The sequence below is a fragment of the Conger conger genome, chromosome 7 (genome assembly GCF_963514075.1).
Source record: "Conger conger chromosome 7, fConCon1.1, whole genome shotgun sequence".
Lineage (NCBI taxonomy): Eukaryota > Metazoa > Chordata > Actinopteri > Anguilliformes > Congridae > Conger > Conger conger.
The window spans coordinates 15423346-15536937 of NC_083766.1; the positions used below are offsets into that span (position 1 = coordinate 15423346).

The 113592-nt window shown below is 40.6% G+C and overlaps 6 protein-coding genes and 1 non-coding gene across 13 annotated transcripts; 3 read left to right on the forward strand and 4 right to left on the reverse strand.

Annotated features, from left to right (window-relative positions):
- Nucleotides 1–11100: 11100 nt before the first annotated feature.
- LOC133133992 (BCL-6 corepressor-like protein 1) lies at nt 11101–32725 on the reverse strand. Of its 5 annotated transcripts, none has more exons than XM_061250338.1 (14): nt 32650–32725; nt 31197–31341; nt 29798–29999; nt 26586–26670; nt 23732–26275; nt 22020–22140; nt 21336–21785; nt 18149–18357; nt 17671–17940; nt 16576–16742; nt 15251–15396; nt 14766–14843; nt 13270–13444; nt 11101–12952 (listed from the first exon to the last, which is right to left on the reverse strand). In XM_061250338.1, exons 3-14 carry the CDS (start codon nt 29881–29883, stop codon nt 12676–12678), a joined length of 4608 nt encoding a protein of 1535 aa, XP_061106322.1. In that variant the 5' UTR covers nt 29884–29999; nt 31197–31341; nt 32650–32725; the 3' UTR covers nt 11101–12675. The 5 variants fall into 5 exon arrangements, with proteins under 5 accessions (XP_061106322.1, XP_061106323.1, XP_061106320.1 ...); XM_061250339.1 differs by lacking the exon at nt 32650–32725 and adding an exon at nt 32202–32352 and having other exon boundaries at nt 22020–22137; XM_061250336.1 differs by lacking the exon at nt 32650–32725 and adding an exon at nt 32202–32352.
- A 14488-nt stretch (nt 32726–47213) lies between these two features.
- Nucleotides 47214–47286, forward strand: trnav-uac (transfer RNA valine (anticodon UAC)). The gene has a single exon. It is a non-coding gene; the product is annotated as a tRNA-Val (tRNA).
- A 3880-nt stretch (nt 47287–51166) lies between these two features.
- si:dkey-251i10.3 (uncharacterized protein LOC553498 homolog) lies at nt 51167–59455 on the reverse strand. The gene is made up of 15 exons (XM_061248499.1): nt 59316–59455; nt 58727–58820; nt 58498–58568; nt 58093–58157; nt 57656–57801; nt 57269–57424; nt 56184–56303; nt 55984–56078; nt 55513–55636; nt 55345–55422; nt 54557–54947; nt 53689–54125; nt 53395–53579; nt 51888–51987; nt 51167–51763 (listed from the first exon to the last, which is right to left on the reverse strand). Exons 1-15 carry the CDS (start codon nt 59366–59368, stop codon nt 51437–51439), a joined length of 2442 nt encoding a protein of 813 aa, XP_061104483.1. The 5' UTR covers nt 59369–59455; the 3' UTR covers nt 51167–51436.
- A 3421-nt stretch (nt 59456–62876) lies between these two features.
- On the reverse strand, nt 62877–69699 carry LOC133132911 (cytochrome b-245 heavy chain-like). 2 transcript variants are annotated; one of them, XM_061248723.1, is made up of 14 exons: nt 69478–69699; nt 68943–69186; nt 68475–68570; nt 68242–68352; nt 67624–67708; nt 66088–66215; nt 65765–65946; nt 65546–65669; nt 65296–65388; nt 64922–65163; nt 64522–64684; nt 64204–64350; nt 63971–64095; nt 62877–63780 (listed from the first exon to the last, which is right to left on the reverse strand). In XM_061248723.1, exons 2-14 carry the CDS (start codon nt 68985–68987, stop codon nt 63654–63656), a joined length of 1668 nt encoding a protein of 555 aa, XP_061104707.1. In that variant the 5' UTR covers nt 68988–69186; nt 69478–69699; the 3' UTR covers nt 62877–63653. The 2 variants fall into 2 exon arrangements, with proteins under 2 accessions (XP_061104707.1, XP_061104708.1); XM_061248724.1 differs by lacking the exons at nt 68943–69186; nt 69478–69699 and having other exon boundaries at nt 67624–67933; nt 68475–68488.
- Nucleotides 69700–71467: 1768 nt separating this feature from the next.
- Nucleotides 71468–84868, reverse strand: LOC133132801 (endoplasmic reticulum membrane adapter protein XK-like). Its single transcript, XM_061248537.1, has 3 exons — nt 83569–84868; nt 76698–76957; nt 71468–76394 (listed from the first exon to the last, which is right to left on the reverse strand). Exons 1-3 carry the CDS (start codon nt 83910–83912, stop codon nt 75601–75603), a joined length of 1398 nt encoding a protein of 465 aa, XP_061104521.1. The 5' UTR covers nt 83913–84868; the 3' UTR covers nt 71468–75600.
- LOC133132802 (ADP-ribosylation factor-like protein 13B) lies at nt 84309–97972 on the forward strand. Of its 2 annotated transcripts, XR_009709175.1 has the most exons (10): nt 84309–84442; nt 92742–92846; nt 93472–93542; nt 93657–93906; nt 94619–94724; nt 96065–96279; nt 96457–96574; nt 96735–96981; nt 97145–97374; nt 97857–97972. XR_009709175.1 is itself a non-coding variant. In XM_061248538.1 (9 exons), the coding sequence occupies exons 2-9, from the start codon at nt 92791–92793 to the stop codon at nt 97961–97963; spliced, it is 1170 nt and encodes a 389-aa protein (XP_061104522.1). In that variant the 5' UTR covers nt 84309–84442; nt 92742–92790; the 3' UTR covers nt 97964–97972. The 2 variants fall into 2 exon arrangements, 1 of the variants encoding a protein (XP_061104522.1); XM_061248538.1 differs by lacking the exon at nt 97145–97374.
- Nucleotides 97973–98935: 963 nt separating this feature from the next.
- LOC133133797 (novel acetylcholine receptor chaperone-like) lies at nt 98936–102193 on the forward strand. The gene is made up of 2 exons (XM_061250017.1): nt 98936–99154; nt 100483–102193. Exons 1-2 carry the CDS (start codon nt 99035–99037, stop codon nt 100843–100845), a joined length of 483 nt encoding a protein of 160 aa, XP_061106001.1. The 5' UTR covers nt 98936–99034; the 3' UTR covers nt 100846–102193.
- Nucleotides 102194–113592: the final 11399 nt, after the last annotated feature.

The window sequence follows — 113592 nt, forward strand, 5'->3', positions numbered from 1 at the left end:
GAGAGTGTGCATGTAGTGAATGTCGTGTTATATTTTGTTTTCTCTTTATATTTTTCCTCTATAAGCTGAAAAGAGCTAGCTCTATACATTTGCCACTATCAATTTCCTGACTCTGCTGAAAGTTCCTGGAGCTGGAACACTATGTTCTTCCCAGCCCGTCCCACTGGAATGTTCATGCTTAAAGGGGCCCCCTTTCATGCCCCCCAGTCTTGTCTGTCATGTACAGAAATGTATGCAAAGGAACAGGGCCTCTGAGTTCATTCTGCTCTTGTGCTGCTGAGGAGAAAAGCATGGTTCTTAGGATTACTGTTAAAAGGCGTCTCATATAGATAAATGGACTTCTGAGAAGGAACTGAATGTTTATCAAAAAGTTTAAAGTACTGTCATGCAAATCCCTGTACCCCATATGCAGAAGGTTTGTAAAAAAACTGATAAAATTTGTGAATTCCTGTAAAAAAAAAATGCCAGTATAACACATCTGTATTAATTATTTTCTGTATAATCCATATGTGTTCCTTTTTCTTTTTTTTACAAACACACAGATGCACACGGATGGTCACCAGCTATGCAAAACCCCTTTGCCATCCTTTTGGCAACAGCGCACATTTTCTACAACATGGCCCCTCATGCCCGCAGCCTGGCCTCTCTCTCTACTCTTACTATGTCTGCAGTGCATACACGATCAGAGGGGCTCCGACATGCTGATCGTATGGACAAGGAATGTTCTCTCCAGCAGTGGTTACATAACAGCCAAGTGGGTGGAGATCCCCGCTAGAGCTGCTGACCGTCCTACCAGACAGAGAGCGCAGTTCACCGGGTTTCCATTTCCCAGCTCAACCCACACAGCATTCACCCATCCCCCTCTCAAAGCCCTGCCTTTCACGAGCACGGTCATCTGCACCCCACGCCCCCGGCCCCTCCCCTTCCCATCCCTCCGCTCTCCCCGCTCAATGATTTAGGTCAGTGTGCAATTTATATTCTGGGATCATTGTTGTTTGTTTATTCTCTCCAAAGCCTAACATTTACATTTTACCGAGCACTGCCTGCACCAGCTAAGGGTTTTTGAATGATAGAAAGTGCTTGTTCCAGGCCATTCTCTTGGTTTTTATTTTCTAAAGAAATCAACAAACAGCAATTTGAGTCGAGTAGAGAATAGCCCCCTACATTGTTGCACTTTCCAACCAAAATACAAGGGCAGCACAGATCTCTGCGTAATGCAGCAGATAAAGGCGAGGTCTCCATGTGTCCTATAATCATTCCCTTTGGGACAATTCTCTTTTATCTTATCTTTCTGACAAAGGTGCCTCAATCCAGTAGCATTCATGTGCATCAGTATGCAACTGAACAATGATGCTCTATGAGAATTAGGTTGCATGCACGTAGTTTGAGAAGGCAGGAGAATGGCAGCCACCTGGGGCATGCAGAACAACACACAGTTTCATCAGATCTATGACTACGCTAAGAAAAGAAATGAACACACAAGAGATTGAAACTATGTAAGGGAGATGAACCCTATGAATTAGCCCCAATGAATTGAGATGAGAGGTGGCACAAATTTCCAAATATAATAATAACAATTATATTATATATTCATATAATGGGGGGGAAACAATGGGGGTATACTTTGCCTCACCACAATGACCAGAGAAGACTTTAAAATACTCTTTAGAAAGTTAATTGAACAACCATAATGTGCTATACAAATGCAATACTTTCATATGCAGTCAGGTCCAGAATTATTGGCACCCTTGATACATATCTACAAACACCACTGTAATGCATTAACATAAACTTAATTTTCCAACATATGTAGTGTGCTTTATTAATGATTCAATGGAATCAACTAAAGTATTACATTTTTCAAATAAAACATGTATTTCTCCAAAAAACAGGCTTCACAGTTTAATACTTTGTGCAACAACTCCTGGCAAAGACGACAGCCGTGAATCCTTTTTCTTTTTTCTAAGCCTAATCTTCCTATTTGTGATAAGGTCAGAGAACACATTTGGAGGGATTTTTGAACATTCCTCTATGCAGAACTTAAGATCATAGACATCCTTGTGTTTGCACTTATGGACTGCCCCCTTCAGTTCAGACCACAGGTTTTTGGTAGAATTTTGTTTATGTTTGCAACCATTCCATATGTTTTACTATGCTTGTGAAAGAATGACACAATATAACTATTTTACACTGATATTAACAAATATTAAGTACAATTTTATTGCCAATGTAACTTTTTTTTTTTTTACTTGATTTTATTTACAGTAATTGTTAGGGGTGCCAATAATTTTGACAGTTATACTTTTCAGAAAAAAATAGATTACTTAATAATAATAAAAAAGAATGCAACGTGAGAGTAAATGTATTTCATGTTTGAACATAACATACAAATGATTATCTGGGTTGTTTATATGCAGCCAGTTTTCTTTTTATTGGCTGCCAATAATTCTGCAGCAGACAGTAATATTTCAGGGGCATGGCTGAATCAACAGTGAGTACTTACTTCCCCATTTTCATCAAGATTACATATGCTGTAAAATGGGTCAAATACCTCAAATGTTTTGGATTAAAATAATATTCTACACTTTGCTGTTGTATTGGAAGCTATTAAATACTCTCTAGAAGTGCAAACCCTGTCTTCTGTTTCCCTTGGTTAGCTCAATTGCACCAGAAAATATCAATAGCAAAGAAATGTATATGAATCCAAAACAATTCCGTATTTGACCCAGGTCAGATATCTTGACACATTATATCTGGCTTTATCTGGACATGAACGTGAAAGCCAGGTTAACACTTATTACATGTTATATTGTTTGCCTTGGCAAACCATATCACAGCTTTCTCATTGTAGAACTAGAGACTCCACCATCTTATTATCAGTCTCATATCAAGCCCTTGGTTTGGTCTTTTGTTTCAGATGCTTCTTGAGTCCAACTGCAAAAGTGGAAAGCATGACAGAATACAGTCGTATGGAAAGATTTGGTCACCCCTGGTCAAAAAGCCTTTTTATATCTTGGTGAACAGAAGCGAACCTGACCTCTAGATGGTACAAAGTCAAACAAATGTCTTCTAATTTTAAAGCAAGATAACTTTTTATTTCAATTAAATAAATAATTTTTAAAAGGAAAAAGGCCCTGTGCAAAGGTTTGGGAACCCTGTCAGCTCTCCTCCTCGGGCAACTATAACAGCTTGTAAACGCTTCCTGGAGCCAGCTAAGAGTCTTCATTTCTCGCTTTTGTCATTTTCTCCCATTTTTCCTAGCACAACACCTCTAGCCCAGAAATATTCTTTGAGATCTCGCCACAGATTTTCAATAATATTCAAGTCTGGGAACTGTGGTGAATTTTGGTTTTGTCAGACCAAAGCACATTGTTCCAAAAGGCTTCAGGCTTCTCAATGTTTTCTTTTGCATACTTCAGATGCATAATTTTGTGTTGAGGTCGTAGGAAAGACTTATTTCTGGCAACTCTGCCATGTTGTTTAAAGTAAGTTGTATTGTTGTCATGTGAACAGCTAGACCTGTGCCTGCTACTCTTTTTTGCAGCTCTTTTGCAGTGATGTGTGGGTTTTTCTGAACATTACTCACCAGGCCTAGGGCCATTCTATCTGAACATTTTCTTAGTCTTCCAGACCTTAACTTGACTTCAACTGTTCCATTTATCTTCCATTACCTAATAATGGAAATAGGCAGTTTAAAACATTGAGTTTTTTGTGGCATTGTGACATCCTTGGACAACTGTTTAGAGGAACCCATGATTGTTAACACCAGACAGAACAGCCACTGCAGTTTGATACTTTAGAAGGAGTTACTTCAGAATAAAAAGTTCAGCCTTGGAATTATATTCACCTGACTCATTGAAGCCCTAACGAGTAAATCAACTGGGTCTGGGCCTTATTAATCATCTTTTTAAAAAGTAACAAAGAATAATCCAAAACTTTTGCACAGAGCCCTTTTCCTTTTTTTCCATTCCAAAATGAAAATAATGTTTAACTGTTTATGTTTAATGTTTAACATTTACATTTCAGGTTTGCTTCTGTTCACCAAGATATTAATTGTAAAAGGCTTGTTGACTTGTGCTCACATTTTTGCACATGATTGTACATTCAGCTGGCCAAGTCAACTGGATTTCAGATCTGGCATATGCGCAACTACTAGTGACTCTCACATTTGTTCAATTTCACCTTCAGATGCCTGGGGTAAACGAACAGTAGGTTTGCTAGCAATTAGGTAGATCATACTGTATGGCACAAAAAGCAACTGAATGTACCCCACCTATAAATACTGGAGAAGTACTTCATTTAGTAAGAATGGCAAGGTGATAATTCCATTCTCCATGCTGTGCAAGTCAGTTCAATGTGATTCCTGAGATGGCTTGATACCCAATGCACCATCTGAAATCTCAGACACCTAAAAAATATAATTTATATTGACTGATGTTTTTAGCATAGATGCAAGGAATATATCAATCTATCTGAAGAGTCTAGGAAGAGAATAACATGTTCATATTATTGTTTCTGTATTTACACAATTAAGTAGTTATGTAGCCAACATTGAGATGAATCGCTGTTTACAGCTAATAACGGAATATCACTCCTATATATATATATACTTCCGAAATATACTTCTCTGTGTGTTCATGTTAAATGCCCCAGTCACAGTCTGTAATCCAATAACCAGATCAAACCCTCATCACTTAAACAAATCTGTCAATCATTGTTATTGCAAGTTTCCAAACAAATCAAAAACAACCATCTGTAGTATGCCAACTGCTTTCCCACTGAATTTTTACTGATGAACCAAAACAATTTAAAAAAGTAAAAAGCAAGCATTTCAAAAAGTTTCAAAGCACCTTCTGTGAACAAATAACTCAAATTTCAGTGTTGCTTCCTTGAATATTTTCATATTTGTGATCTAAGGTGTTACTGAGAGAAAGTGTTCATTTTAGGCCTGTGTGAGTCTGCAGGATGAGTAGTTGTTATGCAATGACACGTTTCTGGACAGAACAGTATGGGGCCAAAAAACCAATAGAGCTTCCCTTTCCTTGCATTTGAAGCAAGGGTGTTGTGTAACTGTGATTCAAGAACAGATCGCCAGGAGCAATTGGCTGCAGGCAAACAAAAGCTGTTAATGTGAAAAGGGGGCTGGACAAACTTTTCTTTTCACTTTTCAACTCTTTTTTTCTGAATCTCTCACGTCTTTGGTCTGGCTTCGAAGCCTTGCTGAAAGTTACTAATTATGAAATGAGGTGAACAAATCTCCAACAAGGATTTGTCCAAGTATTAAGAAGGTATTTGTAGCATTAGGATTAAAATACAATGTCTGACAAGAAACAGCAGGGATTATGATGCTCAGACAGTGAGGGAGTGTTTCAAGTGAACCATGAGTGAAGGAGAAAGATGTTTCTCGAATGTACTGGGGTGACATGGCTCAGGCAGTAAGAGCAGTCATCTGGCAGTCGGAGCGTTGCCGGTTTGATCCCCCGCCCGGGCAGTGTCGAGGTGTCCCTGAGCAAGACACCTAACCCCCAAATGCTCCTGACGAGCTGGTTGGCGCCTTGCAGCCAATTGGATAAAGGCGCTGTGTAAATGCCAACCATTTACTGTACATTGGGCTCCAGAATTATTGGCACCCTTAATACAAAGAGAAAAGGCTGCATATAATAAAAAACATAGATAATGGTATATATTTTATGTTCAACCATACAGGAAAACTATATACTTTTATTTCAATACATTTACTCTCATGTTTCAATGTTTTTTATTTAGTAATCTCAGTATGAAGCAATTATATTGTGTCATTCCACCATTTCCTGTTTCACTAGAGTATAAAAATGAGGTAACAAGCATGCAAAATCCCCTTGTCAACCATGACCATGAGAAAAATAACTGTCAATTCTGAAGACACAGATGGTAATTAACCATCACAAGTTGGATAATGGGTACAAAACAATACATGAATGGTTAAACATACCATTCAGCACTATAATAATTAATAAAAAGGCATAAAGCATATGGAACACCTTGTTTAGCAACGTGCAGACTGAAGACAAGGGGTGCACAACTCTGGGCTTTGAGGGCCGGTCTGCTTACTGGTTTTTATTCAAACCAATTGCCTTGTTTTTAAATTGCTGACAGCTCTATAAATTAGCCTGGTTGAGCACAGTGGAATCATTAGGATTAAACTTGCAGTCTGCAGCTGTAGCCAGTACTCATACACATGTCAGATAAGATATGATTGAGTCAATTAAATGATTAAGACCAGAAGTTGGCACAACATCCTGAATCGGCCATTCCAATGTATTTGAACAAAGTATTAAACCAGGGGTGCCAATAATTCTGGAACCTGTTTTTTGGGGAATACTTTTTTATTTTAAAAATGTAAGACTTTTACGCATGTTGGAAAATAAAGCTTGTCAATAACTGTAAGACAGTCTGCAAACTAAATAAATAAATACATCAATAATAATATAATTACATTACATTATTGGCATTTGGCAGACGCTCTTATCCAGAGCGACATACAGTTGATTAGACTAAGCAGGAGACAATCCTCCCCTGGAGCAATGCAGGGTTAAGGGCCTTGCTCAAGGGCCCAACGGCTGTGCGGATCTTATTGTGGCTACACCGGGATTAGAACCACTGACCTTGCGTGTCCCAGTCATTTACCTTAACCACTACGCTACAGGCTGCCCCATAATTGTATTTATATAGCACCTTTCAAGCACAGGAAGAAATAAAAGAAAAGGATAAAGATGACAACACAGGGGATACAGTAAAAGCAGCACAAAAGAAGTACAAACAGGAAATACAATAACAATATACAATGGCAATAATACAAGGGGAAGAAGGAATACAAAATAAATAAATAAATAAATAAAAGGAAATTATAGAAAGGTAGAGTTAAAAACACAGCATGAAAAAGGGAAAAGGCACATCACAGAAAGCAGTTTTATAAAAATAGGTTTTAAGACTGGGTTAATAGCAGAGATATACATAAATGCCACCAAATAAAAGAGTATGATCACAATGATACAATTTAATATTGAACTGTCATTCAATACCTCAGGTTGAGAATTTACCCTTGTAGCCAGTACATTGAACAATCTCCTATCTTGAACAGACAGTTTATAGCTGATGGTGCAATTCCACAGATAAAGCCTTCTGTTGGCACTTTAGCACCTGCCAGGTTTACCTGTTGGACCTTCCCATTATTACTTTAGAAATTAATCACAAACATACACTCAGTGAGCAATTTATTAGGAACCTTATTATCTAATCAGCCAATATGTGGCAGCAGTGCAATGCATAAAATCACGCAGATATGGTCAGGAGCTTCAGTTAATATTCACATCAACCATCAGAATGGGGAAAAATATGATCTCAGAGATTTTGACCATGGCATGGTTGTTGGTGCCAGACAGGTTGGTTTGAGTATTTCTGTAACAGCTGATCTCCTGGGATGTTCACACACAACAGTCTCTAGAGTTTACTCAGAATGTTATGAATAACAAAAAACATGCAGTGAGTGGCAGTTCTGCGGACAGAAAAGCCTTGATGAGGTCAACGGAGAATGGCCAGACTGGCCAGATAATCACTGTGTATAATTGTTGTGAACAGAAAAGCATCTCAGAATGCACATCGAACCTTGAGGCAGATGGGCTACAATAGCAGAAGACCACGTTGGGTTCCACTTCTGTCAGTCAAAACAGAAAGCTGAGGCTGCATTGGGCACAGGCTCACCAAAACTGGACAGTTGAAGACTGTACATAGCCTGGTATGATGAATCTTGATTTCTGCTGAGACATACAAATGGTAAGGTCAGAATATGGCATGCAAACAGCATGAATCCATGGACCCAACCTGGCTTGTGTCAATAGTCCAGGCTGGTGGCAGTGGTGTAATGGTGCGGGGAATGTTCTCTTGGCACACTTTGGGCCCGCTAATACCATTCAATCATTGCTTGAATGCAACAGTCTATTTGAGTATTGCTGACCATGTGCACCCCTTCATGGCCACAATGTACCCATTCTAATGGCTACTTCCAGCATGAAAATGCACCATGTCACAAAGGAAAAGTCATCTCAAACTAGTTTCATGAACATGGCAATGAGTTCAATGTTCTTCAGTGGCCTTCCCAGTCACCATATCTGAACACCTTTGGGATGTGGTAGAATGGGAGAGTTGCAGCATGAATGTGCAGCTGACAAATCTTCAGAAATTGCTTAATGCAATCATGTCGACATGGAACAGAATCTCAAAGGAATGTTTTCAACATCTTGTTGAGTCCATGCCACGAAAACGGAGGCTGTTTTGAGAGCAAAGGGAGGCCCTAAGTAGCATGTGATCCTAGTAATATAGTGATCCTAATAATGGGCTCAGTGAGTGTTACCAATAGGCCTACATTATCACAGAAAAATGTTTAAATGTAGACGATTTCAGTCAGTACTAAACTGAAACCACGAACCTTCCCGCAAGAATCAGACACCACGAATGCGCCCTGCCCTCGTTTTAATCCAATAAAAGTGGACTGACTTGGAGCCAGGAGCCAATGAGGACGGTAGAACGCTGGGGGCTTGGTGCTAGGGCTGTTCTGAAACCTGAAGCCGGCCGGGAATGATGTCAGTGGACGGGCATAGTGGCAAATACAATGGAAAAACGTATTCTGAATTGTTGAATGCAGAAATATTGTCCTTAAAAGGACATGTACAAGTCGGGGACTATGCACACTATATTGACACTGTACTTGCGATAATACTGAAAAAAAAACATCAAAGTTATAGCCACAATGTAGCTACGTATTCAAGAACCCCCCGCCCCCCAACCGCCTCGTTACGACAGTAGCTTTTTACAGAGTAGACGAAATTACATTGTGTGTGTGTGACAAACGGGTACGTTGATTTGCTATGTTTCAGATGCATCGCACATGGGTTTTTTTGTTGTTTACCTCGTATGCTATTTGACGGCGGCTGGTATTTTTTCTTCCCTTCTTTTACTTTGTAAAGCGTATTTCTGACAAGCGCTATACAAATAGAATTGAATTTAATCGAATCATATTCATTGCCGTGTAACTTCTAGTCGACATAGTGTGATTGCGGATGATTTTAAGTAATTATTAGGTCAATTTACCTTTAACACGACAGCAGCGGCTGTAGTGACTAAGCGGCACTCCTGAAACAAAGTCAGGCTCGGCCCAGGTATTCACAGACCCGTAATTCTGGAAACGCTCAGTACAGTCAAAGGGAAGCACAGACTTTGCGAGATTCGACAGGCCCTGGTGAACTGCAGTAACCCTTCGGGGCTGCCAGGAACCGGTCGTACAGAGTATGACATCCAATCACAGGAGTTGCGCGCCCACATGGACTTCACTGAAAACCAATGAGGGTCACCTTGTCTTGTGTCTTGCACCAATCACGGAGCACATTTTCGGTGAATTTGGGAATTGCGCACATTGACTCAGTCAGTGAAGGACATCATTGTTATAATTATCATTGTCTAGAATAAAATCAGTTTATGCATAGGCTATTGTTAATAAACCCAAATCTATAGGCTAATCATTCAATAATTTAAATCATACAGCAAGACCATAAGATAGCAAAGGTTATCAGGCGAAGTAGATTACACATTCAGTTTGTTCCATGTTGGAATTACGGAATCCGCGTATCAGATAATAATAGTCAATTTATAAACTATAACGACATAAACAAAGCGATACGGTTGCTTTTTCGCCATGGTAAAACTGACCCCTAGCGTAGGAATTCGGTATTACAGGCAATCCCGAGAGTGCGCGCGCATTGTGTCTGTGACCCAGTTAGGCCTTTTCGGCAAGTGCATTTGAGTGCACCGCGGATCAGTTTCTTGGACAGTGATGGGAAATTCGTTTTCCGAAGGGTCAGTGCCTATATGCAGGTTTTTCTTTCTACCCTGACTGAATTAGCCATTGTTTGACTTAACATACATAGAAATGACAGCTACTCTACCACTGTGATATAATCTGTCAGACACGTGCACGGATATACCGACATAAACTGAAGTACCGGTAATACCTCCTGCTCCGAGATAGCAACCGCTATCGGGCTTAACCGGTAGGCCTATTCTAAAGGTGGTTACCAACTTTTTAAGTGAAGACTGGCTTTGTTAACCAAGAACTGTGCACGTTCCGTAAGTGTGTATGAGCCTATAGCAGTGCTTGGGCCATAGGATACTGGAGCGGCATATTCTCACTTGAGGAAAAAACTGATACGAATGAATATCATGGACGATATTGGACGAAGTTAGAACATTAAACAGTCAAAGGTGAATAGCAAAATACCGCCAATGCCAGGGACAAGGGTTGGCAAAAATTGCCCGTAGTGTAGGCTAAATTAGTTAAATAAATAAAGTTAGGTGCCTTGTATGTTTCAAGCCGATAGCCTGAGCATAACCTGCCCTGGACCACGTTAGCTGTGCAGCATACGTTGCCCCGGCGATATGACCAAATTTAAAGTAGCCTAACTCAGTTTAGTAGTGCGGGAAACCCAGGGTTAGATCTTAAATAATCTCGCTTCGTAGTATACCCCCTGATATCACCCCCCATGCTTTCTCTTTTGCATCAATTTGGCTAAATTGTAAGTAAATATTTGGCCTATATATTTTTTTTTTGCTTAGAAATATATTTAGTGAAAAGACATTGAAAATGATAGAATTTTACACGATTTAGAAGCATTTGTAATGTTAACAAAATGCAAAATTTGGGCTTCAATGGTCGTGATTTAAATAAATTAATATCAAATGATTTGTAGCCTAGGTTGTCTGCCACTACATAATTTCAAACATCTAAGTAAAATGAATTCTGCATCCTTTGGTGGGATGCCCGTTATGATTAGGGGCAGCGATCTGTGTCCACTTTTAGTTGTGCCACTTGTAGCTAGGTGAGAATAAGTCCAAACTCTTTTTGTCATATGATATGCTGCGAAAATATCACGGCAACACAAATATTTGTTTTTGATGGAACGTACTCTTATCATTGGTTCAATCAACACAAGTGAATATTAATACCCTTAAAAGTAATCAGTGAGACCTTAAATAAAGAATCTGTATTAGCAAGACATTGTGATGAACACATGGAGGACAATCATGCTTTATTCGGTTTGCTTTTCTTATAAAATAAATAAATAAAAGGTGTCCTTCCCTATACGTCCTCTACATACCTTGTACTCATCAACATAATTACGCGCTGGCCAGAAAAACTTGACTTTGCATTCTTTACATTTCTTTCTCTTCTATTTAAATATAATTTATTGGTTTAAACTTCAAATGAAACTTCAGTGATTGTCAAACACAAAATCTAGTGTAGCACCAGTACAATAAAACTGTACTTTGGCGTATTAAAATATGCAAGGAAGGAAATACAAAAAAAAGGAATAAAGAATAGAGAATAAAGGAATATGCAATACTTCAAACAAAGCACCAACCATACAAAGAAATATTAAATCATTTGCCAAATACAAATATATTAATCATAACATCTATTAAATTAAGCAAGGACACAAATCAAACACTGTAAATAAAACACAGAATGGGGCAATTAATTAGTTCATGAGGAGAGTGGGAAAGGTGAATTAATTGATGAAGGACAGTGTGACCTGAATTAATTCTCATGAGCCCATGGGTCCACACGATCTTGATCTCAAGCAACCTTTCATTGCCAGTTAACTGAAAGGTAATCATTTAGAAGGGCAATCAGGGCCAATCAGGTCACCAGGTGACAGAAACAGCAAACCAAAAAACAAAAAAAACAAAAAAAAACATAACTTGGCTAGGGTCAACCTAGAATTGGTGAGACCAGTGAAAAACTAGCAAATGTGACATTTTAGTGAAAATCACTGCTGTATTCTGAAACCCACAGCAGAAAGAAACCCTAAACCCACATGAAGGGGTGAAACAATACTGACCACTGTTCACTTCATACAGTGGAGGTTTTTGTAGACAAACACTGAGTCTTTGAAGGGGTGTGGGCTTGGGTGGGGTGGTGTGGGAGTGTAGTGCAAAGCCACTATTCTCTATGAGGCCACTGGGGGGTGGGGTGGAATTTCTATGATCTGTAGAAGAGGTCTGCTCGTTTGCAGAACCATCTGAACATGTGGCCCAGTTAAGCGACAAAAGTCAGGAATTTTCTCTGCCTGATAAACTTTGTTTCTCACAAATAAGCAGGTGCACAACAGAATAGGCTGAACCCAAATTAAATTCCATCACCTCGTGTATAAATAACCCTATTGTGTTAACCCTGTTGCTATGATGCATACAGTATGTGCGTTCCTTGAATGCTGAAAATTATTAACTGACATTGAGTTCTGAAAACTTCGCCCCACTGTGTTCAACGCTCGTTCGTCCTGGGGTTCATGGCAGTTGAATACGCTTACGCTGTGGATGCCATAGCCCGTTTAAGTGGCGTGTGCCTTATAAAAATTGATAACACTAGAAGTGGAGATATAGAAATCAGAAAAGATCACCAAGTCCATCCTCAGCATCTGGATTCAAATGGCTGGTTCTGTTGGTTGTGTTGCGTGGGACTCATGGGTACTTCTCTTTGTCCTGATTTGATTGGCCACTGAGGGAGACTGAAGTTGAGACTGGAGAGGGGTGTTGGGAGGTTGGGAAAGTGTTTGAGTTTTGAGGAGGGGTGCGGGGTGCTGGCAACTACCGGCTATGCGCCTCCTCAAGGATGTGCACGGTAGAGCCCAGCAGCCCCTGCAAGTCTGGGACGCAGCGCACCAGCTCTACTGGACCCTCCCCTTCCCCGTCAGCCAGCCAAAGCTCTCTTGGGACTGGCGTAACCTGGCTGACGGACACTTGCTGGCACAGCTCCGTCTGTGAGATCCCCACCACCTCGAAGTGCGGGTACCGCGCTCGGAATATCCGCGCAGACATCTTCAGGCGCCTCAAGACGTCTGAAAGGAGGAACCAATTGCAGAAGCTGCGAAAGGAAACGGCATGGATTAAGAAAAACGTCCTGCAATCCATTAATTCACCATTTCATTTGCACACACAGCAGAAGACTGGTAGGCCACTAAGCTTTGGTTTCTTTCTCCAAGGTAATGCGCTGTAGCTACATGGACAGCACTAAGTGCTCAGGTCCTGACTCAACAACAGAAATAAACTTTTCAGAGAAAGTGCAAGAAAAAACGCTGGACTGTATATACCAGGATCTATTGGATGACTTCCATAGACAGAAATGACTAGAGCTAACAAAGATCATCAAAAACTTGTAAAAGCTGCCATGACAACATTTACCCCTGGGTTAGTGACACTTGAATATGGTAGCAGGGTAAAAGGGGCTCAGCTGAGAATTCAAACAGGAAGCAGTCCCCTTCTGTTCTCTCTTCCCTCTCCTTCCTCCCCTCATCCTTTGCCTCCTCCTCATTGGGCAGTGAGAGCAAGAAATCCCAGCATGCCTTCTCTTCAGTCTCTGAAAATGAAAGGGGAGAATTAAGCATCTGCTCTGCTCTGAGCTCCATTGTTATCTTCACTATCTTTGCTGTGGGTTTAGTGCTCCCTCTAGTGGAACATTTTTCAGTGCAACGTGCCTGGAAGTGCGGGTTAAGCAGGGAATACGCCAAGCCAATGGTCAGCATCGGCCGAGTGTCGGAATAAAGTCTGCCCGGTATGTCGCCAGCTGTGGTCGGCCCTTGCAGAAAGCATCATGTCCTGATTAAAAATAATTATCTGGAGCTTGTCGGTCAAGTAGGCGGCACGGATGGTGCAGTGGGTAGCACTGGCGTCTCACAGCAAGGAGGTCCTGGGTTCGAATCCCGGTCGGCCGGGCCTCTCTGTGTGGAGTTTGCATGTTCTCCCTGTGTTTGTGTGGGTTTCCTCCGGGTACTCCGGTTTCCTCCCACAGTCCAAAGACATTCAGGTAAGGCTGATTGGAGAGTCTAAATTGCCTGTGCGTATGAGTGTGTCTAGGGTGTATTCCTGCCTTTCACTCAATGTATGCTGGGATAGACTCCAGCCCTCTGCGACCCTGTTCAGGATAAGCAGGTTGCCGGTTGACCCTTCATGCCAATCAGCATGCAATAGAGTTTTCACGTGAGGGAAAGGCCATGGTGCGAAAGTGGAAGAAACCAACAAAAGTCTAGTTCTAGGCACACATGTTGTATGTAATTACTTACCACACAATTCTATATGGACTATGTCAACAGCCCTTATACTAAAATATATATTTTCTATTTCCAGATGGTTCAAAAGACATGGGGCTCCCCCTGAACCCAATACACACGCTATAGGCTAAATTACAATTTGCAACTTTAGTTTTAATAAAAAGTTTTAATAGATCACTCAGTTGTGAGACTAAAGGTGCAATACAAACGCAAAACCATCATCCCGAAGTACGTGACAATGCAGATTCGACTGCACAGGGTGCCTTAAGCTCTGGACTTCATCTGTACCTTTCCCTATACTAACACAGATAGCACCGCACTCTCATGCAGTCTAATGCATATCATTCATGAGGAAAAAAGATAGAAATGACAATAAAAACCGCAGTTACCCAAACTAATGTTTCTGTTTCTTTTCATCAATTAGAAAAATGAGCTGAAAGGGACTAGTCCTGGCCAGGGTCAAGCTATCAGTACAATTCATGTAAAGGTGCCAGAAATCCTTGCCAGACTGAAGTACAGCAGAAACTCCCAGGCTTGTAGTAATTCCATAAGCATGGTCTACATAAGAATCACAGAAGAATGTCCTGTGCGATTTCTCTCATTATCGAAATACAAGCATTGTAATCTTACCGAACACATTGCTGCTGTAGAAATCCCAGCTCAGTCCGGGATCCCGCTCATCTCGTCCATCCAGATCAGCAAAGTATTCTGAAATGGAGCGGAAATAATCAAACAGAGCTACTGCACCCCAGCAGAGTAATTCTAAAAAGGTTTCAGACCTTACATTTACACTAAAGGCATTTAACAGACGCGTATCCAAAGTGACTTACACATCTTCTTGAGATACAACCCACTTATACAACTGGGTAACTACAGAAGCAGTTCTGCTGAAGGGTATAATGGAAGCTGTTGCAACGTATTTACCTGTTAGCGGTTTTGAGGTTTATTTAAAAACAGCATAATTATAGGCCAAAATGTTTTTTCGTATTCTAGTGGAACAATGATTGCCATGGTACACGTAGAGGCCTTAATGTATGCAAAGCACACTGGTTTACTGGCTACTTCATCAGCGTGAGTATCAGTGAGTGCCTCCCTGCAGTGTAAAGGTCAGTTACCCATGAGGAACTTCTTCATGCTGCCACTCTGGGCCAGTTTGAGTGCCGTCTGCCCAGAGTAGGTAGCCAGGGTGGGGTCTGCTCCATGGTTCAGCAGCATCCACACCACATACAAATTGTCATTAACCACTGCATCATGAATTGGCCTGGGAAAAAGAAAACAATAACATTACATATCTTTATACAAGATGCAAGTAATAATAAAAATAAAGAACACATATAATAATGGGAAGTCATTGTGTATTTGTAGTAAATATGTTTAAAGTAATGATGATTACACTATTAATCATTAAACAAATAATGAAACAAATAATGAAAATGAGCCAAGAATGCATGGTGGTAAGCTCATTATTTCTACACATTGTATATATAGGCAATAATATAAAGCACATCTCAAAGCACAAATCAAGTTCTGATTTGAATAAAAAAAGTTCATAGTAATTAAATCTTTCTTTCATGCACTACAGACGCTTTCAAGTCAAAGGAAGTAGATAAATCCAAGTCAATTATACACAGCCCTCCATAATATTTGGGACAAAGACCTATTATATCGTGAGTTGCCTCTGATTTGCATATTTTTTTGGATATCCTTTGCATGCAATGACTGCTTGAAGTCTGTGATTCATGGACATCACCAGTTGCTAGGTGTCTTCCCTGCTCTGCCAGGCCTGTATTGCAGCTATCTTTAGCTAATGCTTGTTTTGGGGGTTAGTCCCCTTAAGTTGAGTTTTTTTGTAGCCTTCTCATTCTTGGTCGAAACAAACCATCTTCATTCTGAAATCATTGGACAACTGTTAAGAAGAACCCATGGTCGTTAACACCAGACAGAACAGCCACTGAGGTTGGATACCTTAGAAGGCATGGAGTTACTTCAGAATAAGAACTTTAGCCCTGGAAGTATACTTACTTCACTCATTGAAGCTCTAATGAGTAAAAACGTTGCCTGCTCTGACAAATCTTGATTTCTGCTGCAACATGCAGATGGTAGGGACAGAATTTGGCATAAACAACATGTGTCCATGAATCCATCCTGTCCTGTGCAAACAGTTAAGGCGGTTGTGTAATGGTGTGGGGAATGGTTTTTTGGCACACATTAGCCCCCTTAATATAAACTGAGCATTCTTTAAATACCACATCCTACCAAAATACCCTTCATGGCCACAGTCTACGCATCTTCTGCTACTTCCAGCAGGATAACACGCCATGTCCCAAAGCACACTAAACTGATGACCATAAAAATCATCATACTGCCCAACCCCTCGGCCTGTCTATTCAGTTTTTTGGGGGCTGCCCAGTACCAGTGAACCCACAGGCCCCCTGCCCACCGTGTGCCATCCTGGGCGCTGCAGTTGACATCGGCTCCATGGTCCAGCAGCACCCGGACAATACGGGCCCAGCCCCGGGAGCATGCCTCGTGAAGTGCAGTGTAGCCAGCATTGTCACGCCGATTCACCTCCCGCATGTCTTTCTCCAAGCAGTACAGGACAACCTCCTTCGGGAAAGAGTGGCGTGCAGCAGGAAAGAGAGAGAAGGAGGGAAAGGTCACAGAAGGATTTCCGTGATGGCGTGTCAACCATCACCGTTTTCAGTTTTCGGTGACAGTTCTTAGTCATTAATCATGTGCAACATTTATTCTAAACACAATACAAAAACTGTACATTGTGCAACCCACATTTTCAGAAAATACTTAAATGTTTCCATTTTTAAAAAAGAAAAGAAAGAAACAAACTTGTTTCCCCTATTCTCCCCAGGTCTTTAGACATGCAGTGGCACTTACACGATTTCTAACTTCATTTCAGGCTCATTTGATGTTTACTTTAAGTTGCCTTGGCTAAAAGGATCTATAGAATGACTAAATCGCAAGCTCTAACTTACAGTGGACTCCAGAATTGAAAGAGAAGCATAATCTTGCCAAAGGTATTGACAAAAGCATTATTTGTGTGAAGTAGTGCGCTTAATTAATAATTCAATGGAATCAACCACATTTTTTTAAATCTAAAAAATATTTCCCAAATGTTTCACAATTATTGGTACCCCTGATTAAATAGTTTGTTCAAACACTGGCAAAGATAACAGCCACGGGTCTTTTACTATGATTTATGATAAGGTTAGAGAACTAATTTGGAGGGATTTTTCACCACCCACCAAGATAAAATGGCTGGCATCTTTGCCAGGAGTAGTAATAAGTATAGACCACGAGTGCCAATAATGAAATAAAAAACTTGTGTTTCGCCGATCTTATCGTGACTACACCGGGGGTTGAATTACCAACCTTCCGGGTCGCAGTAATGTACCTTAGCCACATCATTTTTTTGTTTTCTGTATTTCAGGGCATATTTATCAGGGGTGCGATTAATAAATGAAGTAGGCGGTCTCCATCGATGCTATGTTGTAGTGCGAGTCAATGAGTGAGGGTATACCTGGTAGCCTAAGCGAGCAGCTCGCTGAAGCAGGGTCTCCCCAGCATTCTTGTTCACGATTAGTCTGCGCACCTCTGGAGGGATGGGCCGGATTGGGGAGGATTCGGGAACGCACCCCCTGCTAGCGCCCCCTTTCCTATTAGTAAGGGGTGAGGACAGACCCTTTGGGGAGGAAACAGAGCCAGGGGACTGCTGCCTCTTTGCTGGAGGGCTGTCCGCGTTGGCCACGGGAGTAGAGCGTTTTCCAAGGTGGCTGCGCTTGTTCTTCAGCTGAAATGCAGGTCTCGCAGTGTAAGGAGGCTTCGCACAACTGTCATCAACAACAATATCAATCTGCACAGCCCTCACACAACCTGCAGTAACTTCTAAAGCCATAGGAGGGCACTGTAACCCTACTGCAACCATTGTTGGCATGGCAAAACTGCACGGTCGCTCTCCTGAAGCTTTCAGCATGTTCCGTAGACAGAAATCTCCCTACCTTCTCCTCATCTGTGTCATACAAGTGTTTGCTTTTGAACTTCCGTTTGCCTGAGGGCTTGTCACTGGACTCCGGAGTGGCATGACACTCAGGCCTCCGCGCTGACCCCGAGCGGGTGAGGAGAGCTCTCCTGGTGCCACTCTCTGGGCCGGTGCCTGGGCACGGAAGGGTGGCGCTGTGGCGTGGGTACACCCCTGTGGTCCTCAGGTCTATTCAGACACAAATGGCAAGCGAATGGCAAACCAGCACCAGTTATATTTTTTTGCTTTGTAAATGTTGTGGTTAATAAAAGGGATGTGGGATGTATGCAGATACATGGATAAGGCATGAGAAATGTGGACAGGCATATGGCAAGCCGAAAGAGGATTTATTCCATATCCTGCATATCCAGTTTGTGTTTCCCCACTAGTTGCCCGTTTTTCAGAACGTGTTCGACATTTTGTCTTACTAGTTGAACAATGATATCAAAGATTTGTACCATACTAGCCATTCATTTTGTGCCACTTGTTGAACTAGTTACGTCAGAAAGCTTACTAGTGGCACTACAGTCAGAACTAGTGAGCCTTTCAACCCACTAGTTGTTCCACTGAAAACACACCTTTGGTCTTCCAGATAATTTCAGAGGTACATACTTGAATTATCACAAGGTATGGACTTGAAAAGATACATTTTGTCAAAATATGTAAATTAGCTTATTTGCATACTTTATTAAAGATGGTGGAAATTACAAATACAAACATTTTTGTAGCAGTCTAAAAACTGAACGTACAATATCGTTATAATTCTTTCAGATTCTAAAGAAGACATGTATGAAGATTGTTTTGAGCCTTTTTTTAAATCACCAGTAGTAATAATAATAATTTTTCTAAAAACTTGGGATTTTCATGAAGAAAAATTATGAAATTTCCAGATCTAACAATGAGATTTCTGATGCTGTACCTGCCCCTAAATCCTATAACAAGAAAATACTCAAAATACTCTCCTGGATATGGACTAAAGGTTTGCAAAGTTTCATGATGATAGGATGACTATGCACTCATAGTGGTTCAGAGACCTGTAATATCATCCAAACTCAGGTTTCGAGAAAATCGACTCCAAAGATAGAAATGGTAAAGAATTATACTAATTTCACTATACACATGGCGTAATCATTCAAAAGGTGGTATTATCCTGAAAGTTGAATAGTTGATGGATGATTTGTAGCAGTAAACAGAAAAAGGTAAATTTGCGTGGATTTTGTTTTTGTGGAACTTGGGAGAATTGTATGTAATATTGGCTGTCTAGCCCAGTTTTAAATGTCAACCTATCAGAATTTGAGACAAATTCTTGTCCTGCATGCTGCATTTGCATGAAGTCCACTAGTTAACACGTTGTGCTATGCATTGGCAACAAGTTTACTAGTGGGCTGCACGCTGCACCCCACTTGTTAACTAGTTATTAAGCCCCCTAGTTCACAAGTTGAAGTAGTATAACAACCAAAATAAGATATGTTTTTACAAGTTCACAAGTTCAAGGTAGTTTGTCCAACTAGTTCCATTCCATTCTGAACATGTTGACAAATTTAAGCCGCAAGTTACTTATTTTTTGCCACTAGTTCCACTTTCCCAAAACGTGTTGTGCCTTCTTCAGTTGTACACTTCGCGTAACTAGTCACATTTACATTTTTGTCATTTGGCAGAGGCTTTTAATCCAAAGCGATTTACAAGTGCATAGGTTCTTCCACAAGTCAAAGCATCACATCCATAACTAGGAAAAAACATATGAAGTGCTGTTCTAAACATATAGTCATCATAAGTGCAAATTGTACTTGGGGGGGGGGGGGGGGGGGTTAGTCAAGAGGGATAGGGATATCAGAAAGGGGGGCGGGGGACAATTATGAAACTAGTTCCATTATTTAGCATTTAGCATTAGTATCAAAGATTTAATGTCCACTAGTTGCCATTTATTGCTTAGTAGTTGGACAAAAATGCTCATAAGTGAACAAATAACTAGTTGCGAAGACAATTCCACGAGTACACTTGCATAACATTCTCAACTTGAGAAAAGTCTTATTACAGAAAAACAGCACACGATTGGACTGCCACAAACAATAGCGGGTTTGTGGGTGCAAACATTGCAAATCTCTGATCTTTCATCATAACCAATATTACATAGCCGAGCTAAATACAGAATAAATTATTCAATGATTCCAATAAAACGATCAAGTGAATTGTTACATTGCATGACAGCCTATTCCTGTCAAAAATAACAATTCTCTTGAGTTGCACTCCCTATTATTGCTTTATCACAGGATATTAAACACGGTTTTCTAGAGATCATGGCATGACGTGGACTTCATAATACGAAGTAGTGACAACAATGTGATTTCTGCCTAGGTTCAATATTGATTAGGCTAGTTAAAGCTTTAATAGTCTAGAGAGGCACAATCCAATTTTGCCTGTATTAGATCATCAGACCCATACAATAGCATACTCTCACTGATCTTAATGACGGACAGTTCTCGAACGAAAAATCTTTTTGAACAAATCTTTCAAATGAATGCACTGACCCGAGTCTTCTCCGTTAAAGATCTGTTCATTTGCCTCTTTCCTCAAATGCGGTCTGCCTGATCCCCCTTTATCTCCTAAGCAAAAGACTTATACTGTGTTCAATGGCTACTTATCAGGACAGCATTTGTGTGAAGGTGAACAACCGCAAATGAACGACCGCACATAGGCTACTTACGTCAGGCAAGCCGTAGAGCCAGTGCTAGTGATTCTACGCAACATAGCTAGTTAACATGTCACACTTTTGCTGCTTCACTAGTTAATGAGTGCTGCTTTTAATGCAACATGTTCGGTTTAAAAGGCCACTAGTGGGTTGAAAGGCTCATTAGTTCTGACTGTGGTGCCAGTAGTTGGTATCGTGTGCAACTAGTAAGCTTTGTGACCTAACTAGTAGAATCAAAGTGCAACTAGCGGCTCAAAATGAATGACTAGTAAGGTGCAAATCTTTGATATCGATAAGGCTTCGTTCAACTAGTAAGACAAAATGCTGAACACATTATGAAGAACAGGTAACTAGTAACACAAACTGGATATCAAGGATATGCAATAAATCCTCATTCGGCTTGCCATACAGGCAAGCCCTGCCGCTCTCCTCCAGGTGAGCTCTAGCTTTGAAACCAGCTGAGCCAGCTGATCTGTACCTGCTTCAGCTCGAGCAGCTTGCCGTGTGGTCACACACTTGTCCTCCATTTCTGTTCTGGCTTGCTCACGCTCCACGATGTACTCCCCATTCTGATACTTCCTATTCCTGCAACGCCGCCTTTTCTTTCCCGCGGACAAGTCCGTGGTCCCACTGTGCACGGCTGTGGCCGTGGCCCCCTGGGTCTGGTTTGGCAGCGGGTTTGAGCGAGGCCGGCCTCTGGGTCGGCGGAACGGGGCAGGGGGTGGTGGTGGTGGTGGAGGTGGAGATGCTGGAGGGAGAGAGGGAGGGGGGCTCCGGTTGCCTTGAAGCGCCTCCTCCATCGACTGGCGACCTCTCCTCAGCCTGGGGGTGGCACACTCCCCCTCCTTTCTTGGCCTGCCAGGAGTGCCCTGCTGCGAACCTTGGGCTGCTGTACTTCGAAGGGCCGTGAACTCACTACTCATATCAGCTGCGGGACACAGTTCAGGTTTCAAAAAACAGAAGCAAAGCCCAGACCTCTGTATCAACCTAACAGGCATACAAGTTTCATAATAGATAAGACTGAGGGTACATTCCTTTTTTTGTTAACATGTGTACAGAAATAACTGGTGCATTAAAATAACTGAAAATTAGTAATGAAGAATATTGTCCAGAATGAGCATGTGTGTCCTGTACATGTGTTTAGTACATGAATGTGTGATACCTGCTTGGCTATGAGAAAGCGGCTCTGTAGAAACGATGTTGCACCTCCCACCATGTTTCCTCTTGCCCTCCTCTACCTCTGGCTGGCTTAGCGCCAGTCCATGTACCGGCTGCTTCTTCTGCTGCAACATATGGGGCACTTTTAGAATCAGCTTTTTTGCTGCTAATAGCAAGAATACCTCACTATGACTGAAGCACTAATAAGGGAATCTGCTGTGCCATGAAAATCAAGTAAGGCTCATGTATAGTCAACATATACGCAACCACCAGCACTTGGTGATGCCATCACCCAGTGAAGCAAGCTTAAGCAAACTCAACACGCATATTGAAATGGTGTATTCAGATTTTGGGTGAGAGCTGTAGGGGAACTTCTTGTAAAAGAAACAACAACTAAATTCTTATTTGTAGCTATGGCTGGCTGGAGATGAGTGGTAACCTCAATTATACAACGGATAGGTCAATTGTTTCGATTGGTCAGTTTGCGTTCCAGCCACGCCAATATCCACAATATACACACGGCTAAATGGAATGTTCACACATCTTTAAATATTAGTTTGCGTTTGTAGATCACCGTTCTACTTTTTGAACATGACTTAACGTTATCATCATCTCACCACTAGTAGCCTGCCAAAGTAATTCAAACTCTCCAAAGCTAGTAGCGATAATGACGCTATGAGTCATTTCTATAACTGCAAGTTATCTGACAGTGTCCAGTCTGCAACAAATAGACTGGATAAATGTCTACAACAAATTACTTGCGTGTCAATGTCGTCAGGTGTAACGTAAACCAGCAAGATAGCTAGCTAATGTCAGTGCAGAGGGGATACATTACTGCTAGTAGCTAATGTTACATTACATTACATGGCATTTAGCAGACGCTCTTATCCAGAGCGACGTACAACGAAGTGCAGATCAAACACAAGTACAAGTGAGAAGAGTCCTAGTGTAAACATCCAGATAATCAGAACCCTTGAAGAATACAATCAACTTCCAAACTAGCATACCACAGTTGGCAGCTGAGTACAACAATACAATATCTATACAAGTAACAATATCTATACAATCTATACATAAATGCCATTACAGTCTATATTATATATTATATTACAGCAATGTTAATTGCCATTGCTTAGCTAGTGGAGTGTGGATACATTACTGCTAGCTAACGTTAGCGGGGATACATTATTGCTAGCTAAAATCCATTCATTTTAAGTTCGTCTTTGTTGTGGCTTTCTTTTGAGAATTTTTGGAACGATAAATGTGGTAAGCATTGTATAAAAGCTTTATGGAACTCAAACCTACGTGGATATTGGCACAGCTATTATGGTAGTTAGGTACGACACGAAGCAGAGTAACCAATCTGATGCCATCTTATGACAGCTACTTTGTTATACTTAGGGTGGTCCATCAGTTTAATTTTTTGGAGAGTTTGAATTGCTTAAATTATAACTTAAACAAAGGAATACATTTAAATAAACATTTAAATAAACATGAAACAACTGTTGTGGGTAGGTTTACATTTAACTTTAACTTGAAAATATTACTATACATTAAATCGATCAAACAAATTTAATGTATATTGAGGCTTCATAAAAAGAAAACTAGTGTTATGTTTTGAAGAACTGAGGTATTTTCTACACTAGCTAAAATATACAACAAATCTCTAGAAGCAATGTGGTATAATTATTTTATAAAATAAAAGTAAATTCTTACTTTCTTTGTCACAGGACTGTCCTTCTGTGACTTCTTGGGACATTCTACTGTCTTTCTCAAGGTTTCTGTTGACAGTTTGTCATTCTTGCTGGAACTGAGCTTTTTGCATTTGTGGACTGATGCTCTAGCTTTAGAAGGAGAATCTTTCATATTTTTGCTTCCACTTGTTTTCTCCTTCAGCTCAGTGACATCCGTGCATTGACCCTTGAGGATGGAGAAAGCAATGCCTTCCAACTTCACACAAGGGGAGAGGCTCTCAGTGACAGATGTCTCCTCAATATTATTGTCATTGGAGTCATGGATCAACTCGGTTCTTCTTTTATTCTTATCATGAGGTCTTGAAGTGTTTGAGCAGTCATCGCTACCTGAATTTTCTTCCTGCTTCAGTTGTTTCACTGTGGTCTTTTCACTGAGTTCAGTAGCAATCCTTTTCTCCTGCTTGCAGGAAACCCGGGTGTGATCCCCTCCTTGGAGATCTTTCTTAAGTTTCCCTTCTCGCTTCTTAGAAGTCTTGAACGGTTGGAACTCTCTGCACGTGATCTGTCGTGATTTGGTGTCTTGATACCTGACATGTGCAGCCACAGCTTCAGAACTCTTTGTGTCTAAATTTGCCAGATTATGGCATCCATCACTGGGGAGTTCAGGTGCCTCCAGAGGTTTCTGTTTCACTGTGGACTCCAGGTTGCAGAGAGGAGACCTGGATTTGTCCCACTTTTCTTCCTTTGCATGGGATGCGTTTGAGATGGGATCCTGAAAAGGGATGCCCTCACTGCCACTGCATAACTGTAATTGGGGGGCCCTGTGAGACTTTTTCCGCTGCAGTGTAGAAGCTCCCTGGTGGGGGAGAAGACTGAGCTGGCGCCATGCTGGCTTGCTGCCATTAGGAGACTGTGGGATGACTGCTTTCCCACTGCTGGGCATACAATGATGCGACTTAGCAGGGCCAGATAAAACTAAGGGAAAAACATCCTTGGGTTGACCAGCTAGACGAATATCACTTGACTGTTTGGAGGTGGGGCACTTCTGTGCATCCTTAATCACAGCAGGTCCTTTCCTTCCCCTACAGACCAGGTGCTCACCCTGATCAATGATGGAGATAGTCTCCTGTTTAGCTATGCTTTGCAGGTCCTCCACAAAAGCAGACCCCTTTCCATCCTTGCTGCACAGGGTGGAGGCAAGTACGGGACTAGCCACCCCCACGTAGGTCCCTGGGAGGTTTATGGAGGCCTGTGAGGATATGTTGGCCCAGGATGCAGATGCATCAGAGCCCTTGTGATTCAAAAAGTTGGTGGAACTCTTTGCAAGTGCACCATTTCTCAGGGTCTCTGGAAAGATGGTATAAGGTGCAGAAGGCCCAAGGCTGGAGGTCTGCGAACAAGAAACCCTCTTTAGAGAGGTGGTGTCATTCTTCCCAGCTTCTGTACAGCAGAGCTGTATTTGGGATGTTTTTGGAGGGGCTGCAGGAGACTTCTGTCGTTTCGACTTTGCGGACAAGTCCAGTGGCATGTCCCTTAAATCAGCTGAGCATGTTAGTGCATTCTCCTCTGTGACACCTGTAGACTTGAGTCTTGCATGCATCACTGACACATTTTCAAGGCTGTGACGGGACGGATGCTTCTCCATGTGGTTCAGCAGTCCTCTGCTTTCAGTGAAGCTGGCTACAGCTGGGCTGCACCCACCTTGAGAAGAAGGAGGCAGGGATAGAGGGGGTATAGGAGACCCTGTTGGCTGCTTTGATGGGACTGCAATGGTAGGTGAGGCTCCAGAGTCTATGGGTGAATCATGGTCTTTGCCCGCTTTGGAGCTCTTGCTGCAAGCCACGTGTTTTGCCGCAGTGGAAGAGGGTTTATTTTCGGGTGCTATAACTCTACCAATGGAGAAGTGATAAGGGTGTGGCCGGAGCTGAGGGGTACCACCAGAGTTTGAGCTTTGCAGCTGACACACCTTGCTGAACTGGTTGGCTGTAGCTTCTCTTAAAGCTGCAATCTGACCCAAAGCAGGGGGAAGAGTGATCTTGCACATTGGAGGGCTGAGGTTAGCAGTAGGAAAAAAGGCCACTGGCTGGCCTGGTTTAAAGTGTGTAGAGCACTGGAAACCTGGTGACAGACTAATCACAGACTGAATCTGAGCTGGTGCCATCTTTTCAGGGTTTGCAGTACTGGGACTGGGGTTGGGGGGGATGTTGTCCCTTTTCCCACTTGGCCGCTGCTGCCTGGGTTGGGTTGCAGAGCCATCTATGCTGTGCTTGGGAACCTCTGCTTTCTCATGCAGTACTGTGTTCACTGGTACAGTGCACAATAAGGGGGTGTCTTCATAGTGTAGAGAGGGAGAGGCTTCCAGGCAGTGCTGCAGTTGACTGCTTTTTGAGGAGACATGGGATGGTTTGTAGTCTGGAGCTGGCTTAGACTGCTGATTCACATCTGTAGCCAGCTCTGGAGGTAAAGGCGGAGGGTTTCCCACCATGCTCTCTAGCACCTTGTTTGGAGTCCTGCCCCCTGTGCTCACAGCACCTCCATCTCTTACTTTCATCTGTGTGGGATCCACCTGTACAAAAAAAAATGTAACATCTATTTGCAGCTTACAAAACTGGCCTGTGAAATATAAATTCTGATTCACCTCTACAGTGAAGAGACTTGAAAGTGTTTGAGGAGATTTTGCCCTGGCCTGAACAGTACAAGTTTCCAAGGATACAATTCGTGGAGGTCTTTCACTCCACAAATCTCACTGTTTGCAGGTAGGCCTGTCTAAACTAAAATATTCCACTCTCACTGTAAATCAGTGAAAAAGGCAATTAATTGCAATGTAAGTTAATTAATATGTAAGTTAATTACAAAAGTTATGGTGCAAACGTTACCTGCATGTGTTCGCTGTTAACACCACATTCCTTACACAGTGGTGATTGCAGTTTTACACAGGAAGAATCTTCAGTATAGGATACTCTAATGAAAAAAGATCATAAGTATATATGTAGATACCAAGTATGTGCATCTGTCAGCATATACACTCACCGAGCACTTTATTAGGAACATTTTTACTTTATTACACCTACTTATTCATGCAATTATCTAATCAGCCAATTGTGTGGCAGCAGTGCCATGCATATATTCATGTAGATACAGGTGAAGAGCTTCAGTTAATGTTCACATCAACCACCAGAATGGGGAAAAAATTGATCTAAGACTTTGACCCTGGAATGATTGTTTGTGGCAGACAAGGTGGGTTGATTATCTCAGAAACTGCTGATCTCCTGGGATTTTCACACATACTAGTATCTGGAGTTTGCAAAGAAGGGTGCAAAAAAAACAAGGGAGCAGCATTTTGCAGACAGAAATGCCTCGTTAATGAGAGATGTCAGAGGAGAATGGCCAGACTGGTCAAAGCTGACAGGAAGGTGACAGTAACACAAATAACCAAACATTACAACAGTGGTATGCAGAAGACACAATACATCATAACTATAAGTGGATAGGCTACAGCAGTAGAAGTCTAAATAAGTCTAATAATTTACCTAATAAAGTGCTCACTGAGTATATACCCAGTATTATATATTAAGTACACCTGTACACTAGCTCATTAATTCAAATATCTAATCAGACAATCATGTGGCAGCAACTGCAGGCATTGTCAAGAGGTTGAATTGTTGTTCACACCAAATATCAGAATGGGGAAGAAATGTAATCTAAGTGACTTTGACCGTGGAATGACTGTCAGTGCTAGACAGGGAGGTCTGCTGATCTCCTGGGATTTATACACACAACAGCCTCTAAAGTTTACAGAGAATGGTGTGAAAAACTAAAAGACATCCAGTGAGCAGCAGTTATGTGGGCAAAAACTCCTTGTTTATGAGAGTGTATGCACATTCTTTTCTATGTTGTTTCTATGTTTACCATTTATCCTCCAACATCCTATCCTGACCTAAAAATATAAATAATTTATTATCTCATTAGCTGGTTCCATTAGCAATATTAAAGGTACAATAGGTAATTTTGCACTTCTAACAGTCAAGAGAGGAATAGCAGCAATAAACATCTTCAAACCACAACACTATTTATCCCTCCACCTACTCTGTAAACGTGCTGACGTTGAAACGCCATTGGCTGTGACAATTAGAACCAATTTTCAACCAATGAGCTTGAATTATTGCACAGTTATGCAATGTTTTGGTACAGAGTGTCAGGCCGCCAACTGTATATTTTGAAACCCAAATTTAAGGACTATAAATACAGGCAGAGGGTGAGTCAACATGTCAGACAGCCTTTTTCAATGATACAGGAAGGGATTTACAATGGTCTTGTAACAATGTTTTAACACAAAAATATAACCTATTGTGCCTTTAACATTCGAGGGGCATACAGTGCAGTCTGTAGGTAATTGGGACAGTGACACATTATTTTGTTGTTTTGGCTCTGTACTCACATATTGGAATTTTAAAACAATGAATACGAGGTTAGACTGCACACTGTACATTTCAGGATCTTTACATCCATATTGGGTAATCTGTGTTGGAATTATGGCTTTTTTATGTGCAGTCCCCAGATCTTAGGGGACCATAGTAATAACTGTTTGTGAAGCTTTCTGCAGACAGTAGTCACTGACACATCCACATCTCACTCCTGAAGAGCGTTTCTGATTTATCGGACAGGTCCTCATCGTGGTAAGAATTATTTGGTCATCAACTGTAGAGGTCTTCCTTGGCCTACCAGCCCCTTTGCAATTACTGAGCTCACCAGTGGTCTCTTTCCTCGTAATGATGTTCCAAACAGTTTATTTTGGTAGGCCTATTGTTTGGCCTATGTCTCTGACTGTTTTTTTTTTTGGCACAACTCTGGTCCTCATGTTGACAAACACCAATAACAATCAAAATCCTATGTATAAATGGATGAAATTCCAACAAGGATCACCTGATATCTGGATAAGAGCGCCTGCCAAATGCCATTAATGTAATGTAAAATGATATTAATGTAAATACCCTCAGATTATAGGTCAGTACTTTAACCTAATATTTTCATTTTACAGTATAGAGCCAAAACTGTACAAAATAGTACTGTTGTGCAACTAGTTACTGACTGCACTGTACGAACTAGGTTACTGCAAAGAATTTTTTTTTTTTTTTTTTTTTTTACATTTCGGTGATAATACAGTCAGCTCCAGAATTATTGGCATGCTCGATAAAAAAAAGAGTGCAGAAGGCTGAATTTCACTTGGGATCAACAGTCAAAGTCAAATTTGATGATGGCGAAGCAGATAGGTGGCACGATTTTCATCTCTACCCCTTGTTCTCTCCTTTTCTCCACTCGTTAACCCCCCTCTTTTGTTCCAGATACGTCCGGGGTAGTAGAGGCGTGGTAACGGGGGCGTGTAGTAAAGGAGTGGGGTGTGAAAAATAATGAGAAGGACCCTTAATGCAGTTAATCAAGGTGGAAGACATCAAATACCTTGAACTGTCAGGGAGTACCCGAGGAGAGGAGAGGGAAACACTGCCCTATACTAAACAACAAGGGCATTTATGGTTTTTCCCCCAAAGTGCTTCTTGTGTGCACACAAGGGGTCCTAGAGAGATACCAATATTTAAAGAGTTGGGCCTTTAACAGAAGTAACAGTATTACTTGGGGCAAAAAATTGGAATTGAGTGCAATTGAGCTGACTGATGTCACCGTCCTTCAAAATTATAGTGCGCTTACATGATCTGTAAATGTCACAGCCATACAATTTACTGTATACCAGGGCCTGTTTGATAAGAGCAATCCATTCATCTTTTCATACTGCACTCAGCTTGCATATTACACAATATGCCTCACACAGCCTTATGAATATATAACTGAACAAACCACATTGCTCCAGGGGGATTGGTCCCTGCTAAGTCTAATCAACTGTAAGTTGCTCTGGATAAAAGTGTCAGCTAAATAACACATTATTATTATCATTATTGATACGATTTGATACTCTTATCACTAGTTATGCAAACAGACAGCAGATGACCTTTAGCCTGCCACTCTGGTACACACAGATGTCCACTTTATCCAATCAGGACCTCAATGTCCATCACCCCTCTGTGACCCCACTCACCGGTCTACGTTGATGCTGCACAAAGGGATGTGGTCAGTGCTGACCCAGGCACGCACACTACTGCAGAGCGGGGAAGCCGAGACCATGGCAGGCGGGAGAAGTGGTGGGGGTAGAGGGTGGGGTTTTGGGGAGGGGAAGGGGGGGATTTGGGGTGTGGTGGTTAGGGAGCCGTGCCTTCTTCTTTTCTACAGTGCCCCACAGACTGTAACAGGAAGAACAGTGAATCAATTAGATTCAGTGAGAAATAAGATCAATACTCCCTATTGCCATACACCTCTTTAATACAGTGTTCAATCTTCCACTTTTTTTATTTGACCTTGTATTACATTTCTTCTTCAATTTCAAGTTAGCCTAAATGCTGCAAAAGAAATATGAGAGCAGACGAATGACTAGGTTTGTTAAATTACTGAACCCTTTTATTTTTCCCATATTCCTACATGTGCGTGTGATAACAGTGCCAATTCGCTATTTTAGCAGGGATGTGATGGATAGTAGCCTACAATACTATAATAAACCATAGAGGAGCATTCTTCGTTCAGACACTCCCGAGATAAAAAATCATAGTAATTACATGAATAGCCAGCACTATCGTAAACCGCATGCAACTGCACTCAATGATATAGACTATATACAACAGACTAAGTGCTATTTAACTAATGGAGATGAGTTACTATATCCAATATAATGCACTAAAATAACGTAGCCTAATTAGGTGCAGACCTCCCAACCCATAGTAACTTGCCTAAGTAGAGAATTGTCTAATTAATGACCAAGGGCGAAAGCGTAGATATTTTCTCGCCGATAAGCTACTAAACGTAAAACCAATCCGTTGACAGTTATCTCAAATTACGGTGTAGTTTCAGTAGCCTACGTATTACTACATTTTCACTGAAAATAACACAATTAGTTTGTCTTCAAGGAGCGTTTACCCAGCGCTTGTCACTTCCAAACACTCGCGCACCATAGTCTAAAAGCCGGAAAGATTTGCTCTGTTCCTGTAAAGGACTACGGCAACATCGCTTCATATCTGATATGTCTCTCTCGTTTTACTTAGCCTGGTGCTCTACTAACACCAGTTCCTCTTCTTGAAATATCAGTGTGTGTGTAACAACAGCGATTAGGTAAACTTCGGCCGCGGACCGTTGGAGTTGGCGTCACGTTTTACCCCCGGCCCAAGTCGATGATGTTATACTTTCATCATGATGCAATACAGCAAAAATAAAACATTCTCGCTCACGAAGCGCTGATCCTTTACTCACTCCCGCCGGTCAATCGCCTGTACAGCCTACATTCACTCACGAGACGCGTGCGAATGATATCACGAGTCTTTTAAAGCGTATGCTGTAGCCAAACACAGTTATATCGTCACCAATTTTCGGTTATTTATATTTCTACGAACCATATCTGTTATCATTTGCCTAAATGTTTGATAACACTGTTCACTGTTTTTGTTTAGAAGTGTCCACAATCCGCTCGCTTTTAGTACAACACGAAGGGACGCTTGCTTCCCGACTCCGTCTCAGGTGATCCGGAATGTTGAGGCTCTGTAAGACAATACAAACGAAATTCTCGCTTGTATTATTTGACACGACTAAATACTCCTTCCATTTTAAAAGCATTGGAGATATTATATCTTGAATACAAAAAAATCCACAGGAGCAAATAATATTTTCTGCTGGATAACTGTCAAAACTGTATTTCCCTAAATCAACACCGACGTACACACACGGCCACAATGTAACCAGATTACTGGAATCGCATCCCTATATCGTAACATCAACCGACGTTAACACATGCTACCATTAACCAAATAAGTGTAGGCTACTCTAGTCACAATATTTCGCCAATGCACGGAAGGAGGCTTAAAATAGCAACCGTAGCCTACGACAATCATGTTTTAGAAAAATATTTGTGGTGGCCAGAGACACTCGCTGTGAGAGGACAACTAGGCTAACACTTTTTGCCACTCTAATTTACATTGTGACAACATCGGATATCTTTGAAACAAAAAATAATAAGAACAACAACCACAAACTCAACTTATTGTTCTAACAGTTAGGCTAGCTAACGTAGGTGCTGTACTAGTACATCTGAACTACGTTACTCTCAATGTGTCCGAAATAACAGGCGATGTAAGATCCCTTCGCAGCAAAGTCAATCCTAGGTTGACAATATAAGTCAGCATTACACATTGCTGGACAATTTTTAGATATCTGTATGCGAGAGCATGGACCTCAAATAATCATTAGACAATCCTCCCTCGGCCCTTTCTAAGCAACGTCTGGGTTAAAATGTGATCACATCGGACCCGAACCGATTAGGCTAGACTACATTCGACTCTGGCGCTGAATAATTCGTAAAATTAGCTAGCTCGCTAGCAAAGACAAATTGTGTTAATAATTACCAGTCCGTTTGTTTAGTGAATAAATGAAACAATGACATCAAATCATGAGTATATTCCGTGTCTTTCGTTATGGTCCGTTGCAGTTCACTAATTTCGCCCGTTTTCGGTTCTGAAAGTCCAGGGGGGTTTCGTCAAGACAACCCGTACCGTATCTCCCAGTCTCCGATGGGAGAGAGGGGCAGATGGAGAGCTGCCAGGGTGGGACTTGTAGTGTTTCGGTACCAACGCCCTTTCGGTATCATTCGAAACAAGAGAGGAGTAGGGACTACAGGACCCAGCATACAACGCTGGCGCAAGCCGCTCAAGGGGAAAGGGGATCGCAACGGTGCGCTAAACTGAAAAAAGCTTTACTGGCAAAGTGAAAATAAAGATTAGGAAAATAGACATCTTCTGTCATATTGTTTGGACCCAAGAAGCCGCAATGTATAGACTTATTATAATACCGTACAATGTGAGTGATGCTGATGCAGAAAAAAGTCACACTGAAGTGGTCAAAGGAGGAGCACGAAAGGTAGCTAGCTCTCCAATTGCAGCGGAATTCACACGAGGAGCAGAGACCCTGGCGGGTGTGGAAAGAATTAATAACTATTGTTGGTGATTCAAAGTGTTGAGGAATGACAAGCAAACATAATGTGGGCGTATCCACAAGAATAAAAAGTAAGACGAAAATAACTGTAACTGCGCCGCGAACGCAAAAGGGGTGTTACAAAAACGTGGCTGCTTAGACGGAAAGACCATCAGCAAGTTGCTTAAGTTCAGAATCTACGTGTGATTCTTTAAAATACATATTTAACCTGCAGAACAAATAAATAGGGAAGTCCGATATAATTACCTGAATTGCTACGTAGGCTACAAATAGCCTAATAAGTAAAATTAGTTAAAAATAATGACTGACGTAGGCCTATTACATTGGTTACAGGTAAACTAATCGGCGGTCTCGGGTAGGCCAACAAGGAGATTTGGCCCGCGGTGCTTAAGTTATTTAAGTCAAACAGGTAGCTCCGTATGACTACACTTCAGTCAAAATGTAACTTTTTACAATATTTTGACGTGTACAGAAGTCCACATCTTTTCGAATACACTTGTCTCTGAGTTAATTATTCTGTCGTCTGCTAGACTATGCAATATAATGAGGACTTAAATATGTGTAATTTGAGGTACTTAAAATCTGTCAGTTTTTGCTTTAATTTTTAGTGGCTTGTCACATTGAAATTGAGAGTTTGTTTACTCATCTACCTGAAAGCGATAGATATGGTAGTCAATGTTAAAAGATTCTGTTAAAAAAGTTACCTGACTTAAGAAGTGTCAAATGGGAAATTGTGCACTAAACCAATGTCGAACCAAATCTGTGGGTGGTGTAGTGGTTAAGGTACATGACTGGGACCCGCAAGGTTGGTATAGCCACAATAAGATACAGCACAGCCATTCGGTCCTTGAGCAAGGCCCTTAACCCTGCATTGCTCCAGGGGAGGATTGTCTCCCGCTTAGTCTAATCAACTGTACGTCGCTCTGGGTGAGAGTGTCTGCCAAATGCCATTAATGTAATGTAAAAATCTAATACAATATCTCAAATTAACTTCAAAGTCAGAAAGTTATACACTCAGTGAGCACTTTATTAGGTAGACCTGTACACCAGCTTGTTAATGCAAATATTCAATCAGCCAATCATGTGGTAACAACTAAATGCATAAAAGCATATAGACATAGCCAAGAGATTCAGCTGTTTTTCAGGTCAAGAATGGTCTAAGTGACTTTGACCGTGGAATGATTGTTGGTGCCAGACAGGGTGGTTTGAGTATATTATAAACTGCTGATAACCTGGGATAGTCATGCACAGCAGTCTAGAGTTTGCAGAGAATGCTGCGGAAAAAAACCATCTAATGAGCAGCAGTTCTGCAGGCAAAAACACGTTGCTAATGAGAAAGGTTAGACTGGTCGAAGCTGTACAGAACTGCATCTCTGAACACACAACATGGATGGGCTACAGCAGCATAAGTCTAATAAAGTGCTCACTGAGTGTACATTGATTGCTGTGTAACCAACACTGTGTCATTGAGAAGCTGTAGGTTGCTATAGCTGAATCCAGGGTTGTTTCTGGGTTGTATTTCCTGTAGGCCTATACATGCACAAAGCATACAGGGCAAGCAAGAGAGAGGGCACTACTGATAACTGCTATTTATTTACAGTGCTTACATAGTATTAACTTTGCACTGGCTGTATGTGTACATTTCTGAATTGCAATGCATGACATCTGCAAAGTTGTCAATGGATTGCGTGTGGCCTAGCCATCTTTTTTGCCGTCAGTATATGGCTAATTCCTCCAACAGATAAATGTATATTGATGAACAAACTCATAGAAGTCATTAGCCAACATTATACTGTGTCACCTATTACATGTGTTATCAGTGTTGTATTAGGCAGTGGCTGCCTTCATTTCTGAGGCTTTTCATAATTGGCTGCTTTTATGTACCATACAACATTTCTAAAGGAAATCTTGCCAATAATGTTTCTGTCCTATCAATGTTGTATGAATGGTAAACCCTCAGGTAATATTGTATTATCTGTCTAGTATACCTATCCTGTTTAGGGAGCCATTTTAAAAGAAGGAAAAAATAATCACACGGAAGGTCATTATAAGATGAGAATTTGCACAACTGGTTCAGTTGGCCCTTTGTGGTGATTTAGCCAACTGTCATTCTAATGTCATTGTAATGTTTTCACCAACCTAGAAATGTTACAAGTCATGATGTACTTTACCTAAATTATATGTAAATCTTTAAAAAAGCAAGCTACCAGTTATCGGGGTTCTAAACCAGGCCACGTAGATCTGTATTTCTGGGTGAACTCGAACTTTTGACTATAAGGCAATCAAACATGTCGCATCTTTTTGCAGTTTCATATCGCTAGTTTTGAAAGTTTCGTAATTTTCTTTGACGAAATGTAACGCCTCCTCGTTTCTTTTCTTCAGTTACCCCTCCCTAGTTATGGCGACAGCGCAACAAAATACCATTTTTAATAGGAATGATTTATTTTAACAGTGTCTGGCCTTTGTCTTTACAGGCTGGATACGATGCGTTATTCTTCCAGGAGAGTAACCCATCAACAAACATTTTACTGCCAAGAAGTTAATTGACACAATTAAGCAAAATAGTAAACCAGAATATTTCTACACAAAATCATGACGGTAACCTGACGCCATAATATTTCCACCTTTCACTGTGAAAGTTAGGGCATCAAAGGAAATATGCTGTAGGCTACCACTATGTTTCCTTTGCTGGTAGGCTATTCATTAAAATTATAATTACCAGGCACTCCACTGCGATTTTACGCATAAAGTAAATAAACAAACAATGGTGATACACGATGCTGAAATGTAAGTCCCGGACGCTGGAAGGAGGCAATGCAGACAGCGAGGTGTTCAGAATTCCGCACGGTCACGCCAGGTAGCTACATCGGTCTGCAGACACACTAGACAGTCAGGTAGACTGTAGCCTAGGCATAGCTTGCCTGGAATGTAGCCCATACATTAATTTATGTCGCCGTTTCAGATGTTACACTTGCCTGAAATGTGTCAGAAGCCTATATCCAACCTATTTATCTGTTCTGATTTAAATTAATCTGTTTAGTCTAGGCTAATTAAAGCAGGTTTAAATATAAACTTAGCATTGCTAGACAATATAATTGCACTTAAAATGCATATCACAGCATTTAAGAGAAATAGCCTACACCAGGTAAGTAATAGCCTAAATAAAACTGTCAAAAGATTACCCATTTAAGGTATATTAAGGACCTCGGATGCAGCAATGGTAGATTATGACAAACAAGTTTTGCAGACATAATTTCGCACATTAGCGATCATGGAAAGGCTTTAAAATCATTGAAAATAATTTGAACTGCAGTGGTTGCGATTGCATAGTAAATATGCATGCATGGTCTAAATATTATCATTCTATAAATATAACCTACATAACACTCATACGTTTTAAAGATGTCGAACGCAAAGCATATTTACAAATGTGAGCATCTTTACAATAAAATGAATGTAACTTAAGAACATGTGGACAGCTGTCGACAGGGTGCGATCTCCACGTAGCAAGGCGCTGATTGTGCGGTCTAAATAAAGACAGGAAGGCAAAGGCTTATCCCAGAGATCGCTGGACAACAGATAGCTCGAAACACAGCTTGCTACCCTATCCAGGCAGTACCAGTCTGATCAACAATGATGAAACCCATCCTTTATTCAGACTAAACGTTACGCTAACCTGAGCACAGTGACAAATAATTTTTTTAAACGGCAGCGCAGTTGTTCATTGTCACTGCATCCCCAGAAAAGTCCATCCGGAAATTAGCTGGGGTTATGTGTGTTTTCATGACCTTGTACATTCAGTGCATCTAGTGTTCTTGAAATCTAGAATTATATATATACACCATTTATTAGCCTACCTAAAATGTAAAAAATTCCGGGTTATAAGGCTATATTCAAAACAAAAAGCTGTGCCTCTGCTATTTTACAGCACATTTACATTTTACAGCACAGTGCTGTAACATCTGCTCTCCTGTAAGTTCCATCACTATCGATGAGGTAAAGAAAACTATATTGTCAAAATAGACTAACAGGAGAACCAGTGGCTGTATTGTTTACAGATGCGAGGTAAACTTGTTGTGTAAGCAGATGACAACATGCGATTGTAAAAATAACTTAGACAATGGGTAGTGTGTTAAGAAATACACATTCAAAGAATGTAGCCTACTACAACGCAAGGAAAGCAGATTGATTGGTATTCTGCTTTTGATGCATCTTCAAAGAAAACAGGCAACTGAGGCTACAGTATGGGACAGTCGATATTGCTATGTGACACAGTGGTTTGTTAGCTTTTTTATTTGTTAGCTTGGCTAGCACGATTTATTTTTTGCTGGAAATTGGACAACATTCTGAAGTGAGTGACGTTTATCTGAAATAGTAACTATAGGTTGGACATTGGAATTTTAAACATAACCAACAAGCTCACAATGGACGATTATGCTCCGTTCATGTGGCAAAGCGCAAACATGCATATTGACCGTCAATAGGCCTATGTAAGCTATTTTACTAAAATATATGCAAAAAGTTTAAAGAGTTTTACTGTAGCCCCCTAAACGTTGTACAATACCCCCGTCATGCACTCTCACTCGGCAGCAGTGCCTTTGTTATTAGTGGAATGGTCTCTCACCGCCTTACCTTTGGAACCAAACTGATTGAGCGGCTTCAGAGGTGAGGTTCCGCCCCAGACACAGTAGATCACGATAGTGACTTCCGTCCTGGAGCTCACTGTTGATTATAACGAGGGGCAAGAAAACGTGGGGTGAAATCTGGGCTTCTCCCCGCGATCTTCTCTTATTGCCAGTTTCAGATCGCAGGAGTTGGAAAGAAAACTCGCGCCCTCTGGGTCCTAATGCCTGCAATTTCTTTCCTACAGGTGAATAATACAGGTTGTCGCGGCAAGCTTGCACGAGAGGTCCGTGCACACGGAATACAATATCGTTATGCTGATCACGCTTGTCATAATAAAACATGACCTTGATTGCCTTTTTATTAATGATCTTAACGTGATAGACACTACGTTTGAATTCCGTTTTCTCGTTTCTTTTGCATAATCTTTGCGCCTATCACCATTTTGCAAAGTGAGGCAACATGTCAGCATCGAATAATTATTCACAAGTTAAAATGAAATAATATATAAATAAATGATATATACAGCTAGAACAATTTCTTGGGTGACCACTATAATTTTGCTCATACTTTGTGTAAATGTTCTTTATATATTCCATAGAAAACATGCAAAACCTTAGCCTCATTGGACTTGTGTGGCACCCAAAAAGTCAGTGGCCAGGTCAAATTGGAATTTGCGTCGAATGCCATATTTGAGTGTCATATCTTTGGCTTTGAAGCAGGAAAAAAACATACATTTTCTGTGGACTTTCAGATGATTTTACTACTTTATGAACTCTAATTTTCATTTCATTCCCAGAAATAAAGTTATGGTAATGCTAAATCGTGCTGCTTGGCAATTTTATTTCATTACTTTACATTACATTACATTGCAGGCATTTTGCAGACTGTCTTATCCAGAGCGACGTACAACAAAGTGCAAATCAAACACAGGGACAAGTGGGATGAGGACCCTAGGACCCAATATTACTACACGAGCGCCACTTGGTGTATGACTTCCAAAGTTCTAGGACAAGTTGATATTTTGGTTTAGAACAGCCACAAGGAAAATTAATGAAATGCATATCCAAATCCAATGAAGCTAATGTTTTGCATGTTCGTTATTGAATATTTAAAGAACGTTTGCACAAAGTCTGAGCAAAATTGAAGTGGTCACCCCCGACACATCCGGATGATTTTTCATGGAATGACCCTATTAGCTGAACTACTTCTGATTGAAAATAGTGTTTAGAAATGATTTCGACTATTTTCCCAGGTTGATAATTTATTTATATTAATACACATTTTCATTTTCTGCAGCTGATTATATGAGGGGCAGACATCCTAGATGATAAAAATGATCAGGGTAATTAGGATAATTAATGTTATTTTTACTGCACAAATACAGTGGTGTGAAAAAGTGTTTGCCCCCTTCCTGATTTCTTATTTTTTTGCATGTTTGTCACACATAAATGTGTCAGATCATCAAACAAATTAAAATATTAGTCAAAGACAACAGAAGTAAACACAAAATGCAGTTTTTAAATGAAGGTTTTTATTATTAAGGGAGAAAAAAAATCCAAACCTACACGGCCCTGTGTGAAAAAGTGATTGCCCCCCCTGTTAAAACATAACTTAACTGTGGTTTATCAAACCTGAGTTCAATTTCTCTAGCCACACCCAGGCCTGATTACTGCCACACCTGTTCTCAATCAAGAAATCACTTAAATAGGACCTGCCTGACAAAGTGAAGTAGACCAAATGATCCTCAAAAGCTCAGGAACAAATGAGAAAGAGCTCAATTACTTTCTATCAGTCTGGAAAAGGTTATAAAGCCATTTCTAAAGCTTTGGGACTCCAGTGAACCACAGTGAGAGCCATTATCCACAAATGGCGAAAACATGGAACAGTGGTGAACCTTCCCAGGAGTGGCCAGCCGACCAAAATTACCCCAAGAGCGCAGCGACGACTCATCCAAGAGGTCACAAAAGACCCCACAACAACATCCAAAGAACTGCAGGCCTCACTTGCCTCAGTTAAGGTCAGTGTTCATGACTCTACCATAAGAAAGAGACTGGGCAAAAATGGCCTGCATGGCAGAGTTCCAAGACAAAAACCACTGCTGAGCAAAAAGAACATTAAGGCTCATCTCAATTTTGCCAGAAAACATCTTGATGATCCCCAAGACTTTTGGAAAAATACTCTGTGGTCTGACGAGACAAAAGTTGAACTTTTTGGAAGGTGTGTGTCCCATTACATCTGGCGTAAAAGTAACACCGCATTTCAGAAAAAGAACATCATACCAACAGTAAAATATGGTGGTGGTAGTGTGATGGTCTGGGGCTGTTTTGCTGCTTCAGGACCTGGAAGACTTGTTGTGATAAATGGAACCATGAATTCTGCTGTCTACCAAAAAATCCTGAAGGTGAATATCCGGCCATCTGTTCGTGACCTCAAGCTGAAACGAACTTGGGTTCTGCAGCAGGACAATGATCCAAAACACACCAGCAAGTCCACCTCTGAATGGCTGAAGAAAAACAAAATGAAGACTTTGGAGTGGCCTAGTCAAAGTCCTGACCTGAATCCTATTGAGATGCTGTGGCATGACCTTAAAAAGGCGGTTCATGCTCGAAAACCCTCCAATGTGGCTGAATTACAACAATTCTGCAAAGATGAGTGGGCCGAAATTCCTCCACAGTGCTGTAAGAGACTCATTGCAAGTTATCACAAATGCTTGATTGCAGTTGTTGCTGCTAAGGGTGGCCCAACCAGTTATTAGGTTTAGGGGGCAATAACTTTTTCACACAGGGCCATGTAGGTTTGGATTTTTTTCTCCCTTAATAATAAAAACCTTCATTTAAAAACTGCCTTTTGTGTTTACTTGTGTTGTCTTTGACTAATATTTAAATTTGTTTGATGATCTGAAACATTTAAGTGTGACATTCAAAAAAATAAGAAATCCGGAAGGGGGCCAACACTTTTTCACACCACTGTACATGTATTACTCTTGAGCTGATGAAGTTGAATTCTCCTGTTATATAATCCCATTTTGTACCTACACATGTAGTTTTCATGAGCCCTGGCCCACTTATAAATAATTAACCAAGTGGTTTGGGTCACTTTAAGTCTGTTGTTGAATGTTCAATACAAAACCTTTCTTTCAGATTCCAGTGTTTCTCTCTGTTATCAATGACAGTTTTATGACCAAGGATGCGACATAAAAACAAGAAATTTTCAACCTTTCTTTCTTTTGTTGTCCCTGTTGGAAACTTGTGCACATGTCAAATTACAGGGAAAGCAAGGATTGACCAACTTAATTTGAATTGATGACTGAATGCCCAAGGATATCGATATAACTTTCACAATATAATATTTTTAATATTTTATAGCCAATCATTATACAACAGGTAAAACATACATTACATTACATTACAGTCATTTAGCAGACACTCTTATTCAGAGTGACATACAATGAAGCACAAGCCAAAACCAGGGACAAGTGTGTTGAAGACCCTAGAGGAAAGTACTTCATTTCTTAACTTCCAGTGTAGAAATTAGAAATTCACATTATCCCATCACAAATTAAGGAACATTGGCAAATTGTGGAACTGCAAAGAGTAAGGGAATCCCCCCAGTAATAACAGGGACCCCCCCCCCCCCCCCCCCTAAGCAATTTTCAGGGGAAAGCCCCCATAACCCTTGTCTGTCTTCTGGATATTTTTTATTCAAAGGTGGGATGTCTGCATATGCCCATGACACTTCCCTGCTTCTCGTACATTTAGAGAGTTAAAGTGGAATAGGAGATCGATGATAGTTGAGATCACCATCTTTCTTCTTTTATAGAAGACAAGCCATTTTAGGCCAGATTGGCCTGTTCTCATTTTTCAGATTTCTTATGTTTTTACTTCCTGCTTTCCTAATGGCTGGTTATAATTGTAGGCCCATTTCATTACTGAAATGCCTTTTGTCATTCAGTAGAGCACTCATTAAAAAGTTTGTCCTCTAAGACTCACAATCCAGCAGCTTTTTTCACTGTCCAGTCCACCAAGTGTGTAGTCCCTTGGTGTAGTCACTGCACAACTGGGGCAGATGGAATAGGCAGATTGCAGGTGCCTGATTTTAGCATTTTCTGCAAAGAAGGGTGAAGCACATTTTAGGGTCATTGTTGTCTGTAAAGTTGATTAAAGAACTGAAACTGGACTGAAACTCTAATTTGCTGGTTCAAGTCCTTCAGAGGATGTCAGGGAAGTGATGTTTAAGTAAATAATGTTTATTTTCTGAATCCAACAGTTCCAACAATCAATGCCCTTGTTAAAATTTTGAGCACTCTGAATACTGAATGCAAGAACCCCTCACTTATCCTACATATAAAATATATTTTACATGATTTAATTGAATAAGTATTATTTAGAATGACAATTATCAATTAAATCACTGAATTCTTTGATAGGTCAGTACAGTAACCTGGTCGACCAACAAGTTAAATTAAACTATATATCAGGTTATATAATTAAATGAATTCATTAAGAGACAAACAATTAGAATAATGAATAGAGATTGTACATTATTTATTGAATGTAGGCTCACTACATCTAATTTACAAGATAGAAAACATTAGACAAGACATTAGCTGAAGTAAATTGAGATTACCAGAAAGACTGATAAGCCAGACCTTGCCAGTATAGGGGGAGTATTACCCCCTTCCTCTTTCAGTGCTACAGGAACAAAGAAAACTAGCTCGAAAAGATGTTCTAAATGCACAACCACAACCAACTTCTAACAGAACACTCTTTCTCTTGGGGCCATCTTAAATACCTTACCCAGTAAGGGCAGGCAGATGCTTGCCCTGATTGAGTGATGCCAAGTTAAGGTGTAGAGGGAAAGGGGGGTGTCATACTCCTTTATGGCATGAACTAGCCTATGTAAGAGGATAATGTACTTATTAATTCAAGTGACCATATATTTTTGAAAGCAGGACTTAGCACCATTATATTATTATCAAAAGATTCATGGTGTTAGCCTCTTTTAAACTAAACATGATTTAAAAAATGTTTATTTTATTTCTGCAACAGAGGTATTTGTAGACAAATAATTGTTCAATCTGGGAAGTCGCAATCTCCACCTACTGTATATATGTCATGTAATAAAACCAAATCGCACGTCATTGATTTCCACCTGAAACTCCCAAATGTCAGAATGGGGGTGACTTTGACTGTGGAATGATTGTTGGTGCCAGACAGGGTGGTTTGAGTATCTCAGAAACTGCTGATCTCCTGGGATTTTCATGCAAACAGTCTCTACAGTTTGGAGAGAATGGTATGAAAAACAAAAAACATCCAGTGAGCAGCAGTTCTGCAGGCAGAAGCACTTTGTTAATTAGAGAGGTCAGAGGGTAAGGGCCAGACTTGTCGAAGCTGACAGGAAGGTGAGAGTAATGCAAATGACCACGCATTACAACAGTGGTATGCAGAAGAACACCTCTCAACACACAACACATCAAACCTCTAAGTGGATAGGCTACAGCAGCAGAAGACTTAGCAAGCCTAAGAAATAAGTATAATAAATACCTAATAATACCTAATAACGTGCTCACTGAGTGTATATAGACACTCAATTAATGATTTCAATTGAAAGTTACAAAAATCCTGATGAAATCCTGGCAGGGCCCTGACACCCCATAAATAGCATATTCTGGTGTCTCTTCGGTGAAAAACTCTGCAGGAGGTCGGACCCATAGATTGCAGGCCTAGATTAGTTGTATCTGTGTGACTTTGAGGTTAGAGGACAGTGTGAATAAGACTCTTCCTGTGAATATAAATATTTCCATATAACAGGGGAATCATAGATGTGGTGTTTGTTTTTCAAATGTTGATCGTGGCTTTACAGTACAAAAACCTATCCTGTTTTATGAAACACCTGGGGGATTATGACATATTATTCTTTGTATTTCTACCATCTTTAGTGGAAATTATGGTCCAAATGTCAACAAAACCAAAAATCCTTTAACATTTTTGAAATGTTAAAAATTGTAAAAAATTTACATTTCCAAAGTGGAAGCCTTGATTAACAAATGGAAGCCATTATATATCATCTATATGACAGACCTTTCAGCTTCATTGTTACTTTAGTCTACTACTAACTGTAGTCTAGCCTCAGAACATGTCAAACATGTGTAGAGAATATAGCCTATTGCTAACACTGTTCATTAAATTATTTGTGGTAAACTACTTTCTTTGAAAATAGGGGCCTTTTCCATCTGAAAACGTTTTGCTATGTTTTCTGTGTTCAGTGTTTTCTCCCAACTGTGCAACATTTTAGAACACGCTCTAAGTTTGCTCCCGTTTGGTGGGTGTGTCGGGGATGCAGCCCAAATCAATAATGATGTAGGCTTATGCTTTAAAGCCCAGAGAACGCCTTCTCAGACGCCATTGGAGCAAACCATAATATATAAGTCAGTCCGCCCACAGTTTACAACACGATGTTCTGCGAGCCACCGTTTCTGTTAGAATACACGTTTTGCTGAGTTTCGTCAGGGCTGAACTTGGCCCAGTATTGTCAGCTTTTCTGATATGCAAAGATTGCTGGGAAATATGCCTGTGATTGAATGTTTTTGTCCAATGTTAACTGTCTATTTTTAATAAAGTGATGATGCAGAATGATGCAATTACCTTTGGCAGTCGAATTTGAATGTCAGCTTCTTAGGAAGGAAGCTGTCTACAGTAGAGGAGTGAGCTACTGCAAAGCGAGTTTGAAACACAAAAATGGAACTCGCAGAAAATTGACCAGCAGGTGATATATTTTTTATGTTGAACCCGACCCAACCATGACAAAACTGACTGTGACCACTAACTAACATGCATTGCCCTCTGTCGTTTTTGAGTGATGTCAAGGGCTGTGCCTCTACTACTATTACTACTACTACTAATAATAATTATAATAATAATAATAATAATAATAATAATATATTATTATTATTATTATTATTATTATTATGTTGGAAAGATGTTGGAATTATTATTATTATTATTATTATTATTATTATTATTATTAGTAGTAGTAGTAGTAGTAGTAGTAGTAGTATTAATATTATTGTTGTTGTTGTTGTTGTTGTTGTTGTTGTTATAATTATTGTTATTATTATATTAGCTAGCTAAGTTACTTGTTTTGGTGAGCTTAATCCGTTTTTGGCTGCAGCAATAGGCTACTTGCTAGGTCCATAGCTGGCTAGTGAACTTGCAGCCCAGTGATCGAGTTGGGAACTTGTACGTGAAATTATATGCACTGTAGGCTACATAAACCTAATAAAAATGTAAATAAGATTAAGTTCTTTAAAGTTATTTCTAAGAAATAAATACGGTGCAATTGCATGTAGAAACATACACTTAACAAGCAATTTATTATGAATTTATCAGACTTATTTTTTAGACTTCTACTGCTGTAGCCTATCCACTTAGAGTTATGATTCATTGTGTGTTCAGAGATGCTCTTCTGCATACCACTGTTGTAATATGTGGTTATTTGCGTATTTGCGTCAACTTTGACCAGTCCGGCCATTCTCCTCTGAATTCTGAATAGAACGAGCCGCTTCTACTCAACTTTCTTCTTTCTTTTCTAACAACAACCTGCTAGACCCCCATCAGTCTGGCTTCAGATCGGGCCACTCGACAGAGACCGCGCTCCTCTCCGTCAGTGAGTCGCTCCATGCCGCACGAGCAGCCTCCCTCTCCTCTGTCCTCATTCTTCTAGATCTCCCTGCTGCATTTGACACTGTGGATCACTCCATCCTCCTGTCCGCCCTGTCAGCAACGGGCATCTGAGGCACAGCCCTGGACTGGATTGAGTCCTACCTCTCTGGTTGCTCCTTCCAGGTTGCCTGGGCTGGTACGGTATCGACACCTCGGCCCCTTGCCACAGGAGTTCCCCAGGGCTCAGTCCTAGGCCCGCTTCTTTTTTCTCTTTACACTCGTTCCCTTGGCCCTGTGATCACTGCACATGGGCTATTCTACCACTGCTATGCGGACGATACCCAACTCTTCATCTCATTCCCACCATCTGTGAACCTTAATTTTTGTCTTTGTGATTTACTTTGTGTTTCGGTATTTTTAGTTGGCTAGGTAAGCAGTATTTGGATAGTTAAGTTTGGTCACTTTTGCTTTGTTCTTTGTTTATTTGTTTGTTTAAAATTGTTTAAAATTGATAGGCCTTATCCTTGTTGTACGGGTAGCAATTGAAATTGTACTTCCCTCTAGGGTCCTTCAGCGCACTTATCCCTGGTTATGGGTATGCACTTTGTTGTACGTCGCTCTGGATAAGAGCGTCTGCCAAATGCCAATAATATAATATAATGTAATTCTCTCATTAACAAGGTGTTTCTGTCAGCAGAACTGCTGCTCACTGGATTTAAAAAAAAACATTTTTTTGCATGATTCTTTGCAAACTCTAGAGACTAGTGTGTATGAAAATCTCAGGAGATCAGCAGTTTCTGAGATACTTTTTAAGCAAATGTAGCTAAAGTCAATTCAAGTCTACTTCATAATATTGCATGCAACCACTATTCAAATATTGTTTTTGTGTGTTGTAGTGTTCTATAACATATTAATTACCTAGGGTTGGGCAGAGCTCCCAGCCCCCAGCCCTAACTATTTAGTAGAGGTCAAGTAGAATTGCACCTGTATTGGCATAAAATGAAATTAGTGAAGTTAGACCAGTAGGCCTATTATTTCTGGACAAAGGCATGGGGCCATTATGTATAAAATAAAGCGCGTTGGTTTGCACTGTTGCCTCAAATTAATTGTTTCATTTCAAATCCAATGTGCTGGAGTACAGAGCCAAAGCACACTGTCCTGAATAAAAAGTGTCCCCCAAATAAGAGCAGTCTAGAACCAGGGCTGATTCAAACTTGAGTGCAGAAGGTAATACAGGAAAACTTCAGGTAGCCCATTTTGAGGAAGGCATGAAAGATGAAAGTCAATGGCCCAAGAAAATGGCCAATGAAATTAATTACAACTTGCTTTCCTTTTCTGAAAGAACATCTTTGGGGTTTTTTGGTGTTAGCATTTAACTCCTGGATCTCATTGCCAATTCCATGTGGAATGTGTGTGTAATGTTTGTTAAAACTAAGGATGTGAAATGCATAATTCTAAAGCTGTACCCTCCGACTGATAATTCAACTGAAAAGGCATGTGTAGCCAATAAATATGATATATTTTCAGTTACTTGGAGTGCTATCTCTACATAGTTCAGCGGAGATTTTTTAGATATTGGCTGTAGCTCATCCTGATGCAAAAAAATAATAATTTGAAAACCTCAACAGTACATCTCTTTCCAAGTATAATGACATTGGCCTATTCACGAACATCCACGGACCTTTTTGTATGCCGTTTCAGCAAAGGTACGTTCTACCCAAGTGTAGCCTATATTCACCCAAAGCCCACCAATATTCTGAGGCACAGTGTCAACCATAGACTCTATAAAAATTGTGTTAAATATTCATTAAAATAATTAAACAATGTTTTACAACGATATAGTGTTCTACTTTTTTTGTTTGTGCAGGCCATTATTATTATTTTTTTTGCAGTAAGCCACCGCCTCTGCCCATTCACCTTACATGTGTTTGTAGGTCATTGTTGGCTATAACGCGCCAGAAAAGAAGAATACATGATGCACAATGTATTTATTTGATAGCACTAGGCAGTAGGCTTATTGTTATATTGTAATCTTATTTTGGCTATGCTATTTCATATCCAAGATAGATTACCGACAAAACGCATTTTAACAGCGGGACACACACATAGACCTACGTTTACGGCGCATCAACAGGAAGTGGTTCCATAGTGTAGTGGTTATCACGTCTGCTTTACACGCAGAAGGTCCTGGGTTCGAGCCCCAGTGGAACCATTAATTTACATTTTCTCGCAATTTCGGTTTTAATTTCGGAAAGGTTTCGCTTTCTTCAGTGTGCAAACACATCAGCATGAACTTCATGTATTATCGCATTTATGATAGCTACTAATATAACTGCCAGTGTAAATGTAATTTGTGAAACGGGCAGGGCAAATATCTAGATCTGATCGGTCCATAGCAGTGATAACATTTCTATATACTACTGCTGTGAGTTCTAACGCTTGTTTACAGTTGTATTTCAAGTATCACTCCACGGCGAAGCAGCCATTCGAATGAATGATGTATGTTAATCATCTTGCAACAGTGTTGCCCAGAGCAGGCTTTGATGTATGTTTGCATAATCAGACATCAGAAACAAACAAACAAACAAAAACTTCTCAGACGCCATAGGAGCAAACCATAGGCTACTACGTCAATCAGTCCGTCCACGGTTTGCAACAGGATGTTCAAGGCACCACCGCTTGTGTTTACATAAACGTTTTGTCGGGGCTGAATAGTTTAAAGAGAAGAAAGAATAATTTGTGTGTGTGTGTGTGTGTGTGTGTGTGTGTGTGTGTGTGTATATATATATATGTATATATAGGAATCAAACCACATTCTCACACTCTCATATAGGTAAAAAAAATATTTTTGAAATTTTAAAAGGGTGAGGTCAGAAAGTGATTTTTGACAGAATGCCCCCAAAGCAGAGACACCTAATCAGTCATCCAATCACCATGGCAAATAAGGAATAAACATGTAAGAACTTACACTCACACCATAGTTAATTTTTTGTACAGGCTCTACAACAGCCAATTACATTACATTACATTAATGGCATTTGGCAGACACTCTTAGCCAGAGTGACGTACAGTTGATAAGACTAAGGAGACAATCCTCCCTTGGAGCAGGGTTAAGGGCCTTGCTCAATTAAAAAGAAAAGGTTGGGCAAGTATGCCCAACAAAGGTTGGAAAAGGTCCCGTCTCCCCAGTGATATGGCTTCCTTCCATGCCCTCTTATCATCTTTCCATTCCTCTGTCTCTCTAGCTAAATCTTCCTTCTTTCACTCAAAAATTAACGCAGCCGCCTCTAATCCCCGCAAACTGTTTTCAACCTTCTCCTCTCTTCTGCCCCCCCACCTCCCTCATCACTCACACCTGATGACTTTGTCTCCTTCTTTGAAAAGAAGGTTGACGCCATTCGCAATTCCTTCTCCCAACCCTCTCCCCCTGCTGACCCTCCTACCTTCCCCAACTCCCTAGCCTCCTTTTCTCCCCTCTCTGACTCCGACACATTGAAACTCCTTACATCCCACGGCCCGACCACCTGTCCTCTGGACCCCATCCCCTCTCCCCTTCTACAATCTATATCTAATGACATTCTCCCTTTTCTCTCCTCTCTAATCAACACCTCCCTCTCTTCCGGTACCATGCCCTCTTCTCTGAAGAGGGCCAGAGTCACTCCCCTGCTCAAAAAACCTACTCTTGACCCCTCTGCTCTGAGCAACTACCGGCCTGTCTCTCTTCTTCCCTTTCTCGCCAAGACTCTGGAACGGGCGGTCTGCTCCCAACTGTCCACTTATCTTCTTCACAACAATCTCCATGACCCCAACCAGTCTGGCTTTAAGAGTGGCCACTCAACTGAGACCGACCTGCTCGCGGTCACTGAGGCACTCCACTCTACTAAAGCCAAATCCCTCTACTCTGTCCTCATCTTCCTCGACCTGTCGGCCGCCTTCGATACGGTCAACCATGAGATTCTGCTCTCATCGCTGTCTGGGATGGGTGTCACAGGATCTGCACTCGCTTGGTTCTTCTCCTACCTCTCTGGTCGTTCCTACCAGGTGACTTGGAGGGGCTCAGTCTCTGACCCTCACCCCCTACAAACTGGAGTCCCGCAGGGCTCAGTTCTTGGTCCTCTCCTCTTCTCGCTATACACCATGTCTCTTCCATGGTTCTGTTATCTCTTCCCATGGCTTTTCTTATCACTCTCATGCCGATGACACCCAACTCTTTATTTCCTTTCCCCCCCCCCCCCAATACCCAGGTCACCACACAGATCTCTGCCTGCTTGGCTGATATCTCTGTGTGGATGTCTTCCCACCACCTGAAGCTTAACCTTGCCAAAACTGAGCATCTCTACATCCCTGCTAAGTCCTCTCCGTCAATCGACCTCTCACTGACTGTTGAGGACTTTGTTTCCTCCTCCCGTACGGCAAAGAATCTTGGGGTGACTCTTGATAACTGCCGCACCCTGGCTCCACAAGTATCCTCCACTGCCAGAACCTGCAGGTTCTTTCTGTACAATATACGCCGTATCCGTCATCTCCTGACGGAGAAAGCCACCCAGTTCCTAGTCCAGGCGCTCGTCATTTCCCGCCTGGATTACTGCAACTCCCTCCTAGCCGGTCTCCCAGCGTGTGCCATCAAGCCCCTCCAGCTGGTCCAGAATGCTGCAGCCCGCCTGATCACCAGTCAGCCCAGGTCGGCTCATGTCACCCCGCTTCTCATTGGCCTCCACTGGCTTCCTATTGCCGCACGCATCCGAGTGCCCTAGTGTTGGCATTTCAGGCTGCTAAGGGGACTGCCCCACCTTACATACAATCCTTGATCACTCCCTACTCCCCAGCTAGACCACTCCGGTCTGCCAGCTCTGGTCGCCCTATGGTTCCCTCTCTACGAGCACCTGGCGGTCGAGCTGCATGTTCACGCCTGTTTTCGACGCAGTCTAAAAACACACCTTTTCAAACTCTACCTTAGTCCTCCCTCCTGATTTCCCCCACCCCCTTTCTGATATCCCTATCCCTCTTGTCTAACCACCCAAAAAAACAAAAAAAACACTTATGATGACTATATGTTTAGAACAGCACTTCATGTGTATTTTCCTAGTTATGGATGTGATGCTTTGACTTGTGGAAGAACCTATGCACTTGTAAGTCGCTTTGGATTAAAAGCATCTGCCAAATGACTAAAATGTAAATGTAAATGGAAAATGCTAATAAAAACAAAAAGGAGAGATTTGTACATTCTATTCACCCTGTAATATATTGAAAACACTACAACACAGATGTTTTACTTGTGAATATATATTTTTTTTTCTTCAATATACACTAATTTAAAATCTGATGACACCAACACTGTCCAAGAAAGATTTGGGGCAGTTGAGTGTCTACCATTGTCTAACTTCATTTCAAAATGCAGGGATGTCACTGGTGAAGACGGCATCTGGATGACAGCAAATCTTTCTGTACTAATTGTGCCCTCACATATGTGCAAGTTACCCATGCCATTGGCACTGACACACCCCCATACCACGACAAATGCTACTTTTGGACCTGCCACTGATAACAGCTTGGATGGTCCTTTTCCTTTGGCCCAGAGAACATTACAGCTGTTTAGCCGAAAAAACATTTTGTGTTGACTCGTCGGACCACAAAACACTACTGTCCATCTCAGATGAGACCAAGTCCAGAGAAGTTAGTGGTGCACCTGGACAGTGTTGATATATGGCTTCTGCTTTGCATAGTAAAGCCTTAATTTGCATCTGTAGATGCAGGGGCAAATGGTGTTGACCTAAAATCACCTGTTTCACAACATCTTGCCATTTCAACTTGTCACAACATTTTTAGTCGCAAATTGCCCGTCCCAACTTTTTTGGAACGTGTTCCAGGCATTTCAGAATAAACAAATATCTTAAAGAAAACAATGAAGTTCCTTGCAATCTACAAGAACAGTATAAAGACAAGTCAAAGTACAATTACAAATTACAGCTCTCCGTTTTCTTTTGCATTTCATTTACTGTCCCAACTTTTTTGGAACTGGGGTTGTAATATTAACAATTCATTACGTAATATTCATCAATAACCAAAGATACAGAAAACATTTTCTGGCCAAATTGTCCAATTGTCAAAAACTTTATTTGATGTTAAACCACTAAGTAGCGTGTTTATTTTAGAATAAATCAGCACTGAGGTCTCCAAAGAAAGCATTCTCCCAGTAAACATAAAACACAATTTAGGATTTATCATCTCAGAGGTTTAAAAAGCTGGTTACTTGTTCATCTCCATTTCAGGCTTGAACCATCGAGGAAGGAAGTCTACTGACAGACAGAAGAGGGGGTATGTCTTTGTGATGAATAACCAAGAGATGCGTTAACCTGCTGGTACTATTTTGGTTTGTTTTTTGTCTTCTTCAGCTGGGAGCATTTTTGAGCCTTTAGTCTTTTTTTCTGAGGGCCTTTGTTGCCTCTCTTTGGTGCCTCTTTGCGTGCTGATAGACTAATATCTGGCTGTTTCCGCGTGGTTGCCAGTGTCTTGCCCTTCATAAAGTCCTCCTTGGTGATGGGTTCAATGATGGCACCCATCTGTGTGATGACCTTTGGGGCAGTCAGCTTCTGGACAGTGCGCTGGGTGTTCCAGGTATTGCCGATGGGTGTTCGTATGCAGCTCTCAAATTGCTCAGGGCTCTCGAAGGGGAATGGCAACTGACTGACCTAAAGGATTTAGCAAATGAGAAAACAGCAAGTGTGAAACCTATGTTCATGTACTGTGCCAATGGAAATAGGAGTCAAAGGTTAAAAAGTGTCAATGTGTGTGTGTCTGTGTGCATGCGTTCACCTGGTGCATAGCAATGGAGGAATTCCTCTTCTCAGAGATGATAACACTGGGGAGGTTTTGGTCTCGTCTTGGAGGGGGAGGATCAGCTTTTACACAAAACCTGCAGTTCAGACAAAAGAAAAGAAAATAGTTCAATGAAGGAAAAGGAAAACGCATAGGACCTTCATGTATTTCCACTTACTGAGTAATTCTTCCTATACAGGCTGCTCTCACTATTCGCCAAGTCATAAAAATGAACTAATGTGTGTCACACAGACCATTAGGCTAACACATATCTACAAATTAGTGCTGCTAATTTGCACTTTAGATTTTTACAAATATGAAGTTATTTTTTACTTCAAAATGCCAAATAGATCTTAAAGGATAAAATCGGCGTAACATTAAAAGATTCTTATCAACATATCCTACAGTAAGAAAAGAACAAAACCTACAATGAATGTACCCTACCAACCAATATTGCCCATCCTGCCAATATACCAGTCATAGAACTCCATCGTTGTCCGAAAAACAATTAAAGCAAGTTGGACATATACTTTCTTTGGCCAGCATAATTCATGCAATGGGTTTCGTATATTTTACTGAAACATGAAGTGACATTGATTGTTCAGTTTCGGCACCGACATACCTACTGAAAATATTTCCATTGAAACAAACAATTTGTTCCGTTTTGAAGTACATTTGTAAAAACTACACTGGCAATGTTATTAGTGATTTTAGGTTACCTTTTGTGAAAATGAAAAATGAAAAAGGAGGGTATCAGATAGCCTACTACCTGGACAGAAGCATTGTAGGTTTTGGTCTTTTCATAAGATATGTGGACAATAAGAAACGTATAAAGCCTAATCCTTTAAAAAACATTAAGGCAAACTGTATTTAATTACAAAATATTGCATTTGGTTCACCCTTGTGTGGAGTAGTCTAAATAATGCCATACATAGTGAAAGACAGTGAAATTACCTGAGCAGTAGAAATCTCCCTTTACACCATGTGTGCAACAGGTGTAACTTAAACCTCAGTTAAAGAGACCTCTACTGGCAGTTGGGTGATTTCAATAAAACACAGTAACTGGGTTTAGGCTACAATGTAGGGTGCGCATTAAACTACAGGTTCTGAGGACAGAGCAGTTGGTTTACGATACCATGTGGCCAGTTTAAACAATGCAGGGTTAAATTTGAAATTTGTTCGAAACGCTAAAGGAAGCTAAGCTAAAGAGCAACAGCCTCTTTTAGTTTCCACTGGAGCTGGCTGCTTTATATTGTTTATGAAGACCGACCGACCTTCAGTGAGTTAAACCCTCTGTAAGCCGGAAATGTGCAGACGGTACATGTATTCAATGCCTCACAATGTAATGGCCACCATTTACCAAAATCTTCCAGACATAGAGGAGAAGTTTACCCTTACTTTCTTGTCACTGTACTGTCACTTGTGTTGGACCAAAAGAAACAACGAAATAAATAGGGGGGGGGGGGGATATGCCAAGCCCTGCACACTTCAATTTTGCCCTTACCTTCTGCGTTTTTTGCGGGAGGGCTTGAGACCAAGGCCACCCCACTCCCCCCAGCCAGGTAGCGTCAGGTCTACCACCTTCGGCTTTCCTGCCGCTTCCAGTTTCTTCTTGTCTTTAAGGAAGTCAGAGATCACATCATCCCCAGCAAAGGCTTCCTTAATGATCATTTTCTGCTCCTCTTCATTCTAGAAGAAAGGGACATTTTTTTAAAAATTATAAAATACCTTATTTCTATGCTAGGTTTGTCACGGGCTGGGCAGTAAACAGAAATGAGAACAGTGGTGTTTTCCTCACCTCTTCTTCCTCCTCAATGGCTGTGGGTGCAATGTGTATCTTTATGACTTTAGCCTCCTTTGTCAAAACCTCATTGCAGTCGATCATATTTTTCTTCTTCTTCTTGAGCTGTGGAATGGCCGTTTCCTCCGAGGCAGCGGTCACAGAGCTCTGCACTGCTGGTTCACCCGTCTCTATGGAGACGTCCTGGCTGAGGAGGTCCATGTCCTCCAAGGACCTGAGGCGCGTGAGCCCTTCCTCCAGCAGGGCAGGCTCTTCACAGCTCTCTGCTCCAGCATTGTTTGTTGTCGCCTCTTCTATTACAGCTACCTGCTCCTTTTCAGCCAGCTTCTGAAAGAGGCTGTTGAACTCAGAGACCTCGTCCTCCACTTCTTCATCGTCATCATCATTATCAGAAATCTCCACCACCCCAACTGCATCTCCTTCATTCACAATTTCTGTTATTTGAAGGAGAAAAAAACAAGAAACATAATGAGCATAAGACTGGTCAGGAAACCCAAATGCGATTGCTCATAGCAGCTTCCAGAACTATATCTATAATAAACATTTCATTGTTTCCATCATTGCGATTTGAATGCAAAGTACCTGCTTTTATCTTTTTATCCATTTATTAATTTCATGGATCGTCTATTTGTGTGTAAAGAAGTGTGCTACATATTGTGGATAAACGTGTATCTTTAATATTTTAAACAGAAAACTTATGAGAAACAAAGGAAAAAAGAAAATAGTCTTACCAAGAATCCAGATGAAATGCATATACTTTACAAATAACTCCATGCTTTTTAAAAACAACAGTTGTGGCGCCGAAAAGCAAAAAGAAATACCAGGCAAGAGAAGCAGCACTGCCTCTGCAGACTTCAGAACCCACCTGCTACCTCCCCTTCTTTTTCCCCTGGCACAACATCCTGGCCGCCGTTTTGCGTTTGCCGCAATTTCCGCCGCTCCTCAAACTGCCTTAGAAGTGCCTCCTCTTCCGTTACCTCCTCCTCCTCGGCTCCATCCTCTGGATTTTCCTGTTCCTGGAAGCCCCCTGCTGGCGGTTCGGTGTCGCTGCCTTCACCGGGCTCCGGGGCCTCCACCGTCAGCTTGCCCATCATCCAGGGGTTGGTGGCGTCTGCCGGCTCAGCCTCGTTAACGAAATCCGGCAGGGCCGGCGCCTCTTCCTCAGGCCCCTCCTCGTCTTCGCTGTCTGAAGGAACAGCCAGCTTCTGAGTGAGCTCCTTGTTCACCTCCAGCTGCTGCTGCATGGCCTTGCGAGCCTGAGGACAATATCGGCACAACGTCGCGTACAACAAGCCAAACAATTACCAAGCAGACACCGGCCTAGCCTTTAACTTGGGATTCATTACATTACATTATTGGCATTTGGCAGACGCTCTTATCCAGAGCGACGTACAGTTGATTAGACTAAGCAGGAGACAATCCTCCCCTGGAGCAATGCAGGGTTAAGGGCCTTGCTCAAGGGCCCAACGGCTGTGCGGATCTAATTGTGGCTACACCGGGATTACAACCACCGATCATGCGTGTCCCAGTCAATTACCTTAACCATTATGCTACAGGCCGCCCCTAAACAGTATAACATCTAAAGACAGATGACAAAGATGAACGTTCACCCCCCGGGTACATGGAAGACGAGTCGAAAGAGGAAGGGTTTACCTCATTGTCATATTTTGCCATGATTGCTCTTGACTTGGCCCACTTGCCACTGTTCTGGTGTTTCAGAGACATCCTCTCCTACAGGATAGAAGGAAAACTGTGTTACGGGCACCCCTGCCAATCTGAAAATGTGAACAACAGTGAGAGTGGGATCATTTTCGGCCTCACCTGCATCCTGCCCAGCTCCATCTTCTGCAGCTGCTCCAGGGCGGCGGCGGGGTCCGTTTTCCGCATTTCCTCAAACTGCTTCAGGAACTCCTTGCGCTTCGCTTTGTTCAGCACCTTATGGTACCTACAAAAAAGACATTTCAGATGTTCAGCATAGTCTCCTTTTAATTACATGGGTTACATTTCTCCATTACCCAATTGCTATTGTATTTTCCTTTGTTTCAGGACATCACCAGCATCATCCATCACCTTTTTTACTTCCACCCCCCTCAACTGCACTGCAACACACATGCTGCCTCTACAGAGTAGCCCCAAATGAGGAAATAAAGACTGCACAAGGTTGAACAGAGATGTATATTGTGACCAAGCACATTCAGAACGAATTAAATCAAATGTTACTTGTGTGCATCTCATTACCCTCACAAAATACTGTTAGGCAGTGCAAAAAAGGAGGTCAGAGGTCAGCCTCACTTCTTGCTCTTGATTTTCTTCTCCCTCTTGGCTTTGGCCTCATAGTAGGATTGGAGTGCTCTGACCTTCTGCAGCTCAGCACGCCGGATCTTTGCCTGCAAAGCACCATCTCCGTTAGATTTAGATTAGATTTAAGCCAATACGAGAGACATCAACTGGGCTGCTAAAGCCTGAAGCCCACTGTCTGCCAGCAGTCTCACCTCCTCCAGGCTCATGGCCTTTAGGGAGGCCTCCTCAGTAGGGGTCAGCACAGGGTCATGAAGAGGCTGCTTGTTCATGTGCAGGAGGTTGAAGATCTCCTGCTCCAATGGTGTCTGCGCCTGTATCACACATACCCACACAACGATATACTGATGTAATGTTCCAGGACAAAGACAACCATGTGCACACAACACGTCATAAGACTATGCTTTGCAATGAACTAACTTTTTGTGTATTTACCCTCACTCCCTTCTCAAAATTACATAATTTGTGAGAACCACACTTAATTCGAAGAGACTTCATCCGCTTTAAAATTGTACAAAGGGTTTTTTTTTTCTTCTAAATTATAACAATATGTTTTTAGTGACTATAAAGCGACTGGAAATAGTTGAATTAACAATAAATAATCACAGAGGGATGTATCCACTACACATCGACCAAATATCTATTTGACGTAATGTAAATAACTAGAATAACACACAAGTCAGACATCTGTATTGGAAACGATGTCAGGATTGTATGGGCATGGTCTGGACCACCACACCACCCCACCTCCATCCTCAGCTTCTCCCAAAATGTGCCACCCACAAGTAAATTGTATTGAAGTTAAGAGACTGGGTGAAGGTTGGTACAGGGATTAAGCTGAAAAATAGCTCAATACAAACTCCATACAGAAAGGCCACAGTCGGGTTTCGAAGCCAGGACATTGTTGCTGTGAGACAACTCTGTTATCCACTGTCACCACATAGCTTGTGCTACAAATCTCTCTATAGAAATCTCATTCAACTATGCAATGAGACTAAAACATTTATTGGCCATTAGGTCAGGGGACTCTTGATGTCATCAAGTCCGGTAAAAAATGTAACGCCACCTATTACATCCCAACATAAGAATAAATGGAAATGTTTAGACTGACATAAGTTGAAATTAAAATGCAAAAATGCATTTGACATCTCCAATTTTGCTGATGTATAATACATGCCATAATAACACCATACAATGTAGTCTGAATCCATTGACAGATCCTTTACAATCACTTTAAAAGTAGATAGAATCTGGAAGCTGGAATTGTGGGAGCACATACCTTCCATCCTGTCACCATCTGCTCCACTGGTTTTGGCCCAGATGGCTCTTGGTTCAGAGGGAAAACCAGCTGCTCCGCCTTCTGGTTTCGCACTACAACACCTTGCCAGGAGGACACCTCTTTGGAGGTCTTCCCATAGGCTACTTCCCTTTGGATCTAGAAAGCGGAAGGAACAATAATCCTGGATCCGTATACAAATACAATGCCGGTCAACATACAGTGAGCACCATAATTCCGATATGGACGAAAATACCCTGAAATTACAGCTGACAGTCCGCACTTCAACCTTGTCATTGTATCCTTTCAAACTCAAAGTGCCAGAGTATACACCCAAAATAACAAAAAATGTGTCACGGTGCTCACTGTATGCGTGTGTCTAAATCACACCTTTTCAGTTTGTTGCCTGCTCAGGGGTAGTTCAAGGGTGTCATGGCGGTTTTTCAGATTCTTCAGCTGTTTCTTGGTCTTGGAGATAACAGAAGTCTTCTCAATGGTGCCGATGAGGTCACTCAGTGTTATCTTTTCCCCTGCACCTGAAAAAAAAAAGAATCACATCTTATGAGAAACACCATTCAGGCATTACAAAGTCTGCTCCATAATCAATCCTGCTAATTTAGACCACCACTGACAGAGAAACAACTAGCTATTACACCCAACAACCTCAAAGAGGATGGTGCTGACCACAGAGAAGGTCCCGAAGTTGTACTTGACATTTGTGAACAAAACCTCAAGCTTTGAGGCGGTTAAAAGGAGAGGGTCATAATGACAAATTCACTGCCAGGTTAGTGGAACTGCTAAGCTAGGCCAGCGGTAAATGTTCCTACCTTCAGCACTGACAGAGAACTCGGAGATCTGTGCACTGGCCTCAGACCGCTCAGCCAGCTTCCTTCTGTGAGAATGAACAAACCACATTTTGCATTATGCAGACTTTATATTTATATAATTGTCTCGACTCCAGACATAAACTCTAGAGAATCAGAAAAGGTAAAGTACAGCTTGTGAGACCGTTTTCCTGCAACTGGATTCTTAAACTTTAGCATTAAGCATTAAGTTATGGTCAGTTGCTGAGTTTACTTGAGTCAGGTAAGAAGAGATCTGTAAGAAGAAACAACTGACCATTCCTATTAGTGAAGCACTTCCCTCACAGCATACCATAAGGTTGCAAGCCTGGTTTAGGCTAGTTAGGCAAAAGAAATCCCGCAATAGGATGCCCCCTTCTGAAAACATACCTTTTCTTCCCACCCAGGGAGCTGATGGCATCCAATAGCTTGCGGTGTTTCCTCTCATCATCACTACCACCCTTAAATTTGGAAGGCAAGACACAATCAAAGAAGACACCTAACCAATGAACCCCTTGAATATGGAACAAGTGCAAGAAAGGGGTTCTTACTGAGGTCAAATGTGGTGACGTCTAATCAAAACGGTCTATTAGCTAGGAATGTGATCTACAACTCCTACCTCATCCTCGCTGGCACTGATGACAGTGTCGTCCGCCTTAAACGATTCCTTTTCATCTTCATCTTCTACCGTTTCAGCAACCGTCAAACTCTTACTAAATTTGACCCACATACAAAAACACGAAGCTTATAAAACGAAACAGCCTTTAAACAGGAAATGCATGCAATTAATACAGACTGCTAATTAGACACATTTGTCCATGTAATGTTATGTAAACAGGTCGGGGGATTATTCGTGGTAAGAAAAGATTCACAACGTTAACTAACTAGCTTTACAGTTAGTCAATAGATCAGATCTTCAAATAGGTACCAATGATAAATATTATAGATAACTATAATCTTATGTTAAGTATATTATGACATGGAAATATACCGTAGAGGTTATTCTAATGAGGGCTACGAAAACATTTGTCATACTACTTTGCTAACTAGCTAACATGTCTTGCTAGTCGTAGCTAGCTACCTGGCTATAGAAGGTAATTCTGTACGATATCAAAATACTATTGAGCACAAACATATCTTTCTCGGCACCAGAGCAAATACGTACGTTATGAGTCAATGTGCTCATAGTTGGCGCGCTTGCTACAAACCTTGATATTTTCAGCTTGTCACTGCCTTTTTCTGCTTTCCTTTTCTTAGCCATGTTGGCTCACTCTGCTTGATACCCACGTGTATAGTCAATGTGCCGTATGTCGACGCTACCTAGATACCCTTCCCAGCAGAACTGTCGCAATGCATTTGAATTTGGAAACGGTAAAGTTGAAATATCTAAAATGTCTAAAATGTGTGTTTCGCCAACACACATTTTCCAGCCAGGATAAAATGAGGTACATGTTTCCACAGGCTGTACATATAGCACATTTAATTTTATAGCATTTATTCACAATTATAAACTGAAATATCTATTTATGGCAGTCGGCTTCCTCTTTCCTTGCGCACTGTCATGTCTGCTGCTCGCCGCCAGATGGCGGCCATAGAATGAGTCTGTGTCTGTCTGTCCCGCCGGACCGTATGCATTGGATATACTGCTGATTATTGCACAAATGAGACAAATCAGTTATGTTATAATTGTCAGTGAGTTTTATTTTATTTTTTTTATTTTTTTTGAGAATACAAGTGTGAAGTGTTCCCTTGTATATCCCTCATTTTAAAATCAAATATGCACAATTTCAACAGCACATGTGAAGGGCCACAAGAGCTTTCATATTATGTCCTGAATATTATGAATATGTTTTCGACATTGCAGATGTCTAAAGAGACCATCCATATATGGCATGCTTTATTTGGCATATTTTGTGCGAGAATATAAAGCATTGTATTGTACTGTTTGGGGAGTTAGCGATAGCTGATTGTGGCAAACTTAGACACAAACAATAGAATTTAATTTGTTGTCAAAGAACAAAGAACAGATATTAATTTAATTCAGGCCAAAGTCTGATCCAGTGTCTCATTTCCCATGTACTAACCTATTCAGTGTTTCCTTGAAACCTCCACAATTAATGGAAGTCTCTTTGTGATTGTACAGTTCAGGCAGTGCTTATAGGATACACATTTCCACAACTGTTTCTGTTGAACTACAGTTCAGTTGCTTTGATTATTTCATTGGACACATAGCAGAAGAAAGTTAGGAGTAGTAGTTTTGAACAGTCAGTTATCAGTTTCTTTTTTACAGTAAAAGTGTTATTGACTTGGCAATCTATTAAATCTTGTACTCAATTCTCTGGAAGGCACAGTATAACTGTAAATAAGGGCAAATAAAAATATGTTTGGTCTCAGGCTCATATGTTTGGATTCCACACTGTTGCTTTTGCCTTTGGCAGTGGCTTCAATGTGAATGTGCTTTGGGTAGCAGTGTGTTGGCATGTCCGCTGTCCCCATATGAATGAGTGCATCCTCCTTTCAGGGCCTAAAAAGGATGGGAGAGCTCAGAGGATCTATAATGCCCGAGGACCACCAGGGGTAAGAGAGGCCTCCAGAAAATACTGAAGTTGTTGATACCTTACCCAGATTTATTGTGATGAACTGGGATGAGACTTTGTAGACCTATAAACATTGACTTGCTCCACTGTTTAAAATTGTGTATCATCACACAATTCAACACCACTTATTCTCATGAAATATAACTCATAAAAGTTCTTGTCACCTCAAGCCCTATTGTCAATGTGATCGATTGCCTTTGATGACAAGTTTTCTGAATCACTGAAAAACATGTATCATGCACACAGCCAGCTGAGCTAGCCAACCAGTTGAGCTAGCCAACCGGTTTTAACCGGTGTGGAGAGCTTTAGAATTCTGAAATATTTGTGCAACTTAAACAAGTCATTAGCTAAACAGGAAATTACATTAAACAAATGAACAAATACATTAAACAACATTGGGCTCCAGAATTATTGGCACCCTTAATAAATATGCACACAAATAGTTAGTTATTGATATACGTTTTATCTTCCAACATATGTAAAGTAGTGTGCTTAATTAATGATTCAATGCAATGAAAAAAAGTTCCTCACAAAACAGGCACTTATAGGCATTTTCATACTGTAGTGAAACAGGGAGCAATGGAATGACACTGACTGAACATTGATTTTATCTACAATTATTATTAGGAGTGCCAATAATTTTGGCAACAGTGGTTTTCACAAAAAAAGAGATTACTAAATAAAAAATATTGAAACATGAGAGTACATTTATTGCAATAAAAGTACATGGTTTTCCTACATGTTTGAACATAAAATTATTGTTATGTTGTTTATTATATGCAACCCTTTAATAACCATAAATAATAAAATAATAGGGTGCCGATAATTCTGGAGCCTGCTGTAAGTAATATCACCCAGGTGTTTATTTAACTTGTTTTCTCTTAGGTTTCCTTGATAAAGAATGGTTGTGGTCAAGCAGTGCTCCAAAAGAACACTTCAAGTGAAGTAGGGCATAATTTGATTCTCAGAAATAACAGCAAAAAATAAGATTTTGTTCCTGGTACAGAGAGCAAAGTACTGGAAAAGCTCAGCGTGATCTCTTGGGAATGTTAACAGCCTTTAATAGGCACCACTGCTTCCTGCCAGACTGCCCTGATGTATGGTGTACAGTAGGTCCTACATGCGGCCACCAGAACAACGTCCTTCTAAATGCAGCCAAGTAACGGACAACAAAACCTGTTGTTTTACTGTGTCACTCACAATCACAAGTATGTAAATAAAAGAAAAAGTATGCATAACCATTGCTGCTACTTTATTTGCTCAGCAAGCTTAAGTTGTGCTACAGTGCCTTTTTGTTTCATTTGTTATCCATCTGAGTTTGGGAAATATCTTTCTTGGGCAGCACCTATAATTGCGTGGTGTGTAACACTGACACAAAAAGCAGTCATAAATACATAGGTTACTCATTAAGTAAAGTACCATAGTACGTGCAAGGGGGAGACTGAGAATGAAAGGAGGAAATGGCTTTGAGGATATCATTTTTGATGGATCATAGGTGGGGCCATAATAAAGGTTCAGCATTGGGTGAGTCAGGCATGTTTTCCGTCTGGGTGGGCCTGACCCTGCTGTGCTGTAGTGGGGAGCAGCTCATTCCATCACTGGGGAGGAGGGGCCTCTTAGGGATGGGACAGTAAGGTGACCAGGAAGTGCGAAGTGGAGTGGTCTGGCAGGAGTGTAAGGTTTGATGTGTTTTGCAATTGTGATATTTTCTTTTTGACTTTGACTTCCTTCCACTCCTCTTTTTCTTTCTTTTATGGTTTTATTTCAATATGGATATTCACATTATGGTTCTTGGCCAGTTCCTTAGGCAGTTGCTTTGATTCTTGGACAGTTGAATACACCTGATTGATCAGAAACAGCTGCAAAGCCAAATCTTACTTAAATCTTACAAATCTTGACAGTCTGAAGTTTAGCCTCAGTCATTGCTTAATTTCAAATCCAATGTGCTGGAGTACAGACCCAAAAGAACAAACTGTACCTCTGTACAAATACTAATCGACTGCACTTACTACTCATTTTGTTTTGTTTAGCATGTGAAGAAACGGTGTTTAAGTCAGTGAGAAAAGCAGAGGAGGGGAATATGTATAGTCAAGATCTCACTCCTTTAGAGTGCTTCCTTTAATAACTGAGACAACAGCCAATGGACAAAAGCAACACTCTTTCACTGAGATGTATTTTGCAAATGTATTTACATGTCTTTAAATAACTTCCAGATAATGTATTTACAATATATACAGAAACTCTGTGTTGAGTAGACATTGAAATGACAGTGACCAAAAATAGTATTCATTCTTGGAATGATTCTGAAAATACGATTGTTTATATCTGATTAAATTCATATTAAATGCAAGAACTAGTGAATAAGCTTGTCTCAGTCCCTCTATTTACCTGCCTTCAGGTGAACATTGCACTCTGATAAAGACATTGTTGACATTGTTGTGTTAGCCCCAAAGGCTTCTAGTCTATCTATTTCATATTTGTGTCCTCAGTTGACAAATACAGGAACAGACTCTCCTTGCCAGTATGCAATAGTTATCTTATGAATCTGAAATACTTCAGATCTGCACTTTGAATTGACAATCTGATAAATGGTTTACCCATATCGACTCTAACCAGGGCAAAGGCTGTGATTTCATAGTTGATTGCCATGCAGCAATTAAAGATACACCTGCTTTTATGTGGTTGTGTCTTCGGCAGAGTGGCAAGTCACAAGAATATTAGCATTGTATTGTGTCCACAACTGCAATATTCAGTGTTTTGATGTGGACCTCCAAGGTTTGCAGTGGAAACACATTGTTCCCTTCTAAAAATTAGTCAGCAGCCTTCAGAGGGATGCCATTCCACTGCAAGAAAACATTTTGAACGCTTTCCACAATAGATGATGCTAAAATACTTCACCACACAATGTAACATTTTGATTTCTTGTGGGCTTAGTTGCTGGGGTTCCAATCAGAAGTTTTCCTTGTTGAAGTAGAACTGTGTTTTTTGTGGATCCACATCTGAGAACTTCATGCATTTTTTCTCCAAGGTCTTGGCAATTCCCTCGGGGCCACACAAGAACGTGCCAACCACCGACCTGTGCATATCCAAAAAACAACTGTCAAGGTTCAGCCTACACTGCCTAAAGCTTAGCTTTACTTGAAAAAGTGCCTGATGGAATTAAACACATGTATATATATACATTGCTTCAAGTAATACAAATTTATATTGGATAACAAGCAAACGGGAAGCAAAAATGAAAAAGGAAAGGCCATATCAAAACTCACGTGGGATTCTCTTTCCGAATCTGCTGAAACTCTCTGTCCCACATGGGCCGGCAATAGTGTGTCTTCTGTTTGAGACCTGTGATAATGTCAGTGTCCTGGTCAAAGCGAGGGTTCTCATAGTCAATCTGCAGAGACAGGAAGAAAGACCTGGCCTATAAATGAAGCTGTCTGTTCAACTCCAAATGACTATGAATATTCTGGGTTCAAACAGTGTGCAATGAGGCTGTACACACATGACTCTGGTCGAATCCAGTGAGGTACAGTTTATAGGTGAGGAAGTTGGCCATTCCTCTCTCCTCCATCTCTGTCTCAAGCGCCTGCAGGATATCTATAAACCACTCAAAGGCATGTGTCTCCCTGCATAGCCAATAGAAATAGATCTAAAACCCAGAAATAAAAGACAAAATGAATGTCTTTCAATTCTCTTTGATTGTATGTCAGTTGATTTTTATTTCAGGACAATCAAATATTTTTTCAAAAGCAAACTAAAGAAAGCAGAATCATCATCATCAATGCAGTGGGAAGCATGAATCTACTGAAACTGCTAGTACCTTTCTTGTTCGCAGTTTTGGGGTTGACTCCTTGAACTTGTACCAGACGGATTTCAGAATGGACGCAAAGGGCGTTACTCCAATTCCGCAGCCAATCAGCATGCTGACGTCATAGTCAAACACATCCTCACTGGCGGTTCCAAAAGGGCCATCCACTGCTATTCTAAAATGGAATTCAGAGATCAGCCTCCAGCTAGTAATGTGACCTACAGTTAGACATTTTTTGGACAGGAGCAGACATTTTCTAGCATGTATGGATAAGCTGGGTGTGTGTATGCAGTTCATATTGCCAAAGGAGGAGAACCCACTGATCTAGTAGATTTTCTATGGATCAGTATAAAACGTGAGAAGCATGACATCTTAGACTACTGTATATGAGTGTCAGAAACATCTGCCTTACTTGGGTCCCTCAGCCCCTTCCGGCAGTTGCTCTAGAACATCGATGAGGCCTTGCGTCCAGTCCCCCACAGAGCGGATGTGCACACTGAAGAAGTCTTCCTCTGGGGCAGACGTCATGGTGAAGGGGTGCCACTCCAGCTGGGAGATGGTGGGGCAGTTCAGGAAGACATACTGGCCCACCTCCATCCTAAAACCATCCTTCACCAGCTGGAGCTCGAGCACCTTCGAGGGACGCATGACAATCTGACAGAAAATAGCAATGCGATCAGTCAGTTTCTATGTTTCCTACAGAAAAGCAAAAAAATATTATCACTTTTTGGGTAGTTGAGGTTATGTAGCTGCCACCCAAAGTCCCAGTTCCCACTGCTCACTCACCTTCCTGTACCTGACAGGCTGCAGGTAACGAATAAAGCGCAGAATACGTTCAAAGAGGTACAGGATCATGGGGGCGATTACCCACATCCAGGTCTGAAGAAGAAAACAGTGCAAGAGATCTGTGATCATTGACTAGATTCATACAGATCAATGACCTAGCAAATACAGGCCACCTTGGATCTCTCTCCGGACCTTTTTTTTCCCTTCCTATTCCTGCTGGACTGGATAAAATAAGTACTGAACTCATTACCTTCGGGAACCCCCCTTTAAAATGTGGAATGGGACACTCAGCTATCTTGCCCCAGGCCAGCGGCTGGTCCTTACAGTGGGAAACGTTGTGAGGGTCGTCAGGCACCTGGCCACGGACAATCCGCCTAGAAAGGAGAGATATGACAGCATGTGTTGACTTGACCAATCAAATGTAAGCACAGCTTTACAGAACAAGCCTTTTTGCGGACAAGGGTCATACCCAACTCCGTGAATGACCAGCCCGATGAAGAAGATGATGAAGAGGTGGTGGGTATACCAGAATAACTCATAATAATTCCGGCGGATGACCTCCATTGACGAAGTGATGATGAGGATGAGTGCCAGAGTGATGATGACACCAGTGAGCCCTGCGATGGTGGTGAATGCCACAATAGTCGGTGTCTGGGGCACAGGGAACCAAGCACAGAGCATTACAGCTGTGCAACTCTGATCTGGCTTTCACTGCCTTACATTCAATGCTAATGATCTCAGTTCAAACTAGATTGCACACATCCGGGGAATGTGCTTTTTGGGGGCACTCACGGTAGAGGCAGAGGGAACAGGATTCAGGTTGGTTTCATTGGAGAGGATAGTGCTTAAGTCATCATACAGTCCTTGTCGGCTGTTGTTGTACCACTCCATGTTAAATAAATGGGCAATCGTGTGCACCGCTAAAGTTGGCAAAAAAATAAATGAAAAATAAATAAGCGAGTCATTCCATTATTTACACCTGCATAATGAGTGGAACATTTCCTACTGTAATACGCTCATACATATTTGGGATTGTGGAAGGAAAAAAGATTAATCTGTTATTTACATTTTTTTATTTTTTATTATTATTTTTTTTACTATTTATGAATTTAAATGTATTTTAAAACTAATTTTTCAAAGCCAAAATTTCCGACTATAAAAGTTCACCCAAACTGTCTGGGCACGGTAATGAGAAACTAGCTATGATTGACAAATCATGCTCTCACTTTCCATACATTGTTGTTTGTTACCATAGCTAGCTCCATGATACACGTTCATCTTGGGAGACATCTAGAACATCAACTATCGATAGCTCAGTTAATGACGCTGACTTATCCAATGATAATTTTTGCTAGCTAGCTAGCCAAGTTAAGATAAAAACACAAATATAACATCCTTATGGAAACAAACCTAATGTTATCGATAACATCACCTTATGAAAGCAAACTAGCTGGCTAGCTAATGCCAGAAATAGTCTGATAGTCCTTAAAAGGCACTCTAATTTCATGGACCTAACATTAGTCAGACAGGGTGGTTTGAGTATCTCAGAAACTGCTGATCTCCTGGGATTTTCATGCACAACAGTCTGTAGAGTTTGTAGAGAATGGTGCAAAAAACAAAAAACTGCGGGCAGAAACGCCTTGTTAATGAGACAAGTCATGAGGAGGAGAATGGCCAGACTGGTCAAAGCTGACAGGAAGGTGACAATCATGCAAATAACCACACATTGCAACAGTGGCATGCAGAACAGCATCTCTGAACACACAACACGTCAAACCACTCAGTGGATAGGCTACAGCAGCAGAAGCCTTAATAAGTTAAAAAAGTAATAAAGTGCTTATTGGGTGTATATTCCTTTTACTCTGCCAATGCACTACATCCAGAAATAACTTTCAGCATAGCATGTGAATTCTGGTCATTTGAAAACAAGAATAACAAAGCCATCTGGTCAACTTTTCTCCACATACTTTGAGAATGTTCCTCCCTCTAGACAAACTAAAAGGCAGTTTTCTTAGAGCTCAATTTGACATTTGTCAAACATTGCAATCAGATTTTTTTTGTGTGTTGTCTGCAGTAATCTACAACCCAAGATAAATGTTTGGTATGTGTGTCCCCACAGACTTGATAGTTGTCACCTTGAACCGAGCCAGCCAGTGAATAGAATTTATTACCAATTCTTACCCCTTTGTTTCTGCTTCTGCACCATCCATTCATACAAGAAACTTGTCTCTGTCAATTCCCTCTCTTAACAATGTTAAACTTTAATGTTAAAATTTAGAATAATTTATTAATAGTTCATGAGGTAAGTAAATGACATATGTACAATACCTGTCATTAAGCCAATCATGTATGCCACCAGTTTGTGGAATGTGAGGTTTTGGTCCAACTGTTTCCTTGCTGAGCGGCCACAACACTGAAAAGGTTAAAGCTTTTATTAAAAGGTATTTTTTATACATTTTGGTTTCACCGTGGAGAAACTACAGCACTTTTTATACATAGCCCCCAATTTCAGGGCACCATGATGTTTGGGACATATTAATGTTATGTAAATTAAAGTAGTCATGTTTAATAGCTTAGCTGGTGCATGGAATGACTGCTTGAAGTATGTGACCCGTAGACATCACCAGGTGCTGAATACCTGAATACGTGAGGAGAAGTAAACCAGTAACTGTCAGCTATACATGCCCAAGCTATAACATCCACACCACTATGTTTCAAAGAGGGGGGTGCTTTGGCAGTTCCTATGGCCTCCATTACATGCAAATAATTTGATTGCAAATCTAAAATTAAGTACTGAGAAGTCAAGAAAAACATTATGGCGCTCATTGTACACCCTAGCATATACACTATGTCATTGCTATTAATAGAATGACTGATAAAGACTCATTCTGTGTGGTTGCTGCCTTTCATTGGTACTTGAATATCATTGTGAAACTGAAGGCTCACCATTAATGACCCCCTTACGAGCGACAGCAGGTTGCGACACACTGGCAGTAGGATCAGCATGCAGTTGAAGTTGAGAACTGCCGCCGGGGCTCGGGCCCAAGCCAGTGCTGACTGTAATGGCAATAAAGAAAATGCAAATATGTAGTATTCCTAAATTTCCTAAATATCACTGCAGCCAGAGGAATGACTGTTACAGTGGGTTCCATTTTTCCCGGATTGTTGCAAACACTCACCCCTAGAATGTGCCGTGTGTAGAAGAAGCGTTCCCCCAAATCATAAATAAAATAGTAGTAGACAAAAAGAAATATATTGATGGCCATCCACACAACCTGTGAGAATAGACACTCATGATTGTTAACAATGTACAGTAAAATTGTGTAGGATTAGTAATCTGCACATTCAGTAGTCACATGATAATATTTTTTTGCTACCTTTGTACATTTGATAGTAAAGCCGCAAATGGCATTACATTCATACAAATTCCCAACTGTTTTTTTACATTATAAAATGCAACATCTTAATAAATGTAGCTCTTTAAAAATATAGATAAAAAATACTGCATCAGATGTAGCTACATGAAAATGAGGGAATACAATAGAATGATGAAACCCATTTGAGGATATATAAGTGTAATTTTGACCAATGGTGTTCTGTATTGAAAAATGCACTTATAGATTTGTAATGAAATGTAATTTCCCTACCAGTATGGCAGCAGACAGTCCATGGTTGATAATCCATTTACCCATTTTTGAGGAGAGTGTCACACACTTTCAACTTGTATCTTGCAGCTGAACTATAGGAGATCGTCTTCCAAAGCTTACTTATATATGATAACAGGTCAAGCCACGCCTTTACCCACAGGCACGTAAAAAGGTGTAATAAACCTGGGAATGGCAGGAGAGATCCAGCCAGTTGCAGCAGGAAATGCCATATTCAGGAAATTACCTGAAAGTAATAAAACACTTCCTTTTGTTGATACATACTTTGGATACTTTGGTGATTTAAGTGTCAATGTGTCAAGTTATCATAGTGCCACAAAGTAAGATACTTAGATCCATATGTAATATTTAAAAGGCCCTGAAAGACACCTACTTTTTAAATAAATAGTATCGGAGAGAAAAGATTAACTTGCTCTTGGCATGCTCAGAAAATCACCTACATAACCACACAAATCATTTCGAAATATTCCTAGTTTAAGCTCCTCTGACCTTTAGATTCAAGTGAAGAAATACTTACTGGCAGCAATAATGGAACTGTAATCACTATTTGACAAGAAATACCAGGAATGACCAGGAATCTTTGAAATGCAAAATAAATCAGCACTCCTCTTTAATGATCCAGGTATATGCCACTGTTCCCCTCCAACTTATCCAGAATGCAGCAGCTCGTCTGGTCTTCAACCTTCCCAAATACTCACACGTCACCCCCCTGCTTACTTCCCTCCACTGGCTGCCTGTTATGGCTCGCATCAAATTCAAAACATTGGTGCTAGCCTTCCAAGCAGTTAAGGGGTCTTCCCCAGCTTATCTACAAAAAATCATCAGACCCTACACCCCTGCCAGACCTTTTCGTTCAGCCTCCACAGGCCGCTTGGCACCTCCCCCTCTCCGAACCTCCACCTCACGCTCACGACTACGGTCTGTTCTGGCTCCACGGTGGTGGAACGAACTCCCCGTTGAGGTCAGAACTGTAGAATCTCTCCCCAACTTCAAGCGCAAGGTGACGACACACCTCTTCAAGCGGCACCTCTCCCCATCCCTCCCCACCTCCTTGTGAACCTTAATTGTTGTCTCTGTGACTTGCTTTGTGTATCGGTATTTTTAGTTGGCTAGGTAAGCAGTGTTTGGATAGTTAACTTTGGGCACTTTTGCTCTGTTGTTTCTTTGTTTCTTTGTTCAAAAAAAAAAAAAAAAAAAATTGGCCCTCGCCCTCATCTTTGTTATACACGTAGCAGTTGAAATTGTACTTCCCTCTAGGGTCTTTCAGCGAACTTATCCCTGGTTATGGGTATGCACTTTGTTGTACGTCGCTCTGGATAAGAGCGTCTGCCAAATGCCAATAATGTAATGTAATGTAATGTAATGTATACAGTGGGGTGCAAAAATTTTGGACACCCCTGATTTAAATGTCTGTTACAATGAATCTGTATGTGATTGATAGCAAATCTGAACTCTAAATGGTACAGAGCTAAATATGAGAAATTCTAATTGCTTTTTATTTTAATTTTTTTACTATTTTTACTAAAAAGATGATTACTACAGCCCAGACCCAGGGATTTACTCGATAGGGCTTCAATGAGTCAGGTGAGTATTATTACAGGGCAAACTTTTTATTCTGAAGTAACTCCATGCCTTCTAAAGTATCCAACTGCAGTGGCTGTTCTGTCTGGTGTTAACAACCATGGGTTCCTTTAAATAGTTGTCCACGGATCTACAAGGGGCGGCCTGTAGTGTAGTGGTTAAGGTAAATGACTGGGACACGCAAGGTTGGTGGTTCTAATCCCGGTGTAGCCACAATAAGATCCGCACAGCCGTTGGGCCCTTGAGCAAGGCCCTTAACCCTGCATTGCTCCAGGGGAGGATTATCTCCTGCTTAGACTAATCAACTGTACGTCGCTCTGAATAAGAGCGTCTGCCAAATGCCAATAATGTAATGTAATGTACAAAATCTCAATGTTTCAAACTACCTATTTCCACTGTCAGAAACATTATTAGAAAATGGAAGATAAGCGGAACAGTTGAAGTCAAGGCAATGTCCCGAGGAGGATAGTGCCAGAGGAGGAGTTACAAAGTACTAATGGGGAGGGTTCCCAAACTTTTTTTCTATTATTATTTTGAAACTGTAAAAAATTCTAATAAAAAGTAATCTTGAAGAAATGCATCATGTTTAACATTGTATTATTTAGTGGTCAGGTTCGCCACTTAGATATTCATTGTAAAAGGCTTTTTCACAATGTAGGGGCGACATGTCTCAGGCAGTAAGAGCAGTCGTCTGGCAGTTGGAGGGTTGCCGGTTCGATCCCCCCCGCCTGGGCTGTGTCGAAGTGTCCCTGAGCAAGACACTTAACCCCCAAATGCTCCTGACGAGCTGGTCGGTGCCTTGCACAGCTGCCAATCGCCATCGGTGTGTGAGTGTGTGTATGAATGGGTGAATGAGAAGCATGAATTGTACAGCGCTTTGGATAAAGGCGCTACCAGAGAATAAACATACTGAAGTCACACAGAAGTTCATCATTTATGTTTTTAAAATGAAGTGAAAGGTACAGCAGCACACAGGCACTTCAGTGTTATCGTTAAGTACAAAAACTGCTCAATTATAAACTTTAGTTACTGGTGAGGCTCCAAGTATGAATTCTAGCAGCACATTTATACGATTGTCATACATGTAGGCAAATGACTAATGCAGTTGCAGTTGTGGCCAACATTACATCTTGCCTTGAATTAAACCACAGTAAAGAGTGCATTATATTTAAATATTCCCAAAAAAGAAAGAAAAAAGATTTAGCAGTCACCGATTAATGGTTTTCCTTTCCCCACTGACAGACCTGCTTTATGCCGACCATAATCTGTTCAGATATCAGATATTTCTGGTTCAATGCAAACAAACACTTAAATCTGAAGGGTTCTGTATGGTATATAGTTTGAAACCAATTTCATATCTAAAATGTCACGGATATCATTATTCAACTCAGTTCTTATAAAAAAGAAACTATCAAAGAAATTCCTTTCAGAATTCAATTGTATTAGTCTAGTTATTTACATGTTCATGGTGCAGAACTGTGATTGTGGTCATTAAAAAAACATTGCTTGGGCCACAGATAAGACGAATCAACCTGTTGCAATGCTCGATTGTGAAACCTGCCTTTGTGTGTCTCTGTTGCTGTGCCAACATGGCTGCTCCTGCCACTTTGTACAAGAAATCATGTGAGGAAAGGAAGTACGTTCTGGGAACTGAGTCATCTAGTCAGGTGATATCAGAAAGCAAGGAGGAGGATGTAGTTCTGTTGATGCACATTAACTTATTTGTTGGAATATTTGGTTTGTACTGTTATAAGTGTGCAGTTTAATCTACCTTTTTGCTGTTTTGATGTAGAATTTGCCGTTTTTAGTAGACCTGATTTGGTTCTTGGTTCTGAACTGGTTCTTGATTTTGTGAGTTTTGCCTGTGGCCTGCTCTATATCCCTGAGTCTATTCCTATCTAAGCCCCACTTACACCACCATCCTTAATTTGTTCCTGAACCTGCTATTGCAACACAAGGGAATGCTATTCATAGGCTGTTTTTTTCAATCAAGGCACTGCTTTACAAAGTAGCACATTGTTTCTTTCAAATGTAAAACATCTCAAAATTAAGGTTAAGGATGCACAAATTTGAATACCAGTTTTTTTTTAACTCAGAGATTCTAGTCGCAATGCCTGAATTCCATATGCTCGACAGCAATGCTGGCTAATGTTGCTTGTAATGTGGCATGTAACATTGGCAGTTACATCTTGTTTACTGTATTCCACAGTGAATTATGTTTTGGCGGAACAGTGTAAATACAAAATATAAAAATGTAAAGGCCCTGCATGACAACATTTCACATTGCAAGAAGGTCATTCCAGAAAAACAATAAGCATTAGTCATATGCAATGCAGAATTATAATCAAGGTGGAGAGAGCACAGTATAATTATGAAACATTTGGAAGATGTGTTTTGGTAGTGACAGGGCCATTACAGTTGCAAAAGAAAGTTGAAAGGCACTACATAAATGCAATGTATTAAGAAGCAGCTATGATTCAGCTGATCATGCCACACAGCGGAAATGCCACAGATTTTTTGACAGAAAGAAAACTCAAGTCAACCCATTATTACAGTACAAACAGGATGGCAACATACTGTACATGCAACCTCACACACAAATGGTTGTCTGCTACAGTCCCAGAAACATGATAATGACACCTAGTATGTACAAGCCATAATGACATGCACAGCCACTGCTAATTCAGTAGCATGTGCCAAACAAACATGCAAGTGGACACCCAATCCAAATGGCATGCATTGACCACACTTGATTGATGATGATAAGCATAGACAGCGTGAGTTATTTCATGGCAGACAGAAGCTCAACACAAATTGAAGATTCTTTACTGTAATAAAGATAACTTTCTTGTAAGTGTCACATTGCTGCAAGAGACAATGAAGCCAGGACATGAATAAAAATGTAGGATTCACACACAATCCAGTTGATAGTGTATGGAGTGTCCATTTCCCAAATGCAGATGAATGCAAGCAGTAGTATCATATGTCTGCTGTGCAAACAAATATTTTATGTTGGATTCAGCATATTGCAGAAGCTGAAAGGTATAGAATTGGTGCATCCCCTTTTAAAACAAAATGTACAGACACATATACAGTACAAGCAAGATGCAAGTTAAAGACTAATGGTGAAAAACATATATACTAACCACTACCTATCTTTTCATTCCATAAACATCAGCTACAGGGGCTATTTTTTGTTTCAGTAGCTGTAAAATATTTACAATATTAAGGTGACTCATACAATGAAACAATCACAGTAACAATACAACCCATTTCTGTGTAGTCAGGCAGAAGGGATATTGATTACATTAATAAATATGAATGTGCTCAGCTGAATCAGGATTCACACTCTGAATTGTGCTAACTAGTTTTGAATCGCAATGCAAAAAATCTGTGGAGAAGATGGGAAGCCATTACGGTAACATCACACGCTAGAACTGTAATTTTGTTGCTAAAGGACATGTTCAGGAAGAGAATCTCTGTTGTATAGATTTATCATATAATTTGCTTACATTGAAATGTGCAATTCTGTTGAGATCACTGGCTTCTTTAATGTTCCTTCATGATTTTATTACCAGAATCAATGGTACCAGCTTTGCCACAATCTATAGTACCAGCTTTACTAATGCCTGCACATCATAAACCGTACAATCCATAAGTATTTGGACAGTGGCATTTATTGGTTTGGCTCCGTACTCCCGAACTCTGGATGTGAATGAAACATTGAATACTAGGCTAATGGGTCATGTTCCTCTTTAATCCGATGTATACTCATCCATATCTGGTGAACTATTTCAGAATTATACATAGTTTCCCCATTTTAGGGGACCAAAGGTAATTGGCCAATTGGCTCCTCAGCTATTTCTTGGCCAGCTGTGCATTAGTTCATGCACAGGAAATTTTGCTAAAAGTTCCAGAGCTGATTCTAGGCCAAATAAGTTTCAATGCTAGTAAAGCAGTAGTAGTCTTCCTTGCTCAAGGTAGTTATGGTTTGGAAATGTATGGCTGGCAGTGGAACTTCATTGATGATGACTTCTGCGGGTAGAAGCAGGATGAATTCTGAACACAAATATCTTATCTGCTCAGATCCAACAAATGTCTCAAAACTCAGAGCTTTACCCTGCAGTGTGACAATGACCCAATCATATTGCAGCTTGAACCTGATGTTTTTCAGGACCAAAAAGTGCAATGTTCTTCACTAATCAAATCAATCACCTGACCTGAATTCAGTTGAACAAGCATTCAAATTGCTGAACACAACACTGAAGGCAAAAAGCCCCCAAAACAAAGAGTAATTGAAGAGGGCTGCAGTACAGGCCTGGCAGAGCATCACCAAGCACACCCTGTGTCTTGTGTCCCTGGGTCACACACTTCAGGAAGCAACTGAATGCAAAGGATTTGCAACCAAATACTAAATATGATGACTGATTATATAAATTTGCCCAATTACTTTGGTCCTTTAAAATGGGGGGGACTACGTATAATAAGGGCTGTAATTCCTAGACCGATCACCCAATATGGATGCAAATACCCAAAAATTGACAAGCTGACAGTCTGCACTTTAACCAATCGTTGTTTCATTTCAAATCCAATGTGCTGCAGTACAGAGCCAAAACAACAAAAATTGTGTCACTGTGCAAGTACCTACAGACTGCACTGTATATTGCATACATGTACTAACATAGAAACTGCCTGCAATTCTTTCCTAAATAGCACTCACGTGTTCAAACTTCATTGGTTGTTATTATCTGCACATTAATGTACTGTGAAGCCTATGTCAATAATAAGATGACAGTATTCTTTGGATGCCACTTCTAAGAATCAGCTTAAGCCACCACTGGATCTAATATGACAGCTTTTTAGAATCACCCCGAGTGTCCAAAGTGCAGATGTCTGACCTCGTTCAGACAATTTCCCTGACTGTCCGTCCCTACAGCAAGAAAAGCTCATCCACAGGAGCTTGTTGCGCTCTCCCTGCCTCTCATTGTGCGACAATCCACAGTATGGACGTCTGGCAGGGGAGCAGGCCAGTGACACGCTACGCCGAAGAACGGCCCACTCAGTCCACGGCCAGCACCTCATCGACAAGCGGCGCCTCGCAGTCGCCCAGCTGGCTGGTGAGGTCGGGGGGCAGCGGGAGCGTGTGTTCGGGGGAGGCGGGAGGGTGGCCGGCGTGCCTCCTGCAGCAGATGCAGCGCAGGCAGTCGGCCACGTTGTGCCGGAAGAGGCGGCGGCAGGGGTGGCAGTACTGGTAGAACAGCATCATGAAGAGCACGGCCAGGCCGTATCCTATCAGCAGCTGCACCCCCAGCAGAGGGCTGCACACGTACTCGTAGAAGTCCGTCTTGAAGAAGTACCACATGACCACCAGGAAGACGTTCTCCACGAAGCGCATGGAGTAGTACAGAGCCAGGCGGCCCCAGCTCAGCTGCTTCTCGATGAGGTCGCGGTGGGCCAGGTTCAGCTGCACCGCCGACCAGCAGAAGATGTTGATGGCGGCGTAGAGGAAGGTGACCAGGCACAGCACCACCGTGGTACCCAGCTTGCTCATGTGCTTCTCCACGTTGTCCGGCAGCGAGGCCTTACTCATCCAAAACTCTACCCAGGGCAGAAAGAAGAAGAACAGCAGGTTGGCCAGCCCCACCAGCACCACCCAGTAGGTGAGCGCCGTGCTGAAGAGCACCAGGGCTATGGTTCGGGTGGCGATCTCCAGCCCGCGCCACACCACCATGCACAGGTAGGCCACCAGACGCAGCCGCACCTTGTAGTCGTCATACTTGATCTGGATGGCGAGCACGCTGCACACCACTGCTCCGTAGGTTACGGAGAGGAGCGTGATGGCGATAAGGACCGCTGCAACACAGAGGGAAAAGACACCGGTTACGCGATGGCTCACAGGCGACATTGGCTCAGGCGGTAAGAGCGGTTGTCTGGCAATCGGAGGGTTGCTGGTTCGATCCCCCGCCCGGACTGTGTCGGAGTGTCCCTGTGCAAGACACCTAACCCCTAAATGCTCCTGATGGGCTGGTTGGTGCCTTGCATGGCAGCTGATCACCGTTGGTGTGTGTGAATGGGTGAATGAGAAGCATCAATTGTACAGCACTTTGGATAGAGGCGCTGTATAAACGCCAGCCATTACAGGCAGTGAGGGCTCACCTCTGGCTTCTGGCAGGTGTTTCTCCTGGATGGTGGCGTAGAGCTGCAGGGTGAGCTGAGGGGTGGAGCCCAGGAAGGCCTGTATGACAGCGGTGCGTTTGAAGGCGTTGCGGTGGGCGGCCAGCTTGCGCTCGGAGTGGCCGATCTCCCACTCCATGTGCGTTCGCTGGCCCTTCTTCAGCTTGAACTTCCTGGAGATGGTGACGTAGGGCTCCTCCTGCCGACCTGCCTGGAAGTATATCATCAAGGCTTCGATACATCTGCCAGAGAGAGCGTGGGAGACAGACTTAAAGAGGGATTGAGTGGGAAGATTGACACAAAGGACCTAGAAAAAGAGCAAATCTGTCAATCCAGCTCTCAAATGTCTGCACAGCATTACAAATAAAATAGAACCATAGTCTAACTTAGGGGTGGGTAATTTTGGCCATTGGAGGGACATGTATGCAGGTTTTTGTTTCCACCAAGTACATTGGCTAATTGGCTGTAAACACCAAAACCGGTTAACTCGATTATGACATTAAAACGATTCAAATACAAGAGCACTCAGTCTTTGGCTGTCATGATGGCGTAAATGTTAGGGCAAATTAAGTCATTACTACTAGGAGCTGGCATGAAAATCTGAAACTGATTAAACTGGACAGATATGTTATTACAAATGTCATCAGTCAGTGTCCAAGTTCTTACATTCTTCTGGCTACTACTTAACAAAGCCATCTACAGCTGTGGTGGTATAATATGTAATCTCCAGCAGATGGTGCTCTCAAACAAGCAAGAAATCAGCATCTGTGGATAATCACATTCAAAGGACAGTGAAATCAAAAGGCTGGGTGTGGTCTTAGAAAAGGGTATTTTTCTAACATTATGTATGCACTGCTGTTGGTATGTTATCTTATTTTTTATATTCAGAAAAATCACAGCTATATTAACTGTCTTACCACAGTTCCAGTGAGCAGCTCACTTCCTGTTTTGTAAACAGTGCCGATTAATCTCACTCTCAAGTAAAAAGACAGGAAAAACAAGTTCACTGTGAAGAAAAAAAACCCCCACTGTAGCAAACCGCGCAGAAATCTATTGGTTCTCAAAAAACTACGAAGCGAACTCTTCAGCCTTTGATCTACACTATCATCTTCCCGAGATGATTTTATGAAGAGGAACTGAAAATATGTAAACACTCTTTGTGCCTCACGCTGTGTTTTGTCACCACGGTCCCAGAGCCATACAAGTGCATGGAATGCATGCAAATGCATTGCATTTGATCATGACCGTTTTTCAAAACACACAGCTAACCATTTAAAAGGAATACTGATTCTTGAATACTGAGGCTTTCCTATGGGTTTTCTATAGGGTGCCTTGGTCCATAATGGATTAAAGTCCTCCACAGTCAGCTATACCCGAGTGTCATAAACAGTAAACATACTGTTTCAGTCACACCTTACAGAGCATAGAAAGCATAGTGTCCTCTTTAAGAAGACACACACATATTATTGCCAGGCACGACAACAGTCCCCAAATAGGCACTCTCTTCTGTATCCCAACAATATAAAAGAGGAAGTATCTGTTCAAATATATACATAGGTGTGTTTTTTGTTTTTTAATGAAAAGAAAATTTGCTGCTGCTTCAGGATACATATGTGCACTCATGTGTTGTAATGTTCAAATGTAATATTCTGCATCATGTTGCCTGCGTATACTAGCCTAAACGAGCAAGTGACTATTGATCTATTACTTAATTACTTGCATGCAATTGTAAAAAGTGTGTTTAACCATATTTAAATGAGTTGCCTTGATTACCCTGGTCCGTAACTTGGTTGCGGCTGCCTCTCCTGGCTGTCTGGCTAGAATAGCCTTGTCTGACTGCCCGGTGTGTGACACAGATAGGAAATGGCAAAGTCCATGAGTGTAATTCCACCCCCTACAGAGCATGCTCTGTATGCAGGCAGAATGTGTTCGGTGGACCAGTGATTCACATTTTCCTGAAGGGACATATGTTAATTTGAGTGAGGGGGAGGGACCATGCAACTGTTGACCATGCAACTGATGTGTGGAGCAATCACAACTTGACACACGAGCTCTTGGTCAAGTGTTCTCCTCTCTTATTTACGTTAAAATTGAGTTCAAACTGTTTTTTCCCTGTCAAAATAGCACAAAGGAAATAAGACTGTGGAGAAATATTAGCCTACGTAGAGAGAAACCTGCATTACATGCACATATATAGGCTAATAACTGTGTTTCCAAGTAACACAAGGCTGCAGGCAAACAACCATGCCCCGTTGTGTCCATTATCATGAAACCCTTTCCATGCCAATAACTGTTTAAATAAACAGCAGTAAAGGTAATAGCGCTCCTCAGTTGATCTGACCCAAGAGCCCCCACCCATGCTTCAGAGCAATGTGGGCAACCGGCTGCCTGTTGCTGTGGTAACCTGGCGTGACTGGAAATAGTCTGTAAGAACAAGGCTACACTTGTCTGTGTGAGGTCACACCCTAACCAGAGAAAAAAACTTGAAAAAAAATGATGTATGTTAGTTTTAAAACCTCACAATAGACATATCAGTTACTTTTTTACATAGCATGATTACACCCCTGCACCTGTATATACCATATCCTTCCCTTTGGATTTGAAACCATATTAACTCCAGTCACCAAGGAAAAGAGATCCCGACATGACAGTTGTTTTGCTTTAATTACCTTAACTGTTACTGTATCCATACCAGCATTAGGTAATGCAGCCAACTGCTTTTGAGGTGGGTCTGGGAAAACCTCATGCTGGAACAGATGCCCTGTTATGCAAAGTATTTCAGCAATGCTAGCTCTGAACCCCCAACCAGCTGAATCACTCCTGCTTGTTTTCTCAGACAAATGCTAACCTAGGCTTTCCTTGGAAGTCCTAGTTGAGAGAAACCACATAAAAAGGGCCTAAAGTAGGCCTAATTATATGTATTGAGTCAAGCAATCCTAATGTACCTTATGTAAAAACGGTCAAACAGTGTAGAGTAGGGGCAGAAAACACACAGATAGCCAGAGAATAAGGAAAGAATTGTATAGTCAGTTCATGGAATGCAGAGTTATATAATTCGCTTGATAAGCCTGGAAGAGGTTCATTACATGTCTGTGATTCTGGGCTATGGTCCTATCACAGATTCTCGCCTATTTCCTGTCAGCAGTTTTGGTTGACTGTACACACAGCGGGCAACTAAAAAAAATTCTCTTTTCCAATGCAGAGTGAGTTTGTAGTTGCAATTTGTGTATCACAGGCTAATTTGCCAATAAATTCAATAAAGTCTTGGCTTGGAAATGTCTTCATACTGAAATTTAATTATTAATCCCACTTGAACAATTTTGGGAACAGCACTGCTCCAATATGTTTTGGAGGTGGTTTCTGTTGAATATACAGTCCCCACAAACAAGTTAAGCCTGCAAAGTCGCACTGGCCTAAGCAGTGGCAACTAAATATGCAAAAGGTCAAATATGCAGCACATAAGGCATCAGAAATGATAATTGATTATATTTCCCAGTAAACATCATATCACACCCTCTGCCTGCACAAGATACATTAAGCAATGCTATTCAACTTGACCAGGATGAAAACAGACTTTAAATCCACCCACTTCCAGTTATTGCTTTGTAGAAGTATTTTGATCAGCCACTAAGTTACACCTTGCTTATTAGGTATTAGTTAGCTTTTCAATCGTGAAACCTTTATCTTTTGTGTGAATTGCCGAGTCTGAGTCATCACGACAGCACAATAAAAGCAGATAATAATGTAATTAATGAGCCACTAATTTTACCATTCAGAGCTAAGCAGAATGTAATTGAACCACAGGAGAGGTACATAGTCTCAACCTAGAGCAGTGATATTCATGTTGGGCTCTAGTGGGCAGGGTCTGCTAGTTTTTGTTTTTCACTCCACAACCAATTCAGGCCCAACAAACCAGGTTAGGTCCGTTAATTGACAATCAAAGCAGTCGATTACACAGTTAAGTGCCAAGTAACAGCAACAACCAGCAGACCCGGCAGCCTGCCAGGATCAGGAATGAAGATAACTGACTGTGAGAAATGCAAATTTAAGAATGGATAAAAATGTATTCAGAAAGTGTACCTAAATGGGCATAATTAAACCTGGGGATGATTGCAATATTGAGAGTTGAGTGAAATCTTTAGCACCGTAAGTAGCCAGCAATAAATGGAATGACTTTTCCCACCTGGGATAAAAGTATCCCGATGTCCCCCATTGACATTCTGACACTGCCGGCCTAGCTTTGGACAGCTATTTATAGCTGGAAGGCTGAAGCCTGAACCCTTTCCCACTACTCAGGCAGAATACTCTGCTCACAGACGCCATTGATATGTCCACTGATAGTTACGCTACTCCCTCTTTCAGCTTTGCAAGGGGTGAGGAGGTAACCAGACCTCGATTTTGTCTCTGACAAGAAGAGTGAATGGAGACCCAATTCCTGTAATGCTTAGTCAGACTAAGTAAGCTGGCCAAATCATTGCCAAGCTGTCTTTCTCATTGGATCTATGGTTAGACCCAAATTCCATTTAAAATAAAAACATTTCAAAAAAGAACTGGAATTCAATTCACAAACTAGAAAATTAAAATAATATTCTGTGGGGATTTTAGCTGAATTGCAATTTGTTTGCTGAATTACGAGCCCTATTTTTAAACCGGGCACGCCCAAAGATCGCGCAATCCTCCCGACTCCACTCTCTGCAAGCTTAGCTGTAGTCTGTGGTGAGAAGAAGCAGCTGGCAACACCACAGCTTTCAGTAGCATGTGCTTCTTGATAAGAGGAAACCCTTGAGCCTAGCTCTGTAGATAAAAATGAGGCCGCCCTTCTGAGTTAACAGCCAACACCATTACATCGGCCTGTACATTATATTGCATAACATACACTCACTAAGCACTTTATTAAGTATTTATATTACACTTATTGGTATTCTGCTGATGGTGTACAGGTATACCTAATAAAGTGCTCACTGAGTGTATAGGATAGAGAAGTGAGAAAATGGATCAAAGGAAACAAGATGGCAGGGCATTATTTTCCTGAAGAAATCATTAAATGAATGCTACTAAGTCCCATGAGTCTTTATCTTCAGTCAGTACACTGTTTCAGCTGAGTAATTGTCCTGCAGCCACAAATAGCAATTGGGACTATTGTTAATCTGCAACTGTTTACACAGAAGTTCAAATAGTCCAGAAGTCACACCCTCCTTTTCTCTGATTGGTTTAGTTAAAATGTTTTTTTCCAAACAGTCAACCAAAGTGTACACACTTCACCATAATGGGTGAATTTCCTTGGCTGAATGGTCATAATGACTTGTACTATCAGCCTGTTTTAATTCAGGACAGCATATTTGCAAGAACGAATGACCAGCTGATAATAGAATCCCTTCTTTACCAAAAGGAGGACCCTGTCACAGCATGCCTTTAGTGTTGTTTTGAACAAAACCGCCATGCTCATGAAACCCAACGTTAATTTGGCAGTTAGAAAGCCTTAGATTGTTGTCATTGCTGATCGGTTGCTGAAAAACTAGATAAACAGGACTGATGACCAGATCTCTGTAATCAATCATGCGCCCCAGGATCTAATAATACTAACATTAATAAAAATTAAATGTGGAGTTTAAGACAAATAAATGTCTTGATTTTCAATCAAATGCACAATTCTCTGCATTTTTTTACTTTTTCTCTTTTTTTGCAGCAGCAGCATTCCATTCCAAGATCTCCCTTTAAAGGAAAGAGAAACTCTTTCCAATTGGCAATAAATGGCTCAAAGCACTTACTGGCAAAAGAGACTTTGACTTTCAGATATTTGTAACCACTTCTGATTCACAGTTAATTTTATGGACCCAGGCCAGCAGACTCATATACCAAAGGCCTTGTCATCATTTATATTTAATCACTTAGCAGATGCTCTTATCTTGACAAATGATCATTTTAAGCAGCCTAGTTCCTCCGCTTAAGTAAATTGAAGTAACGGAAACAAGGCGTACTTTAAGCCAAACAATGGCTTAAATGAAGCACTGAAGAGTGCAGAACACACTGAAATCCAGAAGACCTCCAAGACTTCAGGTTGAGATCCAAGCCCTCCCAATTTTGTGTTGCCACCCCTTGATTCCATCCGAAACACAATACAGTCATCAACATGACTAGAAAAAATAAATGCCGTGACATAATGCATGAGGTAGACCGTCTCGCTGGATAGCTAATGATAGAAAATGTAGGCTACCAGCAATGGACTTTGAGAAACTATTATTGCTGTCAGAGTACAGGATAAACATGAATATCCGTCTGCATTTTAACTTTGATTTATGTGTGCTGCAAGACCACACAATGCCCTTTGATTCCCTTGGCTGAGGTCCAGGTGCACAGCTGTTATGACACTATGCAGGCATTCAGACTATTTTCAAAGCATTGGGAAACGTTTGCTGACAATATATATTCAGCTGGAAGTAGGGGTGTGAGATGGGGAAAACAAAAGACAGGAGAGACAAGCACATAAAACACTGAGTGTGCTGATCTCATTGGATTGTCACACAACAGCATAATGGCCCTAAAAGGGAATATAATCACAAACCAATTGTCGTTTGCAGAATGATTTGTGCACAATCCTGCTGCTCTGCTCTACATTGGATAGCTACATGCTTTAGTCCCACTACCAACAGAAATACGATCCTGGCATTATGCCTAACTAGGCTTGCTGAAAACATACCTAACAAAGCAGTTCAGAAACAAACCAACTGATAACAGTCGTTATAGGCCCTACTAGTTGAATCAAAGATAACTCTTGAAATGAGGGCTAGACTAACTATAAGCTACTCCAAAGCATTCGAAAATGAATTACACAACTCCACAATTCGCTACATACCTGATGATGGGTCCCAAAAGTAGGAGATGTAAAAAAAGAACAAGAGGTCGGTCTCTTCCCAAATCTCGGTGGATGAAAGTCAGGGCCAACTGTGTCAGCACAGCAGGCACTAACATGAAAGTGATGGTAAATCCCAACCACACAGGGTCATCTGTCTCGTCGTAGATGCTACAAATTATCGCCGCGCTGACGAACTCGGCAACGTATAGAACGGTGGATATCACAACGCTGAACGGCGGCAGAATTTTACTTCTGTCACAAACAAAGTCAACGCCGTTTTGAGGTTGCGGGGACGGCTGACATTGGTGGCTGTCTAAAATTTCGTTTTCGGTTGCCGCGCACATTTTCTCCTTATGTGCAAGCTATATTGATTGCTTACACCTAGCTATACGCTAGAAGAATAAAAGCTCTAGCATGACAGTTGGATCCAAGCATTTATCGAGCATGTGAATATCGCCACTTAGCCTAAATAGTTATTTTTGCATTTACTAAGACTAGTTTCTTATTTGTGAAAGGATGTTGTTTTAGAATGTAAGTAAAACATGATTTATCGAACTGAGCTTAGCATAGCCTACTTACATATGTAGCCTAGCCTGCTAAAACTCCCTTGCATGCAACTAAGCCTGTAGCCTTTATGTGACAGGAATCTTCACAATTAATTACACTTAATTACGTTTTATACCGCGTGTCGCTGATCATCCCTTGATAACTTGACAACACACTTAAGAGCCCATGTTCTTGTCGTTCTCTTTGTTGTGCTCCGTAGTTTCGCTGGCACCTGTCAGCGGCAGAGAAATGACAGACGAGTCCATATACGTGGCTACAAAAAGTAGTCTCGAGCACAGAGCTGAACTCCAAACGTCGTCATCGGTTGGTATGTGCCGCTGTGTGATAGCAAACGTAATATTTAATCTTGGCTATTTAATTTTAGACATGTGAATAGAGTATCAACTAGCCTAGCTAGAGGTAGATGTTATTTGAGGCGTAGGTTTCTAAACGACAATGCATGCGAACAAATTCCAGAACCCAAATAAGTTTGGCTTCCTTTGTATTTCGTTGGTTATAACGAAAATGCAAGCCTCCTCGCTGTTTATATTGGTATAGAAATAAGCCAATAACTGCAAAGATAGCAAGCTGAATTTCTGTGGGAGACCGAAACTAGCTGTCAGCTGCGTCGCAATATGGGCAGAGTGCCCCCATTAAGTCCTGCGAAAAACGAGATAGAATTCCTTTCAAACTGTTCTTTGTAGACGTCCTACAGCTATGTACCATTCAAAAAGCACTGACGTACAGACGGTTCGCAGGATTATCTGTCAAAGGTGTGCCCCAACACGCTGACTACCATCTGATTCCTCGTAACCTCCCACAGCTCCTTTAGGGTCCTAGTGCTCCTTGTTTCAAGACCGATTGCTTACACCATCTCTCACTTCAGGGAAGCTAGCTAAGTCTTTGAATCTTTGTTTGCGCGGTGGAAAGGTTTTAATTCGCCTGTTTTTGTTGTGAGGCCCAAAGTATCCTTTTTTTATTTATGACATTGTCCATTATCTGAAAAACGAGCAAAACTGGTCTCTCAATTTCGCTTAGGCCTATTCTTTCGTGTAGGCCTAATCCACTTGCACAATCACAACCTTAGTTTTACCAGTTTCAATTTGTGTTGTTTTTAATGAAATAATGTAAGACCAGACTCAAAAATATCAGGTGAAGCACATTCAAGCATTAAGAAAATGTGTTATGATTGGATAATATCCCTGTAAGGTCTGTTTTTTTTATCTCTGTTATTTTAAGACATAATTACCACTACATGTCTGAACCATGCACTCAAAAAAGGTGTTTTCCGAACTAAACTATGGCTTCATATAAAACAGGACAGCTGTTGAAAATCACAGTAAATGGTAGGCTACATAGACAGATAGACTCTAGTTGTGGGGTGGGAATAATGTGGACAAGAAGGTGTCTGGTGGAGGAAGTCACAGTATACTTACACCGTTTGTTTACAACATAAGTACCCATCTTCCCTTCACTGGCTTTGCTCCAACAGACAAACTGAGCTCTTAGAGAGTGGAATCTTTATTAGGATACACTGGCAAGTGCATCAGGCACCAGAGCTGTTTGGCATTGAGTGCACACACTGCTGGCCTTAGCTTCAGCTGTTTTTAGGTGAATTGAGAGTATCGCTGTATCTCTCTGGGCATTTTAATTTGGTTTGTTGTGATCAAAAATCGAATGGTTTTTGTGTGCTTCTGCACTCCATCTTAAAAATGTCACATCACGAGGGAAGATGCAAGCGCATCTAAGTCTCTTCTAGTCATCCTCGAGAATGCACCGTGACATTTATGTTACTTTGTTATTTAGAAAAGTCTCTTTAAGATGGATACAGCAAACTCTCCTGAATCAATGACTGTACAATAACAACCTGAGTATAGGACTGCTATGAACAAGAAGACCTCCAAGGTACAGTCAAGGATGCCACAGCTACAGTAAAAAAATATTATGTATTAAACTCAGACCTTGAATTTTTTCTTCTTTTTATTTCTCAATAGTGAGTTCACTTCAAAAAACTCTTCCCACAGTTAGAACAACAGCAGTCAATGTGGACCAAACTGAATGATTTCCCATCACTTTGACACAAAATGCTACATTTGTTAATTAATCTCACTGAAATTGAACCATCAACAAAACTGTATTCATCTACAGTCCATTTAGTACTGTATAAATACTCTTGTCAAAACTTACATGCAAATTTAAAATGGACATACAGTACTGTGCAGAAGTCTCAGGCACCCCACACTTTATTATATATATATATATATATGTTTATTTGTGTGTGTGTTAGTATAAAAGAACACATTTGAGATTTCCAAATATTAATTTTCCAAAAGATTTAATTTTACAGAAACATTTTTATATTTAACTTGATCAAGGCTGTCTGAGATCAGAAGCAAGGAGCCAACCAAAGAACTGTGGCAAGTTCTCCAACATGCTTGGAACAACCTCCCTGCTGATTGTCTTATAGAACTGCAGGACAGTGTCGGCTATCTCAGAGAAGTGATGCAGTTTTAACACCGAAGGGTGGTCACAAAAAATATCGATTTGATTCAGTTTTTAAATATTCCGCCAAATTACAAAAATGTAATGTAAAATGTATAGTATGTTTATTTAGGACCTTTCATTGAATTATTTTAGAAATAATCTTATCCGTACAGAATGTTATACAGGTGCCTAAGACTTTTGCACAGTACTGTACATTTTCTATGTCACAAATACCATGCCGAAATGCATTGAAAATCCCAAAGAAGTATCTAGATACAGTGGTAACAGAGGCGAATGGTGAGAAAGTGTTGATTGATGTTGATGTAAATGAGAACAGCCACAGCATAGTCCCATCTCAGTTGGAGGCCTACCCTTCTGTTTTCAATTTCATTACCATCTACACAAGGGGACATCTTTGGAATGAATTATTTCCATGATATACAGTCCCCTCCAAAAGTGTTGGAACAGCATGGTCAATTCCCTTGTTTTTGCTATACACTTTACTAAAACAATTGAGTTTGAGGTCAAAAGTTGTACATGAGATGACAGATCAGAATTTTAGCTTTTACTTCCTGGTATTTTTATATGTATTTGTTAAACAATTTAGGCCAACATATCACCTTTTGTATCAGACCAACCATTTCTTAGGTGAGCAAAAGTATTGGAACATGTGACTGGCAGGTGTTTCTTGTTACCCAGAGAGCTGTCTTTGGGAGAAAAGCAAGCCATTTTGAAGCTTAGAAAAGAGGAGAAATCGATCAGAGCCATTGCCCAAGCATTGGGGATAGCTTGTACAACAACTTGGAATGTCCTGAAAAAGACTGCTGGCGTAATGATCAAACAGGTCGACCAAGGAACACAACAGCAGTTGATGACAGAATCATTGTTTCTGTGAGAGCTGTGAAGAAAAACCCCAAATCATCAGTCAGTGACCTCACTAACAATATCCACAGGGCAGGGACGAAGGTATCTCAATCAGTCATTCAAAGACGACTTAGAGAGCAGCAATATAGAGGCTATACCACAAGATGCACTCATCAATATTAAGAATCAGAAGGCGAGATTACGATTTGCAAGGAAGTACAGAGATGTGACACAAAAGTTCTGCAACCGATCATAACAAGTTTTATGGACTGATGAGACCAAGATTAACCCGTACCAAAGTGATGGAAAGGCCAAAGTGTGGAGAAAGAAAGGATCTGCTCATGATCTAAAACATGCTTCTGGAGTGGGCTCACTAATCTTTATTGATGATGTAACTCATGATGGTAGCAGCAGGATGAATTCATAAGTCTACAAAAATATTCTGTCGGCCAATTCACGGAGAAATGCATTGGGAGGAACTTCATCTTGTAGCATGACAACTACCCAAAACACATTGCCAACAAACACAGGACTTCATCATTTGGGAGAAAAAGTGGAAGGTTTTACACTGGCCAAGTCAATCACCAGACCTTAACCCAATTGAGCATGCATTTCACTTCCTGAAGAGGACCCTGAAACAAACAAACGGAAAGAGGCTGCAGTAAAAGCCTTGAAAAGCATCACAAAAGAAGAATGTAATAATTTGGTGATGTCAATGGGTTGCAGGCTTGATGCAGTTATTGCAAGCAAGGGTTACATTAATGTTATTTACTTTCATTTTCTTAAATACTGTCAGTTCCAATACTTTTGCTCACATAAAAATTGGGTTGTCTGATACCAAAGGTGATATGTTCTAAGTAGTTTAACATATCTAGGGGTAAATACCAGGAAATAAAAGTTTAAATTCAGACTTTTCTCATGTTCATCTTTTTTTATCTCAACCCCAAATTATTTCAGTGTATTGCAAAAACAGGAATTGGCCTTGCTGTTCCAATACTTTTGGAGGGGACTGTACCAAAGAAACAACCAAAAGAACAAATGCAAACCCCAGTGAGAAAAGTATTGTTCTATGGGCCCTCTGTGAATAGGGTATGGCTTTAGTGTGATTATCTTTTTGGATTACCATACCTGCCTGCATTCTGAGGGTCTGACTCAGAAGTTTTCATTTGGAGAAACAAATGCCAGACTAAAGAATGTGAGTCTGGACATAGTCAAGTTTCCCTGTGTTCTCACCATGCAATGATTTATATTTTTGTTTTGCCATCATTCCACACTGGAATGAACTGTAGTAGTTTATAATAATATTATTAGTTTATAATAATGTAATAATTCATGGTTGTTATATGCTCTAGGTATTTGCAGAAAATCTGTTTTTCATTGCATTGTATTTGACATGTTGAAAACCTTTTTACTGTGTACTGACTGTATACATTAGAGGGATGTTATCCATGTCCTATACAGGTGAGAAATTTAGGAGTTTCTGAACATCAGCATACATGGATGAGTAATTTCTGACATTTTCCCACTGCTGGAGGCAAAGGTGGTTTACCCTATGTCCCCATGCCAAAACCTGAGAGCCAGTTGAACTGCTTTTTAACATAGCCAACATCACATTTGCAAATTATGGGCATGCAAAAATAAATGTATTATTTTGAAAATGACTATATTTTAGATGGACGGCTGTAACAAAAATGTGTGACTTTTCACAAAAGTATGACAAAAGACATTTGTATTTTCATATGCCAGCTTCCTGGCTTGGGGTATTGATGTCACAGCTGCGCAATTTACCAGACATAAAATTGTGTACATACATAAATATATAATATTTAAAGTCAGTTTTCTTCCTTTTTTCTCTAATTTATGTCAGTTTTGGCTGGTTTTACGCCTCTTGCTTCCGGCCCTGGTGCGCACTTGCACTGCACCCATATGGGTGTTCAATTGGAGGGGCGTGTTTTCTCTTTTGGGTGATATATTTCTGCCACACTGATTGGCTGCTGCCAGAAACCAGGCAGGGTGCACATTTTAGTGCCCCTGGCCAATAGACATTCTATTCTCACCCAGTGCCTTTGCTAGAGCAGCTCCTGACCTCCTTTCCTGTCCCACCATCCACATACTTCCTGCCGGGCAGGAGACACTGAAATGTTGTGCAGAAGCACAGATTAAATATTTATTTAGTTTAGCCATTCAGAAATTACTGGACTCTGTCTGTCTTCATGGTTAGCTTAGAGCATAATGTTTGTAGCTATAGCAACTTAATTGGAGAAATGATTCATAAAAGCAAGATGCCGGCTACTGTGCGCTGCCAAGATTTAACCAGTTAACTTATATGTAAATGAGCAGTATCTGTTTGCAAATTATAATTAGATTGCTAGCTAGCTCTATGAGCTCTATATATTGTGTATAAATGGGACAACATGTTTACTATTTTCTTATTTTTCATTGTTCTATTTACCCTATATAGTATATTAAGCCTCCACGGTTCAGATTTCTGTTAACTATATACAAAAACATTTATTTCAATATTGGCATTGCTTTATCTTTCCTTTGTAATTGTAGAGGTTGGAGGTGAGTATTGGTGTGTGTCTGTGTGCCTGCATGTGCGCGTGCGTGTGTATGGCGCCCCACCTAGGTAAATGGCCACCAGCCACCACTGGTCACAAGCTCAGCTGATGTTGGTCAACAGATGATTCTTTGTCCTGATTGGACAGCTCTCTAATTACGTAATGAGATGTGAGCTAGAGACAAAGAGCAGCTTCCACCATGACCCTTCATTTAGGCTGAAAACAAACAGATTACTGACTATCTATGGAGACAATTTATTTTGGTCCCCTAAAATGGGGCGACTATGTATAAAAAGGGATGTAATTCCTTAAAGATTACTTGACATTCTGTGCTTTAACCTCATTATTTGTTACTTAATTTCAAATCCAGTGTGCTGTAGTACAGAGTGAAAAGAACAAACACTGTCCCACTGTCCAAATACCTACTAACTGCACTGTAAATGCAATTTAGAGGCTTTCAAAATATTTCCTGTGTAACACATGTAATCAGTGAAATTAATTACATACTTTGGGGATATTGATTCATTGTGTGGTAAAGGGGTGTACAGGATTAGTATGTGAGAGGACACATTAATATTTGTGGCAAACAAGTGAATACAATATAGCATTTCCTTGTTTGAAAACCTTAGTTGACACCCCTTTTGAATCTTAGTAGAAATGATAACAAGGTGCCATCTTGTGGTGGGATTTGTTTAAATTGTAATACACCTTTCTGCATCTAGAATGAACTCTGTTTCTCAACAGTTATGAAAAAGAAAGAGTAGATTTATTTCTATGCATTTATGCAGCTATTTTAGACTGAGGGTGTCCTTGATATTGTTTTCCTTCAAATTTGCATTGATTTCAATTTGATAGCATAGATAAAAGTACAAATTCGACAATGATGGCAGTGTATTCATATTTATGTAAAACTGTTGTCTGCTTTATTTAAAACCTAATACCTAAAGTTAGAATAATCTGACAGGCCAAATTAGATTAGCTTGTTACATTACATTATTGGCATTTGGCAGACGCTCTTATCCAGAGCGACGTACAACAAAGTATGTAAAGTATTTGTTGCAGCTGGGATTATTTTCTTTGTGAATGCAGATTTACAGACATACAGTATGTCGTATGCCGAGAAAACAAACTCAGATGATGGCAAAGGATTATATCAAATAAACTTCTTCTACTCACCCATAGGATCATTAAAACTTTTGTCAGTTGTTAGATGTTTGTTAGGCACTAGTTTCTGAGGTTAGACGTACTGTTTCTCAAAATTCTAAAGAAATTGGTTTTGAAATATTAACGTTTTTTTTAAATATGTAGGGCCGTTTAAAAAATATATCTTCAAAATCACATCACAATACTGAAATGGGTAGAATATGTCTTCATCAGTAATCACATGTGGTGAGTCAAAAGGAAGCAATAAATGTATGCTTCTTAAGAAGAATAAGAAAGTGCTCTTCAACAGCTCACACACAGAGTTGGTAGCTAATTTAAGGAACACAATAAACATTACCAAATGATGGTTATCAGTGAGTGCTCAAAGTAGATTTGGAAGATATGGTTGATTGTGGATGGTTCTAAGAAAACATATTATAGTTCTTGCAGATGTCGCAAGTTTACTTGCTATAATGTCATTATCTGTAATCAGTGCCAAACATTTTCTTTCTACACCACGGCGTCTACTTGACATTTAGTGACTGGCTTTCAGAAAAAAGTTTTTCCCATGAGGCTTTTTCCATCTGGTGACTTCAGGATTAGAGGTATTATTAGCACCTGATTAGCCCTTCTTTGAGTTAAATGCCTCAGAAGAAGAAAACACAACAGCATGGACACTGACTCTCTACTGTAAGTAAATAATTATATACTATGCTATATCTCTATCTCTTGATTTTATAGTGGGGTTTATGTATTACCTGCTTTTGAATAAATTAAATGTAATCGACACATATTATTCCATTATATGGATGCTAACTAACAAAGGTATACAAACAAGTACAGTAACAAGTGAGTTGAGACAGTGACACACAAACGTACAAGTACCTTTAGGGCTAACGATAATATTTTTATTAGTTTTTAACTTTTTAAAAGCTATTTTATAATGAAAAGCACAAAATTCCTGTGACTTCACTTGAGATGAGGGGAGGGGGGTCCCTTCAGAATAAAAAATAGCTCCAGAGACATACAGAGGCTTGGTGTGTTGAGAGCAGTTGAATGGACTCAGTTGCTTATAGACAAACAGCAGATGCACGGGCCAAAATAAAATGTATTTATCTATTGAACAGCTGTCATGGGCCATATAAGATGTTAATTTTGTCTTCTTTATAGAATATTGAATAAATAAAGTTTTGCTTAATGGGACAGTGTTGTCATCTCACGGTGAAAGAAAATGTAATATGTGAAACAAAAACTAATAGAAAATCTGATATTGAAGCTGATATTGAAGTTCAATGAGTATTAACTGTTAGCTAATAACTTTTATTATTTACTGACGTATCTGATTATCGCTGGCTGTAAAATGGCTAGCATAGTTGAATTCTTGGTTTGTGGTCCAAAGGAAGAAAATCCCCCATGAATGCCCCAGAAAGTGAACCATTCCTTTACTCAGATAGTTATTGTATGCTACTCATGTTAGAAGTTAGTGGAATGAAAGCTGAGATCCAACTTAACATTTACTGTGCAGTCAGTGGGGTACTGGTTTGCTGTGTAACAATTGGGTTTGGCCACCTTTAGGTCTGAACTTAGGAGATGGTGGTGGCCCCTATGCAGCCCTCAGCTCAACATGTTCAACCTGACGAGTCGCATATCTAACTGGATCTCCAAATGCCAACCAATACGGTAAGCAAGCAACAGGACCTACAGTGCAAATATGCAAAATTGTGTACAATTGTGTTGTGCTTTTAAAAAATGTATAATAATAATATTTTGAGAAGCGTGTTCAGGTGATATTTTTATTTCCGGTGACTGGCTGTCTATGCGGGAGCACTAATTATTACTAATTATGTATTTAGTCTAATCTTTCTTGTTACTGGATGATGTCATTTGTACTGTCTGTGAATTACAGCCTCCACCAGCACTTTGACTGTGGCTTTGCCCAGTGTTACTCAGTACAGACCTCTCAATCCTCTACGGCTGTCGATGGACCTTAGTGTTTATTTCAGTTGTGCTGGCGATAAGCCAATGTCTCATTAAGATCAGCACCAGTGACTTTAAAGAAGCCTCTTGGCAGAGGGGTCCAGCTGAAACATTAAAATGGGGCCTGTGACAGTTTTGTCTCTGGCATTTCAGACTTACTTATCTATGCCATTCACATTCTGCTATATCAGCAATTCTATTTTATGCTATGCTTTTTCTTTTACATACTTTTTGTATGGTTTCCGCTCTCCTGTGCATTACACTAACAATGCAGCAGCTTTTGCTAGTGTGTTAGTGTACTGACTGACATTCCATCATGTATTCACAGGCAAGTGACTGTGCTGATAACTGGCCTCAGCAAGGCCGGAAAAACATCCACAGTGAGGGCAATCTTGAGAGGTAAGACATATTAACATGCAGAACTCTCTAAGTTTGTGTCTTGCTCATTTTCTAGGAGGTGCTTAATTGCATCTTTGTCGCCTTATTGCTTATTTTTTCTTTCTTTCTCCTCAGTCCCACTGGAAGAAAAAGAAGAGCCTGAGGAATGTGTGCACACAGAATTGAGAGTGGACAACTTCCTGGTCACTGTGCTGGAAGGAGGTGGTGCTTCAGCAGCTCCTGAGGCCTGGAGGCACCACTGTTGCGAGGCCCATGGTATCATTTTTGTGGTAGATTCCAGCGACAGGACACGGGCAGAGGAGGCCAAGAACCTGCTGACAGACCTGCTAAAGCAGCCCACGGTGGCTGGCAAGCCCATCTTAGTGTAAGACCCCCTTCCTAGTTTGCTTGACAGACATTTTGGTGATAAATGACAATGGCTGGCATGTTGGAAGAGATGTTGCAACATGCATTAGTTGAAACCCTATCCTTCTGTACAGATATTTAGGTGAGGCATTGCTATTGTTGGATTGTGACCAACAGTGTTTCTGGATTTATCGCCAAATTCTGCTTTCATTCATTTTACATTGCATGCAATAAAGTGCAAATTAGCATTATTATTTAATTAGTCTGATAATGTACTTTATTATATTTTAGCTACCTTTCTTGATAATCTCAAAAATGACAGCTGAAGATTGATCTTGTGTCCCTATGTGTTACGTTTTCAGCTAAATGGTCTATGAAAGAGCCAGTGTTGTTGTATACAGCTAACTAGCTAACAGAGCTAGGGTAACTGGTGGATACAAAAACCTCCATACACCATCCCTGTAATGGAATAGTTGACCCCGGTTTAGAATACATATATTCAAATCTTGTTTCTGTAATTATGGAAAATATATTTTCAAATAAATCCTTGCTATTTGGATAAACTACATTGAACAAAATTGGTTAATATTATTTCAGATATTAAAGTAATGTGACTTGATTGCTAAAGGGGATTAAAATATACCATAGGAGAGTTTTCAGTGACTATGATATCACAGTTGCTTCTTTGGAAGTATGTTTGTGGTCCTGTTTTTTTATTTAAAAAATTCCAGGTTGGCCAACAAGCAGGACAAGAGGAATGCTATGCTGGGCAATGAGCTAATTGAGATCCTGTCACTGGAGAAACTGATCAGCCAGAGCCAATCTCTCTGTCATGTTGTAAGTGCACAAACAGTTTCTGTCAAACAACCCAGAAAAGCAGTCAGGGACTACTGACTACTGCATTTGCATTGACTACTGGGAGTGTCAATGCAAATTGTAGGAAAGAAGGGGTGGGGGTGTTGGCAACTTCCTTGCACAAGAGAGCGGTGAGGCATAGAATAAACCAGAATAACTGGTTATGTTTATGTGTTACATGTCAGTAGCTTGAGTTGAATTATAAAAACTGTGAGAAAGTGAATGTATTACTTTAAAAAATGGGCTTTCTCAGTGACTGTAAAGGTAAATCTGTGAATAGTTACCAACTACATTGAAGGGCATTACGTAGGTATGTATTAAGCATCAGCAAAATGAGAGAAAGCAAATGCATTGCAATATCAAATTATATCAGTCTGAACATTTCCATCTATTCCAATGTGGGAATTGAATGGGTGGAGTTCAATTTATTACCAAACTCCTTGATGACATCAAGAATTCCCAGTCTCATTGCGTATCTCCTTCCATAGTTTCATGAGATTTGTATATACATTTTGTGGCATGAGAAATGTGGTTGCATTGTTGCACATTGGATATCACTGTCGCCTCACCTTTCTGTCGAGTCTGCATTTCGCTATTTTTCTGAATATGTCTAATGACCTTATCCGTCTCCCAGTTTCCCTCCTTCTCCAATTCAATTTACTTGTGGATGGTACATTTTGGGAGCAAAAGGAGGGAGGTGGTGAGGCAGTCCAGACCACGCCCATACAACCCTGATTCAATACAGAATTTATGACTGACTTGAAATGTGTGTTATCACTACTTTAATAGATTTTACATTACATTTACATTAATGGCATTTGGCAGACGCTCTTATCCAGAGCGACGTACTGTACATTTAGACTAAGCAGGAGATGTGTCCCAGTCACGTACCTTAACCACTACGCTACAGGCTGCCCACATCTTCTTCTTGCTACTATAGATATATGAGCAGGTTCTCATCTAACAATAATAGATATTTGGTGGATGCTGGAACAGCTCAAGCTATGTTTTGAAACAAACAAACTACCAGCACTAGCTGGTTGACTAGCTCATACCCAGCTAGACCAGCTTTATGACCAGTTTAGCCATGCTGGTCGACCAGCTCATACCCAGCTAGACCAGCTTATGACCAGCTTGGACCAGTTCAATTTTCAAGCTGTTCAAGCTGGCATAGCTGTATTATACAGCAGGGGATAAATCACTTTGTGATGTGATAAGTTCATTAAAAGATTTCCAGCCACTTCACTGTCATGTTAAGTACAAGTAAGAGGCTGATGAGTCACAGTGCTGTAATGTGGTTGTGGTTTTCCCCACTCTGCTAGGAGCCATGCTCTGCTTTGCTGGACATGCGCAGGTGCTCAGACAGGAAGACAATGCTGGGCTTGCGGTGGTTGCTGAGGGCTGTGCTCCTTGACTACCACAAGTTCTGTGCCCGTGTGGCCCAGGACTGCAGGCAGACTGTGAATAGTGAGGAGGGGGAGAGAAAGAAGCACAAGAAGGCTGAGAGAGGGCTGAGTAAATGTAAAGAAGCAAAGAAGTACGTACCCCCTTGCACTTCTCAAGCCTGCCAAACAGCTTCAATTCCAATTCAGTCTCTTTCTTTGAAAAAAGACATCTGTACAACAGTTTGGGATTAGTCTCTTAAAGCTAAAACCTTGTTAGTGAGAAGAAGATATGAGCAGGTTCTCATCTAACGATTTCACCTTTTGTGTAGAGTCAACACATGTAAAACCAGACGTTACTGCAAACAGAAAGCACAAGCGAAGGAGAAGAGGACTACGGAAAAAAACACAGGGGACAAACTGCGGCCCACTGGAAATATCCTGGATAAGGTCACGCCATACATTATTATTCATATGTGTGAATGTCCATCTGAAACCAGCAAACAGAGAAAACTGTTACAATTCTCTACTGAAAAACCCAACAATACATGAATATTTGTATACTCATTTTTAGTAGCTGTTATTTTGTTAATTTGTTTTTTGGCTGCAGGAAAACACAATCAACATGATAAAGAGGAAAAAGCAGCGAGTGAAAATGAGGAAAAATGTGAAAAGAAGGCCAGGCTGTAAGGAAGAAGAGGAGGCGGAGGAGAGGGGTATGGAGACAGGACCAGAGCAGAAAGAGGAAGGACATAGCTATGCCCTACTGCCTGGTGACAGCATGAGGTCAAAGCGTAAACCCAAAAGAGTGAACGAGACCTTTCTGGAATCAACTGAAAATTCTAAAAGGAAGAAAGGTGCAGCTTACAGAGAAAATACAATATGAGACCATTGACAATGGCAATACAATAGAAAATCAGAGACAATTACATGTGTTGAGCTTCTAAATGGTGCTATATTATAGCAAAAGGCACTATTGTTATTTTGGTAACTAATTCTATACATTGGTTCTGGATACAGCACAGCAAGTTTTCAACCCACCTATCTGATGCTGTGCTGAAGATGTCCATCAAAAGGAGCACCAAAAGTCAACATAAGGACATTAGATGCAAGCATTCAGAAGATATACACAGCCATTCATTTAGCTAATTTCTCACTTGGTGACCTTCTCCTTATCCTCCTTATATGGGGTGTCAGTGTCAAATAATGGTTAGGGAATATGAGTTGCAAATTCAAGGCTCAATTTCTAGGTGGGTGCTGCTGCTGTACCCTTAAGCAATGTACTTAAAGGTACAATAGGTAAGATTTACCAACAAAAAAAACATTAACCAAACAAAACAAAATCCCGTCCTATCATTGAAAAAGGCTCACTGACATGTTGACTCTGCCTGTGTTTATAGTCCTTAAATTTTTGTTTCAAAATATGCAGCGGCACTCTGTATCAAATACTTCAAGCTCATTGGTTGAAAATTGGTTCAAATTGCCACAGCCAATGGCATTTCAACATCAGCACATTCACAGAGAAGGGGTGGGACAAACAGTGTTGTGGTTTGAGTTTGTTTGTTGCTGCAATTCCTCTCTTGACTGTTAGAAGTCCGAAATTACCTATTGTACCTTTAACCTCAATTGAATATCCAGCTGTATACATAGATTGCATGAACTTATGTAAGTTTCTGGAAGAGTATGTGCTTAAATTGTATGTACTTTAATGAAACCTAACACCTTTTTGTAGGGAAGAAAGAAAAGGAGAAGAAAAATATGACAACAGTTATTAAGAAAAACAAGATCAATTCTGCAGAGGTAGCAGCTGAATATTCCCAGCCAGTTGACCTTTCTTAAAAACCTCTGGTAAGCCCATCATCAAAATTCCAATTGCTAAGAATAGTCAAATCTAGTTATAGTAGAGTCAAAGGTAATATGCAATAATGTTTTATATCGACACCATGGTTAAAAATGATAAATGATAAAATATGCAGTAGTCCCACGTCCAGTAAAAAAAAAAAATAGTATAATTTTTTTATTCACAAAAGCAAAATAATAATAATAATAATCAAAAGTGGAAAAAACAGCCCTTAAGGTCATTGTGTATGCTAGAATATTTTTCCTAAAATGTGGCTGAATTATACTGCAACATTCACATATTCTGCTTCCTTTAGGGACAGGGAGAGGGTTGGGTGTACCAAAATGTCTTGGTAATTTGTTGAATTCATTGTGCCATTCATCTGAAATAGTGCCCCTGGACCACTGGCAGCAAAATATTTTAAATAACAATGACCCACCTCTATAGTTGGCAGTAGATATGAGGTGCTTCTCCTTGTATGCATTCTTCTTTTGCCGCCAGACATGTTGATGGTGTGTATGGCAAACACTTTTAATTTTGGTCTCATCTGACCAATCAAAATTCTAATGCGGTTTGGCAAACTCCAGATGATTGGTTTTTGTAATTGTGATCAATAAGGGCTGTCTTCATACCACCCTTCCAAAAAAAGTTTTGGTATGGAGGTGCCATTTTATGGTTCTTTTTGAGACTCACTCACCATCTTCCTTACCATCCGTGGGGACACAATGCATTTGCGTCCTCTTCTTGGCAAGTTTGCAATCATTCCATATGATTAATATTGCCCACTTTTTATTATATGTGGCATTTTTCTTCATTATAGGGTACCAATAATTCTGGAGCCCATTGTATATTTATTTTTTTAAGTTAAATATAGTCGTCTTAATGGCGAAGTGTAGGGGCCTATAGTTAGCCAAAAATCGAATGGTAGGAAGGAGATTCAAGAAGGCTTGCATGTTGTCCCAGTGACGGACACTAAATTGGCGTTCTTGATTCTCTACCAATCCGGCTCCGTTTCTCAGTCCCGTGTGTATATTCGGCCGGGCAGTAGTTGCTACTCGGGACCGCAGAAGATGGCTTCACCAAGGACAATAACAATTGTCGCTCTCTCCTTCGCTCTTGGTCTGTTTTTTGTCTTCATGGGTACTATTAAGCTCACACCAAGATTAAGCAAAGATGCATACAGCGAGATGGTAAGCGAGGATGTAGCCGATGCATGTGTGTATACATTGCATTGCGTGAAAAAAGAACCATCGTTTCAAGGATGCGCATGGCTTTTGCTACAGATTAGCCTAGGAAACGTATCCACATATGGAAATATGTCAAATGATGTGTTTCAACAAGGCGTTACTTCTGTAAAGTATAAGGATATATTTTATTTTCTGTAAATGCTTTTGACCACAATTACATTGGTCCCTCAACAACAACATACACTGGATTAGCATAACCTTAGATTTAGATGTTAACGTTAGATCTACTATAGTAAATGTACGAATGAAGTTTGTAGTATGCTGAGAAGCAATCCGCGATTTAGCACATCGGCTTTTTGTTTGAATAGATTACAATGTAAATGGATTGAACAGACAAAATTGCGAATGAAGGTTGGGTTTGCCTAATAGCATAAGTCTTAAAAAGAGTTGTATCCTGCTTTAGCAATGGCGCCTGTTTCCAGAAAATTCCATTTGCACCTGCCAGTGCTGACGCTCACTGCCTTAATGAGAGCGCGACGGCGCAGCGTTCCAGGGCATAGACATAGTGATGCTGTAAATCAGTGCTACATCATGTAATTAATTTGCTTGATTATGGGTTTTGATTGCAGTTTATAGTTCGATACACTTTTCAGGTGAACCAATAAGTTACATATATGTGAACAAAGCTCATCTGGGAAAACTCCAAGATGATTTCTGCTGTTAAGCAGGACATAAGTAAATGTCACTGCATTGAAATGGAAATATGCATACAAAATGGTAGTATGGTGCTTAACATTACTATGAAGGGTTGTGACTGTAAATTGATTAAAAATAATATGCAGAGACATACAGACATAAATAGACATACAACAAAGCACACATTTCTTTCATATTGTGCGCTGCAATGCAGCATACTATGGTATTTCAAAATGTTAAAGCTTTTCAATGAATACTGAAAGGTAATAAGATTGATGCAATGATGGATGAATACCTGCTGCATTGTTTAAACTGAATTATCACATTCAAGTCAACTTATAGTGTGGTCTCAGATATTAAAATGCATTTCAACCAGTTGGGAGAAGGGCTTGTGTTTGGTGCTTCTAAAGAATGAAACGTTTTGTTACTTATTACAGGACGTGACCATAGATTCTAGGCAGAAAACATGATTACGCAAGGATCTGAAAAATATATGATCCCCGTGGGTTTTTCTTTACTGGTTAAATATGCAATGCAGAGAATATCCTTTGTATGTATTCTTGGCATATTTGCAGTTCCTGATGTCATTTTCAATCTGTATTTCCCTTGTAAATACATTTTCCACTGCCTTGCAGAAACGAGCATATAAGAGCTATGCCAAGGCTCTGCCAGGCCTGAAGAAGATGGGCATCACTTCGGTACTTCTGCGCAAGATCATCGGCACTCTGGAGCTGGGCTGCGGCGTTGTGCTGACTCTGGTGCCTGGGCGGCCCAAGGACATGGCTAACTTCCTTCTGCTGCTGGTCATGCTGGCGGTCCTCTTCTTCCACCAACTGGTGGGTGACCCTCTGAAGCGGTACGCCCACGCCCTGGTCTTCGGGATCCTGCTGACCTGCCGACTCCTCATCGCCCGGCAGAACGAGGAGAGGCCCGAGAGGGACGAGAGCAGACAGCAGCACGTCAATGCTCAGGAAAAGAACAAAGTCAAAGTGTCCTAGTATATCCTCCTCTGCCCCAGCCCCGCTCTCCATGCTGTGCGGAACCGCGCTGAGAGGATGTATGGACGTCCCACTGGATTATAGAATTACCGATGAAAGAAAACATTGTCACGCAAAAAAGATAGTTGCAGCCCTGGAAGTGTGATTGTTTTCACCTGCTCCCTTCCTGACAGGCAGTCCGCTGCTCCACCCTACCCCCTGCGACACACGCCACCTACACCTTTGCCATCAAAATCTCCTGCTTCTGCCAACTGCTGTGAGACAGCACCTTGTGGAAACCTAATTTTATGCAAAGAGACTCTTGTTTCTTGTTTTTGTTCTTAATGCAAGCATTTTATTATACCATCTTATACTAGTATTTTAAGATGGTCTATCATAATATCATCTTATGAGTGAGGATGTGGTATTCATTAAGTAATTTCAATACTGAGGGGTTTGCAGTCTGTATTGAACAGGACATATAATATTTCATACATAAAATCCAGAATGGCACTGTATATCCATACTGTAAAAGTTAATATTGAAATAGCTTCATAATGTAAGATTTTTGATGATATTCTCTTAGCAGTGCACATGGACAGCATGTAGAATACAAGAAAACCTTGAAATTGTATTTATTATATATTTAAATTCCTTTAGTTTAGGTAGGTAGTCTTTTTTTATACCAAGATCTGCATGGAAAATTGTCCACATGAAATTCCCAACTCATTGTGAAAATGGAGCCATTTTTAGTAATGAAATGGATTTGTGTATTTGCAAATACAGGCAATGTAGTCTTTACCTTCCTTTGTAATGAATCATCTAATGTGTTTTTCTCAATTCCATTTCACTTGTATGAATATAAAAAATGTTGCCAATAAAACTGAGGAAAAAGGAAAACAAAGGCCTAAATCTAAATCAAATGGTGAGCAGAATAATAAGGAATTGGTCTGCTCCAGAAAATTGCATCTACAAGTTTCAGAAGGTAACAGGTGTGCCAATGGTTTGGGGTTATTTTTTAAACAAACAACTTGTGGGTTCATATATAGAGCAGAAATGTTATGCCATAAAGGAAAACTAATTCACATTCAAAGTTCATATGTTTGAATAGATATGTGCTACTATACCATTACATGGAAGGGATATGTAAGGGTACATTTTGTACCATGTCGTCAAAAAATATAGAGGTAACTCAGGTAAAATGTGGTATTGATAGTCTTATGGTATGTAAGGTATACGTTATTTGTTACACATCCCTCCCTGTCCTTAGTCAGCATAGTTGAATAAAAAACACCAATAATGCTGATTGCTGAACTTGATGTATGCTTGTAAGATAAAATGAGAAGAATAAAGACAAGGGAAAAATCAAGTGTTTTGTCTGTACGCATTCCATACTGCACACTGCTGCAATTCAGCAAAATACATTTTTTTGCACTTATACCATGATTGAATTTGAGATTTTGGCTCATAATTCAACTTGATATATCATTAAAGCAAGCTTTGGTGCATGGGTCAGTGGGTGTGTCTGGATGAGCTTTATTTTTTGCTGAGCTCACAAATATTCCCATGGCCAATTACAGATGTTAAATGTGGTCAGCCCATATAAAGCTATAAAATAGCTTGTAAATTTCAAGAACAAGTTGCATCGCAGGATACAGTAGCCTGTAAAAACAGAAGCCTGACGTTGCGGTTGGCATTGAGACACTAATAAATATGTAACTAGTAACATTGGATCAAAATACACCTATGCATCCCGTCTGATACCGGAACACTTGTATACTGTAGGCTACTGTCCCAGCCTACATTCAATGGTCAAGTGCATCATAATCTAATCTAAAAACATTTCTGTAGATTAGTATAAAGGATATGTCGCTTCATATTATCTGAGTGATTGTTCAAATGTTCAGTGTTCACATGGAAATACAATTTCCCACTGTAACATCTGAAATCAAATCAAAAACAGGCCTATGCAATTTGGAAACAGTTAAATAGATTAATGCATGCATGCATGCATGCACGGATGGTGCAGTGGGTAGCACTGCCGCCTCACAGCAAGGAGGTCCTGGGTTCGAATCCCCGTCGGCCGGGGCCTCTCTGTGCGGAGTTTGCATGTTCTCCCCGTGTCTGCGTGGGTTTCCTCCGGGTACTCCGGTTTCCTCCCACAGTCCAAAGACATGCACGTTAGGCTGATTGGAGAGTCTAAATTGCCCATAGGTATGAGTGTGTGAGTGAATGGTGTGTGTGCCCTGTGATGGACTGGCGACCTGTCCAGGGTGTATTCCTGCCTTTCGCCCAATGTATGCTGGGATAGGCTCCAGCCCCCCTGCGACCCTGTTCAGGATAAGCGGGTTAAGATAATGGATGGATGGATGGATGCATGCATGCATGCATGTTCACGTATTGAAATTGTGGTAGCTGCCATGCTTATTTATTTTTAATACTAATGTTACATTAATGTACAAACAAATAAACGTGCTTCCCTGTCTCAAATTGCCTAATGAGCCACAAAAACAAACTTATCCATTGTAAGCAATCAAGTCTTTGGGTAGGTTGCATACAATAATAACACCATTTTGAATGACACACAAATTTGACTAAATATCTTGTATATTGGGGGTATTCAAGTTCTCTGTCATCTTTGCTTTATGGATTGTAGGAAGGTTTTATGGATAAGGTACTAAAGCCATATGTGGCTAGACAATTATCTTCTCTTTTCTGTTAAACCAAATTATGGTTTATTATGATGAAGGACTCTCTCTGGTTCTGACTGCATTTAATGGACAATCAATTATCACCATAGGCTAGGCCTATGTTTTTTGTTTGCTTTTTTTTTTGTATTGTTTACTTTCCTATCTGTATGTGGGCACATCAATTGTCATACCATGACTAATGCCTGTCATAATGAATTGAGCTGATAAGCATGTTAAGCATGTTAATACAAAACGTCTGTATTGTATTTTTTCACACGGCATGATGATGGTTTAACAATGAGGAAAAAATATGTATTATATCGAGTGGAGTAAAACAAAACAAAAACAAAAGTATTCCCCCAATTTATACAACAACATTTTTTGCCTATCTATCTAGTATCCTTGCTGAAATTACAGATTACCAAGTGGTTCCTGGAGGTGACATGAATGCAGTATTTGACCCAACATTAGATTGATCAAACAGTATTACCAATGTCCCACAAGCATCTTTAGCCTTCTGAAATTTGCCACCTAATAATTCTCTAGTGGACATCTGGAGAATTCATAATCCATAAATCAACTAAACAATTTACTTTCTTCACAGCAAGGCACCAAATATTCAAGGATTGATCATATTTTGCCCGAATAAAATATGATCAATCCTTGAATATTTGGTGCCTTTCTTCACAGCAAGGCACCAAATATTCAAGGATTGATCATATTTTGCCCGAATAACTTACTTAGATCATCCATCCATCCATCATCACCCGCTTATCCGGAGTCGGGTCGCGGGGGCAGTAGGCAAAGCCGGGTATTCCAGGCGTCCCTCTCCCCAGCAACGCATTCTAGCTCCTCCTGGGGGATCCCGAGGCGTTCCCTGGCCAGGAGAGATATATAATCTCTCCAGTGGGCTCTGGGTCTCCCTCGGGGTCTCCGCTCAGTTGGACGAGCCCGGAAAACCTCCAAAGGGAGGCGCCCGGGAGGCATCCTGATCAGATGCCCGAACCACCTCAATTGGCTCCTTTCGACGCGAAGGAGCAGCGGCTCTACTCCGAGCTCCCTCCGGATGTCCGAGCTCCTCACCCTATCTCTAAGGCTGAGCCCGGCCACCCTACGGAGGAAGCTCATTTCGGCCGCTTGTATACGCGATCTCGTTCTTTCGGTCACTACCCAAAGCTCGTGACCATAGGTGAGGGTTGGGACGTAGATCGACCAGTAAATCGAGAGCTTCGCCTTCCGGCTCAGCTCCTTCTTCACCACAACGGTCCGGTGCAACGCCCACATTACTGCTGATGCTGCACCAATCTGCCTGTCGATCTCAAGCTGCCTTCTACCCTCACTCGTGAACAAGACCCCAAGATACTTGAACTCCTTCACTTGGGGCAAAGACTCAATCCACCGTTTTCCGGCAGAGAACCATGGCCTCGGACTTGGAGGTGCTGACTCTCATCCCGGCCGCTTCACACTCGGCTGCAAACCGCTCCAGTGCGTGCTGAAGGTCACGGTCCGATGAAGCCAGCAGAACCACATCATCCGCAAAAAGCAGAGATGCGATTCTGAGGTCACCAAACCGGACACTCTCCTCACCTCGGCTGCGCCTTGAGATCCTGTCCATGAATACCACAAGCAGGACCGGTGACAAGGGGCAACCTTGGCGGAGTCCAACACCCACCGGAAACGTGCTTGACTTTGTGCCGAGAATGCGGACACAGCTCTCACTTTGGTTATACAGGGACCTGATGGCTCGTAACAACGGCCCCGGTACCCCATACTCCCGCAGTACACCCCACAGGGTTCCCCGGGGGACACGGTCGAAAGCCTTCTCCAAGTCCACAAAGCACATGTGGACTGGATGGGCAAACTCCCATGACCCCGCCAGAAACCCTGCCAAGGTAAAGAGCTGGTCCACTGTTCCACGGCCAGGACGGAAGCCACATTGCTCCTCCTGAATCCGAGGTTCGACCGTCGGTTACTTAGATCAGAAAACCAATATTTGTTATATATCAGTGTCTTATCATCAATCAAAGGATGTAAACCGTCATTCCAAAATTGCTCCAAACAGGCTTCTAGATGGAGATTTAATCTGACTTCATTACAAAATGCACAGCACAGTGAACATTTTAGATTCAGGTTGCAAGAATTAATCAAAATTCAGTTGAAGATGAGAGGTATTTATGGGATGCTATGAAAGGTTTTATCAGAAATAATGCAATAGCATTTTTCTCAGGTATCAACAAGGCCCAGCCCAGAATAATTACACAATTAGAAGTCATTCAGGTCGATTAGTTGCAGAGCAACAGAGAAACTTTCATGAAGAAAAAGAAAAGGTATTACAGTAACTAAAGTTTAAGCCAGGCTAGCCTTACTGTTTGCTTTATCACTTGAACCTTTGGCACACAAAAAAGTACCACATTCCCTCCCAATATATCTGAACATTATTAAGACCTTTTGGTTAATTCTTGGCTACAAAACCAATCTTAGTAAATCAGCTTTACTACCATTAAATTTAGCTATGACCAATTCAACTGACTCTGAAATACCATATTTCAAGTATTTAGGACATGACATTTATCACACACTGGATGCAATAGTAACAAAAACGGATATAAAAAGTTACCGAAGGCATTAAAAGAAGATCAGACTTAATGATACAAATGGCTGCCTGATTTTTTTTTTATCAAAGATGAACATACTTCCTAGAGAAGATACGTTTTATGCAACTATGCTCAATTTACCCCAAAACAGGGTTTTGGGAAAAGATCCAAGGTCAAATTTCTGCTAAAGATAGCACACTCCAGTGGGACAAATATTCAGGGGGTTGGTTCCATGCTTTACACTGTCTTCCAAACATCATATTGTTAAACGATGACATTGAATTGTCATCAGAAAAAAACTTTTATTTTATAGATTAGCAGCTGCAAAAAATATTGATTAGGAGGTGGAAACCCCAAAAGGTTTTACATGTGCGCCAATTGCATAGTTGTTTTCTAGAGGTATCAATTGCAAGATCAAATGGTACATTGAGGGAAACAATAAAAGCTCTTTCTGAAGCAATTGTAAAAATTCTAAACACTTTTGCTTTCATTGAAATGAGTGTTCGTTTTTTTTTAAATCTTTTTGCAATTTACAACTCTGGAATCTTTACTTGATTGTTGGTCTGCCTTTTTGCTTTCATGAGGAAGGGGGATTAAGGTCATTACTGATCAATATCTACTTTTATTTCAATTTCAGTATAGTTTTCAATTCTTCTATTTATTTAATTTAATTTCAATTTATGATAATTTTCACAGCTGATTTTTGTTTTGCTTGTTTAAGATTTAGTATGTGATAGCAACATAATTGGAAAGACAAGCAATTATTATGTTTATTTATCTTGAAATGATGATTGATGGTGATATATAAAGACTCGCATTTGCAAGGGCAAAGGAATCTGAACAGAGAGTTGCAGATCTGGTAGCAAGGTGCAGATCTGGTAGCAAGGATACTTACGTGTAATTTCCTCCTGATAGTGGTGTTGTTCTACAGCAGAATTGTTTTACTATGTCCACTAGATGGAGACTTTTCATCATTATGAGACTTCATCATTATAAACTAAACTGGTCTTCATGTTATTATATTCTTAAAAGTATTAGGATATTGTGAATACCTTTAGGGTTTAACTTGAATATGTCTGTCTGATGCCAATGTTTTGGCCTCATTCAGTCAAAACTAATATATTATTTTTACTGAGCTGAATAACTAATGCTTGCGCATAAGTTAAAACAACAATTCCCCTTCATGTTTATTGACTTTACACAATTGGTTTTAAGTTGGTTCTGGGAAATATAATTCATGCCACATATAATATGTGTGCTAGCTGTGAAGCCAGGTAGAACAAGATTTGTTTCTGAGAGTAGATTGTTTTATGACTGCATGGTGATTTGGATGACTCTGGTTCTTACCGGTCAGCTAAGTTAAACAAGCAAGGAAATTGAACAATGCAACAAAAGTTCATTGCTGAAGAATCTTTATTATTTTATTCTCACTCTTCAATCACAACACCAGCCACTGTATAAAGAAGACAAGAAGAAACACTACCCATCCCAATTACAGGCTGGGAAAAAGATTTAACATCAAGACTGATCTCAATTTCTAGAAACAAATAGAAATAATATACTGATTACTGCTAATTCAGTATAAGACTATGCACAGAACCAATTGCAGAATGCATCTCATGGGCGACACCGATATCTGTCCACATTGCACCCTCAACACAATAGATTGTTATTATCACTCTTTTTGGCAATTCTCATATTTTTGTCCCTTCACAGATAATTTCTTGATCCATCCCTGCTTGCAAGGACAGCCGCTGTCTGAGTATGGTCCAAGCCACACATCTCCTGAACACTCTTGACATAGCCTGAGCAAACTAGTTCTCAATGTGAGTGTTTAATGCACCATATTATATCAGAGCCCTCCTGTGCTCACATGCTGTCAATCGTTACTGCAATTAAGACCCTGGATGAAGGACTATACCCTTTCCTACAATTAATAAATGATGCAGCGGTGTCAAGATTCATATTATATTCATGTATAGCACATCTGGGAGGAGTTCACCAGCACAGAGGTCTTTCTGTACAAGTTCCTGACCTTGTTGGATGGCGTGCTTCTCCACCGCAGTTCCTTGGCTGATCGAGTGATGTTCCCTTCCTCCCAGCCCACCTCAGCGTGCGTGAGTTCCATCTGTCAGCGCTACCGCTGGGGTTCAGTGGCTCTTCAGCACTCCTGTTGGCCAATGGCAGGAAGGTTCTGGCTTGCTGTGAGTACCACAGATGTGTTTATATGCACTCACCAAGCACTTTATTAGGAATATTTTTACTTTATTACACATTCATGCAATTATCTAATCAGCCAATTGTGTGGCAGCAGTGCAGTGCATACAATCATGTAGATATGGGTCAGGAGCTGTTCACATCAACCATCAGAATGGGGAAAAAATTTTGACCATGGTGGCAGACAAGGTGGTTTGAGTATCTCAGAAACTGCTGATCTCCTGGAATTTTCATGCACACTAGTCTCTAGAGTTTGCAAGAGTTTGCAAAGAATGGTGCACAAAACAAAAAGCAGTAGTTCTGTAGACAGAAATGACTTGAATGGCCAGACTTGTCAATGCTGACAGGAAGGTGACAGTAACACAAATAACCACACATTACAATAGTGGTATGCAGAAGAGCATCTCTGGACACACAACCCTACGTGAATAGGATACAGTAGAGAGTAAAGTGCTTGGTGAGTGTACAGTATATCCAATTGGTACAAAGTATCAACTTGAAGCTTGACACTTGGCACATATTTCTCAAATGACAACTATATAGTTCAAAGGTCAAGGTGAAAAAGAGGTCCAACAAAAATTAACACTTTTTTGGGCTAAAAATAAAATTGTCTATATATACACATGGTTTGCACTAAATCTATGCCATAGAATAAATGGCATATGTAGGTAAAATGCATATAGCTTGGTTATTCAATCTGGACATGAACATACTAGCATAATTTACCAATCTCAGTGTCCCAACATATGTACATATTTATAAGGCATAGTTTTCCTGTGGTGAGTCATGGTCTGCAATATAAAAGGGAATGATATTGAAATTGGAATTGCAGGGCATTGGGAAGAAAAACAAACCAAGGCAGTGGAAGGGCAGGCAGGGGGAGGCTTTTTTCCTGACTGGAATTTCTAGTGTATTTTTGTGTCTCTGTGCCTTTGTTTGAATCCTAGGTCACTGACCCTCTCTTTCTTGTTTTCATTGTCTCCATCTCTCTCTGATGGTCTCATTATGATGTCCTCTCAGAACAGTGTTACTGAGAGCAAGAACAGCATGCTGGTGATATGCCTTATCTGACTCTCAGTTCTTACTTTTGAAGGGTCAACCCAGCATCTGTTCTTTGCACCTGGGGTCCAACAGTCCCAGAAAATACTTGCAATGTCATCGAAAAGTAATAGAAAGCCGATATGCCCTCCATAATGTTCGGGAAAATTACCCATTATTTACTCATTTGCCTCTGTACTCCACAAACCATACATGCCCAGACCATAACACCCCCACCACCGTGTTTCACAGATTTACACTGTACACAGTGCTGACCTCTGCGTTGTGTACAGGACTTTATATGTCTCTGAACATCCTACCGAACACTGCTGGGTATAGTGCTACATGCCATACTGAAAGCTAGGCAGGAACGCCCCACAGATTTGGACTAGGATTAAGGGTTGTACCTATTCCCTTCTTGCCTCGTCTTGATAGCTTTCACCGCTAGTAGCGCTAGAGGCTGATTTTGATGGGATCTTTCATCCTGACCTGCCACGTCACCAAGCTAGGTAGACGGATGCCTGGTTTCTGTCCTCCATGAGGGGCTGCCCTTGATTTAGGCAGTCTTGTCACCTACCTGCTGTCCCTCCCCTCGGTTGTGCGCTCCTGAGATTACTAGAGGAGCGAGAGGTTGAGTGGGTGATCTTGGTCGTGTGTCCTTTTTTCAGGGTTGTTTTGTGTTTGGCAGTTTGCCGGGGAGTATCTTCCTGTTTGGTTTCACATTATTTCTTCACAGTCCGTAGCTAACCCTTCACGGTCGCGCCTAGTCCTCTGAACCATTCCCTCACAATCAGTGATCTGGTTTCATAGGAAGCACAGTGTGATTTTAGACATGGAGGTGTTCAGGTTGCATCTAGTGCACAAGGATGATACACTTTTAATTAACTTGAATAGTTTTCATGCTCTAAATAAAGAAAATGATAGGACCAAAGAAGTAAACAGGATAGTTGTTTCACCACAAAGCTCATCCTGTTTCCACTAGAAAACCCATTCGGTGACTACGTTTAAATCTCCACAGTCCACAGAGTTAATATTCATAGCTTGAAGGGCTGTTTGATTTGTATCTTAATAGCTTTTCCCTGGCATAAGAACCTTGGCCTAAGCTTCACTCTGGACTTCCAAGACGTAACAAGACTCATCACAATGTTGAACACCATATGTAATAGTATGCTTTGCCTTTTTAAGTAAACATGTTTTAATTATGGCACACCTCACACTACAACAAAGACATGCTGTTTATATACCAGTAAATGAAAGACAGTGAAAAGAGTGACAGCCATGGGTAGAGTCGTGCTTGTCTTTTCCAAGAAGCCCAGTGCACACAGCATACTTGCAAAATGTTAAAACTCACAACTGCCTGTTTAAATAAGATATAATTCAATGACAACCATACTACACAAGGCACTTGTAAAAGTTAATAATTCAAGTCTTATGCTTTCAAAGCAAAAACATCTCTATAATAGAATATTCATGGCAGAAATGTATAGTTCTTGCACCTGTTTTTATTGCAGTGAATGGTGTATGATGACAGTAAAGCATAAGCAATCGGTTGGGTTTTTTTCCTTTTGTACTGGGTAGTAATCACAGTACAATAGGCGAACCCAATGACTAATATTTTTTATGTATTGAAGCCAATTTAATTTAATATGATGGTACCATATCTGGATGAGACACCTTCATTTAATTTTAACTCTTAAACTTTAAAATGTGTTAACTAAAATGAACCCTCACATTAGTTTCTTTCCATATATAGTCTGTGGTGTATCTGATTCTGAGATTTATATAACAACAAAAGTAACTGATGTCATGCTTGTTATTTCAGGTACTGAAGAAATCAGATTTCCAATCTGTAAATATGGTGTTATTGTATCCAGTCATCCAATGCCAGATTAATACACAATTACATTTCATAATTCAGTTACATGAGGCTTCAGTGTTTCACAGAAATAATGTACAGTAAGTCCACAAAATCTGGTGTTATTCTATTGTGAATTATTTTAGGTGACCAAAAGTATTCCAACAGAGAGTATTTAAGTAAATGAAAGTAATCTTGTTGTATAGCCTCTACCTTGCTGCTCTCTAAGTCTTGAACAAACGGTTGATTGAGATACCTTCACCTCTGCCCTATGGAGATTGTTTGTGATGTTATTAACTGATGTTTTGGGGTTTTTCTTCACAGCTCTCACAATATTTCTGTCATCAACTGCTGTTGTTTTCCTTGGTCGACCTGTATGCCAGTGGTTTCTTTCTTTTTCAGGATATTCCAAGTTGTACAAGTTATCCCCAATGCTTGTGCAATGACTCTGATCGATTTCCCATATTTTCTAAGATTCAAAATGGCTTGCTTTTCTCCCAAAGACAGTTCCCTGGTCTTCATGTTGGTTTATCTTTTCTAACACAAATTCAGTCTTCAGAACCCAAGGCTAAAGCCAAGAGTGGACATTCAGAATTATTTATTGTTTAATCAATCTACCAGGACACATCTAGACAACAAGAAACACCTGTCACATGTTCCAATACTTTTGCTCACCTTTTGTATTGGGTGGTCTGATACAAAAGGTGATATGTTTTAAGTTGTTTAACAAATATAGATAAAAAATACCAGGAAATAACTCAAACTCAATTGTTTTCAGTGCAAAAACAAAGGAATTTACCTTGCTGTTCCAATACTTTTGGAGGGGATTATGTTTATAGTCTAGTATTATGTTTGTAATTTGTGCTATTAAGACATGAGTATTTTTTTCTGGCATAGAGGTACATGTAAGAGTGGGGCAGCTGTGTTAACCTGTCTCTGACTGCTATGTGATGTTCCTTAAGTCCCAGGGTCCCTTAAGTCCCCCCACTAGACTGTTAGAGGACCTCCAACCATACATACAGTGCCATGAAAAAGTATTTGCCCCCTTCTTGACTTCCTCTATTATTGCATATTTGAATGAATGGTTTAAGATCTTTAGACAAAATGTAAGATTAGACAAAAGAACTTGAGTAAAATGAAAAAGGAGTACGGAGTACTCAGGAGTTACGTAACTTGCTTCACTTCCTTCACAAAGTATGAAAGAAACTTGTATGGCAGCATGGTTTGAATTTAATGTCAATGCAAACCTTAATGCTTTGTCTATTGGTTAGAATATGATTTGGACTCAAAGCAATAGCACAGTATAGCAGTCATTTTGATTGGTTGAAAAGGTAAAAGGTTGAGGGATTGGAAAAGTTCGTGCGGTCTACCCTGCCCGCGCAACTTTATAAGAGCACAGAATCTGAAGGAAGCGGCACGGTGTATATAATTGAATGAGGCGTCAGCTCAGTCCACGTGAATGCCTGTAAGAGGTTGTTGTGGAGATAAATTAAACCGTTGGTCACGCTGGCCACACTTAAAATGTTGGTGCGCATCTACATAAGGCTTTGCAGTAAATCAATAAGCAGCTGAAAACTACACAACTCGCTCGTTCAATACTCCAAATGACACCGTTTGGTTATTTTGTTCGTCCTTAAACCTTCAATGATACAAACATTAACCTTGAATACTCCAAAATGCCCATTCTGCATGCCCATTTTTTTTATTTATTCAACATGTCCAAGTAGACTCGAACTGTTCAACATTCAATTAAATTCATGAAAACCACCTGCGCATGTATTCTGGGATAACAAACTCAAAAATGTCAATTGTATTCAATATATGGCACAATTTAAAAATCCATAAATAAATGGAATACAACTGTTTTCAGGAAATACCAGTTACACCTTGAAAACCATGGCAGGTATACATGGCTTTGCTTGCGTGATTTATGGGATTGCTGTAGGAATTCAGAATTATGGGATTGCAAATTCCTCCAAAATATTCACTATATGTCCCTATTCAAAAAGAATTATGGGTTGGCAACCTCTGCCATACTTTATATACATTTAAAAACATGGCACTATTTAAAAAGCCATAAAGTACTTTTATTTCCTTTTTTAAATATTTTTTTTGACTGTTTTCAGGAAAGACAACTATATATGCCATCGATTCTGTGCATTTTTGCTGTAGGGAATTATGGGATGGCAAACTGTGCCATAATTGCCATTTAATTCAATACAAGGCACTTGAAGAGCACCATGGCAGGTATACAGTGGCTTCAGATTGTGTTGTAGCTCTAATTTGAAATTACATTTTTCTCACCTGCTCTCAGTAATCCATAATGACAAATTGAAAACATGTTTTTAGACATTTTTGCAACATGTATTTAAAA

Excerpts from the sequence above, each read along its gene's own strand:
- LOC133132911 (XM_061248723.1), bottom strand. The coding sequence starts at position 68,987 with ATGGGTAAATGGATTATCAACCATGGACTGTCTGCTGCCATACTG. Across the intron at positions 65,947-66,087 it reads CTGTTCCCTCTGCCTCTACC|ACACCGACTATTGTGGCATT; the intron begins GTGAGTGCCCCC and ends CCTGTGCCCCAG. Across the intron at positions 63,781-63,970 it reads ATTCGGAAAGAGAATCCCAC|GTCGGTGGTTGGCACGTTCT; the intron begins GTGAGTTTTGAT and ends GGATATGCACAG.
- LOC133132802 (XM_061248538.1), top strand. The coding sequence starts at position 92,791 with ATGTTCAACCTGACGAGTCGCATATCTAACTGGATCTCCAAATGCCAA. Across the intron at positions 94,725-96,064 it reads GCCAATCTCTCTGTCATGTT|GAGCCATGCTCTGCTTTGCT; the intron begins GTAAGTGCACAA and ends CCACTCTGCTAG. Across the intron at positions 96,575-96,734 it reads CTGGAAATATCCTGGATAAG|GAAAACACAATCAACATGAT; the intron begins GTCACGCCATAC and ends TTTTGGCTGCAG.
- LOC133133992 (XM_061250338.1), bottom strand. The coding sequence starts at position 29,883 with ATGGTCTCGGCTTCCCCGCTCTGCAGTAGTGTGCGTGCCTGGGTCAGC. Across the intron at positions 18,358-21,335 it reads AGCTGCTCGAGCTGAAGCAG|ACCTGAGGACCACAGGGGTG; the intron begins GTACAGATCAGC and ends GTGTCTGAATAG. Across the intron at positions 16,743-17,670 it reads CTGCTCGCTTAGGCTACCAG|GAGGTTGTCCTGTACTGCTT; the intron begins GTATACCCTCAC and ends TCTTTCCCGAAG.
- LOC133133797 (XM_061250017.1), top strand. The coding sequence starts at position 99,035 with ATGGCTTCACCAAGGACAATAACAATTGTCGCTCTCTCCTTCGCTCTT. Across the intron at positions 99,155-100,482 it reads AAGATGCATACAGCGAGATG|AAACGAGCATATAAGAGCTA; the intron begins GTAAGCGAGGAT and ends ACTGCCTTGCAG.
- si:dkey-251i10.3 (XM_061248499.1), bottom strand. The coding sequence starts at position 59,368 with ATGGCTAAGAAAAGGAAAGCAGAAAAAGGCAGTGACAAGCTGAAAATA. Across the intron at positions 56,304-57,268 it reads AGATGGTGACAGGATGGAAG|GCGCAGACACCATTGGAGCA; the intron begins GTATGTGCTCCC and ends TGTGTGATACAG. Across the intron at positions 55,423-55,512 it reads TGGAGCTGGGCAGGATGCAG|GAGAGGATGTCTCTGAAACA; the intron begins GTGAGGCCGAAA and ends TCTATCCTGTAG.
- LOC133132801 (XM_061248537.1), bottom strand. The coding sequence starts at position 83,912 with ATGTGCGCGGCAACCGAAAACGAAATTTTAGACAGCCACCAATGTCAG. Across the intron at positions 76,958-83,568 it reads CTTTTGGGACCCATCATCAG|ATGTATCGAAGCCTTGATGA; the intron begins GTATGTAGCGAA and ends TCTCTCTGGCAG. Across the intron at positions 76,395-76,697 it reads ACACCTGCCAGAAGCCAGAG|CGGTCCTTATCGCCATCACG; the intron begins GTGAGCCCTCAC and ends TCTGTGTTGCAG.